Below are 142,755 nucleotides of genomic sequence, written 5' to 3'. Positions count from 1 at the left end.
CCTCTAAACAGCTTACAGTGTATTTAAAATGTGCATAGGCACTTAAAAAAGAAAAGAACAGTATCGACAGACATAGGAAAAATTAAATAATTTTTTTGTTTTTTGAGACAGGGTTTTTCTGTAGCTTTGGGCCTGTCCTCGAACTAGCTCTTGTAGACCAGGCTGGCCTTGAACTCACAGAGATCCACCTGCCTCTGCCTCCCAAGTGCTGGGATTAAAGGCAGCAGGGATGTCTTAACTTAAAATGTATTGCACTGAGAAAGAGGTTATGCCTTTGTTTCCTCAGGAAATGAAAGGCTGTGGATTCCTTCAAGTTTTATAAAGAACAAGTTTGACCAAGGGAGACATCCTGAAAATCTTGGCTATGGGCATAAAGAGATAAACTAAGAAAGACTACAAGACAGGGGATGGATGTGCTGATCCCTGTGCATGGAAACCCATGCAGCTCCTCTAAAAATGTTATGTATCATTAAGAAATGCAGGTTAGTAGTTAGTCATCTATAGTAATCAAACTTGTAGTCTTATTAGGTACACTTTCAAGGTTAAACATATATTTTAGAGGGACAGGTGATCTTCAAATGCTTCAGAGACCTACAGAATATAATATTTTAGATGTTTCATAACCTAAGGCTTTCATGACAGTGAGACACATCTACTCCTGGCAGCCACCAATCTACTTCACAAAAGGATGATGGACATCAAAGAACCTCCATATGGAGCTTGCTTTCATTGTGTCAAACCTAGCCATTTGGACTCTTGCCTGGACTTGTTGACAGCATACCATCCAAACTGGATGTACAGAATACCTAGAACAACAACTGCCAAACATTGCCAAGAAAAGATGGGTTAGTCCTTCAAAATTCTTGTCCATAGGAAAGTCTGCCAGATGAGGAGAGTTAATTGAGCAGTTAAGAGCGCTGGTTGTTCTTCCAGAGAACTCGGGTTCAAATCCCATATGGCAGCTCACAACTGTCTACAACTCCAGTTCCAGAGGATCCAAATCCCTCACACAGACATACATGCAGGCAAAACACCAACGCACATGCAATAGATAAATAAATCTTTTTTTTTTTAAAGAAAAGTCTACCAGGTATTCTAGGTTTATATGCCAAAGATGGATGCCCCAATGTTGCAGAGAAACGTTGGGTGAGTTTAGGCAGTCAGATATCTCTATAGTTTCTATAGTTTTGAAAGTAGTTTGCACTGTACTTCCTGTTTACTTAGATAATATTATAATCCTTCTGCAATCTTGATGGAGTTGAAGACTAGATAGTTAGAGTTACAGATTTTCTTAGGTATGATAGAAGGTAAATTCGGTACAGAACTTTGGATTCACCAAGGAAGGATAAATAATGGAGTATTTTTTTTTCTGGAATTGCCAAGTACAAAAGGACTGGATTGTTGACTGAGTTTTCTGCCCTGCTGGTTCCAGCAGTTGTTAAGTCCCAAAGAAATCAGAGAAGTCTACGTTAATTATAAACTGATTGACCTAGTATCTCAGGCTTCTTATTAACTCTTATAACTTATATTAGCTCATAATTCTTGTCTGTGTTAGCCACATGGTTTGGTACCTTTTTAGGCTAGGTAGTCACATCTTGCTATCTTGTTTTTTCTATGACTGGGTCACGAATGCAGACTGAATCCTTCCTCTTCCCCAAATTCTTGTTGATCCGCCTCTACTTCCTACCTGGGCGACCTGCCTATATTTCCTGTCTGGCTGGCCAATCAGTGTTTTATTGAAAATAATACAAGTGACAGGATAAAGACCATTGTTCTACAGTACTTACCCCCCCTCGTTTTTTCCAAAAAAGATCTCTGAATTTAATATTCTTTGTTTAGCTTTTCTCCTGGCCATTATCCATAACAACTTGTAACCAACATTCTAAACAAAGGAAAATATCCGTAGTCCATTTTTGGGGAATATGGACAAGGTTTTCCAGGCTACTTCCTGTTGATTGGGGGCACTGATAATCTTACAGGAACCTAAAGAAAATTTAGAATTATGGTCAAGTCCTGACTGGAAAATTCTGTGAGGCTTGATCATTTCAGGCAGCAGTCTTGAATCTGTTCTAGATGTAGAACTTAGACATCTTGGCCATCCACTCCTATCGGAGATTTCTCAGGAGGTCTTCCTTGATCAAACCTAGTTTTTCTTAACCTGGAATGAATACACACCCTCTCCCCTGTGGAAACAAAAGCAAGACCTCTTCTTCAAAGTAACATACTTTTGACTTCAGTTTTGAAGTCAAGCCTTTTTAAAAATACCTATCTTGGATTAATTCAGCAGCATTTATAAACAAGTATCCTTTAGCAGCTGTAAACGAGCCCAGGGACAGCACACAGATAAACAGAAATGAGCTGAGTTTTTTTTTTTTTTTTAAAAAAAAAGCTAGCTAGGAACAAGCCTAAGTTAAGGCTAAGCATTCACAATTAATAATAAGTCTCCATGTCGTGATTTGGGGGTTGGAAGTCCAAGAAAACCTACGACAGGGGAGAACTTATCCAAAATGCTTAAGTTGCTGGATGTGGTGGCTCAGGCTTGTAACCTTGGCACTCCTGAAGCTAAGGTAGAAGGGGAAAGAAGTTTGGAACTACAGTGAAAGATCCTGTCTCAAAAAGAAAAATAAGAAATAAAGAGTGAATGAACGCATTAGAAGTTAAGGTTTGGTAGGTGTCCCAGAAGGCACATGTCAAGGATCCGTCACCAGAATGCAGCAATGTTTTAGGAAGACATGCCTGGAGGAATGTCAGGTCATGGAGGAAATGTCTCTGAGGAACCCAAGAATAATGGTATATTATTTGTCCTTTAATAAATAAAGCTTGCCTGAAGATCAGAGGGTAAAACAGCCACACTAGTTAGCCACACAGGCCAGGGACTGGTGGCTCACACCTTTAATCCCAGTTCTCAGGAAACAGGCGGAGGGATCTCTGTGAGTTCAAGGTTACCCTGGGCCACACAAGATTGACCCTAAATGAGAAACAGAGCTCACAAAAGGTGATCCCTGCATTTGGGATTACACACCTTTAATCCCAAGCAATAGGGAGGTGGAGACAGGAGGGATAAGCCTGGGCAGAGAGAGGAATATAAAGGGGAGGCGACAGGAACTCAGTGGAGTGTGGAGTCTGAGGAGTCGTGGAGACAGGATCTCGCCCTTCGGTCTGCAGAATTGGTAGAGGTAAAAGGCCTCTCTAGTGGCTGGCTGTTTTGCTTTTCTGATCTTCAGCTTGAACCTCAATATCTGTCTCAGGGTCTTTATTATTCTTGCTACTCCCAAACTCTTTTCTGTCAGTCTTTGCTTCCTTGAGGGGAGCGTTTCCTTTTGAATCCTCTGGAGCAGAGCTTGGGACCAGGGGCTGAAACTCTGAACTCAAGAGTGCAGCATCTCAGAGACCGTGTTGCTGTGTTGGAATGCCGACTGACATCGGTCTCACAAAAAAGCAAGATGAACCTGATCCTCCCTTCCTGTGAGCGCCGTCTACACAGGCTGCATAACTACCATAGCCCTAACTCTCCAGTCCAGAGACTGGGCTAGGCATTTCCTTTCCCCAGCTTCTTTGATTTCTAAATATAACCCAACCATTTTGGTTACATGGCCCTTTTTGGCCCCTTTTGGGAAGCAGATCTTCCTTCTGCTTCCAGCCTGAGCCCCTTCCATTCTGTCTCTCTCCCTTCTCCCCGCCTTCACCCCTCTTCTTTCCCTCTTTCCCTCCCTCCTTCCCTCCTTCCCTTCCTCCCTCCCTCCCTCCCTCCCTCCCTCCCTCCCTCCCTCCCTCTCTCTCTCTTCCTCCCTCTCTCTGTTCTCTGTTTTCCTCTCTCTCTCTCTCTCTCTGCGTCTCTTTCTGCTCTTCTCACTTATCCCCTTCCCCGCTTTTCCTTTCCCCTCCATAATCCACTAAATAAACACCCACTTTCTCTGCATGGCGTGCCTACCTGTCTCTGTCTTTTACCTGCCCTGCGGCTCCGTGCCTGGGACGGGCTGCCTTCGTAGCCCGCTGTGGTCTCGTGGCCTCATGTCATGGACCTGCAGCATTTTGCCATAACACCTCTCCTCACATGGCATGGCTCAATTGGCTGGTCATGTCTGCTCTAGACTCTCCCAGATGTCTCTGCCTCTGCCTGTATTCTCCCTTGTATCTATAATAAAAACCTCAGCCCTTAGGAGCAGTAATGTTCTTTTATTTCTTCTCTCTTTTTCTTTTTTTTTTTTTCATTAAGAAGCCACTCTGGTCCGGTGGTGGTGGTACAAGCCATTAATCCAAGCATTCGGGAGGCAGAGGCAGATAGTTTTCTGTGAGTTCGAGGCCAGCCTCGTCTACAGAGCTAGTTCCAGGACAGACAGGCAGGGCTACACTGAGAAATCTTGTCTTGAAAAACTAGAGAGAGAGAGGGGCTCTTTCTCAAAAATCTAAAAAGAAGCTGGATAGCTGTGGTTCTCAGCACATACATAGTGTTCTTTCTTTTTTTCTAGACAGGGTTTTTCTGTGTAGCCGTGGGTGTCTTGGAACTCAATCTGTAGACCAGGCTGACCTTGAACTCACGGAGTCCACTGGCCTCTGCTTCCCCGAGTCCTGGGATTAGAGGCCTGTGCCACCACCGCCCATCTCATAGTGTACACTTTTAAATGTAGGCAAAACATTCTTCCACAAAAAATAAAAATAAAATACTAAAAAAAGTTAAAAAAAAAAGAAGGAGAAGCATATCTGAACTTGTGGTGGAAAACTTTCCTTCTACAGAATTGGATAAAATATGCATATCTGGGAGGGCGGTGTCTGGCTGCGCGTGCTCAGTGCAAACGTTCCTGTTGTGCTTGCAGGCTGCAGCATGGACTTTCACTCCGCTCGTCGAACTGTGCTTCAGCTGCTCCGGACCACGGCTCCAGCAGATGTCCCGGCACTGCTCCACTGGATGAGAACTACTCGGGATTTTGACGAATTCACTCAAGATAATAATGACATTGTGCTGAAAAACATAACCGATGACCTTCGGGGCTGTTTGCCCCCAGAGGCGATGCTTTGCTCGGAGCAGCTAGCCCTCCAAAAAATACGACAGCAGCCAAAACCCACGGTTCACGTTGATGCATTCCTTTATGATGAAGACTTTATTGATTCATTATGTGAGGAAGGAAAGATGAGCAGAAACTACTGTACCGTGTGTGGCTCGCACCAAACGGCGCCTTTGGGCTTTATTTCCCATTCCTTCTCACTCGCGGAGCTGAAGTTCCTCTATCATCACGTACTGCCCGACCTGTCGGGAAAGGTCTTGGTTGACATTGGCTCCAGACTTGGCCCAGTGCTTTACGGGGGCTACCTTTACAGCTCAGCAGCGCAGATCTGCGGAGTAGAGCTGAACAGAGACTTTTGCCAGTTGCAGGAAATGATCATCGAAAAATACCAGTTCAGCGACAGAATAAAGGTGCTTCATGCGGACGTCTGTACCCAAGGTCCGCTTCTGCAGAGTGCTGATGTCATTGTAATGAATAACGTCTTCGAGTATTTTCTTACTGAGGCTAAGCAGGCCAGTGCCTGGGACTACATCATCCATAATGTCAGAAAACAAGGCTCGCTGTTAGTGACAGTACCAAGTCTCCAAGATTCTCTCTTAGGTCTTAAGACTAATATACAGCTGTCCTCCTGGGTGGAAGAGATACCACTGAACCTTGGTGTGTGCCAACAAACGGACATTGACAGGGAAGCTCTTGCACAAATTCATTTATATAAGGTTCTCTAGCACTGAAGTGACCCTCTGTGTGTGATATGATGATACACATTGCTTTGTGTATTCTCTTTAAGTTTTTATCTATGATGCTGTTCCTGTAAATAGTTGCATATGATTTACACATTCAGTAGTATATATAGATTTAAACAGTGTAATAAGATAATTAAAATATTTATATGAAAAATATGCATATCTGGTAAGGGTTATTTCTACAGAATTGGATAAAGACTAACTTTATGCTCATTTTAAATTTACATGAATAATTTTTAATTTTTGAGACTGGGGTCTTGACATTTCCCAATGTTAGCATTACTACAGACACATACTACAGAGCCTGGCTTACATATAATCGTTATCAACATTTCAAAGAGGTAATTTTTATGAGTTTAAGCCAAAAGCAGATTCTTTGAGTCTCTAATTTAATAAAGAGATCAAATGATTAACTCAGCAGGGCAAGGTGGTGCGTGTGTGTAAGGCCAACATTTGGTAAGCCCTAGACACAGCAGCCAGGACATATTTCATGTAACTCTCATGGGTATTGATGGGTAGCTATCATCAGTTACATTTTTTTTAAAGATTTATTTATTTATTACATATACAGCGTTCTGCTTGCATGTATACTTGCAGGCCAGAAGAGGGCACCAGATCTCATTACAGATGGTTGTGAGCCACCATGTGGTTGCTGGGAATTGAACTCAGGACCTCTGGAAGAGCAGTCAGTGCTCTTAACCTCTGAGCCATCTCTCCAGCCCCCATCAGTTACATTTTTGAGATGAAACGAAGGGAGGTGCCACGGCTAGTCGGGGTGCAAGCAGGCGGCCTCTCCCCAGGAGCTGAGGCTAGTTCCTAAAACTCTCTTGCATATGTGGGGTAGCCACAGAGGGTGACGATGTGCACCTCACACCAGACCGACCAGAGGGACACTTGGCACTCCACAGCCCAGGGCAGGGCATCCAGGCAGTGACGATGTGCAAGTTTGTGGCTGTTTGGTCCGAGGTCACTTCTGCATCCCAGCTGGCCAGAAACTGCTCTGAAATGGCCGCCTCTCCGGGATTTTCCTGAGGCTTGAGTAGAGAGAGCTTCCGGGCCAGGAGAGACACTGATATTCTCAAAGCCAGAAGCAGAGAGACTGATTTCAGGACCTGTAGGTGTCTGTGACCGATGATGCTCCCTTCCTTCCCAACTGCCTGCCCTGGGGACTTATATCCCAGCATCAACAGAAAAATGACTGTAGAGGCTTAACCAGCCTGTGTTGTCTCATAAGCTCAAGTGTTTGACATCTAGCAATCCACTTGTGCGTGAACTAATCACCAATATAAGTCACCACAACTTATTTAGAAAAAGAAAAAGAAATTAGGGCTGGTGCCCTCTTCTGGCCTGCAGGCATACACACAGACAGAATATTGTATACATAATAAAAAAAATTTAAAAAAAGATCCCTCGGAGCCGGGCGGTGGTGGCGCACGCCTTTAATCCCAGCACTCGGGAGGCAGAGACAGGCGGATCTCTGTGAGCTCGAAACCAGCCTGGTCTACAAGAGCTAGTTCCAGGACAGGCTCCAGAACCACAGAGAAATCCTGTCTCGAAAAACCAAAAAAAAAAAAAAGAAAGAAAAAAGAAAAAAAAGATCCCTCGGTTGGTGAAAGTGTGTTCTGTCGTGTCTGATCACCAGTTTAATACCAGAAACCAAAAAAAAGATGAGAAATGACTCCACAAAATTGTCCTCCGACCTCCTCATGTGCTCCTGTGTTCCCAATAATAAGCGTTATTTAACTAAATAACATCTAATTAACATGAACAAACAACAAAAACCCAGACGGTGACTACATAAACATATAGAAACTGTAAGGGTATTTTTTTTTTATCTCTGATGTTTCTTAAGTGACATGGCATGTAAAACCTGCCGTATTCAAGCCCCTACACCATGGGATGCTGCTGTTTATGACTGTCCTCCAAGTCAAACAACTGCCATCATGGGCGTTCAGCCGTGCCTGCTGGCAAAAGATTATCCCAGCTGGGCTTAATGATTGCTTATATCCTTTCATGGAGGGGTGAGGGGGGGTCACAGGGTTCCCACCTGAGGATCCAGCCACCTGCTGAATGCTGCTCTACCCAGGGAAGACCGGGGGAGAGAGCTTCATCAATTTGTCTTGGAGAAGCCATCATCACTGCTGGAGTTTCCAATGTGGTCTTTTGGGGGAGAAGTACCTACCAGTCCCCGTCACGTAGGTAACCCTTCGTCTGTGTTGGGTTTCCAGAGTGAACCTTAGTAGAATCATGCTTTGGTTTGTCGCTGAGACCTTGGAAGGAACGTTAGACATTGTTTATCCCACCCCAGGGGAAGGAATTTTAGCCACAGATGTGTTCTAAAAAAGATGGGATGTTTTGTACTTGTTGGAAGATGACTAAAACTCCAAAGAAGGAACATGTGAGGACGTGGACATGGAGTTACAGACTCCCAAGACTAGACGGACGGGTGATGGAGAGAGGGAGAGAGACAAGAGAGAGAATGAGAGAAGGGGGAGGAGACAGACAAACCCAGAGAGGCAGGAAGGAGACATAAAGAAATAGGGAAAAGAAACAGAAAACAAGGACACTGGATTGCTCGCTCTCCCACCCCTGGTTGTGCTCACTGCAGCCAGGGCTCTGGGGGGCTCTGGAGAGGATCAGCCTGAGGGCGAGTGGGCAGATGGCTGAGCCTCCTGCTTTAGTCAACTCTCACATGCTCTTTGCAGCTTACCTTTTATGACCGTAAGATGGTAGATAATTCAGAGTGGTGGCTTAGTATCTACTTTTTGGTAGAAAGTCATTTTCTTAATGCTGACAAATCTTTTAGTAATTCCCAAACCACTAAGTAAATAGCATCAGTCACAGGGCACCAAGATCTGGTTCAAAGTAAAGCTGTGTCTTTTCCAGCATGGGGCAGGGATCCCAAACTGTTTATTTATAGGAAAGAACAAGCTCCTACTAGAACCTGCTCTCTGCAGACTTTCTATCCAGTGCAATGTGTAACCTCAAGGCAAGAGTTTTGGCAAATCTCGTTTTGAGTCTTGTTCTAGCAAATTTTATCTCTTATCTCTTATGAAAATTAATCCCCTAAGTTATAATGAGCATACTTCATTTTTTTAAAACTTTATTTTGTGGCTGGCAAGATGGTTGCATGGGTGAAGATGCTTGCCTCTGAGCCTAAGGAGTTTGATTCCCCAGAGCCACTTAGTGGAATGAACCAACTCCTGCTTGCTGTCCCCGACCTCCACACAAGTGCCGTGACACACACCCCATAAGTAAATAAATAGTAAACAAAAATTGTGTATGTGCAAACATTCCACGGGTGTGTGTCGAGGTCAGGGGACAACCACATGAATCTGCTCCTCTTTCCATCCTGAGTCCCAGATACCGAACTCAGGTATCAGGATGCTACAGCCCTTTCTTCTGCAGAACCACCTCACTGGCCCCGGGAACATACTCTCTTGCCACAATTAGCTACCCGTGCTTTCATGAACTTAATCCTGGCATCACCTGTGTTAAACATGAAGTCCCTGGCCTGGCTGTAAACACAGCATACGTGTGGCACTCACCTTTAATCACGGTACTCAGGAGACAGAGGCAGGTGGACCTCTGTGAGTTCAAGTTCAGCCAGATCTGCAGAGTGAGTTAGTTCCAGGAAAGACTGCAAAGCTACACTGAGAAACCCTGTCTTGAAAAACAAGCAAATGAGCAAAAAACAAAACAAAAACAAAACCACGATTACACTGGCTTATCAATGAGCTGGTCTCTGCTCTCGTAAATTCTGTGAGAAACCAGTTCTGTCCCTACCCGGGCAGAGTCAGGCTCTTGCGTGCTCACATCTGCTGTCCAGATGCTGGGCCTTTGGCTTAGCCTTGCCAGGCCTGGGTTGCTCTGGATTTAGTGTTTGGAGGCTGCCTGACTGTGTCGAGCTGAGTCTGTGCCTGAAGCTTACGATCACCAGGAAACAGAGTTTGGACTGATCACGTGCATCCTGCACCTCAGGCCTTCCAGGCCTTTAGGAGGCAGGCAGTGAAGATGACAAGACCGAGCCTCCAGTTTCTTGTGTGTGTGCACTGGGAGGCAAAAGGTGAACTTGGGTGTCTCTCCTCAGGCAGCTGTGTCTCACAAACTGGCCTGTAGCTCCTTAAGCAGAGGTAGGCGGAGGTAGGCAAGCCCCAGGACCCTTCCCAGCACTGGCTTGTCCTACTCATACCTGTTTCTCAGGTCCAATGTCTCACATGCTCAGGGCCTTGCTGACTAGGCTATCTCCATGACCCACGACTCTGCATCCTTGAGTCGAAAAACATCTTAAGTTCATACCACGACCAATATTCTTATTATTTTATCTCATTTTTTTTAAAACAGGGTCTATGTAGCCCTGGAACTCTCTACATAGACCAGGCTGGCCTCGAACTCACAGAGATCCGCCTGCCTCTGCCTCCCGAGGCTGTGATTAAAGGTATATGCTACCACCACCCGGTGGGTCTCCTGCTTTTATATAAGAGCAGAGAGTGCTGTGCCTCCTTGGAAGAAGAGGCTGAAATGAGGCCAGCAGTGTGCTCTCTCTTCTGTGGGGCTCAGTGGAAACCTGCCATTAAGTGGCTAGGTCAACTCTTGAGGAGGAGACCCTGTGTCCTCAGGAGACTGGCAGAGGTTCTGCAAGTCCCCAGAATCACAAAGACCTGGTGTACCATCCCCACAGCTCTGAAATGCTCTCCCTCCAGGGGTTTCCAAACCGCACTGTCATCCCCTGCAGGGCAGGGTCAGCTTCGTGATCCCAGGCAGGTAGGAGAAGGGTCACAGGTATATTAGTGGCCCACAGGTTCTGACTGACTGTCTTTGGAGATTTTTGTTGTTGTTGTTTATTTTTTGAGACGGGGTTTCCCTGTGTATCTCTGTCTGTCCTGGAACTCACTCTGTAGACCAGGCTGGCTTTGAACTCAGACATCAGCTGCCTCTGTCTCCCTAATTGCTGGGACTAAAGGCTTGTGCCACCACTGTCGGCTTGTCTTTGGAGATGTGAGTGAAGACTGAGAACATGGCTCATGTTTTCACTACCTGGCATCCATTTTGTCAGGTCCAAAGGAAACTCCATTTCTCCAGACTCTGAAAGGGTGTTTGGGAAGATCTCACTGTAAATATGACGTTTCACAGGTGGCTTTCCTGGGGAAAGAACATTCCAGTAGACAACAAGGAACAGCAAGTGAAAGGCCCCCAAGGAAGCATTGTGCCTCTGTTGCTACCAACATAGAGGGTCAGAAGAGCAGAACCAGGGAGAGGCCAGAGAAGCAGGGGAGGCCAGGCGACATGGAGCCTCCCCCCTGGGTAAAATTTTGGCCGTCGAGGGATTCTGAGAGGGGCAGACTGAGCTGGGGTCGATACCGGGTGGAAGAAGCTGTCTGTTGGAGGTTGAAGCAGGACACGCGTGGATAGATTGCAGCCTGGTGCGAAGAAAGGGCTTAGCGTCCAGGAGTCCTCTGCCAGAGGTTTTGGTTTACACTAACTGCACAAGTGCCGTTCGGTGTGTGGGGAGGCGATCCTAAGGTTATTTGAGCTTAGCCAGAGGGAAGTGACTCAGGGAGGGCCTTATGAAGGGATCTTTATGTATGAGGGCTTTATTTGGGATCTGGGTGGTTCCTTTCAAGTAGAGAACTTGCAGATCACGTGGGAGTGCCTGGAAGCGGACAGAGTGCGTTCTGGTGGCTGCAGGGGATAGGCGCAGGCATCGCAGGCATCGTTGAGGGAGCCCGATTGTCAGAGTAACAGTTCCAAGGAACCAAGGTCTACGTGAGCACAACTGAGGAGAAGTAAGCACTCAGCAATGGTGAGCAGGCTGCACCCAGGTTCTCAAAACTGCAACCCTCAGGAAAGGAGTGATCCGCAGCAGCTAAGTGGGAAGGGAGCAGGAAACCTTTGCCTCTTTCCTCCTCCCTGTCCACCTCCACACTAGCTTCCTGCGGAGGGCGAGAGAGTCCGAGGTCGCAAGGCGCTGACAGCTTTCCAAAGTGTGGAGTTGGGAAAGGTTAAAGAAACGGGCTGCACGTGTCCTTTAATTCCAGCACTCAGAGGCAGAAGCAGGTAGACTTCGCGTTTGAGGCCAGCCTGATCTACAGAGTAAGTTCCAGGACAGCCAGGGCTACACAGAGAAACCCTGTCTGGAAAAACCAAATCAGGGGGTTGGAGAGATGGCTCAGTGGTTAAGAGCATCGCCTGCTCTTCCAAATGGTCCTGAGTTCAATTCCCAGCAACCACATGGTGGCTCACAACCATCTGTAAAGAGGTCTGGTGCCCTCTTCTGGCCTGGAGACATACAAGCAAAACAGAATATTGTATACATAATAAATAAATATTAAAAAGAAAAAGAAAAACCAACCAACCAAACAAAAAACCCAAGCAAAAGAAACAACTAATGAATTTGATTTTGAAGTTGTAGGAAATAAGAAGGCTTAAACAGACAAGAAACATGTTCGGCTATACTCCAGGAAATGGACACTGTGGGGATGGGGTTCAGAATCAGGGAGACCTCTGAAGACTGAGGAACCAAAGAGGGAAATGGAGAGAACAGGTTTGGGGGACAGGGGTTCATGAAATCCAACTGGAAATGTAGAAACAAGCAGATTGGGGCTCAGGGGCCAGTCAGTGGACCTGAAAAGGCCAGCATCAAGTTCTGTAAGAAACCCTGTCTGGAATAAAAGGAGGGTAAAGAATAGCACTCTGGAGCCAGAGGCAGGTAAATCTCTGTAAGTTCAAGGCCAGCCTGATCTACAGAACGAGTTCCAGGACAGGTAGGACTTTTACAAAGAGAAACATTGTCTTGAAAAAACAAAAATAAGAAATAGGGGAATATACCCAAAGTCAACTCTTGGGCTTTTCATATCCACACACAGAGACAATACATTTCCACAAACACATGCATACGGACACATTCATCACATGTACACTCAAAAATAAGTTTCTCCTAATTTGAGTATATGGACACTTTCTGCCACATGCCAGCATTATTTTTTTAAGTTTATTTTATGCAATTGTATTGAGGACTGATTAAGTCTTGGAGACAGCCAAGAGATGATGGATGAATACACCTTCAATCTCAGTGTTCACAAGTCAGGGATACATGGATCTCTGTGAGTTTGAGGCCACATGTTGGTAAGTTAAATGGTTGATTTTTGTGACAGAATTAAGATGATTTTGAACTTTGACTCTCCTCCTGCCACCTGCTGGGATTACAGACATTTCCTGTCACATCTGATTTTATGGGGTGCTGGAGATGGACTCAGGGCCTACGCATGCTGGACAAGCACTCTAACAAATGTGTTCCATTCCAAGGAATTATATACATGAGCGTGGTGTTGAAAGTAGGCTATTACAATTTCAAAATATTTTGTGTGTGTGACTGTTTACCATGGTATGTGTGTGGTGGAAGTCAGAGGACAATTTTCAGGAGTCAGTTCTTGCCTTTCACCATGTGGGTCCTGGGGATTGAACTCAAGTTCTCAGTGTTGGTAGCAAGGACTTTTAATGCTCGCTTTCTCGTTGGTTTCTTTGCTTTGAAACAAGAACTTGCTATATAGCCTTGGCTGGCTGGCCTCAGACGCTCAATCCTGCGTTAGTCTCCTGAATGAGCTGGGCATTGCTTAATGCCCATATAGGTATTCACTCTGTACACATAGCCTAGCTAGCTACGTCATGAGCACTATATTATACCTGTGTGAGGATGGATCAGAAGTATCCAGGATAGAAAAGTTATTACATAATTGACAGTTGCTAGTCTCATTTGGAGATCATTAAACAGGGATAATGAGATGACTCAGCTGGTCAAGACTTGTGCTGCCTGTAATGGTCTACTTTGTCCCTTTAAGAGACAAGCCACGCCCACTCCCACTCCCACCCCCACCCCCACCTGCTGAGGCAAGCTGATTTCAGCTTCCAGCCTGAGTCCCTTCCTTTTTCCATCTCTCCCAAAGAGGCAACTTCTGCCTCGCTCCATTCTCCCCACTTCTCGCCTGCTTGTTTCTCTCTGCTCTTCCCCCTTCTCCCTTTCCCTTCTATAACCCACTAGATAAATATACAACCTCACTCTCCATGGCGTGCCTATCCTATCTGTGTCTCTGTCTCTCGCCTGCCGCCCTGTGGCTCTCTACCCCCCCCCCCCCCCCCCCCCCGCCACCAGTCGGCTTTAGGAGATCTGCAGCGTGGTCTTGTAGCATGCTCATCCATCCATCTCTCCTGTGGGACTCGCTGCCTCTCATGGCCCACTGCAGCCGCTTGGGGAACTTCACTGTCCCTGCCTGGGACTGGCTGCTCTTGGGACCTGCTGCCCACTGCCTGCCACCCGCTTGGGGACCTGCAGCATGGTCTCATGGCCTACTGCCTGCTGCAGCCACTCGGGAACCTTCAGCATTTTTACTTAATCCGTAACACTGCCAAGACTGATGGCTTGGGTTTGATCCGTGGGACCCACACGGTGGAAGGAGGCGACTGACTCTGAAAATTACATGCAAGTTTCCATCAATGAATATAAACAATATTAAACAACTAGTCAAAAATGGGCTCCTCAGTAGAAGAGGTTGCAACTTAGCGGTACAGCAGATCTTTGGCACGTTTGCAGCCCCAGGTTTGATCTCTGGCACCATCCAAAAGCACCACGCCCACAGAGAGCTTATTCAGCTCTGATGTGCAAGCACAGACCCATTCTGGATCCCGCTCCCCATTCCCAAGGTCTTATCCCACCACGCTGTGTTTGTTTTAATGCTGTGAAGAAGGTTTCAAAGACTTGGGGATAGGCATGTGCCAATACCTACATGTGGGACGAAATGGGGACAGAAGCCAGTGACTAGGGAGAGGCAGGAGCTGGAGAGGGAGAGTAAACGTGGAAACAATTTGCTGAGGGAGGCAGGAACAAGGAGCATGGAGGAACAGCTGGCTGGTTAGACTTGACAGGAAACATGATACCTCCAGTGGGTGGATGAGGGGCTTCAGGGAGAGCGGCAAGGTCTGTGAGCAACTCAGGGCCTCACGACAGATTCGGAAGGGTGCAATGGTGCTCTTGGTTACTCTAAGAAGACAGACCTTTGTGAGTTTAAGGTCAGCCTGAGCTACTTTGAGAGTTCCAGACCCATCCAGAGCTATAGAAATGTCAGATACTGCCATTGTTTCAAATTCTTCTGCACGTCTGTTAAGACATTAACTCCCATTCCCTGGGAATTTACCTGTACAATAGAAATCTGGAGGCTGCATCAATGGACCACAGGCTTGGAGAAGACCTTCTAGGCAGTAGTTGTGGAATGAATAACGATAGAGGTGTTTGGATGCCGGGTTTCACCTCCAGGCGCTGATTTGGTTCTGTGTGTGGAGCTTCCCACTTCCTGACCCTCAGAACTCCACTGACTTTATGGGCTCATTGTCAACCCTTGCCATAGGAACCTAAATTCAGTTAATATAGCCAGGCGTACTGGCGCATGCCTTTGATCTCGGCACTCCTAGTGAAAGGCCCGGATAAATTCAGACCCCTCTAGCAGAAAGAATAGAGCCAAAGAAATCTAGCAGGGAGAAAAGAACCAAAAACCTAGGTTAGCCGGTTCAGTGACTCTGTTCCAGGAATGAGCTGACCATAAAGTTTGATTATAACACCCTTGTGATTATCACTGGTATTTTCAGAATTTTCCAGTGATGCCTCCCTACCCCCTTTGGGTTATTGGGTTGTGGTTTCTTCCCTTAAATACCCCTTCTTCCAGCTACTCGGGGTCGAACTTTCTTCTCACGCGTGGGAGATGAGTTTCGGCCCCAGTGCACTGGTTCCTGTCCTGTCAATAAACCTCGTGTGATTGAAGCAAGGACGGTCTCTTGTGAGTTCCTGGGGGTCGTGTTATCCCGAGACTTGAGTGAGAGTCTCCCGGCTCCGGGGGGTCTTTCACTAGAGGCAGAGGCAGGAGGATTTCTGTGAGTTTAAGGACAAGTCTGGTCTACATATGGAGCTCTAGGCCAGTGAGAAATAAAAAGTGAGACCTTGTCTGAAAAATCAGAAATAAATCCAGTTAACATCAATTTCTGCTTGAGGTGGTGGTGCATGACTTTAATTCCCCAACTCAGGAGGCAGAGGCGGGGCCTCTGTGGGTTTGAGGACAGCCTGGTCTGCAGAGTGAGTTTCCGAACAGCAAAAGATCCCGATAGATTCTGTTGCAAACCAACTAATTAATTTCCATTAGCCTATTATTAGACCTGGACTTTGTTTGTATGATCTTTCCTGCTTAGAGACTTCCCTATCTCAATTTTCAGTATTTCAAAATTTGACTTCTCCTTTACGGTTTTGAGACAGTTCTGTGAGGGAGTCCAGGCTAGCTAGAAACTCTTTTTTTTTTGCTTTTTTTCAAGACAGGGTTTTTCTGTGTAACTTTGGTGCCTGTCCTGGAGCTCACTCTGTAGACCGATATGGCTTTGAACTCACAGAGATCCACCTGCCTCTGCCTCCCAAGTGCTGGGACTAAAGGCGCACGCCACCACTGCCCAGCTAGAAACTCTGTTTTAAAAATTAAATCAGCCGGTGTGTGCACAAGTGGGTGTGCTTATGCCTGGTCCATTTGCAGAGGCCAGAGGACAACTTTTAGGAGTTGATTCTTTCACTGTTGGGTCTGGAGCCAAGGCTTGAACTTGGGTTTTCAGGCTTGCATGGTAAACACTTTCACCTGCTGAGAGCGACTTTGAACTTCTAATCCTCCTGCCTCCACTTCCTGATTTCTGGGAGTTCAGGAATGTGTTATCATACCTAGTTTATGCCAGTCCTGGGAATTGAATTCCAGGCCTTGTTTGTGCTATGCAGGTATGCTAGACTGAACCAAGTCTTCTCTTTTAGAAATTTTGATTGTCACATGTTAAGTGTGTGTGTGTGTGTGTGTGAGGGATTACAATGTGTAGCAGCAACCTTAACCTACTGTTTGTCTTTTTGGGCGTTGGAGGGGCAAAGAAGTTTAAGGCTGAATTCACACATGGTAGGCACACTGAACCTTCATTTCCTGAACACCTCTCATGTGCGGTTTCTGTGGTCAGACAGATTTGCCTCCACTTTTGTTTTGGTGTGTGTGTGTGTGTGTGTGTGTGTGTGTGTATTTTAAGACAGGGGTTCTCTGTGCAGCCTTAGCAGTCCTGAAGCCAGACTGACCTTGAGCCCAGAGATGTGCCTGCTGCTTCTTGCTGGGGTTAAACGTGTGCTCTACATCAACCCAACAACCTCCACTGGTTTTTTTTTCTTTTCTTTTCTCTGTGTAGCTTTGGAGTCTGTCCTGGAACTCACTCTGTAGACCAGGCTGGCCTCCAACTCACAGAGATCTGCCTCCTGAGTGCTGGGATTAAAGGTGTGTGCTACTACTGCCCAGCTCCTCCACTGTTTTTTAATTGAGACAAAGTCTCATTTACCCCATGCTATGTAGCCAAGGATGCCCTTGAATTTCTGATTTTCTCTATCTACCCCCTCACTGCTGGGATTATAGGCATGGACCACCAAATCTGGTTTTATGTATTCCCCTGGATCCTTTGGAGCTGGGATATCTAGTGTAGGACCCAGCCACGACAAACCCAATAGAAGCCCGAGTCTCAGTACCTGGGTCCAAGAAAGCCCACAAACTGAGACTATTCAGGCACCAGGAACAGACCCTCGAAAGGAAATTCCTAACATTCCAACCATTGCAGATAGGATCACCTGCCAGCACACACCCATCGCTTTTCACCAGGACACCCCTAGACAAATATCAATCAGGGGTCCTGAACCTTAGAAATCACTCATCCCAACCTTTACTACTATAAAAACCCAACCCCAAGTGCGCTCGGGGCACACTGAGAGTCTGAGTTCAAACTTGAATAATAAAGGTTCTTTGCTTTTACATATAGGACTTGGTCTCTTAGTTGGTTTTTTGGGTACTCTGTGATTTGGGCATAACATCTGGCTTGTCATGTGGGTGCTGGAATCTGAATCCAGAACACCTCAGGATTGCACAGCAGGTTTTTGTAACTCCTTAACTCCTTTAGGCCCTGGGGAAATTAAAAATGTGTGTGTATGTGTGTATAGGGTGCAGGTCTGATTGAACTCAGGTTGTCAGGTGTTTATTTACTTATTTTATTATGTACAGTGTTCTGTCTGCATGTATGCCTGCAGGCCAGAAGAGGGCGCCAGATCTCATTATAGATGGTTGTGAGCCACCAAGTGGGAATTGATGGGAATTGAACTCAGGACCTCTGGAAGAACAGCTAAAGCTCTTAACTGCTGAGCCACCTCTCCAGCCACCCCCCACCTTAGGGAAATTCTTAAACTCCCTTGCCTCAGCTTCATCATTGTTAGTACGGGAGAACTGAAAACAGGCTTGCATTTCTCACTCGGTCTTTCCAATTTTTCTGATCGCTTGTGCTGGCTGAGCGACTTCATGGAGCTTGCTCTTCAGACCTGCTTCCCTGTGTGGTAGAGGGAGATACTGTGTCAGGGTGGTGCTGGCTCACCTGTTTGCTTCCTGCCTGCCAGTCACTGGCATGACTGCCCTTGGGTTGTTCTCCAGTTCTCTGCTCCCCTCTATGAAGTTGGTGCAGCTGGTGCCGTTGTCTGGACTCAGCGTGTTTGCCTAGGAAAGGAACGGGCTTTGAGATGTATCTCAAAGTGGAGATGGGTGGCGTTACACATGGCCTGCTGTTAGGACTTCTCCAGGGCTAGCCAAGCGTTTGGGGTAATTCCAGCACGGCTTGTATTCACTTGTGTTGGAAGCACACAGTTTTTGTCTTGTTCAGAGGTTTCTCTCTGGCACTACAGGCTGATAGTGCACTCCTTCCTTGCAGGTGTATTATGAATCATCAGGGGCTCTGATCTGAGTTGAATGGGGATGACATTCTGCCCTGTTAGGAAGTCCATGCATGTCTGTGCACGTGTGAGGTATGGTTCAGGGGTGAAGCTGCTTGCTGCTGAGCCTGATGGTCTGACTTGATCCCTAGGACCCATGAGTGAGGGGAGAGCCAACTCTGACGGCTGTTCCATCCTCCCTTTATTCTTCACGGGGTGCTGAGAGCAATCACAGGGTAAATGCACTACCACTGAGTTATATCACCGCTTTCAGGTCCTCTGATCTCAGCAGGGTAACCATGATGTCTGTTCAAGATTAAAACTATTATCCAGACAATGACCAGCATTTGGGGGAAAAACCACTCCTGTATCCATTTGGGAACTACATTTTATTTTATGATACTGTCACAAAATGAAATACATAACTTTGTGGTCAATCTTAACATTTAAAGGAACTGCAGGCTGGGCGGTGGTGGCTCAAGCCTTTAATCCCAGCACTTAGGAGGCAGAGGCAGGCGTATCTCTGTGAGTTCGAGACCAGCCTGGTCTACAAGAGCTAGTTCTAGGACAGGCTCTAAAACCACAGAGAAACCCTGTCTCGAAAAACCAAAAAAAAAAAAAAAAAAAAAAGGAACTGGAGGGGCCAGTTCTGGTGGCACAGACTGGTAGGATTTGCTGAAGGAGGCAGAGGCAGGAGGATCAGGAGTTAAAGGCCAGCCTGGATTACAAGAAAAAATAAGGAGACGGAGGGATGGCTCAATAGTCAAGAACACTTGATTTTCCAGAGGACCCAAGTTCAGGACCCACTTGGCGTGGTTCAAAACTGCCTGTAACTCCAGCTCTGGGGAATCTGATGCCTTCTTTTGGTTTTCTACACACACACACACACACACACACACACACACACACACACACACACACCACACGAGCATTTACTCTCACACATATACACATAGAAAACAAATTTTAAAGTGTCCCTGTAATGTCTCCTCCAACCCCATCTTTGTCACTTGGGAGCTTCGTATAGCAGCAAGCAAAGGAATATTCAAGTCAGAATGTAAGGTGTTCCAGAGTTACGCATCTTTGACAATTTTTCAGTTTATGTGAATGACTGTTTTGCCTACATGTGCAGGATGCAAATCAGCAGGTAGAATAGGGCATTGGATTCTCTGGAGCTGGAGCGATAGATGGTGTAACTTTGTTACACATGTAGGTGGTGGGGACCAAACCTGACCTGAGTTCTCTGCAAGAGTAACAAGTGCTCTTAACCACTGAGCCACTTCTCTAGTCCCTATCTCAGTTTAACTACGGTTTGGATGCCTTATCATTGGTGGTGGCAAAGGTGCCACCAGGTTCCACCCAAGATTCTCCGGTTCTGCACCCACCCTCATCTCTTCTTATGGTTACAGCTCCAGGGCATCCTCCTTTTGTTTACTAAGTAATGTTTTTCTGCACCTTCGTCTCAACCTGCCACCTCTCCTTGATTGGAACTTTCTAGTTCTCCCAATTTTAGGTGGAAATTTTCTGGTTCTGCCTACCAGGCACCCAGGATAATCGGTCAAAACTCGTTTTAAGGAGCTCATGTATCCTGGGGCTGTCTTCAAAGCTGCTGTGTAGCTAAGCATGTCCTTGAACTTCTGAACCTCTCACATCTGCCTGAGCTGGGATCATCTGGTGTTCGGTTTACTTGGTGCAGTGGTGCGGTCAGCCTGAAACCCGAGTTCTTCGGTTTTCAGGGTCTTATGCATGAAGTCCCTGGAACAATGAAACTTTCTTGCCTTTCCCTCAGGCAAGTTGCTCTTTAAACCGGTGCCCTAAATCTTATCATTAGAGTTCACATTTCCCCTAAAGAGCACCACACTGTTCTGATGGGGACACTGGAGCTCACTGTTCCAACATTTTATCTTATCACTTGGTGTTTGTTGAGTTAGCAGTACGCTAAACAGGTGCGGGTCATCTATGTATTCATATATACTTTAAGTATTCCATGTAATTATCCAAAGTCAAGACAGATGCTGGAAATGCTAATAGCTCATTAAATCCTCACGCTAGGAGGTAGGTGCACTGTGGGCTGCTATTTACAGGTAAGGCCATTTGAGACGCAGGGGTTAAGTGATTTGCTTAAGATCAACCACCTGATAGTTGGAGCCAGTCCAAGGTCCAGGCCGTGAATCCTGCCCGGGCGTGACAAGGACACACAGTTCTGCCTCGGTGCTTAGCGAAGGCTGTGCTCGCAGGTAGGTATGAGAAAGGCTGTTAGAAAGCCGTGGTCACAAGACACAATTCCCACAAATGACCTTGATGGGTCGTCGGGTCGTCGCAGAGAGGAAGGAAAGACAGCCCAGCTCCACCCCCCCCCCAGTACCCTGTAGCTGCATCCTAAACTGGGGAGAGACCCAGCGAAACCACCCTAGACTCTACGGATGCAAACATCCCCGTTAAGAGTCACCGCAGCCTTTCCCGTGGGAAGAGCGTCCATCCTTCGCTATTTTGGAACCAACAATCCGGTCGATTGGGGTCAGGCTCTAGTCTTTTTCTGCTCGCTGCCTAAGAAATCTTAACAATGGCCATGTTTAGTTCTGTTCACCCCTCTACGTCAGAGCTCAAGTCAGCGCACACTGGCCGTGGTGAAACAGATCCGGTTAGGTCAGGAGCCTGGCGTGGTAATTACTGGAATGGTCTGGAACTCTTCCACCTCTCCCAACTTCAGGTCCCGTCAGGATCGACACCCGCGGTCCCAGCCCCCTTTCCACCGGCCAAGTCATCCCCAACCCGCAGACTCCGTCATCCGCACAGCACAGGGCTTCTCTTAACGCTCCGTAGGTCCGGCCGTCCTCCCGCACGGCTCCTCCCCAGCCGCGGGGTCCCGGGCCGGGCCCAGGTGACCGCCCTCCCCGGTCTCCGCCCCCGCCCCACCCCCGCCGGCCTCCCCGCACAAGTTCGGCTCGTCTCCGCCGCACAAAGGCCGGCGGCCGCCTCACCGCGCGCAGGGATCCGGGCCACGCGCGCTCCCCCGCCTCGCCCCGCCCCGCTCCAAGGACGCAGGGCCTTGTTGGCTCCACCGCCCCCTCGCGCTTCACGCTCCCGACACGCAGGACGCGGAGACGAGGCCCGCCTCCCGAGCCAGGGCGCTCCGGCCTGCGCGCGCCCGCCCGCCCGCGTCCCTCCGCTCCCCGCCGAGGGACTACTTCGCGGCCCGACTCCTCGCCCCGCGCTACTTCCTGCCGCGGACGCGTCGGCGAGCGGCGCGCACGGCATGGAGGCGGCGCGCGCTTGAGGACCTGTGTCGGGGTGGGGGGTGGGGGCGGTCCGCCCGTCCGCTCAGGCCTCGGCGCGGCCTAGACGCTCCGCTCGGCTCGCTCGCTCGGTCCCGCCCGCCCGTTCCCGTCCGTCCCGAGCCCCGCCATGGCGGAGCCTTCGCCGGCCCGACGTCCGGTGCCTCTCATCGAGTCGGGTAAGACGCGGCCGCGCGTCCCCTCCGCCCGGCGCCGCGCGGCCGCCGCTGACCGTCCCTGTCTTCTCCCCGCAGAGCTGTACTTCCTCATCGCCCGCTACCTCTCGGCTGGCCCGTGTCGCCGAGCGGCGCAGGTGAGTGCGGGCGGGCGGGGGGGCGGGAGGGCGGACCGGCGGGCGCAGCAGCAGCCGCAGCCTCCCGGGTCTGACCGTGCGTCTCTGCCGCAGGTGCTGGTGCAGGAGCTGGAGCAGTACCAGGTCGGTCATCCGCCCCTGCGTCCCCCGTCCCCGCGTCCCCGTCCCGCCCGCCCGGCCTCCCGGCCGCGGTGGTCACTCGAACGCCTCTCGTGTCTTTTTCCAGCTGTTGCCGAAGAGGTTGGATTGGGAGGGCAACGAGCACAACAGGAGCTACGAGGAATTGGTGAGCACCGCCCGCCTGTCCGCCCGCGTCCTCCGCGCGCTCGCTCGCCCGCCCGCGTCCCCGGCCGGGTCTCTGCTCCCGTGCGGGCCCCGCGGGGACGCTCGCGAGGGGTCCACGGTTGCCCGGGGCGACCGGCCCGATTCCCCCTCCCCCCCAGGCTCGCGGTTGGGCCGGGGGCAAGATTCGGCAGAAAACGGTCCTGGGGGCGGCGCGGGCACCGGCGGGGGCGTCCCTGGCTCGCGGCCTGGCCCGGTCTCCAGGTGCGTCTCCAGCCACTCAGAGGGGCGCTCTCGTCGCCCTCCGTTCGGACTTGTAACTCGAGCTCTCATTGGTCTCCCCTCTCCTGCCCCTCCCAGGTCTTCAGACCACTTGTTCCCTAGGAATAGTCATTAGGTGGAGAAATGGCCCCTTGCTGTGTTCTTCCCTTCCACTTTTTCCGCCGCGACGTGCTGTGCGGCCAGCGTAGTATCTTTGCTTCTCCTAGCCAGGCCTTAGGAAGTTGACTCACGCTTGGACTTGCTGTATGTAGTGGTACAGGCTTTCAAGTTGACATTTCCTCCGACCAGCTATTTTGTTTTTGTTTTTGTTTTGTTTTTCGAGACAGGGTTTCTCTGTAGCTTTGGAGCCTGCCCTGGAACTAGCTCCTGTAGACCAGGTTGGCCTCGAACTCACAGAGTTCCGCCTGCTTCTGCCTCTCGAGTGCTGGGATTAAAGGCGTGCGCCACCACCGCCCAGCTCGACCAGCTATATTTTGAGACTGGGTGTCTTCACTCGCTGTGTAGACCAGGTTGATCTTGAACTTGGAAAAAGCGCTGGGACTAAAGGCCTTCCTTTGTGCCTGGCTTTCTTGGTTTTCTTGAGGAGTGCTAATGTGCTTTTTATCACTTTTCATTATCCTCCCTACACTTGCTTAGACGTTCTGTGGTGGGTAATTGAGCTTTATGCAGTTAACGGAAGTTTTGGTGGGGGGTAGTTTATCGGTAGTGGAACAGAAACGTTCCAGGAAAATGTTTTTGACAATTTAAGATGAAAATTTTGTCTTAATTAAAATTTGATTTGCTAGCCCATGTTGAGCGTGTTGAACACAGAAGATGTAAACGGTCTCTGAATCTTCACTGTTTTTTTTTGGCTACATAGGGCCGTTTGGCCTCGGCTCGCAGTCCTGGGCCAGGATTACTCCAGAAGAGAACCGTCCCACACCTGTAAGCAGTCATAGTCCTAGAGGCGTTAGCAAGAAGTCAGCCAGGGCATTTGTCGCTTGTGAGCACTTAACCAGTTGAGTAGGGATTTAACCCAGAATGCTCAGTCGTGCTGGGCAGGTGCTGCAGAGGCTCAGCTCCTGTTCTGTGCTTAGCCAGGTGTTAGCCATCACATTGGGAGCTGCTGAATAGAACAGCGTTGCTGGGTTGTTTAATTTGTCTTGTTAGGATTATTTTTAAAAAGTAAATGCTTCAGACTGAGGTAGCTTTTCATTTAAAAGCACTTCCTGGCAATCCTGACAACAGGATTTGATCCCTGGGACCCCTGTGGAGGAAGGAGAGAACCTACTTCCAGGGTGGGTCTCTGCCATCCACTGTCAAGCGTGTGTGTGTGCACATATCTACACACGTGTAATACATGTTTAAAAGTGAATATTAGTGGATATTGAACCACATTTGTTCTCCTAGGCTTGTGAGTGTGTGCATGCTGGGGTGTGAATCCAAGGCCTCTTCTGTGCTGTACCCACAGGCAGGGTTTTATCACACTCCTTCCCACCAGACAAGGGCTGGGATTTTGATTTACAGCTCCAGCCAGACAGAGAATTACTTGGGAATTACCTTCCCCCCCTTCCTAGCTATCTCCAAGTGTCCTATAGTATGCATCCATCTTTTCCTCTGTGTAGCCCTGACTGTCCTGGAACTCGCTCTGTAGACCAGGCTGGCCTTGAACTCAGAGATCCACCTGCCCTGGCTCCCAAGTGCTGGGATTAAAGGTCTTCACCGCCACAACCTGGCATCAGGCGTTCTTTTTGAAAGTCTAGGGAACGTTTAAGTAGTTTGTCTCAGTTTTGCTCCTGTTAATGTAAGTCTTTGAAGGGGGTTGGGAACAACCCAGACCCATTGTTGACACTGCCTTCCTTTTGGGATGAAGCCATGTTGTAAAGTCCGAAGAGGAGTTTGCTTTCTTTGACTTTTGTTGGTAAGAATTGCTTGAACCCTACTTCAGGTGCTGGTATCTACTTCCTGTGGCTGAATAGCCACTCGACTGATTCCTATCGGAGTATCCTTTCTCTCACCATCTCACCCCTGACTGAGTCGGGGACACCTGTGGCTTACCTGCTGAGCCTCTCATTTCAAGGCCTGCACAGCCACCTGGCTAAAGAACCATTTCTTTCTGAGGGTACGGCCAACATGGAACTCCCCATCACAGATTGTGTGTTGGTGTTTTCTGAGTCCTTAATACTTTTATAACGTTTTTTGCAGAGTGGATGGGATAAGGCTGGGTCTGATGTAGCCCAGGCTATCTGGCCTTGAGGTCTGTAGCTGAGGATCCTGATATTGTTGGGCTTATAAGTTTGTAAATATAATTTTAAAACCTTTAATAGTTTATTCCCTGTGCTGTCATTTTACTGAAGAAGACCAAAAGATTTGTCATAGTATTTCCCAAGTTTATTTTCTCAGTGGTTCCAGCCCTTTGATAAGAATCATTTGGTGGACCAGTAGGTGGTGGTGTGCACATCTTTTTCTTTTCTTTTTTTTTTTTTTTGATTTTCGAGACAGGGTTTCTCTGTAGCTTTTGGTTCCTGCCCTGGAACTAGCTCTTGTAGACCAGGCTAGCCTCGAACTCACAGAGATCCACCTGCCTCTGCCTCCCGAGTGCTGGGATTAAAGGCCTGTGCTACCACTGCCCGGCATGGTGTGCACATCTTTAATTCCAACACTCGGGAGGCAAAGGCAGGTGGATCTTTGTGAGTTCGAGGCCAGCCTGGTCTACAGAGTGAGGACCAGGACAGTCAGGGCTGTTACACTGAGAAACCCTGTCTTGAAAAACAAAACAAGAAAAGCAGAAAGAATGAAAATGGGGACTGAAGAGAAGGCTCAGTGGTTAAGAGCCCTGGCTGCTTGCTGTTTCAGAGGGACACGAGTTCAATTCCCAGTACCTACGTGGCAGCTAAAAATTGTCTGCAACTCCTAAGATCTGACACTCTCATACATACATACAGGCAAAACACTAATACAAATAAGATTTAAAAATACTTGGAATTTACAAATTCTGAATGTCCACAGTGGTACCAAATCAGTCAACTGGGAATCTACTATAGTATGTCTGGGCACTAGTAATTTTATAAGCTTTTCAGGTGTTTCAAATACAGCTTCTGCAAAGTTATGCTTTATTTTAATTTGTGACGGAACTGTTAGTCTGACTTGTATTTAGGAATAAGAGTACCTTTACCTATTAAGAATTGAGACCAGCTGGGCGGTGGTGGTACACACCTTTAATCCCAGCACTCGGAAGGCAGAGGCAGGCAGATCTCTGAGTTGGGGGCAGCCTGGTCTACAGAGCTAGTTCCAGAATAGCTAGGACAATTACATAAGGAAACTGTCTCAACCAAGAAGATGCTGAGGCAAAGGCATTGGTTGGCCAACTTGGGCTATATAGAGAAACTGTCCAGGACCAAAGCCTAGCCATAGGAGGTCTCCCACCTCACTGTGCTGCAGATTGGGATTGAGTCTTGTTTTAGATTTATTTTTTTAAATAAATTTTAAAATAATTTTTTAAAGGTTTGTTTATTATGTATACAATGTTCTCCCTGCATGTGTCCCTGCAGGCCAGAAGAGGCATCAGAGCTCATCATAGATGGTTGTGAGCCACTATGTGGTGCTTGGGAATTGAACTCAGAACATCTGGAAGAAACAGTCAGTGCTCTTAAGCGCTGAGCCACCTCTCCAGCCCCGGGATTGAGTCTTGGCTGGATGACATTAAAAATCTTTTGTTTACTTTGTGCATGTGCATGCCTGCCACATTGTGCCCATGCAGGTCAGCCTTCTCCTACAGTGTGAGTTCCAGGAGAGCCATCACGCGGTATTTGAGCAGCATTTTTATAGGCTAGTGTTTCCTTAGCCAGGAAGAGAAAGCAGTTCATCCTTTCATTGTACTGTCATTAGGAGATCATGATTTTGAATGTTTACATAAACTTCTCTTAGAAAACTGTAGTATGTAGTCCTAGCTGACCATGGTGGACCTTAAATTAGAAATCTGTTGAGGAATTTTGTTTTCAGTTTGTTTGTTTGTTTGTTTGTTTTGAGACTGGGTTTCTCTGTGTTACAGTCCTAGCTGTCCTGGAACTAGCTCTTGTAGACCAGGCTGGTCTCGAACTCACAGAGATCTGCCTGCCTCTGCCTCCCAAATTTTGGGATTAAAGGTGTGCACCACCACCGCCCAGCTAGTAAGTCTTTATTTTATTTTTTAATGTATTTGTGGGATATGACTCAGTGGTTAAGAGCACTGTCTGCTCTTTCATTAGGACCTTTCCAGCACAGTAGTTCACAACTGTCTAACTTTAGTCTTAGGGATCCAGTGCTGTCTTTTGACTTCCAAGACTGCAAGACACGTGATGCACAGATGTACATGCAGGCAGAACACATAAGCAGGATTATTACACATGGTTTCTGTGTGTATGTGCACATGAGCACAGAGGTGCTCTCAGGCAGCGTTAGATCTGCAGTGCAGTGCTGGAGTGAAGAGCCTGTCTGACATGGTCCTGAGAGTCCAGCTCTGGTCCTCTGCAGCAGTAGCACTTACTCTCCAGACCTCTTAAGAGCTTTTTTATTCTTTGGTAAATTAGTTCATCTCTGTCCTAATCTCTGCTTTGCCTCTCCTTCCTCTGTTTTCCTCTCCCATTTCCTTCTTCTTGTAACCCAGGGATTTGTTCTGTTAGTCCTGGCTGATCTGGAGCTTGATGTAGACCAGGCTAGCCCTGGGTCTTGATGTAGACCAGGTTAGTCCTGGGTCTTGATGTAGACCAGACGAGCCTTGAGCTTTCATCCAGCCCCCTGCTTCTGTCACTTTAGTGCTTGCTGGCATTTTGGTGGTGTGCCATTTTGCCAGTCTTCTACCCCAGCTTTTTGTTGTGTACATATAATAGGTCTAGTCATTTTTCCTAAAGACATGTAGGGGCTGGGAAGATGGCTCGGGTTTGGGAGCACTGACTGTTCTTCCAAAGGATGTGGGTTTAATTCCCAGCGCTCACGTGATGTTACAGCTGCCTGTAGCTTCAGTTCCAGGGTATCTGACACCCTCACACAGACACGCATTGGGCAAAAACACTCATGAACATAAAAATAAATAAATCATAAAAAAACGTCACGTGCATGTGGTAGACAGTATTTGTTATTTTGTTTTGAGACTCTGTGTAGCTCTGGCCGGCATAGAACTTGGAGATCTGTCTGCCTAATGAATGCTGGGATCGAGTCATCAGTATCTGTAAGATGGCAGGTAGAAAAGGGATCTTTTTAATTAATGTCCATTGTAGGGTCTTAGGACAACAAGTCTTTATGAAGCAGGAGCAGCTGATAGGACCTACTTAATGACACTAAGTAGGATAAGCAGCCGCTGCCTTGTGCTTAGTGCTGCCAACTGGGGGTGATGCTGTCATTTCCCCATGGCTTTGTTGTGTCCACGGCTCACCTGGTTATTGGTAAAGTGCCCTTGATTTGTTTCTTTATGTATGGATTTTTGTTCTGTTGCTTTTTATATAAGTATAAATTTGTCGTCATTGTCTTTTTGGTTCAAGACAGGGTTTTTCTGTAGCTTTGGAGCCTGTCCTGGAACTAGCTCTTGTAGACCAGGCTGGCCTTGAACTCACAGAGTTCTGCCTGCTTCTGCCTCCCGAGTGCTGGGATTAAGACATGTGCCACCACTGCCCTGCTTTTGTCTGTCTGTCTCTGTCTCTGTCTCTGTCTCTGTCTCTGTCTCTCTCTCTTTTTGTTGAATTTTCTTAGTTCTTAAGTGTAAGACACATTAGCATTTCTTGTCTTCCTGTTGAATTGACCTAATATTTTAAAACTAGGAAATGACCCTTATTTAGGTGACACTTAAAAAAAAATCACTAAAATTTATTTTCATGTGTTGGAGTACTTGTTAACCCATGGAAGTTGGAAGAGGCCACGAAATTCTTTGCAACTGGAGTTAACAGTCGTTGTAAGCCACCATTGGTTTCTAGGAACTGAATCCAGGTCCTCTGTAAAAGTAGCAAATGCCCTTAACCTTTGAGCCATCTCTTCAGCCCCAAATGGAGACACTTTGTAGCAGTTGAGTATCTAAGTCTGTTTATATTGAACCTTGTGCATGCTAGGCAAGTGTCCTCCCACTGAACTTCAGCCCCAGTTCATTCTGAGTCTAAACAGTGGGCGGTATGAAGAGGTTAGGTTGGTTTACCGGTTCTTGAAGTGTGCAGAAACACAGCTCTTTCTTTTCTTTTTTTTTTCTTTTGGTTTTTTGAGACAGGGTTTCTCTGTGATTTTGGAGCCTGTCCTGGAACTAGCTCTTGTAGACCAGGCTGGTCTCGAACTCACAGAGATCCGCCTGCCTCTGCCTCTGCTGGGATTAAAGGCGTGCGCCACCACTGCCCGGCACAGCTCTCTTTAAAGGAAATAGAAGCTTTCATCCTGTTGCCAAATAGGAGTAACCATGGCTTGGGAATAAGATTTAAAATTCCCTAAATACCTTGTTCCCACTGTGGCAGCAGTTGTGTGAAATTTTTGTTGCAACAGAATAAAGTAATAAAGGCAGTTTTCTGATATGTGTAGAAACTGGCTGATGTTTCTATCCCACCAGCCAGCTCCCCAGTAATCACACAGAGACTTATTAATTATAAATGGTTGGCTGGTAGCTTAGGCTTGTTACTAACTGCATCTTTCAATTTAACTCGTATTTATCTGTGCTCTACCATGGGGCGGTACCATTTTCAGCATTGGCATGGTCATCTTCTCTTCAGTCTCCTCGAGACTCCATCCTTCTTCGCCCTACCTAACTTCTTCTTCTTTATTGCCCCTTAGCTCTTTCTTCAAATCAGAGCAACACTACTTCACAGTATACAAAAAACTTCCATGTCAGGAAACATCAGGTGATTACAGCAGGGGGGTGATCTCTGTGAGGCCAGCCTGTTCTACAAGCGAGTTCCAGGACAGGCTCCAAAGTAACACAGAGAAACCCTGTCTCAAAAAACAAAACAACAAAAAGTAAAAATTCCAGCCCACTGTAACTCCAAGATCTGACCCTCACACAGACATGCATGCAGGCAAAATGCCAGTGCATATCGAAAAGAAACCAAAAATACCAAACATTTTTAGATTTATTTTTGAGACAAAGTCTTGCCATGTAGACCAGGCTGAAACTCTCAGATCTTCCTGCCTCAGCCTCTGAGTGCTGGGATTAAAAGCTGTGTGCCATAATACTTGGCTAGATTTACTTACTCTGTTTTATGTGTTATGGGTGTTTTGTCTGTACTACAGGTGGCTTGGTGCCCACAGAGTCCAGAAGATGTGTCAAATGCCGTGGGACTGTGGTTAAGGATAATTGTGGGTGCAGGACATTGAACTTGGGACCCCCTAGGAGAGCAACCAGTGTTCTTTACTGCAGAGTTAAGATGTTTGGAAAGTGATACTTGGTTGTGAAGTTGAGTTGAAAAGGCCAAACTCATAGCCAGGTTTGTCCACAAGGTGCTGCTGTAGCTGTGAGGTCGTTTGTGTCGTGGAGAGTTGGCTCCTTTCTGTTGGTTCGCATCAGTTGAGACATTGAGTTTTTGTGCATCACATGCATTTTCTGGGCTTCTCAGATGCACGAATTTGTCAGCAGACCACCCAGTTGAATGTGGCCTTTTTGTGCATATTTGGCTTGGACGCTTCTTTACAGGTCGAGTGAGCTGGTTACTACCGGTTCACTTTCTGTTGTATGTCACAGAGCATTTGAGAAACGGTTCATTTCTACTCAGGATAAAGGACAGCAGTTCAAAGGAACATTTTCACTTTTCCAGCATCAAATGTTGAATGTCTTTTGAAGGACCCTATAGAGGTTTTTGGTTGTTGTTGTTATTTATGTTTTGTTTTTTTTTAGATAGGGTTTCTCTGTGTAGCACTAGCTGTCCTGGAAAACACTCTGAAAATCAGGCTGACCTCGAATTTACAGAGATCTGCCTGCTTCTGCTTCCTGAGTGCTGTGCTACCAACACCTGGATGCCTATAGAATTCTTTGCTAACTGCTGTTGTGGTTTAAAGTGTGATGCTATCGTGATTGCTTTTGGTTGGTTATATCAACTTAATGGCCAACCTCTGTGCTTCTCATCTTCAAAGCTGAAGGTGAAGGTTCTTGTTTACTTTGCAAAACAACATATCGTGTTTGATATTTTGTTTGTGTTCTGACAAATAAAGCTTTCCAGGAGGTCAGAGGGTGGAACTAGCCACTAGTTAGCTATAGCAGTCTGGAGGTCAGTACAGAGAGGATACAGGAACTGACCGTGTGGAGCGGAGACAGGAAGGGATAAAGCGGGATGGAAACAGGGTCTCAGCCTTTTGGACTGGAGGAATGGAAGAGGAAGGAGGTCACTGGTGGCTGCTCCTCTTCTGATCTTTCAGGTTTTAACCTGATCTGACTCCTGGTTTTTGGTAAGATTAATTAGATTTACACTTCATCATCATTTTTTATTAGTATTTTTATTTTGTGTACGAGTGATTTGCCTGAATGAATGTATGGGTAGTATAAGAATCCCTGGTATCTTTACAAGTCAGGAGTGTGTCAGATTCCTTGGAACTGAAGTTGGAAATGTTTGAGTTGAGCATCTTGTGTGCTGGGAACTGAATCCAGGTCCTCTACAAGAGCAGTCAGTGAGTGCTCTTCCTGCTGCTGACCCAACCACACCTGCAAAGCTTCTCCACCCCTGCCGCCTACATTCTTAGCAGTTTCTGCTCCAAGTATGCTGTTGATGTTGTTAGGAGTTGTCATCTTTGCTTTCCAGCCCATTTTGTTCTCAAGATGACCAGGTGAACTTCACTTTTGTCTAACCCCATTTCTGTGTCATAAAACAAATATAAAATAGCAAGTAATAAGTCATTAACAAAAAAGATAAGTGTTTGTTAAAATCCCGTGTAACATACTCACATTTGTTAAGGGTGTTCTCCAGTACAATAGACATGTCCACATTGAAGAACCACTGTTACTGGTTTTCAGCCTAGTGTGAAAGCCTCTCAGATGTGTATTGACTTTGAGAGTGTTTGGTTTCTATATATCCTCAGTGTAGTGGCCGTGAGAGAAGTAGGAGCTGATCTTCATTTCTTCAGCTCCTTAATCTAGCTAGCTTCTTAGGGACATGTGAAATTACACATCCGAGAAGAGAGGCAGGTGCCTGCACTCGCACCTCAGACAGTTGAGGCATGGGATCTCAAGTGGAGGTAACCTAGACTTGTATTCATAGCATAACCCTGTCTCAAAACCAAAACTTACATCATTGCATCGTCATGGTACTTACTAGTGATGGAGCTTGGTCGTAGATTGCTTCCCGTTCATGTATGAAGTCTGGGTTACTCTCTAGATCTATAAAACAACACCCACCCCGAGCAAGTAAACCAAATCTACAACCTCTGAAGCAGATTTACGATTTACACAAGTCTATTGCACGACTGCCAAGTTTATTGCTGACTATTGAGAATCATTTTCTGAAATATCTTTGACTTGTTTTACTGGAGTCTGTTTAGGTTCTGATTTGTCGTCATGGGTGTGTGTGTGTGTGTGTGTGTTTGAGAAGATCTCACTATAGCTTAGGCTGGCCTCCTGCCTTCCTCTGCTACCTAAGTGCTGAGATTAAAGGTGTGTGCTACCTGGCCGGGTGGTAGTTGTGCACGCCTTTAATCCCAGCACTCGGGAGGCAGAGGCAGGTTGATCTCAGTGCTTTTGAGGCCAACCTGGTCTACAGAGTGAGTTCCAGGACAGTTAAGAGCAGAAGTCTGTTAACTAATAGGTTTTTTGTACCCTCATAATAGGTTTGTCTGCTGATGCAGTAAGCCACATCAGACCGAATTGAAAAAGTAAAAGAACAGGTTTATTTGAGCAAAGCAACTCCCGGGTGAGTTCTCCAGCTCCAGAGATGGAGGCAAAAGGGGTCAGACTCCCAAACTAAATCAGGGAGTTTATATACCTGTAGGCAAGGAGTGATGACCTGTCCACAAGTATGGACAAAAGCTGGGATGTTTAGGTGGGGTCTTGGACTGCTGGGCTTTTTGATATCTTTGTTAAGAGACTTCTGAGTGGGTGGGGTTTGGAGAGAGGAATGGGGCTTTCTGGATCAAACCTGGAGGTTCCAGCTGATTAACTAATAGTTGAGGTCAGTGTAGATCTGTGATCACACTTGTCAGGGTTTCTCTGGAGGCGTGTGTCTGAGAGTTTGAAAACGTTGATGTCACAGTAGTGCCTGCCTGAGTGGGTTTATCCTGCCCAGTTCAGATAGGCAGTGAGAGTGAAGTTGATTGGGGTGGTTTACACCTATAATCCGAGCACCCTGGAGGCCAAGGTGGAGGACTGATGCAAGTTCAAAGCCAGCCTGATTGGGCTAACAATCAGGCCTGCCAGGGAGGGATACAAAGGGAAGCTGTCTTAAAAATAAAAAAAGAAACCCTAGGCAGGCAGCATTTTATTTTTATTCCAGATGCATTCATGTCTTTTATCAGTGTGTAACTTCATGAGTTAAAAACTCCAATTCTCTTTGTGCTTGCTCTTGTCCTTAATGAGGTGTAATTAACATTCTGTCTAATTTTCTTACTCCAAGTGTAAAATCTAAGTGTTGTCACCATAATGAACAGTGAAGAGTTCTCCTGGTACCCTTCATGCATTTTCTGATGTTCTCTGACTGCAGTCTTCTTAAGCACAATTGTTGTATTATATAATTTGAGTTTCTTTGTCCTTTGATACTTGAATGCATGTGTACACTGTCCCAGCTCCCTCGATTTCCCTCTCCAGTGCTTCCCCTTATTACTGTCATCACTTCTTTCCTTCTTTTTAATGCTTTGCTGAATCTAATTAGTGCTGTCTACACGTGCAGACGTGTGGGGCCATCTTCTATTCTGGTTTTAAAAACAGTCAACTCTAACCCTGGCCTGGAACTTGACGTGCAGACCAAGTTGACCTTGAGCTTAAGTTCTGCCTGCCTCTGCCTTCCAAGCAATGGAATTATAGTTCGGAGCTACTGTGATTGGCTTAATAATTTCTTTTTATTGCTACATATTATAATAGTATTGTATAGCATATTTACTTATTAACTTGTTGCTGGAAATGGATTTTTAAATAATTGAAGTCGTTAGCACTCATAGGGCCTGGAAAGATGACTCAGTGTCTGAGAGTGCCTGATGATTTTGCAGAGGACTGGGGTTTGGTTCCCAGCATCCATATGCTGACTTTAGTTGTCCTTCCCTCCAGTTCTAGGGCAGTCTGACTCCACAGACAGACGTGCAGGCAAAGTGGTTATACACAGATACTTCAAAAACATGTATGTGCCTATTTATGAGTATGTGTACTGTTACTTAAAAGTGGAGTGGCAGAACTGTTTTCAAAAGCTCTAGTACCTATATACCTGTCAGACGTTGCTTCCTGTTCTTTTTATTTTTTATTTTTTTGTCTGTTCTTAGAGATGGGGTGTCATATAGCTCAAGGTGATCTTGAACTGAGTAGCAGAGACTAGCATTCTGCCTCTGCCTCCCAAGTGCTGGACTAGTTTCTCCACCTAGCCATGGCCAGTCTTCAAGTAGCCAGGCTAGTCTGCTTGATGCTAGCAGGAGCTCCTGGTGGTCTGAGTCTGTGTCACTGCTCTGCTCTCTGGTGTCTTTATGCCCGTTTGCCCCCGGGTTCACGTTCTTGGCTCAAATAGTTAGGTCAGAATTGGGTTCTGACGGGGAGTGCTGGGTAGTGTTTGAGTGTGTTGTTGGGTACTGCTGAGGACTCTGGCCTTTCTCATCTGTTCTAGATGCAAGTTTCTCATCAGATGTGTGCAGTATTTCTTTTGCTTTGTGACTTCTTGACTCACTCAACAGTGCCTTTTGAGGGAAACACTTAAGAAGAGCAGTTTTCTCTTTGATTTGTTCTGGTGTCCTTACAAATCTGACTCCCCCACCCACCCACCACCACCACCAAAGGATTTCTTTTCTGTTTCTATAGCTGTAACTTACAAAGTAACAGTTGTATTATATGATGTCCTGTCTGCTGTTTTACGTTTTGTTCTAACATGGTCAGTGTTGAGATGCTGAGGAAGCCCATGTGCATTCCCATGTGTAAGCACAACAGAAGTAGACATTGAGAGTTGATTGATTTTGAGAAATTGTGTGCGTCGTCATTTCAGCACCAGTTATGGGGGAAATGTTTTCTGCACTGAGTAGCATTTGTACCTTTATAGAGTGAGTCTACAGAGAGTTTCCTGTGTAAAGTGTCTAATTTTTCTATGTTCTGTAGTTTTCACTGTGATCTTCACGTTTAACAGACTACCATGAATTAAAAAAAAAATTTGCGTATTGCGTATCCCTATATAAAGTGCTGTTATTAAAACCTGCCTTTCCAACCAGGTCTTGTCCAATAAGCATGTGGCTCCTGATCACCTGTTACAGATCTGCCAGCGCATCGGCCCGATGCTGGATAAAGAAATCCCACCCAGTATTTCAAGAGTCACTTCTTTGCTTGGTGCGGGAAGGCAGTCTTTGCTACGTACAGCAAAAGGTACCTTAATTTGAAGAAGTGTTCTGCTTTGTATTAGTAGCTCTGTTATAATTGTGAAGTTGTGTAAGCGTTGTGGAAGGTAACAATGTATCTAACGCCATGGACTATAAATTTTCTGCAATTAGTGTAGATCTTTGAATTTTATCATGTGTTTAATGGGTCCTTCTGCATTTCAGAATTGATAAAGACATAGATGTTAAGCTAAAAGCTTGAATTTAAGATGTGTTTGAGGGTTTTTATCAATGTTAGTTCTTAATTTTTCCGTTTTGTAGCTCTCATAACTTCAATGGATGTAATTGTATGTGTCTAATAAACTCTTTAAATACTAGAATTATTACTTTTGATATTTAGATTCTGAAAGTCCTTTGTAATAAGGAGAAGTGATTTAAAAAAAATGGTAGCAGCTTGAAAAACATGCACCAAAAATGTAAACTTGCATGATTCCTTTTATTTTTTACTAACAATTTTTTTCTTTTGCTAAGTTATGTGCTAGCAAAATGTTTGGAATTGCTACACTTTTTCTGTTAGCTTCGTATAATTGACTTAGACTAAGTACCTGTGTGTGATATGCTCTATGTATATATGTGGCTAAACTGCTAATGGCAAGTGTGTTGGTTCTGATCTCAGCAGACTTTAATTTCATTGTGATTATTTTGTTACAAGCTGATGTAATGCTACCTCTTAGATGCTCCACTAGGACAAAGCTTGACTGAGAAAGAGTGCCCTGCTTCTTGGTTTCATGCCAGACCAGCTTGCCAGCCTTAGTTGTTTCTTAGTGCCCTATAATCGTGCCACTGTGGCTCTAATCAGAAAACTGTCCCATCCTCCTTTTCGGCATCCTGTTCACTTTGTAATTATTTTCATCACTAGTTGTTTTACAGCAGTTGCTTGGGTAGCACATTTTCTTTTTCCTTGTGTCAAGCTCAAGCTCAATGTTGTTTTGTGATGAGACTTGTGTGAGGACTGGCAGACTTAGACGAGACTTCAGTGAGGGACCCTATTTCTGCTTGTGTTTTGTGCTAGTGCCAGAGGATGCCTTCTGTTAGTGTGGGTACCCAGGCTCAGTGGAGGTGGTTCAGTACGGTGCCGCTCCCGTGTTTGCAGCTGTGAAGCAACTCTTTGTAGCTCAGCAAGAGTGGGGCACGAGGCCTGTGTCGGCCTGTGTACTTCTGTGTCTTCTTCAGACCTGGGTGGGATGTGGCTTTAGAAGGCTCACTCACACACTGTATGTGCTCTTCTCTGGAGAGCTGCCTTCCACCCTAATGTGGGAAGCTGAGTTAACTTGAACTCGCTAATTCTTCCTGATGAGTTCAAGGTAATAGTACTGGCCGAATGAATCTTAAACTGAATGAATCAAGTCAAAGATGTTTAGAAATTCTCCTTTTGAAAACTGGGCTCAGTTGTGATAAGACTGCTCATTTTAAATGTTGTATGGTATTTTGCATTGAAAAATAAACAGCTAACTTGGTATCCATCCCTCTTACTACTCATCTGCAGTGGATCTCTCTAAAGGTCCTGGAGCCTTTGAGCCTCAGTGGGAACACCTACCTCACAGGGTTGTTGTGAGGACGCCATGAGCTGATGTATGTGGAAAGCACTTGGTGGACTGTAAAGTGCTGTGCTGTCAGTGTTACTGCTGCTGTATCTGAGCTGTCTCCAGAATAGCACAATAAACCTGCAGGCTTTTCTGTTAAAGTACAGTAGTTGGTAAAACTTTGAATAAACAGTTATTACAATGTACGTAAGTATTCTATAAGATCTTTCTTTGGATTAACTTTCAAGATTTTATGTGTATCTAAACTTCATTTTAAAGACTGCAGGCACACAGTGTGGAAGGGCTCTGCCTTTGCTGCTCTTCACAGAGGAAGACCTCCTGAAATGCCCGTGAATTATGGCTCCCCACCAAGTCTTGGTGAGTGCGGTTGGCCTGTGAGACTTTATAGATGCAGTGGAAGTCCTGGTATAGTGTGATTGCAGTAGCAAAAAGTACCAAATTTCAAATTTCTTGTTGACTTAAAGTAACTAAAATGGTTCTGTTATAGTACAGTAGAATTAGGACAAAGTGTGAGTCATTTGGATTTCTCAAACTCTGGAAATTGTTTTGGGATCTTTTTTAATTTTTACATGCTGGCTCCCCCTTAACCATTTCCGTTGTTTTTATTTCCTAGTGGAGATACATCGAGGAAAACAGCTCACAGGGTGTTCCACTTTTAGCACAGCGTTCCCAGGAACTATGTACCAGCATATAAAGATGCACAGGAGGATTCTCGGACATCTGTCTGCTGTGTACTGTGTAGCATTTGATAGGACAGGACATAGAATCTTTACAGTGAGTGAACGTCTTACTCAATTTGGTACTGCCTGGAGTGCTGTAGCATCCTTGACAAGGAGCATGGAGAGGCTCTTACTTCCGATCCACAGACATTTTGATCATGGAGATGTGGTGCAGGGTCTAAAATTTTGTAGTTTCTTAAGTATTACTTCAAGTGATTGGGCAACACAGTCAGGTCTGGGCTGTGTTGAGAGTGGAGGAGTCCTGTATAACTCCAGGGGAGGTGATGATGAGTTGAGGCCTGCTTCAGAATAACGGTGCTCTCTGTCTAGCTCTGTTGCCATGCACTCTTTGTTTTCAAATAATAGAAAGTACATAACTAAAACTTTCTCTTCTAGGACATTTGAGACTAAAGGAATTAAGTTACATTGAGATTAATCCTACGTTATCAGTAAAAAGCTCCCTCTTACTCTCAGGAAATCCCAGATCATAGGTGATGACCCATACTTACATGGATTAATCAGTCACTAATTCATTATATTCATTTCTGTATTCAAGGGGTTATTTGAAAATTAAGAGTATGACTGTTCCAATATTTTTAAAGACTAAAATAATTTTTTAAGTGGATTGAAAACATACTCAGCTGTGTTGATTGAACAGTATCTAGTTTGAGATTGTAAATTTGAGACTTATTTCAAAAGAGCGTGCTTTCCCCACTATGGTGTGTAGTCTGGTCCCAGGAATTTAGGTCTGTCCCAACTTTGATTTGTAGCTTGGTAAACTAACTTGCTATTGTAACTGGTATTGGGGAGTGGGAACTTAGGGTTGGGCCCACTACATTCTTGGGAGAGAACTTTGTGAAAACAGTAGTATATGGGAGAATCTGACTCATAGATTTTGTGTAAGCTTTCTGCTTTGAAGAGAAATGCTAAGTCTGTATGTTCTGGTGGTAGCAGTAGTAATTACAGTATTTGGCTGGAAAGGAGAGGAATAATAGTAAGGGTGGTATCATTCCTGTTTCAGTTTCGTGGATGCTGTGTTAACATTTGTATTGGGGTGTTGCTTTTTCTTAGGGGTCAGATGATTGTTTGGTAAAGATTTGGTCAACACATAATGGCCGCTTGTTGTCTACGTTAAGAGGCCATTCTGCAGAAATTTCAGACATGGCTGTGAACTACGAGAACACACTGATTGCAGCAGGAAGCTGTGATAAGATCATCAGGGTGTGGTGCTTGAGGACCTGTGCCCCAGTTGCTGTGCTGCAAGGACACACGGGGTCAATTACATCTTTGCAGGTAACTTCTAGCTCACTGACACCACAGTTTAACTTTTGGAATGAAATAGTAAGGTGATGTGATTATATGATGTTTTAAAAACTTGATTGTTTCCTTTTTAAAATTGATTCTTATTTTGTGTGTGCGTGTTTGGCTTGCATCTACGTCTGCACCATTGTGTGGGCAGAAACCTGAGAGGCCATCAGGGGGTTGCTTGTGAGCTGCCGTGTGTGTACTGAGAATTGAACCCATGTCTGTGTAAGAGCGCTGAGTCACTGAGAGCGCTTGACAGCTGAGCTATCTCCAGCTCAGCTGATAATATCTTTCTACAGATTATGGAAGAATAATGTGTAAGGATGCAGAGCTTTCGGAGTGATGTACTGACCGCTTTGAAGCTTATGGTTGAATTGCATGAAAGACTGTTACAAACTGGCAATGGGTTATTTTTCTGTTTAAAACTGGTGCATTTTGATGAGTTGATTAAATTAGATAAAATCTTCCTACAATAAGTGGGAAGTCGTTTTTAAATATATACATGAAGTGTAGAAAAATGTAGTGGGTCTCTGTGGCCTGTCAGCTTAACTTTTATTTTAATTTACTTTTTTTTAAAATAGATTGTTTTGAGGTCTACGTTTTTCTCTGCTCCCCTCCCCGCCTCGCCCCTCCCCTTCAACCTTCTCCCATGGTCCCATGTTCCTAATTTACTCAGGAGATCTTGTCTTTTTCTAGTACTCATGTAGATTAGGTCCATGCATGTCTCTCTTAGGGTCCTCTTTGTTGTCTAGGCTCTCTGGGATTGTGATTTATAGGCTGGTTTTCTTCGCTATATGTTTAAAAACCACTTATGAGTGAGTGTATATGATATTTGTCTTCCTGGGTCTGGGTTATCTCACTCAATATGATGTTTTCTAGCTCCATCCATTTTCCTGCAAATTTCAAGATGCTTTAATTTTTTTCTGCTGTGTAGTGTTGCAAGTGTAAATGTATCACATTTTCCTTATTCATTCTTCGGCCAAGGGGCATTGAGGTTGTTTTCAGATTCTGGCTATGACAAACAAAGCTGCTATGAACACATGTCCTTGTGGCATGATTGAGCATTCTTCGATGTATACCCAAAAGTGATATTGCTGGGTCTTAAGGTTGTTTCCTAATTTTTCTGAGAAATCGCCACATTGATACCCAAAGGGGCTGTACCAGCTTGCATTTCCACCAGCAATGCAGGTGTGTTCCCTTTACCCCACAACCTCTCCAGCATACATTGTCATCAGTGTTTTTGATCTTGGTCATTCTTACAGGTTTAAGATGGAATCTCAGAGTTGTTTTGATTTGCATTTCTCTGACTGTGGATGTTGAGCATTTCCTTAAGTGTCTTTCAGCCATTTTAGATTCCTCTGTTGAGAGTTCTTCGTTTAGGCCAGTACTCCATTTTTTTATTGGATTATGTGATCTTTTGGTGTCCAATTTCTTGAGTTCTTTGTATATTTTGGAGATCAGACCTCTGTCTGATGTGGGGTTAGTGAAGATCTTTTCCCATACTGTAGGCTGTTGTTTTGTCTTGTTGACCATGTCCTTTGCTTTACAGAAGCTTTTCAGTTTCAGGAAGTCCCATTTATTGTTTCTCAGTGTCTGTGCTGCTAGGGTTATATTTAGGAAGTGGTTCCCTGTGCCAATGCATTAAAGTGTACTTCTACTTTCTCTTCTATAAGGTTCAGTGTGGCTGGCTTTATGTTGAGGTCTTTGATCCATTTGGACTTGAGTTTTGTGCATGGTGATAGATATGGGTCTATTTTCATTCTTCTACATGTTGATATCCAGTTATGCCAGCACCACTTGTTAAATATGCTTTCTTTTTTCTATTTGATATTTTTTACTTCTTTGTCAAAAATCAAGTGTTCCTAGTTGTGTGGATTAATGTCCAGGTCTTCGATTTGGTTCCATTGGTCCTTCTGTCTGTTCTTATGCCAATACCAGGCTATTTTCAGCACTTTAGCTCTGTAGTAGAGTTTGAAGTCAGGGATTGTGATGCTTCCAGAAGTTTCTTTATTGTACAGAATTTTTTTGGCTATCCTGTGTTTTTTGCTTTTCCATATGAAGTTGAATACCATTCTTTCGAGGTCTGTGAAGAATTTCGCTGAGATTTTGATGGGCTTTGCATTGAATCTATAGATGACTTTTGTTAAGATTGCCATTTTCATTCTACCTACTCAAGAGCATGAGAGATCTTTCCACTTTCTGGTGTCTTCTTCAATTTCTTTCTTCAAAGATTTACAGTTTTTGTCATACTAGTCTTCCACTTGTTTGGTTAGAGTTATTTGGAGATATTTTATGCTATTTGTGGCTATTGTGAAGGGTGTTGTTTCTCTTAATTTCTTTCTCAGCCCATTTATCATCTGTGTATAAGAGGACTACTGATCTTTTTGATTTAATCTTGTATTCTACTACATTACTGAAAGTGTTTGAGTTGTAGAAGTTCTTTGGTAGATTTTTTAGGATTGCTTATGTAAACTATCATATCATCAGCAAATAGTGAGAGTTTGACTTCTTCTTTTCCGATTTGTATCCCCTTGATCTCCTTTTGGTGTCTTATTGTTCTAGCAGAACCACAAGAACTATTTTGAACAGATATGGAGAGAGTAGACAACCTTGTCTTGTTCCTGATTTCAGTGGGATTGCTGTGAGTTTCTCTCCATTTAGTTTGATGTTGGATGTTGACTTGCTGTATATTGGCTTTATTATGTTTAGGTATGTTCCTTGTATCCCTATTGTCTCCAAGACCTTTATCATGAAGGGATGTTATAATTTATTGAAGGCTTTTTCAGCATCTAATGAGATGATCGTTTTTTTTTTTTCAGTTTGTTTATATGGTGGATTATGTTGACAGATTTTTGTATGTTGAATGTTCATTCTCTGGGATGAAGCCGACTTGATCCTGGATTATGGTTCTGATGTGTTCTTGTATACGATTTGCCAGAATTTTATTTAATATTTTTGCATCAATGTTCATGAGTGAGATTGGTCTGCAATTCTCCTTCTTAGTAATGTCTTTATGTGGTTTGGATATCAAGGTAATTGTAGCCTCATAAAAAGTGTTTGGCATTGTTCCCTCTGTTCCTATTGTGTGAAACAATTTGAGGAGTATTGGTATTCGTTCTTCGAAAATCTTGTAGAATTCTGAGCTGAAACTATCTGGTCCTGGGCTTTTTTTGGTTGGGAGACTTTTGATGACTGTTTCTATTTCTTCAGCAGTTATAGGTCTGTTTAATTTGCTCATCTGGTCTTGATCTAATTTTGGTATCTGATATTTATCCAGAAAGTTATCCATTTTCTTTAAGTTTTCCAATTTTGTGGAGTACAGTTTTTCAAAATATGACCTGATGATTTTCTGTATTTCCTCAGTGTCTGTTATGTTCCCCTTTTCATTTCTGATTTTGTTAATTTGGATAATTTCTCTCTGCCTTTTGGTTAGTTTGGATAAAGGTTTGTCTATTTTGTTGATTTTTCTTTAAGAACCAACTCTTTGTCTCATTGATTCTTTGTATTGTTTTCTTTGTTTCTATTTTGTTGATTTCAGGTCTCAATTTGATTATTTCCTGCTGTCTAGTTCTTATGGGTGAGTTTTCTTTTGTTCTAAAGTTTTCAAATGTGGGATTTTTCTTTATGTAGGCATTTAGTGGTATGAACTTTCCTCTTAACACTGCTTTCATTGTGTCCCATAAATTTGAGTCTGTTGGGAGGTTATTTTCATTGAATTTTAGGAAGTCTTTAATTTCTCCCTTTATTTCTTCCTTGACCCATTGATGATTCAAGTGAGCATTTTTTAATTTTCATGTGTTTGTGGACTTTCTGAAATTAGTGTTGCTGTTGTATTCTAGTTTTAAGCCATGGTGATCTGATAAGATACATGGGGTTATTCTATTTTTTTTCTATCTGTTGAGGTTTGTTTTGTTACCGAGTATGTGGTCAATTTTTGAGAAGGTTCCATGAGGTGCTGAGAACAAGGTATATTCTTTTTTGGATGGAATATTCTATAGATGTCTGTTAAGTCCATTTGAGTCATAACTCATTAATTTTCTTTATTTCTTTGTTAATTTTTTTGTCTGACTGACCTGTCCAGTGGTGAGAGTGGAGTGTTGAAGTCTCCCACTATTAGTGTGTGGGGTTTAATGTATGTTTTAAACTTTAGAAATGTTTCTTTTATATATGAGGGTAACCTTGTATTTGGGGCATAGATGTTCAGTATTGAGATTTCCTCTTGATGGATTTTTCCTGTGACTAATATGAAATGTCCTTCTTTGTCTCTTTTGATTTTAGTTTGAACCTATTTTGTTAGATATTAGGATAGCTATAGCAGCTTGTTTCTTAGGTCCATTTGACTGGAAATTTTTTTCCTAACCCTTTATTGTGAGGCGGTGTCTGTCTTTGAGGTTGAGGTGTGTTTCTTGTATGCAACAGGATGGGTTCTGTTTTCGTATCCAATCTGTTAGCCTGTGTCTTTTTATAGGTGAGTTGAGTCCATTTATATTAAGGGATATTAATGACCAGTGATTGCTGTCTCCTGTTAATTTAGTTTTCATCATTGGTGATGTTAATTTTTGTGTTTTTCTCTTCTTTGGGATTTGCTCCTGTGAGATTATCTATTGTATGTGTTCATGCGGATGTGGTCAACTTCCTTGGGTTGGAGTTTTCCATCTAGTACTTGGTGTTGGGCTGGGTTTGTGGCTAGGTATTATTTAAATCTGGTTCTCTCATGGAATATCTCTGGTGATTGAAAGTTTTGCTGGGTATAGTAGTCTGGTCTGGCATCAGTGATCTCTTAATGTCTGCATAAGGCTTGACCACGACTTTCTGGCTTTCATTGTTTCTAATGAGAAGTCAGGTGTAATTCTGATAGGTCTGCCTTTATATGTTACTTGGCCTTTTTCCTTTTTAGCTCTTAAAATTCTTTCTTTATTCTGTATGTTTAGTGTTTTGATTATTATGTGGCGAGGGGACTATTTTTTATCCAGTCTATTTTGGTGTTCTGTAAGGTTCTTGTATCTTCATAGGCATGTTTGTCTTTAGGTTGGGAAAGTTTTCTTCTGTGATTTTGTTAAATATATTTTCTGTGCTTTTGAGTTGACCTTCTCCTTCTATTCCTGTTATTCTTAGGTTTGGTCTTTTCATGGTGTCCCATATTTCCTGGATATTTTGAGTCAAGTAAGCCTTTGTTAGATTTAATGTTTTCTTTGACTGATGAATCTATTTCCTTTATTGTATCTTCAGTTCTTGAGATTCTTTCTTCCATCTCTTGTATTCTGCTGTTTATGCTTGGATTTGTGGTTCCTGATCATTTCTCATGATTTCTGTTTCTAAAATTCCCTTGGCTTGTGTTTTCTTTATGGTCTTTATTTCAGTTTTCAAGTCTTGAATAGTTTCTTTTATATGTTTGATTGCTTTTTCTTGGTTTTTCTAAGGGATTTGTTGATGTCTTCCAATTTTTTGTTTGTCTTTTCCTCTTTTTTAATTTGGAAATTTCTCATTTCCTCTTTAAGAGTTTCAAACATTCAGACATTCTCCTAAAGTTATTTTTTAGGTCATTTTCTTCTGCTTCATCTGTATTTGGTTGTTTAAGTCTTGCTGTTAGAGAATCACTAGATTTTACTGGTGTCGTGTTGGTCTTTGTGGTGTTGTGAGTGTTCTTACCTTGTCTACACATCTTTTCCTCTAGTTTGTGTTGTTGGGGCTGTGACTCTGGTGATGAATCCTATAGTGGTCCTGGCTCAGGTCTACTCCCTGGTCCCAGACTCTCGCCCAGACCTGCAGAGGTCTCTGGTAGGTCCCAGACTCATGCCTGGATCCGCAGAGGTCTCTGTACCTGCTCCTGTGGAGTTGGCTGTCTCAGAGCAGTGGTACTCTTTGGTGTTCATGAATCGACCTGCAAGGCCTGGAAACATCAGCTGTCCTGTCAGAGCTGCTGCTGTCCTGTTAGAACCCATTGATTGCTGCCTTAGGATTGACCATCGGCTCAGCAGGAACTGGAAATGTTGCTGTTTTCTGTTTTTGAGGCGGTTTCTGTGTGTAGCCCTGGCTGTCCTGGAACTCAGATACCCACTTGCCTTTGCCTCTTGAGTGCTGAGAGCAAAGGTGTGCGCATTACACCCAACCTCTGATTATTATTATTATTCCTCTTTAACTCACATTTCTTAGGTTGAGTTAAATTGTTAGATTTATGAGGCTTTTAACTACATGTTGTTGCCGTTAAGATTTGGTTAAATGTGCAGAGAGGGTTCCATTTTCTTACGCAGCTTTGGTGTAGAGTTCTGTGATCTGAGTGACTTGATGCTTCTGCTGAGTGTTTTCACACATACGCTTAAAATGTTATTCTTGGCCTGGAGAGATGGCTCAGTGCATAAAGGCAATTTCTGCCACGTCTAATAAGCTGAGTTTGAGCCGTGGAAGGAAAGAACTGAGTCTCTACCCGTGTGCCATGATGTACAATAAAGCTGTTCATTCTCATGTGAAGATAATGTTTCAACTTGAAATTCATTAAGGTTTTTAGGCGCCCATTATTTCTAGGCAATAGATTATTTTTTGGAAAAACTTTCTCCTGTTGCTTTGGTTGATCTTCAACCTGGTTTGTTACCAAGGGTGACCTTGACTTTATAATCCCCAGCCTCTACTTCCAGAACTGGAATTACAGGTGTGTATTGCTACACCTGTTGAATTACTAGCGCTAGAAGCACAGACTTCAGGTACATCTGGCAAGTACTCTGCCAGCTGAAATACATTCCTCACCCCGAGAAGTCTTTTCCGCTTAAAAATTAATAAAAACTAGCATGTGTCATAGTTATTATGTTCTGCTGGACCTCCAGGAAGTAGAGCAGCTATGGAGGAGCCTTGTGCTCTTTGATAAAATACATTTGAGCAGTGCTGGAGCACGGAGGAGTGCTAGCTTTTGCCTGGAGCCATTCTGTTAGTTACGTGGGGCTGGCCACATGTGCTTGCAGTCTGCTGGGCAGGCCTCAGGACTGACTGTACCTCCTACCAGAGCACTGGGCTGGGCTCGTGGTTTCCTTGAGTTCTGTGCTTCCTGTTATTGGTCCTTTGAGAGGATCCTTAAAATTCAGTAACAGCATCATTCAGTTTGTTGAGATTACGACCAGTATTTAGGCACTTGGTATAGCCCTGGCTGGCATGTAACTGAGTCCTGCCTGTTTGTGTTGAGATTAGAGGCATTGTTTATGGTGTTGCCTATAGGAAGATTAGGTAGAGGATCAGAACACAAAGGATGACAAGCCTGTTTTAGCTAAGAATAATGACAGGTTTTAGTATTTGCCTTTTAAAGAACTCCAAATAGTCTATTTTCATTTAATATAATTTACATCCTGAAAAATATAAGTATTAAGGTGTAGTTACCACCAGAGGCAGAGTATTCTCTAGGAATGGAATGTTCAAAGTTTCCTGGACTTCTTTTTATTTTAAAGATTTTTTAAAAATTTTATGAGTGTGGTTGTTTTGCCTGCATGTATTTCTGCACACCAGTAGAGGGCATCAGTTCCCATAGTACTGCAGTTCTAGACAGTTGTGAGCTGCCTATGGGTGCTGGAAATTGAACCCAGAATCTGAGAAAGCAATTAGTGCTCTTTACTGCTGAGCTACTCCAGCCCCCAAGGCTGGACTTACTTTAAGACTTGTGGAAGCACTACACAGATGAGACAGTTGAGGCTTTGTTGTGGGAAATGGAGTTGTCATTATGAGATTAAGGAAAGCTCAGAGAAGGAACTTGTACTAAGAGGTGTTTGGTGCTTTAAAGGGGCTTACCTGGGATGTTGAGCAGGATGTATGACAGGAATCATGGGTTAAGGGAGGTAGTGAATAAAAACTAGGGTCTGTTGTAGAGGGTTTTAAAGATAAGAATGGCCCTGTTGTAATCAGAAGAGTTTCATCCTAGAAATAAAGATGATCCAGAACTAAATTTACCTGCCCAGAAACCGAAGCCCAGTTTCAAGTAATCTGTTCTCCTGAATGAGGAATCACCAATATGGTGCAGGCTAAAAGCATAAGTTGCTTCATTTAGAGACAAGCAAACATAAGGCATAAAAAAGGAATATTAAAGAAAAATGCAAATAAATAATAAGAGCCGAGCTTTACTGGACAGGAAAAACGCAGTGGTAAATAAGACAGAATGGAGATCTACAGGTCTGAGTAGGGACTGCTTGTGCTTAAATACAGTTAGCCAGTATGAATAAGTAGAATCAATCCACCAGTGAGCCAGAAGCGCAGAAGCAAACTCTACAATTAAAATCCGTAACTGACTTTTAAGAACCCAGTGGCTGAAGCTCAGTGTAGTGACTCAGGCCTTTAATCTCCAGCGGGAGAGTCATGGGTTCAAAGCAAGCCTGGGCTGTATAGCAGGATCTGTTTCTTAAAAAAATCAGAACTCCAACTCTCAATAGGAATGCAGTGGATAAATTTAACAGAATATGGACACAACAAGAAATTGGAGAAAGAATTAGTGAGTTGAAAGGTCAGAAGAGAAGAGATAGCGTAAGAGGTAGGTTTTGACTAAGTTAGGTACTCTATTGTAATTGACATTCCTCCAGGGGAAGCACAGAATGAAGCAAAAAACACATTTAAAAAGTGTGTGGATTATGCACATACAGAGTAAATATTAAAATGTGTGGATTGTGCACATAAAGTATTAAATAAAATATGTGGATTATGCACATATAACAGATTAAATATTAGAAAGTACAGATTAGGTGGTGTGGTGGGCAGTGCTTGCCAATACCAGTATTCAAGTGGCTGAGACAGGAGGATTACTGTAAATCAGAAACAGTGACTTAAGAGTTAAGTAGAGGGGGCTGGAGAGATGGCTTAGTGGTTAAGAGCATTGCCTGCTCTTCCAAAGGTCCTGAGTTCAACTCCCGGCAACCACATGGTGGCTCACAACCATCTGTAATGAGATCTGGTGCCCTCTTCTGGCCTGCAGACATACACACAGGCAGAATATTGTGTGTATATATATATATATATATAACAAATAAATAAATATTTAGAAAAAAAAAGAGTTAAGTAGAGACCTTGTGGCAGCAGTACTGCCATAGAAGTGTTAGAAATCAGTGTCTTAGTCCAGGCAGGAGTTGGCAGGCTAGAGTGGAGTAAAATGTATATCTGGAGGTTTGCTGCAGAACACATATATATGACTTGAGTAAAAAAAATTGTTTGTTTTTGAGAGATGATATCTATATATAACAGCTCTGGCTGTCCTGGAACTTGCTCTGTAGACCAGACTGTCCTTGAACTCACAAGAGATCTGCCTGCCTCTGCCTTCCTTAGCTGCTGGTCCACAAATGTCTTTCTTACTCAGATGTTACAGTAGCACTTTGTTTTCTTTAGTTTTATTTTGTAAGATGTGTAAGTCACTGATGAGTTTGAAATGTATTATTGTATTCTCAAGCATGACCCCATCTCCTGTACCACCTATAGTTTCCCACATGTAAGATGTCTTGTACTACTAGCCTGGCAGTGATGACTTGAATCCCAACACTTGGGGGGGGGCAGAGAGGCAGGCAAATCTCTGAGTTTCAGGCAAATCTCAGAGTGAATTTCAGTATAGGCCCCCCCCCCCAAAAAAAAAATACGCCTTGCACTTTGGTCTAATTTTGTTTTTTCCATTTGTAATTCTACCCTTGTCCTTCTTACACTGAATAGTGCCAGTTACTGAAGCTCAGGTTTGGCGTGTTTTAGTGTTTTAAAACTAGATCTTGACTTTGTCAGAGTTACTCTTGTTCTTGTTTGCTTGTTGTGAGAATTGATCAGAATCACGTTTGAGTTAGTGTGCACTCTTAGAGTTGTCAGAGTGAGTTGTCACTGTGCTGATATCACCTTCATCAGCGTGTCAGCTGATGTGAACTTGGGACCTGCTAAGCTGTAACTAAGGAGAGACTAGACAGAGACTCATGTGTGTTGTTGACTTTCAGTTTAGCCCAATGGCCAAAGGACCTCAGAGATACATGGTCTCCACTGGTGCTGACGGCACTGTTTGCTTTTGGCAGTGGGATTTGGAGTCCTTGAAATTCAGGTGAGTAACTTACATGATGTTTTAATGTGATGGGGACAGTATAAAAGGAAAATATTCTCCTGAGCTCAGTTTGTCACTGCATCAGCTTCACTGGAACAGGAAAGCTTAACTTTTTCATTGCTCACATTTGTAAGCAAAATCAAACAACAGATAATTTAGAAAAGACAGAGACGGAGAATTAGGTGTGTAATCAGAAGTGTTGACAGGAGCACTGGGCTCAGGAACTTTGCTGTTAGAGAGCAGTGGCTACAAAGACAGGTGGATCTGTATAGGTGGGTCTCTGTGAGTTCGAGACCATCCTGGTCTACAGAGTGAGTTCCATCCAGGACAGCTAGGGCTACACAGAGAAACTCTGTCTTGAGAAAAGGAAAAAGAAGCAAAACTTTTTAAAAAAAAGATTTACTTACTTATTATGTATACAGTGTTCTGGCATGTACGCCTGTAGGTCAGAAGAGGACACCAAATCTCTTACAGATGGTTGTGAACCACCATGTGGTTGCTGGGAATTGAACTCAGGTCCTCTGGAAGAGCAGTCAGTGCTCTTAACCTCTGAGCCATCTCTCCAGCCCTTTATATAAATATATATAATATATATTATATAATTTTATTTTTAAATGCAGGCGTTAATATGTTTCTAAGATTTATTTTATATATAAGTGTTCTATCTGCATGTACATCTTTAGGCCAGAAGAGGGGGTCAAACCCCCATTATAGATGGCTGTGAGCCATGATGGGGGTGCTGGGAATTGAACCCAGGACCTCTGGAAGAGCAACTAGTGCTCTTAACCACTGAACCCATCTCTCTAGCCTGAGAGATTTTATACACATGTACACACATATTTTGTTATGTTGTTGTTATTGTTGCTTGTGGACAAAAGTTTCTGTCCAGCCTGGTCCTATAGCTGTTCAGTCCCAAAGAAACACATAGAGGTGTATATTAATTAAAAACTGTTTGGCCTGTTAGCTCAGGCTTATTATCAACTATCTCTTACAATTTAAATTAACCCATAATTTTTGTCTTTGTTTAGCCCACGTGACTTGGTACTTTTTCTCAGTAAAGCATTCTCATCTTGCCTCCTCTGCATCTGGCTTTGACTGGCTCTCTGCAGTTCCTCTTCCCAGAATTCTTAGTATGGTTGCCCTGCCTATACTTCCTGCCTGGCTACTGGCCAATCAACATTTTATTAAACCAATATGAGTGACAATTTTTTTTTACAGTGTACAAAGGCATTATCCCATAACAGTCGCTATGTTGGTATATCTGAATTTATAATATACCCCAGCCCCAACTTAAGTATTTTTTGATAAAAATTAAAGATTAATATTGAGATGTGTTTTGTTGTACATGAACTAAAGACTCTAAAAGCCTTTCATTGAAGTTGTATCAACATAGAAATATGTTGATATGGTACACTTGGGTTTGTCCCATTTTTATGTTGACCAAATCCAAACTTGTTTAGGCAAGCAGGTAGGTAGTCTACTAGCTATGTAGATACTAGCTGTATCCCCAACCACAAGGAGATGATAGTAATGTTAATTAGGCTATGTTTAAGGCAGTATTTTAGGGCCACCGAGATGGCTCGTGGGGTAATAGCTCTTGCTCTGGAAATCTGATGACTTACTTGAGTTACATTCCCAGAACCCATGGTGTTCTGACATGGTCCTGACAACTGTCCCTTTGCCTCTGGTGGTGTGCCATGGCATGTGCGCACTCAATGTACACACATCATGTATATTTAGTAGTGATAAAACTCCCCAGTGCTCTGATTAAATATATTAGCATGTATTCTAAAAGCATATCATCTCTTTTAAAGTCCACGCCCTCTGAAGTTCACAGAAAAGCCGAGACCTGGTGTTCAGATGCTGTGCTCCTCATTTAGTGTTGGTAAGATAACACTTGATGCTTTTCCCTCAGTTTAAAGCAGCGTTCATCACGTCATAAAAGTATCCCATGAATTCTGTTCTCTATATTAGCTTAATTTGTGTTGATAATTTCTAGAGTTCACTACGTGATTTTTAAGTATTTGGGTTCAGTGGAACAAAGACAAACCTGAGAACATGGGTGTGGGCTTGTCAAAGGAGAGTGACATCAGCGAGGTTCAGCCCACTGCCTCTTTCTTCCCTCTGTTGACTAACACTGTTCAGTCACTAATATGTAAGAGAATTCTCAGCAGGGAGGCTCATGGTATCATGTAAGTAAGTTGTTCTGGGGTCATGTGGCCATGTATAGGATATTATTCTCTGATAACCTGCTTAGATATGTATTTTTGTTTAAATGTGACAGAATCTTGGAGATATTATTCCCCTCATTCTTCCTGGACAGCAGACTTAGGACAAATTGTGCAGACTAGGCCCACTCCATTTCACTTTAGCTATGACACTGTCCTAGGGAACTCTGGTTGTGGAAGTGTTATTTGCTCAGGAGACAGAGTCTGTTGGGGACTGATGCTCGGGGTGAAAGCTGAATGAGATAAGGGAGTGTTCCCAGTTGGATTAGATTTTCTACCAAAGCTGAGAGTCGAGCTTTGTAGGCATGTTTAAAGAGCCGGAGGACGGGCTTGTAGCGATGCTCCTGATGTGGAGGAGAAGTGTGTTCTGTTGGTGTGTTTGTTAGAAGCTACACATTTAAACTCTTAACATTTTTATTCCAGGTGGTATGTTTTTAGCCACGGGAAGTACTGATCATGTGATTAGAATGTACTTTTTGGGGTTTGAAGCACCTGAAAAAATCGCCGAACTTGAGAGCCATACTGTAAGCATTCATTTTTTAAAATTCTGTAAATGTGTTAATCATTGTTTCACTGCAAAGGCCAATTTTACTAATTTAACTGAGGACTTTGTTTTTTTCCTCCTCCTGTTTAACAGATTACTTTTATTTTAAAAACCGTTTTTTACCCATTAGGCTTCTTGAGACAGGATCTGGTCTTCCTTTGTTGTGTCAAACTCTCCAGTTTCTTCCACAGCCTATTTAGTGCAAGGATTATAGGTGTATGCCACCTTGCCCACTTACTTTTCTTTATTTTTAAAAGTAGTGTGTATATACATGTGGATCTGTTAGGATGGGTTGATACGTCCCCTAGAGGGCAAACCAGAGGAGGCCAGAAGGAAGGGCATTAGGTCCCCTGGAGCTGGAGTTGCAATTGGGAGCCCCCTCCACATTGGGTGGGTGCTGTTTTCTTAGGTCTTCTCAAAGAACAGTATGCTCTCTTATCCAATAAGCTGTCCTTCCAGACCTGCCCTGCTTATTTGTAGAGACATGATGGCTATAATTCTATTCGGTCTGTCTGTCTATCTTCTATGAGAATTTGTGTATATTTTGATGCTATTCACTCCACCACACCCCCCTCCAACTCTCCATACCCAGACAGCCAGTTTGTCTGCTCAAGTATTCTTGGATGTGTGGCCTTACGCTGGCGCATGGTCATTTTTACTCATAGAGAAAACTCACCTTTTTATCCTTTTAGTCAGTTGTTTTGCACAGCTCCTTTGCTAGGGTGAGGCTCTGTGGGGAGCTCACCGGGTAAAGTGCTTGTTGTGTGAGCCCAGTGTAAAGCTAGAGTCTAACCAGTTGGTGAGCTTGAGGTTCAGTGAAAGACCCTGACTCAGAATATAAACTAGATATATTCTGTCCACCTGACCTTCACATACATGTGCATAAGGACAAATATGGACACACATATTTACACAAGCCACACAGACAATTTTAAAAAAAACACCTTTTAATTTAAAGATTAATTTTTATTCTGGGCAGTGTTGGCACACACTGTTAATCTCAGCACTTGGAGTCAGAGGTGGGTGGATATTGGAGTTCAAGGCCAGCCTGGTCTACAGAGCTAGTTCTAGGACTGTACAGAGAAACCTTGTCTCAAAAAAAAAAAAAAGAAAAAAAGAAAAATTAATTTTATAAATTTAAGTGGTTTTTTTTTTGTTGTTGTTTTTCATTTTGGTTGTTTTTGTTTTTTTCTTTTAGAGATAGTGTTTCTCTGTGTAGATTTGGTGCCTTTGGTCCTGAACTACCTTCTTGTAGACCAGGATGGCCTTGAACTCAGATCTACCAGTCTCTGCCTCCGGAGTGCTGGGATTAATGGAGTGTGCCACCACTGCCCAGTTGAAGTGTGTGTGTTTATAGTCACTTGTTACCTAGTGTTCTTTGAGGACAAAGGAGGGTGTCACATGGTTGTGAGACGCTGTGAGCTTCTGTTCTGCCCATTGAGCCGTCTCTAATCCCCTGTACCCTACAGTCTTACTGAATGCGGTCCATACTCAGAGCTGATTTAGTGAATGGATTCCGGTTGTGCTAAGAGAGAACATGTTTTGTACATAAATAAGAAAGTGCTGCACCTTTTGGCTTCGCTGGAGTCTGTTTTGATCTTTTTACTTGCAGTCAGAGTCAGTTTTCAGAGTGATTTTCAGCACAGCTGGTTTTGTATGCCCGTCTTTTTCTGAGTGTGGTTCTCTTGGAAAGGTTTCAGTACTCTTAGTGAACCCCTAAAGCCTTTCCATAGGTGTGACGCAGGTATGTATAGTGACTGGCCACGTCCGTTTCTTGCTATTTTTTTCTTTTTTCTTTCTCTCTCTCGCTCTCTCTTTTGAGAAAGGGATTCTGTGTAGCCCCGAGCTCACAGAAATCCACATGCCTCTGTCTCCTGGCTGATGAGATTAAAGGCGTGTGCTGCCACACCTGGCCCCCAGTGTATTTTTTAGCATATAAATTTGTTCATTGAGTAATGTAGATAAGTTTTCATATTTGCTTTTTCCTCTTTAGGACAAGGTTGATAGTATCCAGTTTTGTAACAATGGTGACAGGTAAGTGTGTGCTTGCATTTGTATATGTCTTCAGGCAAAGAAAATACACTCCTTATTGCTCTAGCTGCTAAATAATTTCTACTTCATATTAAGTACAGTTTCGTTTTTATTTGTGAGTCTAATGGCACATCTTGACACTTGGAATGATAGACTCAATCTAATGGACGTACCGCTTATGAGCTGGTTGATGGTGATCAGTTCTGGGAATTGAGCTTGACCCTGTGCATGGTAGACGCCCTACTGTCATCCTGTACTTTCTCTGACCTTGAAAGTACTTGATTTTGAAAACATCACACCCTCCTGCTGTCTGTGCATTGCAGGTGATTTCAGTAGACAGATTTTTTCACAGTGTGTTAGATTTTAGAGTGTGCCCTGCTGCTTTGGCCAAGGGTTGATTCCTGAAAAAATTAAGTCCAAGAATGACATTTTTTTTTTTTCTGAGTAGATTAAAAATCTTAAAGCCCTCACGAAAAAGCATTTGATTACCCGTATTACAGCTGCCTTCTGGCCTATAGGATATGGCTGGTTCCTTTCCCAAAGAGCAGGTTTTGTGTTTGGTTTTTGGGGACAGGGTTTTCTGTATAAAACCCTAGCTGTCCTGGACCTAGCTCTGTGGACCAGGCTGGCCACAAACTCACAAAGATCTGCCTGCCTCTTCCTCCCGAGTTCTGGGATTAAAGGTGTGCACCACCATCACTGGCTTTTTTTCTTTCTTTTCATTTTTTTAAAAGATTTATTATGTATAGTATACAGTGTTTTACTTCCATGTTTGCCTGCACACCAGAAGAATGTATCAGATCCCATTATAGATGGTTGTGAGTTACCATACGGTTGCTGGGAATTGACCTCTGGACCTATAGAAGAGCAGCCAATGCTCTTAGCCTCTGAGCCATCTCCCCCCCCCCCCCTTTATTTTTTGCGTGTTGATTTTTGGTTTTTCAAGACAGGATTTCTCTGTAACAGCCCCTGGCTGTCCTGGAACTCAAGAGATTCGACTGTCTTTGCCCCCTAGTGCTGGAACTAACATGAGCTACCATGCCCAGCCCCAAAGTGTACTTATAAATTTTAAGTTTTTCATGGTTTATATTTCAGAGTTTGTTATGAGTTAGAATTTAAAACTGACATGCTTAAGATGGAGTTTCTGGTGCGGCTTATCTTTCTACATCTTTTTTTTTCTTTAACTCTTTCTTGGTACATTTCCCCCTCTTATATTTTATTGTCTCCCTAAAACTCAGTGTATTTGTGATAACAGCTGAGTTTATAATGTGTTCTGCTTTGTAAGGCAAGGAAACCAATAGTAAATCAGGGTTTCCCTCTGGAGCTTTGCCTTGAGTAATCCGACCTTGACTAACACGTGAGATCACTCACCAAGATGCTGTTTGATACTTTGTGTTTCACTTAATGTTAATTGTAACTGTTGGGATAGCCTGTTGAGTGGATGAGTTTTCTGAATGTTTCAAGGTTCTTAAGTGGTAGCAGAGATGGAACAGCGCGCATTTGGAGGTTTGAACAGTTGGAATGGAGAAGCATCCTACTGGATATGGCTACCAAAATCTCAGGGTAAGTCATTGGGATTGTTTATTACACATAGGTGAACTGCTGGTGTGTTTCTTCTGCGTGTGGTTAGTTTTGTTGGGAGAATTTTAACTCCTTCCTACGTAGTATGAATAAAACTCTTCAACCTCGTAACCAAATTAATGCAAGAAAGTTCACATGTATATTTCTGGAAAATAAAGGAGAAAGGACTTATTATTGTTCACATTTTGAGGGGCTTGGGTCTGTCATGGAACAAGGATGTGACAGAGCAGAACAGTATGTGCTGTGTTGGGTCAGGAAGCCGAGAACAGAAGAACAAGGGAACATCTAGGACAATATGGGCCCTATGTCAAGCACCCAGTGACCTACTGCCTCCCATTAGGCCCACCTGCCACCCTTCCCCACCTCCAGTTTCATCATAAGAATCCGTCCTGTGGTTAACCCTTGCAGGTAGGCTAGAGTCCTCCTGGTGTCTTTCTTGTCTTTTAAAGTGTGACGCATAGAAGTGTCCTTCACTTCAGTCAGTAGAATTCTTCTTCACTTTGTACTTTTATTGTTACGTTGTTTTTTTACATTTACATTTAAAACCTATAGTTTAGAGGGAAAAAAACCCCAACCAAATTATTCAGTGTTGCAAATTTGCATTCTAAAGATAGGATTTTAAGGACCGGTGTTGGTGGTGCCTGCTGTTGGCAGATCTCTGAGTTCAAGGTCAACCTGATCTATAGAGTCAGTCCCAGGACAGTCAGAGCTACACAGAGAAACCCTGTCTCCAAAAACAAGCAAAATAAAATAATTTAAAAGAAACTTTTGTTTGTAGGTGGAGTTGGCATAGGTGGGGGGAGAATGTCTTTGTGCATGCCTGTGGAGACCAGAGATCTGGAGTTGGAGTTAGAAGTTGTTGTGAACTGCCTGTTATGAGTGCTTGGAACAGACTTGAGATGATCCCCTCTATAAAAGAAGCAAGAACTCTTAACTGTTGAGCCATCTTGTCACTCCCCCCCCCCCCCCTTCTTTGAGGCAGCCTGTCTAGTAGCCAAGCCTTGAATTCCTCATCATCTTCTTGTCCCTCCCTGATGCTGGGTTTATAGTACTACCTCTGCTGCCTGGCTAGAATTCTATTTCTGGTTCTTTTTTTCTCTTCTATTTCTGTATTCTATATTTCTGTCCTGTCTTCCTTTGTGTTGCTGGATAAAATACCCTGACACAAGCAGCTTAGAAGAAAAAGGATCTATTTGGCTTATAATTTATGGTCCATTGTGGGAAAGTGATGGCAGGAACTCTAACCAGGTATTCACATCCACCCACTATCAAGAGCAGGGGAGAATGAATGAATGCATGCAGGCATGAATCTCAAACCCAGAATCCTCTCTCAGCTTACAGAGCTCAGGGTCCCCTGCCTGAGAATGGTGCTGCCCACATTGGGCACATGTTCCCTCAATTAAGATGACAGATGATTCCTCTCCCGCACGCTTTCATGCCCCCCTGAACTAGGTAGGCCCTCACTGAGACTGTTCACAGGTGCTTCTGGATTGCCAGGCAGACAATGTAATCCACATAGTACACAAGGTGGTCCTTGCTGCTGCTGTTATTTTTATATATCCTTCGGATGGAGATATATATATATATATATATATATATATATATATATATATATGCTTTCTTCGAACTAAAACTGGATAACATAATAAGCAAATACAGTTTATTACAATGAAAGTAATTTGGGTCCATGTGGAAAGTTTTGCATGCTACACTTGTTGATTATAAAGTGGCTTTGCTGCTGAGTGTGGGGTCGTCTAATGGGGGTGAGTGCTTAAGGCCTTGCACTTGAGGAGGCAGGCAAACCTTTATGAGTTTGAGGTCAGTCTGGTCTATGTAGCCAAGTTCCGGGGCAGCTTATGGCTGCATAGAGAGAAGACCCTTTCTTACTTTCCACTTCAAACAAAACAAAAACAAGCACGGTGTCTTTTGAAAGGCATATGCTATTCTTTGTCTGGCTAGTTTTGTGTTTTGTTCTCAGTCTGTTGTAAAACACTCACCATGTCTTAGTTTCCTTAGTGTCACTGACACATACACCCTGACCACAGCAACCAGTGAGACAGGTTTATCTGCTACACAAGTCCAGGTTATAGTCTAAGATGCAGAGGCTTGAAACAGGTAGATATGACCTACCCTCATAGTTGAGCGGAGAAGAGTGTTTTAATGTATGCATGCTAGGACTCACCTCTCTGTCTACACTCTTCCAGTCTAAGATCCTCTGCTTTGTCTTTCTCTGGATAGAAAGGCAGTGGTGGCACATGCCTTAATCCAGGCAGAGGCAGGAGGATCTCTTGGAGTTTGAGGCCAGCTTGGCCTACAGAATGAGTTCTAGGACAGTCAGGGCTACTCTACAAACAAACAAAATCAAACCAAAAAGGCTGGGTGGTAGTGGCACACGCCTTTAATCCCAGCACTCAGGAGTCAGAGACACGCAGGAGTCAGAGCCTGGTTTACAGAACTAGTTCCAGCACAGACTCCAAAGCCACAGAGAAACCTTGTCTCAGAAACAAAACCGTGAGCAGGATAGTTGTTGTAAGTAGCGGTGGTGTCCTAAAGTCCGCCCTGACTGTATTGTTAGTTATCCTCTGCTCCTCTGGATTTTCTCTGACCTACTTAAAGATAATTTATTTGTTGATAAATAGACACATGAATTAGGTTCCTCCCAGCCATCTTTCCCTTTTTTCCTCTCTGTAACCTGGACTGTTCTTTGAACTCAAGTAGTTGAGGATGACCTTGATTTTATGATTCTCCTTTCTCTTCCCACCTACTGGAATCACAGGCTTTTACTGCCGTAGGTGGTGTTATAACTTTATGTACTGGGGATCAAGCAGTTCACCAACTGAGCTTCATCTTAGATTTCTTTATTAACGTTTGTATTAGTGATGGACTGTACCTTGTGTGGTGTGCGTTCCAAGTGAGTTTACACAGTGTCTTTGCTTTGTTAGAGACACATCTTCTGAAGAGGAGAGGTTTATGAAACCCAAAGTTACAATGATAGCTTGGAATCAGGATGACAGCATTGTAGTCACAGCTGTGAATGACCATGTCCTCAAAGTGTGGAATTCCTACACTGGACAGCTGCTTCATAACTTACTGGTAGGTAGTTCCAATAGGGTATGATAATTCAGAATTTTTAATTTACTTTAATTTTTGTTTACTTTCTAAGTTTATTTATTTATTGATTGATTGATTGGAGACAGAGTTTCTCTATGTAGCCCTGACTATCCTGGAACTCCCTCTGTAGACCAGGCTGACCTTGAACTCGATCTGCCTGTCTCTGCCTCCCTTGTGCTGGATCAAAGGTGTTTGCCACCATGCCAAACTCAGATTTTTTTTTTAGTCTTTGAGAGAAGTCTGGGTTAACTTTCAACTTGGTGTATATGTCAGAAAGACCTTGAACCTGTGGTTTTGGGTTTTGAGGTAGGGGATCTCTCTGTAGCCCTGATTGTCTTGGAACTCCCTATATAAAACAGCCTGGCCTCAAACTCACAGGGTCAGTGACCCTGAACCCCCCCCCCCTTTTTAAAGCCCCCTTTTAAATCATAACACTGATGTTATGAATATACTGAATAAATCATTTAAATGATTCAAATGACTAGGAATATTTATATGCATGCATAAATCATTGTTGATAGTATATTTTAAAGTTAATAAACATGACTTTATTAATTTCAACATATAAGTTGCAAACTATTCTTAATATTATGACTTTGTTGAATAAAGGGACATGCTGATGAAGTGTTTGTTTTGGAGACACATCCCTTTGATTGCAGAATTATGTTATCTGCAGGACATGATGGCAGCATATTTATATGGGATATTACAAAAGGCATCAAGATGAAACATTATTTTAATATGGTAAGTAAAGCGAGTTTTTTAATTGTGCTTTTATGGGCTATGAGAATTAGTTAGAAGTTGATTGACTTGCAGTGGCAACTTTTATACAAATCAAAGTAGTAGAAGCTTAGTCTGATAGCTTCATACACATATGTTCATGGCATTCTGTGAACTTACAGATATTCGTAAGTTTCGCTTAGATGGCTTTTTATTTATATGTGTATGCTTGTCAGTGTGTTTATTTTGTGTGTGCAGGTGTTTGGCATGTGTATAATGTGTGTGCAATGCCCAGTTGGCCAGAAGATGGCTGCAGATTGTCTGAAACTAGAGATAAAGATGGTTGTAAGCCACATTGTGGGTGCTGCTGGAAATTGAGCCCCAGATCCCCTAGAAGAGGTGCCTGTGCTCTTAACTGCTGAGCCCTTTCTCCAACCCTGTCGGTCAGTTTATATCCCAGTATAAAACTAAGTCAGTAGTTAGACTCTAGAACCAAATGAGGATCCTTTTGAAGAACTCACTGACGTGCCCATAACCTGAGAAAAAGGCAGTATTTGATCTGGGTCTAGATTGGCTGCCCCAGTGCCATTCCTGGTGCTTGGCTGCTGCTTGAGTCCAGATCCACTGCAGGTTGCTATGCACTGTAGTAAATGGCTGAGCTGTCTAGCTCTCTCTCTGAACTCCTGACTGGTGTGTGCTACTGTGGTTAGCCCAGTGTGTAGTAGTTTAAATTTAAACAAAGCTATATTAATTCAGACTTTAAGTGGAATATATTTAATCTCTAAACAAAGAATAATTGACCTTGTATGATGAGGCCTCCTTACCTCACTGCCCATTTGGGAGGCCTAGGGTTTTTGTTTTTTCAAGATATTAATTGAATATATTGGAGATTGTGATCCATGTTCAAGAACTTTCCATAGCAAAGTTGTTTGTTCAGGGCTGGATAGATGGCTCAGCTATCGAGAGCTTTGTTGGTTCACCAGAGGGATCGGTTAACTTGAGTTTCCTGGATCTGGTGTCTTCTGACCTGACACATTAGGCATGAACTTAGAACACACACACACATGTAGGTAAACCACCCACACATCCAAAATAAAGAAAATCTAAAACCTTTCATAATGCTTGTATAGTAGCTGGAGAGACAGCTCACACAATGCTGTTGCACAAGAACTGAGTTTGGTGTTTTTTAGTACTCGGCCTGTGCTGACACCTGCCTGTTCCTCTTGTTCTGTTGACCAAGGTTCCCGCAGTCGTTTAAGTCCCAAAGAAATCACACAGAGGTCTACATTATTACAAACTGATTGGCTCATTAGCTCAGGCTTATATAACTCTTATAACTTACATTAACCCATTATTATTGTTATCTGTGTTAGCCATGTGGCTGGTACCTTATTTGGCGGAGCAGTCACATCTTGCTTCCCCTGTGGCTGGGACAGGACTGCAAACTAGGACTTTGTTCTTCCCATAATTCTCCTGTTCTCATTGACCCGCCTCTACTTCCCTGTCTGGTTGTCCTGTTTATACTTCCTGCCTGGCTACTGACCAATCAGAGTCTATTTTAAAACTATTTGACAGAATACAGACAATTGTTCCACACTGTTGTAGATGGCCCTATGCCCCTCTGGCCTGTGTAGGCCCCCATGAGCATGTAGCATAAATTTAAGCAGACAGTCATAGAGCATGTTAATGTGCCTAATGTTCTTTCTTCCGGGCTTTCCTAGATTGAAGGACAAGGGCATGGAGCCGTGTTTGACTGTAAGTTCTCGCAGGACGGACAGCATTTTGCCTGTACAGACTCTCATGGGCATCTTCTGATATTTGGTTTTGGATGTAGCAAACCATATGAAAAGGTCATTCTTATGTTTCTTACAGCCTATGAATAGTTGGGAGAGGTAGTTTGGAAATAGTTATTTAATTTCCTATTGTTTATAATTTTACATACCTTTAATACTGTTTGTAACAAATAAATATCTAAAAAATGTCATTCCATGATCTTTACTTTCCTAGATTCCTGATCAGATGTTTTTCCATACCGACTACCGACCACTGATACGAGATTCCAATAACTATGTCTTAGATGAGCAGACACAACAGGCACCTCATCTTATGCCCCCACCATTCTTGGTAGATGTAGATGGGAACCCTCATCCAACCAAGTACCAGAGATTAGTACCAGGTCGAGAAAACTCAGCAGATGAGCACTTGGTTCCACAACTAGGCTATGTGGCCACAAGTAAGTGCAAATTCCGTCTTTGTCTATGTGTCTGTCTTGTCTGTCTCTCTGGTTTCTCTATTTATCTCTGGCTTGTCTGTAATTTCCTATGTAGAATAGGCTGTCCTGCTTCAGTAGGAGTGCTAAGACTACCTGGTCTTTGGGCCACCACCCAGGCAGCCATGGGTTGTTCCAGACCTCAAGTGCCGCACAATGTGTGCAGCTGAGTCAGAGGAGCTCCACAGGGAGCTTGTTTTTCTGTGACTTAGTACTTCAGTCTTTTTGCTTTTAATCCTTTTGTTAATAACCCATCTGTTGTATGTAGGGTATTTTCCTACTAGGTTATTTTTTTGGAAAGAAATTCATTGTAGTACTGTGTTTTTGTTTTGCTTAGTTCAGGGTACCTGGAGTCCAGGGTCTTGTTCATGCTGGGCAGGTGCTCCACCACTGAGCTTCATGCCCAGCTCTGTTGATGTGTTTTAGTGAAGATTTTAGTTTCTCTGCTCTCACATAACATGTTTACAGAGTAGTGGATGACTTTGTAGGTGATGGAGAGGTGATTGAACAGATCATAAGCCTACAGACCAATGATGTTGGTGAAGCCAGCCCCGAATCCAGCATTCTTGATGGGATGATCCGGCAGTTGCAGCAGCAGCAGGACCAGAGACTGGGGCTGGATCAGGATGCGACTGCAAATGGAGTTTCACATGGGGAGGAGACTCCCCGAAGAGGGGGTGAGTGCCAGTGAGATATTTCATTTAACATGGTAGTACTGAAGCAAAGAGAGGTGAAGTCTTCGCTAGGTACATTCATTGCAAAGAAACCAATGAGCAACATATTCTTGCACCTAGTGTTCTGAAAATTGTTAACTCAAAAAATGGAATGATAGTGGACTTGAGATTTTTCAGCCTTCTCAGCTATAATAAGACTGAGTTTGTTAAAAAATGTATCACATGAGAGCAAACTGTATCTTTAAGGGAAAAGTACATTCAGCCTTCCCTTGCTTTGACATTCACGTCTTTCCAGAAACTTACTGGAGTGGAGACTTACTCTCTTCTAAATCAGCATTTCAGGATGAGCTTGGAAGTAAGTCTCCACTCCAGTGTCTATTAGGCTGCCATCTTAACAATCATAGTTGCAAGTCCACATTTTTTTGCACCTTGCCTTTTGTCCTAATCTAGGAATCACTGCATACTAATGAGTTGGGTTTTTTCTTTTCCAAGACAGGGTTTCTCTATGTAGTCCTGGCTGTCCTAAAACTCACTCTGTAGACCACATTGGCTTCGAACTCAGAGATCCACCAGTCTCTTCCTTCCAGTACTGGGATTAAAGATGTGTGTTACATCTTTAATATTTAATATAGGTATTTATATGTAAGGTGTGTTCTTTGGGGTAGTTTAGGCGACTTATGGCAACATAGTGCTTTTAGCTCATAGTGGGTTGCCCTGTCTCCTGGCCTCTAGCTGAAAGTTTCACTGCAGACTGTGCCGTCACCTGTCACGTTCCACTCCCAGTGTCCAGGCATTGTCCATAGAATTTCATATGTGTAGTTTATCCCTATTCATTACTAACGTTTCTGTGTTGAATGCATGCCATGCCACGCTCTTGTGCATGTGTGCTTATGCATATGTGTGTGAGTACCCATGGAGGCCACAAGAGGGCCAGAGTTAGAGTTAGTTGTGAGCTGCCTGACATGGGTGCTGGGATCTGAATTTTAGGTTCTCTCGGAGCACATCTCTCTTATTTATATCTATGTGTGTGTATGTGTTGGCTTGTTTGAGTGTTTGCCTTTTGTGTTTAAGTGCTTGTGGGACCCAGAAGAGGGTTACCAGTTCGAGCCACCTTGACATGGGTGCTAGGAATTAAACTCGGGGCCGCTTGACGAACACCAAATGCTCTTAACTGCTGGGCCATCTTTAGCCCTTTGTAGGAATTAAATAAAAAAATATTGTTGAAATTATACTAACTTGTATGTATGTCTGTGTGAGAGTGTTTGTGCTGTGGTGTGTGTCTCACAGAGGCCAAGATCCCCTGAAGGTGGAGTTGAGGTTGTTGACATTTGCCTGCCTGGTTGCCCAGGTCATAGCATTGTTCTTTTTGTGTAGCCATCCCAGTTGGGGAGGGGCGTACATCCTTAACAAAGGCTTTCCCTAAAGTTCAAACTGAAGTTTATCAATTAATGTTAAGTATTCTTCAGTGTGTCAAAATTTTTCTTCTTGCAAGTTACTTTTAGTATGTTTACTTTCCCTGATTTGGGGTATGTGTCCTACTAAGAAGAATTCCCTCCCTCCCCCTCTGTCTCCCTGTCTCCCTCCCTGTCTCTCTCTGTCTGTTTTGAGGCAGGGTTTCACTCTCACTCTGTAGACCAGGCTGACCTTGAACTCTGCCTCTGAGTGCTGGGATTACAGGTGTTACACTGCCATCCTTCCACCTGGTGGAAGAATGCATTTTTGTTGTGTTGTCTTAAGGTTTCTATTGATGTGAAGAGACGCCAAAACCATGACAGCTTTTATAGGAAAGCATTTAATTGGGTGGCCTACATTGTCAGAGGTTCAGTCCACTATCACGTTGGACATGGCGGTATGAGGGCAAAAATGGTGCTAGAGAAGGAGAGGAGAGTCCTATGTTTTGACCTGCAAGCAACACAAGTGAACTGCACATAGCTTGAGTAAAGGAGACCTCGGCGCCCACCCCACAGTGACACACTTCCTCCAACAAAGTCACACCTCCTAAAAGTGCCACTCTCTTGTGGGGCCATTTTCTTTCAGATCACCACATGTTAAGTGAAAAATAATTTTGAAATAGTTTCTAACTAATTTTCTGATAATTTTTTCTAGGTTTTAGAAGACCGAGTTTAGACATTCAGTCTCCTCCAAACATCGGTCTCCGCCGGAGTGGACAGGTTGAAGGTGTTCGTCAGATGCATCAGAATGCTCCCCGGAGTCAGATTGCCACAGAGCGTGACCTGCAGGCTTGGAAGCGGAGAGTGGTTGTTCCAGAGGCACCACCAGGCCTGTTCAGGTCTGTTGAAGGATGTGCTCTTAGCTGTCAGATGTTTTCATGTCGTTATCTACACACCTTGTAGTAGAAATAACCATTTAAGTATATTTCAGTAATGCATGAGTATCTATTTTAATTGTGGAGAGGACTCAATTTAATTTCCCAGCCTTGTTACATAGTGAACTATGTCATTGCCAGTTTTGTTTCATCTCTGAAGTCGCCGTTTCTCCTTCAGCGTCATTTAGCAATAAAGACACATAATGTCTTCTTTGGTAATTTAGCATATGTTCCTAAAAGTCAACAGTATTTTCTCTACCACATCATTAAACACACACAGTTCTCCATATAACCAAAGGTTTAGTCAGTTTTGAAGTCACCAGCGGTTTGCAAGGCTGGTGTAATGTAATTTATCATGTAATAAAAATCATAACATGTTTTTATTCTGTCAGCACCTATAAATGCTACATTCATCGATTAGGTAATAATGCAATCAGGGTCTTTTTGTTTAGTTTGTCATGGGTACTCCTTTGTTTTGGCTTTTTGAGATGCGGTTTCTCTGTATAGCTTTGGAGCCTGCCCTGGAACTCACGCTCTAGACTAGGCTGGCCTTGAACTCACAGAGATCCACCTGCCTCTGCCTCCTGAGTGCTGGGCTTAATGCCACTATTGCCTGGCTGTCATGGGTACTCTTAAAAGAGAGGTTTCCTCTTAATAGTCTTTTTCCCCAAAAAAAAATATATTTATTTATTTATTTATTTATTTATTTATTTATTTATTATGTATACAATATTCTGTCTGTATGCCTGAAGGCCAGAAGAGGGCGCCAGACCTCCTTACAGATGGTTGTGAGCCACCATGTGGTTGCTGGGAATTGAACTCAGGACCTTTGGAGGAGCAGTGAGTGCTCTTAACCACTGAGCCATCTCTCCAGCCCTCCTCTTAATAGTCTTGATCATGCAGTTGTAACAGATCTGTAAAAAGCTGGACATGTTCTTGATTCATTTTTTTTCTTCTTTCAGTTTTGTTTTAGATTTTTTTTATTATTTATTTATTTATTATGTATACAATATTCTGTCTGTCTGCAGGCCAGAAGAGGGCACCAGACCTCATTACAGATGTTTGTGAGCCACCATGTGGTTGCTGGGAATTGAACTCAGGACATTTGGAAGAGCAGGCAATGCTCTTAACCACTGAGCCATCTCTCCAGCCCTTTAATTTAGATTTTTAAATAATACAAAAGTTCAGGCTGGAGTGGCTCATTGGTAAGAGCACTATCTACTCTTCTAGAGGGACCTGGGTTAGATTCCCAGCATCTCATACTGGCTCACAGCCCTCTGTAACTCTAGTTCCAGAGAATCAGATGTGGTACACACGCATAACTGTAGGCAAAACACTCATGCCCTCCACCATTTTATTTTATTTTTTAGTGTTCCTTCAAAGTCAGTTTTTGTTCCTTGTACATTGTTACATAGGCAGCATGGTTAAGACACCAGCCTTTCTACATTGAGACATTACAAACATCAAGCCAGATATTTCGGTAGTGTTCAAGTTAGAATCACGGTACCCTAAGTCTGTTCCACAGAGAAGACACATGCTATTTTTAACTTCATTGTAACACGCTCCCCACTCTAACGTTACCCTACTCCAGTCATGTCCCCTGCAGTGTCAGTGGTGTGCACACAGAAGTAAGCAGCAGTGCTGTGTTAGTGTGGGGTACAGAGCATGGAGTCGAATCATTTGCATAGGAACATGTTGCTTTCACTTTTATTTACATAAAGGAAGTGTAAGCCTTGAAAATGACGGGAGACACTTGGGAGCACTGAAATAGGATATCCTGTTGAAGTGGTCCTGATAGAACTGCTTCAAGTTAATGAGTGCTTTTGTATTTAGTGAGTAGGTTTCACTGAGATTTTGTTTTTAGTGATATTAAAAAGTAAAAAAAAAAAAACAAAGAAACAAACAAAATATACAGTTCTAGGCAGTTTGAGGTATGTCTCAGGTAGGACCTCACCTCCACAGCCTGAGTGGGCCTTGACTTTGAGGGCCTCCATGTGATGGAAAGAGTCACTATGCCAGCTGCATGTTTCTGAGTTTAATCATTTCATGTATCTTTTAAAGGTTTATGAGTGGTTTTTAAAATTGTAGTGATTGACTATTTATATCAGTCCCAGAGCCTGTAACCACATACTTAATTTTGTAGGCGGTTGGAAGATTTTCGTATTGAGAAAGGCGAAGAGGAGAGAAACCTGTATGTGATAGGGAGGAAAAAGAAGTCTTTCCAGCTCTCACCAAAGGTACTTTGACTCTCCTACCACAAAATTAACATTCAGTGTTCTTTGTGGTATATAAAGATGTCAGTTGCTCGCTGGGCGGTGGTGGCGCACGTCTTTAATCCCAGCACTCGGGAGGCAGAGGCAGGCAGATCTCTGAGTTCGAGACCAGCCTGGTCTATAAGAGCTAGTTCCAGGACAGGTTCCAAAACCAAAACCACAGAGAAACCCTGTCTTGAAAAAACCAAAAAAAAAAAGATGTCAGTTGCTCTTTAAAAATATGGTGTTAATAGCTTGAGGTCTGTGGTTGGGGACTTAAAGCCATTATAGAAGTGTTGATTCTCAGTATACAGTTCTGTAGCACTAAAGCACCCTTTGACAGTGCCCAGTGACCGTCCGTCAGGATCCCTCTCGTCCCTTCCCAGCTGCTGTCTGCTCTGCCACAGCTTGTGTAGCTGCCATGCGAGCTCTTGGAGCTCCAGCAGTCTCAGTCACATACTGTCTTGCCCCTCTAAAGCTCAGTTGCTGGAATTTTTTCTTATTTTCGGTGGTGGTGATGGTGGTTGGATGGGTCATAGTGTCTCAGTTAACCAAGCTCTGTCTCAGATAAACTGTATAGCCTAGGATGACTTTAAATTTTTGACAGCTTTTTTTAAAGTTTATTTTATTGCATGTGTCTTTGTCAGCTGCAGTTCTAGGAGGGTGGTAAGACACTGGCATGGGTGTGGAGACTAGAAGATGTTGGGTCACCTGGACCAATGCCTGGCGTGGGTGCTGGGAGTCGAGCTCTAGTCTGGCGCATCAGCACATGCTCATAACCATGGAGCCCTCTTGAGCGCCTCCACCTCCTGCACCACGAGGCTTTATATTACCAGATAAACATTGAAAATAGTTGTTACTGGTTGACTGTTGTTTGTAACTATTAGGTATTGACATTGTGATAATGTTTAAGGTTGATTAGTGATCCATATGTAGATATGGATCTATATATGAAAATGAATCCATATATATATATATATATATATATATAAACCTCTTTTTTTATATTTATCCTTGCGTAGCCAAAGATACTGTGAGTTGCTAATTCTCCTCCCTCTGTCTCTTGAGGGCTGGGATTACACAGGTGTGTGCCAGTACCCCCAGGTATATGGGATGCTGGGGATTGAACCTTACTGGAAGTTGTACTTGCTAAGTGAGTATTTACCAACTTACTCACACCCCAGCCTGTGAAACCCTGTTCATTGTCGATTTATGTCATTAATGGTAACATGGTAACTTACAAATTAGTATATGAAAGGTGAGTAACTGGCTTTTTTAAGCTCTTTGAGGAATTAGAAGTAAAAAACAACTCAGAGTAAACAGTATTTAGCAAAGTTATTTTTAATCTTTGTTTCTTTCATGCCATTTGTAGTTAACTCCATGCAATGCCCATTTTGTTGATAATGCTCATGTTTCTTTATGTTTCAGTCAGATTCAGTGGTTTTAGTGTCCCAGTCTAGACAACGAACTTGTAGGCGTAAATACGCAAATTATGGTAGAAGAAGTGCTGGCCGGTGTGAATTATCTTCTGGAAATGAATCTTCAGGCTCTGTCAGACATGTGAGTAGAAGCACTTTGTAAAGACCATCTTACACGTGCGCTTGTGTTCTGGTGTTAGGTGTTGAGCTAGGCATGATAGGCATGGTAGATAGACATGGTAAGTCTGGACGTAGTAAGTGTACTGGGAAGTCAGCTCAGTGTGATCTGACAGGCAGGCTTTGCATAGGGAGTCCTCCTGTCTACCACATGGTACCTGACATCAAGCATGCCTTTTTTTTTCTTATAATTTTTATTTTTATTATGTATACAGAGTTCTTCCTGCATGTACCCTGCAGGCCAGAAGAGGGCATCAGATCTTATACAGACAGTTGTGAGCCACCATGTGGTTGTTGGTGGGAATTGAACTCAGGACCTCTGGAAGAAGAGCCAGTGCCTTTTACCTCTGAGCCTTCTCTCCAGCCCCAGCAAGCATATTTTATTCCCTGAGTCTTTTTTTCTGGTGGCATGGTTTTAAGATAGGATATCTTTGGCCCTGGCTGTCCTGGAACTAGCTTTGTAGACCACACTGACCTTGACTTGCAGAAACCCATCTGCCTCTGTCTCTGGTTGCTGGAATTGAAGGCGTGAGCCATCATTGCCTGGCCTGAATTAATTCTTGACTTTGAATCTAATTCACATTTATATAAAAGTGACACATAGATGATGATTACATTTCACATGTTTTGGTTTTGACTTTTGGTTGGGTGTTAGAGAAAAGAACCATGTTTTGCTGTGTCTTAGAGGCTGCCTAGAGTTCCTGAACTCGGGCAACTCTCTACCAGGTGTCTGAGATGACAGACATAACCTTTAATCTGGCTTTCTGTTTGTGTTTCTATCGTAGTTTGAGGTAGGCTCTCAATGTGTTTCCAGGCTAGCCTTACTATTCTTTGCCTTTTATCCTTTCTGCATGCTAACATGACAAGCACTTTCTGTCATGTTGGCTGAGAGTCTTGTCTTCTCTGGTTTTTCAAGACAGGGTTTCTCTGTATAGCTCTGGCTGTCCTGAAACTTATTCTGTAGACTAGTCTGGCTTCAAACTCATCGAGATCCATCTGCCTCTGCCTCCAGAGTACTAAGATTAAAGGCTACCACCACCTGATTTCCTGGCTGAGATTTTTATAATTAGTTTTATCAAAATCACATATCACATGCACACGTGATATAAGAATATATAAACATTGTTATCATTAAAGTACCATGTATTCATTTTCTCCAGCCTGCACTACGTTACCTGTTTCCTGTTTCTGCATTTGGGTATTCTGGAATCAAACAGTGACTTTGGTGCTGATTTTTCTGAGTTTTAGCATGTAACATAATACTTGCATGTATAAAACATTGGAAATATAGTAATGTATGGCTGTACACCTTATTTTGTTTCTCCGTTTCTCAGCTGATGGATATTTGGTTTGTCTATGCTTTCCAGCTATTTGTATGTTCATCACTGGCATTCATCTACAAATTTCTAGGACAACTAATGCCTAAACCCCTTGATGTTCCATCCTTGATTATGAGCTCAAACTCTGCATCTGTACACCCTATGCTATCAACTTTTACTTATGCTCCCTCACGGCCAGAGGGTGGCCTGTTCTGGTTTCCATTTTCATCTGTCCAATCTCTAGAAAGTTAAAGGTACTTTTCTTCACTTTCAAAGTATTTCTCAGTCTTTGGAGTCTGATTTGTTGTAGCTTGTTTTTAAATTGACTTTTCTGCTGTCTGTGCTATTCATATAGGCTAGGAATGTCCTTTACCAGATGAGAATCATTACTTGAGAATCATTCTTGGCATTCTGTGGTTTTGTTTTTCCAGTGGGTGTGTATCTTGGTCTTTGAAATAAGGTTGTCAGATTTGTTAAGTATTTTTATGCATTGAACCATTTTGCCAGCTCTTGTGAAATTTTTTTGTTGGTTTGATTTTTAAAGCCAGCTTCTGCTGTATTCCAGGCTTGTCTCATGCTGGCATTTGACATCCTTGGCTCAGAATGCCATTTCAGGCCTGCCCCTTTGCTACTAACTCATCTGGCTTCAGTGATGTTGAGGATGTCATCCAGGGGTTCCTGCTCTAGGCCAGCATTCTTCAACTGAGTTAGATCCCCCGCCTGTGAAAACAGCAGTAACCAGAGCATAGCTGCCCAGACTGACTTCAGCCTCTTGAGTACCTGGAACTTAAGAGCCTGTGCCCCATCTGGTTATCACACATACTGTTTCTCTTCACATTGAAGCCTTTCTTAGGACATCAGTTGAAACCATAGGTTGTATTGTCTTCCATTTCAGCTGTCTTCTTGCCGTTTGTAGCACACATTGACACATTTTGTCTGTCTTCTTTTGGCTCGATAGCTCATTTATTTTTTGCGATAGTTTATTATTCCCCTTATTTGAAGGTAACACTTTGGTGAATGAGTTTTGAGAATTATGGTGCAGACCATAAGCATCTTTGCAAGTTGTTGGGAATTTTATAGACCGCTGCCTCAGGAGCTTCTCTGAAATCCAGGGAAAGTGACTACACTTGTTTGCTTTCTCACTAGCCTCAAAGGTGCATCCCTGTTGGCTCACATCCTTTTCAGGATGTTCTGTCGTTGTCTTATATTCAGTAAGATTCTAGTCAAAACCCAGCAAGTTACTTTTGTAGATACTGGCAAACTGCCTTTTTTTCAAAAAAAAAAAATTAATTATATGGAAAGAAGGAAAATCCAGGAAGCTAACATAAAATTGCAGAAGAGCATAATTAAAGACTGATCACGCTGTCATTGTGACTTGTTATAGTGTAGTTTTCAAGACAGTGGTGCTGGGGGAAGAAGAGACAGTCCAGGAAACATGGTCCCAAACAAATCAGTTGTCACCTGGTTGCCAGCACAGACAACTCAGTGTTCGGGTGAATACTGTGTAATAGCTGGACATATGCATTTCCACAAAATCACCCTGCAGTTATTCTTTCCCATGAGCTCACTCAGTCTGTCTGGTGGTAGGTGCTTGTATTGCTGATCCTCAGGCCCTGACTGGGGAGAAGAAACAGCTCTAATCAGTCACAAGCTCTGAATGTCAATATAAAAAAAGAGTTTAAAATTTGTAGATACTGAAGATATAACAGAGGTGTCTTCAGAGACAGGAATGTTATTTTACAAGCAGTCTGCACATTATTAACTGTGGCTGAATTGAAATTTCAGAATTGCTTCAGAAAGGGTAAAACCACACAGTGGGAAAACTATTTGAGAAAAAACTTGTATTCAGTGTACATGAAGAGCTGTTGAAGCGGAGCAGTAGGGAAAACAGTCGGTTTTCAAGTGGGAAAGCATCTAATAGTGGCTTTGTTAGTAGGGAGACATAATGGGAAAATTACTGGTCATCTCGTCTTGAGGGTTAAAATCAGACAGCACTCAGATTACCTCAGTCCAAATCACAGAGCCCAGATCATGGTCCATCATTTCCCTGACTATGGTGACTGTCACAAATCCTCTTTGGAAAATACCTTGATAAAAATAAGGATTTAGAAGCTAGGCCTGGGGATGGAGAGATGGCTCAGTGGTTAAGAGCACTTGACTGCTCTTCGAGAGGACCTGGATTCAATTCCTAGCACCCACACAGCAGCTCACAACTGTCTGAAATTCTGGTTTCAGGGGACCTGACATCCATGGCAAAACACTAGTGCACATAAAATAAAAAGAAATAGAAGCCCTGCCTGGCGATGCGTACCCGTGACTCCAGCAATGTCAGGAGTCTAAAACCATTCTCTGCTACTCCGTGAGTCGGAGGCCAGTTTGAACTACCAGACCTCCTCTCAAAAAGCCCTTCAGTGGTTTAGTAAAAGTGGCATGCCTTCTATGTTTTATCTAGTTACATTTCTACTAATTTGAGTTTTTTAGTCTCAATGCTAGTCTTGTAGGGATGTCAACAGTTTTATGACACAAAGCCTATGGGATCAAAATTTGTCTTTTCCCTTCCCAATCTAGGAGACTTCTTGTGATCAGAGTGAAGGCTCTGGTTCTTCAGAGGACGAGTGGAGAAGTGACAGAGGAAGTGAGAGCGACAGTGACAGCTCAAGGTACCGCCCTCCTTTGCGTCTCACAAGAATTGAGTTGTTGCCTTGGGTCCAAACTCTGTTGATTCTGGTTAACACTAGACTAGCTCTGGAGTGCTCTACCATGTGCTTAGGTGTGCATACTGAAGATGTTAACTTAACCTCAGGCCACATTTAAAATGAGTGTTCGATCCAAGTGTGTGTGCAACCTTATGTATTTATTACTAAATGTTTTTAGAATGTCTTTAATTAGGACTCAGGTTTCAGTATGATTTTAAGCCTTCATTTTTCTCATATTACTTTACACAAACTTTTTAGTCATGCCCAGATGCTTTACCATACCCATAGTACACAGGTCATCTAGCGTTTCGTGCCTTTTTGTATGGTGCATTATTCCTTTAAAACGTTCTGTGAATTGTGCAGCATCCATAACATAAAATATTATCTATAGCCAGGCGGTGGTGGACCACATCTTTAATCCCAGTACTCAGGAGACAGAGACAGAGAGGTCTCTGAGTTTGAGGCCAACCTGGTCTACAAAACGAATTCTAGGACAGCAAGAATTATTACACAGAGACAACCCTATCCCGGAAAAAACAAAACTAATTACATTGTGAAGCACTTAACGTACAGCAGAGTCCTCATTTCTTGCTGTGTGGTGAAACTGCTGTGGGCTGAGAGCTTCTCTTACAGGCCTACTTTTCTGCTCTGACTTACTTACACTCCCAGGGTGCAGCTCTTGCTAACCCTTTGCTGCATTCGTAGCATGTCATAGCGTCAGCCCTTTGGAAGAATCTATCACTTTCTTTTTGGGATTGAGTTGCTTCCCTTGGTGTCTCCATTGGTGGCTTGTAATACAAGGTGGAATTTAGGAACCAGTATCTACCAGTGTCTTGGAGGCACTGGGGCTCTTTGTTCTCTGTAATACATTTTAGCATTGCTTTGCTTTCTGAGAGGGAAGTTATCATTTGGCTGTAGTCCTGACTTTTCATCAGCTCTCATTCAGAGGGTACTTGCCAAATAAAAAGGCTGGCGATGTTGCTCTGATGGTAGAGTAATTGCCAGGCACAAAAAAATTAGAAGCTCCCTTAAGAGTTAGCTTAGGTTGCTGTTAAACAAAAACATTCTAATGCTAGGCAGTGGTGATGCAGTTTTAATCCCAGCACTCCAAGGCAGAGGCAGGCGGATCTGAGTTTGAGGTCAGCCTGAGTTCCAAGACAGCCAGAGATAAAGAGAAACCTTGTCTCAAAAAAACAAAAATAAACAAAAAAACATTCCAAGTGCTTACCTTCTTCTCATTGTTGGTAAATCAATCTTTCTTTTCTGTCTTTTTCTTCGTTTCCCCTTCCCTTTCCCTCCCTCCCTCCCTCCCTCCCTCCCTCCCTCCCTCCCTCCCTCCCTCCCTCCCTCCCTCCCTCCCTCCCCTACTTCCTTCCTTCATTTTATGTGTAAGTTTCTTCCCTGAATGTGTGTCTGGGCACCATGTATGTGTCTATTACCTAAGGAGGCCAGAAGATGGCATTAAATCTCCAGGAACTGAAGTCCCTAACAGCTGTGAGCCACCATGTTGGTGCTGGGAATTGAACCCTGGTCCTGGAAGAGTATCCGGTGGAACCATCTCTTTAGCCCTGGTGAAAATTTCTTTCTCCATCTTGGTTGTGATCTGTGGTCTGTTGGTCTTTGCTGGTAGTGTGAGCAGGATGTTTAAATTTCACCTAGGCCCTTCATTTTCCTCTCTCCATGCTCACCCTTCATTCCCTCTGGGTCTACTCCGAACTTGCTGTTATGCTTCCATTCTGGTCCTGTGTAATTTAAAACGTTGTGTTCTTGCAGTGACTCTTCGTCTCGGTACTCTGATTGGACAGCTGACACAGGAATCAACTTGCAACCTCCATTAAGGATGTCGTGTCGCCGCCGGGTAACCCGATTTTGTAGTAGTTCGGAGGATGAGATATCTACAGAGAACATATCTCCTCCAAAGAGAAGGCGGAAAAGAAGGAAAGAAAGCAAGCCTAAAAGGGAGGTAGGAAAAACAAACCTAAAGATACTGCGTGCCTCTGTTCATACGCTGTGTTTTTTTTTTTTTTTTCTGGTTTTGCTTGTTTGCACTACTTGTCTTTTTCTATAGTTCTCTTTTCTCTTGGTGCTGGGATTGAACTCAGGCCCTCAAACCTCACACCGAGGTGAACTCTGCACTGCGTTAGTGAAGCATGAAGGATGTGCAGAGTCACTCTCTCCACAGAGCCTGCCTTCTTCAACAAAGCTCCACTGCTTCCCGGCTCCGGCCTGGCTCTTGTCTTTAGTTCACCTTTCCTTGAGCTTTATTCTTGTGAACAAATGTTTTGAGGTTATTCTTTTTATAGCTATCTGGGGATCTGTTGCAAAGGAGTAAAGAGAAACATTCTGGAAGAAGTAAGGCTCTGCTGTCCTGAGTAGTGTTGATATAGTTTAGAGTGGAGCCTGACTTTGCTACCAGGAATAAAGTTGATGTGTTTTGAACATACCTTTCTCCTGCCTCTTGTTGCGTGCGTTTGTTTTGGTTTTAGTTTTTTGTTGTGTTGTGCCCCCTCCCCCACAGTGGTTTCTGTGTGTAGTAGTCCTGACTGTCCTGGAACCGTCACTCTGTAGCCCAGGCTCATCTCAAACTCAAGAGATCTGATGTCCTTTGTCTCTCAAGTGCTGGGGTTAAAGGTGTGCACTGTGTACCATCACTGCCCAGCTCTTCTTGACACATTCTATTTTATATACATGTCTTCATCTTATGGCTGTAGTAATGCTTTATTTCTTTAGTTCATGCCATTGTCATCATTTAAAGATGTCAAGTTTTGTTTTTGTTTTTTCTTCCTGTGTAACAGATTCCCTTAGGTGTAAGATTTCACTTAAGTGTAAGAATGAGTATGTCTTACTTTGGGTCCGGAATGTGTTCCTGAGTTACAGGAACCTAGTCCCCTCAGCGAGCTGCTGACAACATGCTGTCTGACCTTCCCCTGAGCCACTATCCAATAGTAAAACTAAAGTTACACCTTAATGCTTCTGTACTCCAAGCTGCATACTGTTGATTTAGGCCTCTTTGTTGGCAAAGTGAGTTACTGAGTCTCAGCTGAGCTCAAGAAGAGAAGTATGGAGAACTTGTTTTGAAGAACCACCAGGCTTGAAAACCTTACAAGAGAAGAAGTTCAGTTGGTCCCTTGTTTACCTACCATGCTTGAACCCCTAGTTCTATCTCTAGCACACATAGGGTAGGCATAGTGTTGACATTCCTGTAACCCCAGCACGCAGGAGGTTAAGGTGGGAAGATGAGAAGTTTAGGGTCATCCTTAGCTTAGCTATGTACTGAGTCCAAGTCCATTTTGGGATACATAAAATCTCTCAAAATTCTAAAATACAAAAGGAGATTCTTAATTATCACTAGGCTCTGTTCAAATTCAGAGTGGAGTCTCAGTAGCATAGCTTGTGCCTAGAAGATGTTTAGTGTGACATAAGGGCATGGGGATGAGGGAGCCCTAGGCTGGGTTTAGGTAGCTCCACAGTGATTTTAGAAGCTACAGGTAAGTGGAGGACTAGAGCCAGGCACTTTTCATAATTTTTTTAGAAGGCAGTACATGCTTGTGTATTGAGCCAGACAAAATGACTTTGAATAGTGAAGTATTTGTTTTTCAATTAAATAGCGTATCTTGCCCCCTTCATACCAGGCTTTATTGTCTCCTCTTGGCAGAGTTTGCGAAGGACGACTCCAGCAGAGCTAGCAGATGCGGAGCATTTGTACGAGTTTCACCCTCCTGTTTGGATAACTGACACGGCACTTCGCAAGTCTCCCTTTGTTCCTCAGATGGGTGACGAGGTGAGAGCAGAGGCCGTCCAGAGAGTGTGCGGGAAAGCCAAGCTCTTGCTGCTCCGTGGCTTCCTAGTAAACAAACGCTTCCCTTTGCAGGTGATATACTTCCGTCAGGGTCATGAAGCTTACATTGAAGCTGTCAGAAGAAATAATATCTATGAGCTGAACCCTAATAAAGAGCCATGGAGGAAGATGGATCTCAGGGTAGGCCATTGTTAGAGCCTAGTGCATAGTTTCTGTAGAATGTTCGTGCAGGGGGCAGATGGGTGAGAGGGCTCCATGTCCCTCATGGTAGAATGAGAAAACCCACTTCTACATGCATTGCTTTGACCTTTACATGGGCAGCTTGGCACATGCATGTGCACAAGTAATAAATACATACAGTAAGTGCAAAAAAAAGTGAAATTCATAGTATAAGTCAAGAAAATGTCAGATTATTGACTGGTTATCTTGTACTGATCCCCGAGCCACTCCAGAATTCCTTAGACTTCTGGCGAGTACACTGACTGCCGTTGTGGGTGTTTCTGTGTGGGGTGTCTGTCATCTGGAGAGGGGAAGGATAATTGCAGTCACTGGCAAATTACACTGTGTCTGTAATCCCAGGTTAGGAGCTGGCTAGTCTAGCAGTAGTACATAGAGAAGTACATGAGTGATAAATTGACGTTTAAGAAAGAAAATAAAATTTCTAAATAAATCTTTATTACAGGATCAAGAGTTGGTCAAAATAGTTGGAATAAGATATGAGGTTGGACCACCAACGCTCTGTTGCCTCAAACTAGCATTTATAGATCCGGCAACTGGTAGACTTACAGATAAATCTTTCTCCATTAGGTATGTATTATATTTCTGTGGAATTACTTAAATGTAGATTTTACATTTTGCTGATTAGTAGGCCATTCCCCTTTAGCTGCATCATGCATGTAGACCCATGGACAGGTCTGCCAGGAAGCAGTTAAGCAAGGGGTTTGCTGTGTGAGGGACTTCCACGATGCTCACCCAGGCAGTTTAGAGCCTAAGCGGGGATTGGTTACACGGGAGTAGTAGATGTACTGATTTAAGTTGAGGACACACTGCACTGTGCTGTTTGGAGACTGAAAAAGAAGACAGGGTCCTCATTAAACCTGCAACTCACCATTTGGGTAAGAACCTGCCTATCTCTGCCTTCCTAGTGTTTGGATGATAGGCACGTTGGCACAACTGGCTTGTGCATGGATACAGGCCATCAGAACTCAGATCCTTACATTGCCCTGAAAGCACGTTTGCTAACTGAGCCGTCTCTAGTCCTTTGTTATCTTCTCTACATAAGTTAGATGGGCCTGGGAGGGTGGCCCAGCTAGAAAGTCTGAGGTCCCCAGTGCTGGGCAGAAAAAGACAGGTGCTTGGTACTCACTGGTCAGTGAATCCAGCCTGCTGGCAACCTGCAGACCAGTGACAGCCTGTCAGGAGGACTGGTGGTGGCATTTGGGGATGATGACACTCCACCCTTGTGTGCACATGTCCTAAGGAGCTTGAAATGACAGAGTGCTTGTGCCTTTTGAACACTGTTGCTTTCTACTGTGGTAATTTTCAATTTTCTTTTAGATATCATGATATGCCAGATGTTATCGATTTTCTTGTGTTGCGTCAATTTTATGATGAAGCAAGACAGAGAAACTGGCAGCCTTGTAAGTCTGTCCTTACTGAATTCTGTATAGTACTAAACCATTGAGCTGCTCTTTAGATAGAGTACTTTTAACTACGGTTTACACAATCTCTGGAAGCATAAGTGGCCTTTAAATATATTGGCTTAGTACTTGTGCTGATCGGTACCTATTTTGTGTAGACTTTTTAGCCTTGCAATATTGCTTCTGCTTATGGTGTTTGGGAATCATTGTTCTGTTATGTATTAATAATATTGATATTTTAGAGGCAGGGTCTGTCTTTGGAGCTCTGGTTGTCCTGGAGCTCAAAGAGCTCTACCTGCCTTTGTTTCTGCATCTTGAGGGCTGTGATTAAGGTGTGCAGCACCACACTGGGTCGTGTGTAATTGTCCTTGACGTAATGCTTGTGTAAGTTGTTCTTTTATAGGAGTTAAAGCGGCGGTTCTCAGCCTGTGGTCACAGCCTCTTTGGGGTCGATTGACTCTTTCACAGATACCGAATATCAGATACCACATCACTATTCTTAACAGTAACAAAATTACAGTTAAAAAGTAACGAGAATAATTTTATGGTTGGGGATAACCACAATATAAGTAACTGTATTAAAGGGTGAGAACATTAGGAAGGTTGAGAAGCACTGATTTAAAACAATCTAATGGTTAAAAAATAATTACAGGAGCCAGGTGACTATTGGGATCCCCTCCTGACTTTTGGGATTACAGATATGAGTGCCATTCCTGTGTTCAATAAATATTTTTCTTTAATTTTTAATTTAAAAATTAAGTTTTGGCCGGGCGATGGTGGCGCATGCCTTTAATCCCAGTGCTCAGGAGGCAGAGGCAGGTGGATCTCTGTGAGTTCGAGACCAGCCTGGTCTACAGAGCTAGTTCCAGGACAGGCTCCAAAGCCACAGAGAAACCCTGTCTCAAAAAACCAAAAAAAAAAAAAAAAATTTACAGGGCTGGATGTTGGTTGTGTATGCCTATAATTTCAACACTCAGAGAGGCAGGTGGTTCTCTGTGAATTCAAAGCCAGCCTGGTCTACAGAGTGAGTTCCAGGACAACCAGGACTATACATAGTGAGACCCTATCTCAAAGAAAAAGAAAGAATAAAAGGAAAAAGAAAAATCCAAAATATTGTGTAAACTGAGTGGTTGTAGCACACACCTTTAATCCCAGCACTTGGGAGGAAGAGGCAGGCAGATCTCTGAGTTTGAGGCCAACCTGGTCTCCTGAGCAAGCAAGTTCTTTGATGTCAGGCCTACATAGCAGCCTTGTATCCAAAAAGAAAGAGAAGAAAATAATGTTGTGGTATGCCGCAGTACTTTGGTCAAGTGACACATCCTTAGGGTACGGATCCTTTAGGAAGTAGACTGGGAAGGTCGCTCAGCTCTAAGGACACTCGTTCCTCTGGAGAAGAGCAGAGTGCAATGCCAGGCACCCGCGTCAGACAGCTCATAACTGCCAGTAAGTCCGTCTTCAGGGGGTTTGATACCTGTCTTCCCACTGGGCACCTATATGCATGTTCTTTGAGTGTGGGTGCTGCCCACTTCCCACCCCAACCCCGTTTTTAAAGAAATTGTAAAAATGAAAAGAAACACAAGCATTTGCATCAGCAAGATGGTTGAGTGGTGAAGGTTCTCCCTCTGTATCCCAGCCTTCCAGCTAGAGTCCGGTCCTGGAGTCAGCATGGTCTGTGGTGAGAGTGACTCCTGGCTCCTGGACATTGTCCTCCACCCCAACACACACACACACACACACACCCCAACACACACACACACACACACACACACACACACACACACACACACACACACACACCGCAGGAATGGAAATGGAAAACTCCTTAAGCTACTTTATGGTCTGTTTTCCTTTGTAATCTAGTGGGTTTGTTCTGCAGTTCATGTGCATACAGGAAGTTGATTGATCTCATTTTTATACTGTGCCATTATCCTATTATTATTTGTTTTAAAGAGTTACTTTTTTGAAACACTCTCTCACTGTGGCCTTGGCTAGCCTGGAATATACTGTAGACCAAACTGGCCTTGAACTCACAGAGGGGTAAGATAGATGGACGGGTGACTTTGATGTTTGAAAAATGCGGGGTTAGTTTATAGTATGAAATGACTGGTATCTACTGAAGTGAAGTCAGGCTTCAGTGTTACTGTAGGAGCTTTAAAATACTTATAGTCTAGAACCACTACTACAAGGGACAATTTTGATATTTAGTTACTGGGGTCAGAGGGGGAATGCGGGGGCTCATTGCTAGGCCAGAGACCCATTCTACCCGAGTACATATTGAAGAATCTACAGGGTTCTGTAGGAACCGTCTCAAAATCCCTTTACAAAGATCTACTTTCTTCCTGTTGAATTATTGTTAGACAGTAGAACTGATTAGTGGCTATGTAGTTCTTTTAAACAATAATACATTTTTAATGCTTGAGTATTTTCAGACCTGGTTTTTAACCTTTTCTTTTAAACTTTATTTCGTGCATTTTAAGTGTGTATGTGTCAGTGAGAGCATGCCATGTGGCTCATATGCAGGTCAGGACTTCGGGAAGGCTGTGATCTTCTGTCATAAGAGTCCCTAAAGATTGAACTCAGGCAGGCATAGTGGCCTGCGTCTTTATTCCTTAACCTATTTCACTGGCTGCAGACCCCATTGCTCATGAGATTTGTAAGAATTTTCAGCGTATGCTCATGTTGTATGTAGAGGGAGACTGCACTTTCATTTCCTGTCCACCCAGACCTGAATAATCACACAGAAACTGTATTAATTACAACATTGTTTGGCCAATGGCTTAGGCGTATTTCTAGCTAGCACTTTATCTTATATTTTATATTTTACTACAAGGCTCATAGTTTGTTACCTCATACCTTGCTTCTTGGGTGGCTATATGGCATCTCCTTGACTCCGCCTACTTGTTATCTCTGGATTTTCTGCCTGGCTTTACTCTGCTAAACCATTGGCCAAAACAGCTGAAAGCAACATATTTACATAAGGACACCCCACACCAGTTGTATTTTATAGTGACAACTGCAATCGTAAGACGACTAATAGCTATTAAAATTTTCCTGCAGATTTTTTAGAATATTTCATAAATTTCTCAAGCGTATTTTAGTTGCACCCAGAGAAAATCTCTCTCTCTCTCTCTCTCTCTCTCTCTCTCTCTCTCTCTCTCTCTCTCTCTCATTCATCATGTTGATCGAGCACAGGGGCTTAGCACCCTCTGTGATATACCCAGAAGGCTAGACTTTGAATTTCTTAAACTTTGCACTTGATCTCTGTTCTTCGTGTATTATGTATGATATTTCATAGGTAGAACGTGTCCATAATGGTAGCAGACGCACACCTCAGACTTGATCACTTCTCTTATAGGTGACAGATTTCGATCTATTATTGATGATGCTTGGTGGTTTGGAACTGTGCTGAGTCAAGAGCCGTATCAACCGCAGTATCCTGACAGTCATTTCCAGTGTTATGTTGTAAGGTTTGTATTTGTATACAGAGAGAAACTGTTTGCTGATTCAGATCACCGTGTGACTGACATGATTTAGGGTCTGTGTATTTTGCACCATTGAGTCAGTGACCTCCAGTATGTCTCTGAGACCTGCAACACACCTGTTGCTGCTGTCTAATATTCCTGAGACACAGGTCAGCATCGATACTGTATTAATATTCACAAAAACCTTCACCTCACCCACTAGCTGGCTATAGGATAAAAAAGTCTGGTGTTCAAGCTTTAACACTGACTGTGCTTCCCTTACTCTGAGGGCAGGTTGCTTAGGAGTTCTGATGTTTTAGTAAACCTTAAATTAGTTATTTTTCCGTGTGGATATTTTGCCTGCATGTACCATATACATGACTGGTACCCTTCAGAGGCCAGAAAAGGGCATCAGATCCTTCAGAATTGGATTTGCAGATAGTGGAGCTGGGAATTGAACATTTGTGCTCTGTTAGAGCAGCCAGTGCCCCTAACCCCTGAGCTATCTCTTTAGCCCCTCGCATAAACACTTTTTTTTCTTTTTTTGAGATAGGGTCTATCTATGTCATCCTTCCTATTCTAGAACCTGTTATGTAGACCAGGCTGGCCCTTGAATTCGAGATCTGCCTTCCTTTGCCTTCCAGGTGCTGAAGTTAATAACATGTACCACTATACCTGGCTATACTTTGTTTTGAAACAGCTCTGGCTGTATTGGAATCCCTTTTGTAGACCAGCTGGACTCTAACTAAGAGATCCACCTGCTTCTGCCTCCCTAATGCAGATTTAAAAAGGTGTGTGCTGCTACCACCTGGCCTTTCTCAATTTTTTAATACTAATGTTGGAAACGTAATTCCTGCAGTTAGACTAATTTTCGGTATTTCTTTTGTGATGTCTTGCTATTCTGTACGGTTTGTTTTGGGGAAAGGTAACTAATGCTTCTTGTTTGTTAAACAGGTGGGACAATACTGAAATTGAAAAGCTTAGCCCATGGGACATGGAGCCAATTCCTGACAATGGTACATATTGGTCATAAGTTCTGAAATTATTTTTCTTTCAATGTTTCTCACTTATGCACATAATGGGACACGCTTTTGTCCACTCATAAATGTCCTGAAGTTACCACAGTCTCAGAGCTTTGCTAGTATCAAACTGTTTGATACCGGTTTGTTTTCTTTTGGTCTTGGAGATTGTATTTATTATAGGTGTCTTAGCAGTTCATCTGTCACATGACCCACTTTATTGCCAGCACACGTGGCCCCTCTTTTCCCACCCACCCTGTTTTTTTTTTTTAGTTGGGGGGGGGTGTTTCCCCACAGGGGGTCTCTGTAGCCCTGGCTGTCCTGGAACTGGCTCTGTAGACCAGACTGACCTTGAACTCAGAGATCCATTTCCTGAGTTCTCGGATTAAAGGTGAACACTACCACCACCTGGCTCAGTTTTTATTTATTTATTTTTAAGATTTATTTATTTATTACGTATACAGTGTTCTGCCTCCATGTATGTCCACATTCCAGAAAAGGGCACTAGATCTCACTATTTATGGTTGCCAGCCACCATGTGATTGCTGGGAATTAGAAGAGCAGCCAGTGCTGGTAAATGCTGAGCCATCTCTCCAGCCCCAGTGGTACCTGGAACTTTACATTTGGAAGGAATAGACTGAGGCCCTGAAGATGGTCTCTATTTAGTCTTTATCCGGGTCATAGTGCTTACACCTCAATTCAAGCAGTTTTGTAATCTCTGTAAACAACTTAGAATGTTGAAGGGTTGCTGTGTATATAGTATGGATTGCATGTTAGAGGTCGATCCCCCCCTGTACCTCTTCTTTAATTTTCTTTAAAATGGAATTCATCATAGTTGATCCACCAGAAGAATTGGGAGCAAGTATCTCTGTCACTTCAGATGAGCTAGAGAAATTGCTTTATAAACCACAAGATGGCGAATGGGGCCGGAAGTCAAGAGATGAGGAATGTGAGCGCATCATCAGCGGTATAGACCAGCTCCTGAACCTCGGTGAGTCACTGGCTGAGCCTCACGTTTGTCTCTGGCTCTCTTCACACAATGTCATATGAAATGGAGTTCTCTCTTAGGAATGGTTTTTTTTTTTTTAAAGCTAATTATCATCTATAGGTAATGAACTTACTGTTTAAAAGCCTAGAATTTTGTCTTTTACAGATATAGCAGCAGCTTTTGCAGGCCCGGTGGATCTATGTACATATCCAAAGTACTGCACAGTGGTGGCCTATCCAACTGATCTTTACACAATTCGAATGAGACTTGTTAATCGATTTTATAGGTTAGTAGAGCACCCCTTTCAAAATATCATAAAGAGCTCTTAGGACATAGTAACGAGCACGAATGAGAGGTACAGCTTGCAGATGGTTACTATGTGAGTTTTCAGTGCTGGTGAACATAATTTCCTGTTGTTGCTTGTTATGTCTTTGGGTGAATGACAAATGTTGGGTAGTCAGCATCAGATGATATACCAAGCTTCATTCATGTGCGTGTGTTAGAAATCTGATCCTGGTTTTTTTCAGCCTGTCAAATTCTAAACCCATGAGCTACTAGAACTTAATTTTTTTAAGCTTCATTTTTATCTGTCTGTGTGTATATGCATGTATGTATGTCCTTGTGCATACAGATTTCCTTGGAGTCTAGAAGAGTTCCATCTCCTGGAGCTGTATTTAAAGGTGGTTGTTTCCAGATATTGAGTGCAAGAGCAGCCAGTGCTATTAACTGTTAAACCACTCTGTAGTTCAGTCACAGCTTCATTCATAACCATGAACTAAAGATGGTAAAGGCTTATGAAACAATATAATTCACATTTTTATGATAATGTAGATAGAAATTTAGATACATATTGCTTTGTGATACAAAGCCTACTTTGAAATAAAAGAAAGGACTGGAGAGATGGTTCAGCGTTTAAGAGCACTGGTTGTGCTTTCAGAGGTCCTGAGTTCACTTCCCAGCAGCCACATGGTGGCTCACAACCACCTGTAATGAAGTCTGATGCCCTTTCCTGGTCTGCAGGTGTACATGCAGACAGAGCACGGAAATGTAAATGGAGCCTGTGCTCTCGTTTCTGGCCACCCAGACCTGAATAATCACATAAAAACTATATTACTTGCAACACTGTTTGGTCATTGGCTCAGGCGTATTCCTAGCTAGCTCTTACATCTAAAATTAACCCATTTCTATATTTTCTATTTTACCACAGGCTCGTGGTCACCCTTACATCTTGCTTTTTGGGCGGCTGTAAGGTGTCTCCTGACTCCGCCTCACTTCTCTCTGCATTTAGTTTAGTTTTCCCGCCTGGCTCTGTTCTGCCCTGCTGTGGGCCAAAGCAGCTTCTTTATTAACCAGTGGTAATAAAACACGGGAATCCCACATCACTAGAATAAAAGGAAAGTAATACAAGATCTGTAAGAGTGCTTATCTTGAGGTAGCCCCAATTGGACTGCATTGAATTTTGCCCCCTTTTCACGGAGTTAAATATTAACACTGCTACATTTAAAAGTAGTACATTTCATGAGTTAGTAATCTACTTGTTTGTCTGAGCAAAGCTTATTTCTCAGAGATAGCAACTTTTTGTTGTCGATTTTTAAAATCATTGTTAATTTTAAAATCACTTCTTTGTAATTTTTTTAAATATTTGTTTATTTATTATGTATACAGTATTCTCAGTGCTCTGCCTGCAGGCCAGAAGAGGGCACCAGATCTCATTACAGATGGTTATGAGCCACCATGTGGTTGCTGGGAATTGAACTCAGGACCTTTGGAAGAGCAGGCGGTGCTCTGAACCACTGAGCCATCTCTCCAGCCCATTGTTTTTACAGTAATTGATACTATTTAAATTTTTATGATCCTTTGATGGAAATACTGTTGAACATAATTATTATTCTACATTCATAATGGAATTATAACTAGTCATATGTGTTTAAGCTAGAAACCAATTTGTAATGAAACTGACTCAGAGTTGGTGTTGAACACATTTTCCTCAGTCTGCGTGTGTGTATGGAGGGACTGTGGTGGGTGCTGTTGGCATGTGGAGAATGTCCAAGATATTCCTCTGGCACTCTTTGCTGTGCTCCCTTGATGCTGAGTCTCTGAGAGGCCTGGATAAGCTGACTGCCCAGTAAGCTCTTGTGTAGTAGCATCAAAGAGTTACAAAATTGCCCAGAATGCAGTACAACAAAGGTTTATTTATTTTGGATAAACTCAAAGTAAGGGTAGTGATCTGCAGTCCTCTGTGTGCACTGGGAACCGAATCCAGCCAAAGAAGGGACTGTGTACATTTTTGCGTCTACACTTACAGTACATGAGACCACGCCCAAAGTGGGCTGGTATCTTAAAAATTATTGGCTGAAGGAGTTCCCACAGCACTCTTGGGAGCTGTATTTACCTCCTCCAATGCCGGAGTTAAAGGCATCCTACCGGTGCTCACTTCCTTTTCACATGGTTGCTGCAGAACCTAATCCACAAGCAAGCTCTTGTACCTATGGAGCCACTTCCCAGCCCTGTTTGTTAAGTTTTGATAGCTTCAAAAGGTACTAATAGGCATGGTGGAAAAAAAAAGGATGGTGTGTGTGTGTGTGTGTGCGTGCGTGTGTGTGTGCGTGCATACGCTCGTGCGTGAGATAAAGTGATTGAGGTGGTTTATTTAAATTAGATCTTGTAATTTTTGTCTATTGTAACTATATGACTGAGTTGAGAGCGTGAGGTTATTTAGTGTGACTTTTCACTAGTGCTGTCTGAAGATATGTCTCATTTACTAGACTAACTTTGCTAGGTTTTGGTTATTTTTCTTTTAAGTAATGGTACTTTTCTTTTTGAGGCGGTTATCTGCATTGATTTGGGAAGTCCGATATATAGAGCATAATGCAAGGACATTTAATGAACCGGAAAGTGTAATTGCAAGGTCAGCTAAAAAAATAACCGACCAGCTTCTGAAATTTATTAAGTAAGTGATCTCATGTGTGGTGGGAAAGTGATTTTTTCGATATACTGTGTTTTTATAATGTCCCATGTTTATTGCCTGAATTCTTCCCATCTGAGGTTTTACTTGAAGGAACATTTCCTTGCATACTTTCAATAAAGGAATGTGAACAATTCAGTTTTAGTTTTTAATACTTCATTAAGTATATGGGTATTTTGCCAGCTTATATGTATGTATACTTGTGTGCCTGGTGCCCTAGGAGGCCAGAAAAGGGTGTGGGATCTCCATGCAACTAGAGTTCCAGAGGGCAGTTACCTCCATGTTGGTGCTGGGAATGTAACCCAGATCCTGGGGAAGCACAAGCCAGTGTTTATTACCACCGAGCCATCTCGCCAGCCCCAACCTTTATATATTTAAAAATCTAAAGTAATTAAAATAATTTCATCAATGTTTTATCGGCATGTATGTGTGTGTGTATATATATACACGTGTATGCCTGGTGTCTGATGCAGAAAGACATCGAATCCCTTGGATTGTGAGCCCATTATGTGGCTGCTGGAAATTGAACCCAGTTCTTCTGCAAGAGTAGTCTGTGCTTTAAACTGAGGTTCATCTCTTCAGCAAATGTGAAGTGTTTTATACTACTGTGTGGCTAATATCCTGTTACTTGTGAACATAGCTGTGGTATAAAGTGTTAGGTAATTAACCCTGTCCAGTTGTGTCAGTTTCCAATGTTTTAGTAGTTTGTACGCCAAATGCCCTTGTGTTTCAGAGTCAAATCTAGACTCGCTGGTGTATTTCAGTGTTGGTTTGTTTTGTTGTTTTAATCGTCTTCTAAGTTTTCTTGACTATTTTTCTGAAATGTTGGTCACTTAATTTTGTAGACTGTAGGTTTTTCAGGCATCTTTTAATGACTAGGTTAAAGATGAATTCATTTTGATTGTACTCTGTGAAAGTAGACTTGTATAAATAGTCTGTACATTTACATATTTTGCAAATTTATTTGAAATTCTGTGAATACTGAAGTGGGAATTAAGACCTGAGTTCTTTTAGAGATGTCATATTTTTGTGTGTGGACAGATAACCCAACTTCAGTCTTCTCATGAGAGAATAAATTTCCTTCCCATGTGTCTTGTCTTTACAAATTCTTTGAAAGACTCCTTAAGTCTAAGGCTGTACCATCCCTGAACATGTCCGGTCTTGTGTGAAAACACAAGGAAGTTGCATGAGCAGACAGCAATGCCATAGTTAGCAGTCTAAGGTGTGGATGCTGGCCTCCTTCAGGATTGTTTTCTCTGCCTCCAGAAGCAGCATGCCCGTGTTGTCATTTTTTTTGGGCTTCCTTTCAGCATTCTTTCCTTTGTTTATTCACTGACGTTTAGATGGTTGGTTTGGTTTGTTTCCTTTCTCTTCTGTCTTAAATCTCCTTTTCTCATGGTATTTGCTATATCAGTTTTACTGTGCTAATACCTAGGAGAAATCATGCTGTGTTCATCCTGAAAAGGCCACTTAGAGTATCATTATTTCTGTTACCAACTTGATTTTGAACACTTAAATTATCATTATTCTAAATTAGAATATTGAAGTCCATCTTTTCCATAGAGGACTGGTTACAGTCGTGTGTCATGTTTAAAGTTGGGTGTGTCTAGCCTGGGGAGCTATCTGCATTTTTTCACATGCAGTGAGTGCTTTTGAGGACTATCCATGTGACTAATTGTGAAAATTTTAACTTTTAGGAATCAAGATTGTACAAATATATCAGAACTGTCTAACACATCGGAAAATGATGACCAGAATGCCGATGAATTGGTATGACGTTTTCACTTTATTTTTTTTTAAATATTTATTTATTTATTATGTATACAATATTGTATCTGTGTGTATGCCTACAGGCCAGAAGAGGGCACCAGACCTTATTACAGATGGTTGTGAGCCACCATGTGGTTGCTGGGATTGAACTCAGGACGTTTGGAAGAGCAGGCAATGTTCTTAACCGCTGAGCCATCTCTCCAGCCCCACGTTTTCACTTTATAATGCAATGATTTCAAAGCGAGACTAGAAAATGTAGGTCATCTAGTACCAGCTTTTGTGGTATGTTCCAGTTAGCTATGGCAGTAGGGTGCTTGATGAGAATGTTCATGGTTAAGTGATGTCTCTGGTACACTTTTGCTCAGATGATGATTTCTGGTGAGAACTCCATAGTAAGGTGCTCTGGTTTATCCTAGGACGATAGTGATCTCCCTAAAACATCTTCTGGAAGGAGAAGGGTAAGTCCTCTGCATGGCAAACTGGTTTGTGTGTTCTGTGTTCAAAACCAAATATCATCTGGATTACAGCTTCTGCCTTAAAGTTATATGGTGATACTGCATATTTTATGAGATGACTTAGTTTGGTTTATAAAGAAAGGGGAAAATCATTAAATCCAGGAATGTCTAGTTGAGCGTTGCTGCTGGAACTAAATTCTCAGATGGAGTAAGATGTGGACTCCCACGAGAAAGGAGGTAGGGCATCTGTGTCTGTGGGCTTTGCAGGACACTGGCCTGACTTGTGTGTCCGTTCATTTTCTTGGGAATCCAAGGATTTGATGTGACTGTAAGGTAGAGCAGCAGTTGTAGCTGTAGTGGGTGAATACAGCTTGGAGGATAAGGTATCTCTGATGGTTGCATTTTAATGTGGATTGAATGCTTGACTAAGAAAGAGTATTCTTCATGTGATTGTGAAGTCCAGGTACAGATAGTGTTGTTTTCTTGGAATAGAGAGGAAAAAAATGATAAGCTCTTTTAAGGGGAAAAGTAGATTAGCTAGGATTTGGAAAGGAGATCTGTTCAAAAAAAAAAAAGAAAATCAAGTATCATCTGGGTGTGGTGGCACACACCTTTTAATCTCAGCACTCAGGTGGCAGAGGCAGGTAGATCTGAGTTTGAGGACAACTTGGTTTACATAGTGTGTTCCAGGACAGCCAGGACTACAGTTAGTAAGGTCCTATTTTTTTTTTTTAAATCAACTAGCTAAAGAAATTGAATACTCATTTTTTTGTGTAATGATTGTCCTAATTAACATTGAAGGGCTAGACATGCAGTTGTCTTGTTTATTTTCATGTTGCTTCATTTCCAACTGGAGTGCCAAGTGTTTTCCTATGTCCATTTCTTTGCTGTATCTGCTGTTGCAAATGACATACTTTATTCCACAAGCCAGATGTTGCTATGTGCATGGAGAAGTTTGATGTGACTCTTATTAAAATTATGGTCTTTATTTCTCTCTGTCTCTTTCACGCACTCATACACACACACATACACACACACACACACACACACACACACACACACACACACACACACACACACACACACACACACCCCTACTCCTATGCTTTCTGTTTGAGTTCATTCAAACCAGACAATAGCTTTTATGTCTTTTTTGTGGTCACATTGGTTTTTATAAGGCATCTCTTCCCATGTCACAGCTAGGCTCTGTGACATTTTTGGTTGAGGAGCCTGCCTTCCGTCCGTCCGTCCTTCCTTCCTTCCTTCCTTCCTTCCTTCCTTCCTTCCTTCCTTCCTTCCTTCCTTCCTTCCTTCCTTTGTTGTTTTTTTGTTTGTTTTTCAAGACAGGGTTTCTTTGTAGCTTTGGAGCCTGTCCTGGAACTAGCTCTTGTAGACCAGGCTGGCCTCAAACTCAGAGATCCACCCGCTTTTGCCTCCCGAATGCTGGGATTAAAGGCGTGCACCACCATCGCCCGGCGAGGAGCTATTCTTTCTACCTTATTTTCAAATGAGTGTGACAAACAAGGTGCATGGGTGAGAGAGAATTGGTAGAAGCGCTTGTTAGATTGTATGCCCTGTGCTCATTTTCACATTTAATGTTATTGTAATTTTTCTCATTAATCCTCTCTCATTTATTTATTTATTTATTTATTTATTTATTTATTTTTATTTATTTATTTATTTGAGACAGGGTTTCTCTGTAGCTTTCGAGTTTATCCTGGAACTAGCTCTTGTAGACCAGGCTGGCCTCAAACTCGCGGAGATCCTCCTGCGTCTGCCTTCTGAGTGCTGGGATTAAAGGGGTATGCAAACACCACCTGGATCTCATTAATGTTTTCTTAAAGTATGTTTGTTTGTCTTAATTTTTTCCTTTTAGAAAAGTATGTTTAGAACATTATGAAAGATGATTGGATGTTTGTAGCACTCAGCTTTGTCCAGCTAGATAACAAGTTGGAAACAGCCACAACTTCTAATACAATACAGAAAGTAGAAGAGCCCACTTAATTTTTTAAGCTAGTATCTTACACCATACTGTGAAAGTGCTCTCTCCACATTTTTCACCCAGGCTAAAATAACCTGCAGATATGTTTTCAGGTCCACAACTGGAGAAAGAGGAGCAGCAGAGCCACCAGCTGTGTTGAGAGCGACTGGAGGAGGCAGTGCAAAGCCTTGCTTATCTTGATCTTCCAGTGCGAGGACTCTGAGCCTTTCAGACAGCCTGTGGACCTGGTCGAATACCCAGTAAGTTTCCTTGTTGTTGAGAAGAGAGTGGGGCCGCAGATTTATATTAAACTCAGGAGTAAAAGGACGGGCTTTATTCATGTTGGTATGTTCTCTTTCTACACTAGGTTAGTTCTGTACATGGTAACTCACTTAAGAACTTAGACATAGCTTCACAGAATACTGAAATGGGGGGTCTGTATGTGGGCTTTGCTGTCTGTAGGCACAACATTAATTTACTGGAGCTAGAGAGGTGGCTCATAGGTTAGAGGTCTTGGCTGCTCTTACAGAAGTTCCTGACATAGCAGCTCACAGCCATCTCTAACTCGAGTCCCATGGGATCCAGTGCCCTCCACAGGCAGCAGACATGCACATGGTGCATATTCCTCCATACGGGCATACTCACTCATTTGACACAGTAAAGAAGACTGAGATAATGAACAGGACAGGTGGACATTGATCAGAACCACGAATCCAAAACACCTCCTGCTACTGCAAGCTTGGGATTACTGAGGACTGTAAAGCAGAAAATTAAAATACCCTTGTTTCATGGCCAGTATGCATTTGTCATTTAATGATATGTGTGGTGCTGGAGAGATGTCTCAGCAGTAAGAGTGCTTGCAGAGGCCTAGAGTTTAGTTTCCCATACCATGTCAGGCAATTCATAAATAACCTGTCCTTCCGAAGGGGTCTGAACCGCTCTTGTGGCCTCTCTGAGCACTGCACTCACATCCTAACATAAAGTAAAATAAAGTAATCCGGGCAGTGGTGTGGCACACCCTTAATCTCAGCACTCAGGAGGCAAAGGCAGATGTATTTCTGTGAGCTCAGGGCCAGCCTGGTCTACAGAGAGAGTTCTTGGACAGCCAGGAAACAGAGAAACCATGCCTTGAAAAACCAGCCAAATAGAGATAAAGTAAAATCTTTAATATTTGATAGTTTCTACTGTACTGTTGACTGAGTTTTCTATCCTGCCCTGTTACCACAATCGTTAAATCCCAAAGAAACCACACAGAGGTCTACATTAGTTATAAACTGATTGGTCCATTAGCTCAGGCTTCTTATTAACTCTTATAACTTATAGTAGCCCATTACACGTGGCTCGGTACCTTTTTCGGCAAGGCAATCACATCTTGCTTGCTCTGTGGATGGGTCAGGAATATGGAAAGAGCTTCCTCCCTCTTCCCAGAATTCTCATTGTTCCACCTCTACTTCCTGTCTGGTTGTCCTGCCTATACTTCCTACCTGGCTACTGGCCAATCAACATTTATTTAAAATATAATTGACAGGATACAGACCATTGTCCCAAACCTTTCTTTTTATCTTATGAATATACCTTAAAGTACTAATCCTGAGATATTTCACTTTTCCCCTTTCTATCATTTTGAATATTTTAGTGTAGATGTTTCCTTTTAAAAAGTTTGTGTGGGGGCTGGAGAGATGGCTCAGAGGTTAAGAGCATTGCCTGCTCTTCCAAAGGTCCTGAGTTCAATTCCCGGCAACCACATGGTGGCTCACAACCATCTGTAATGGAGTCTGGTGCCCTCTTCTGGCCTGCAGGCATACACACAGACAAAATATACATAATAAGTAAATAAATATTAAAAAAAAAAAAGTTTGTGTGTATGGGTATTTTATATGTTCTATTTGCATGTATATTAGTGTGCCTTGTTTTTACTGCCCAGGGAAGCCAGAGAGGTGTCGAATCCTCTAGGACTGGAGTTACAGGTGGTTGTGTGTCACCTTATGGGTGCTGGGAGCTCAGGTCCTCTGAAAAGAGTAGCCAGTGCACTTAATTGCTGAGCCATCTCCTACCCCTTAAGTACTTACATTTTGAGGGCATGAAGTTCATCTGTGAATTGTCATTTTTAAAACAGGATTACCGAGATATTATAGACACTCCAATGGATTTTGGAACAGTAAGGGAAACTCTAGAAGCTGGGAATTATGATAGCCCTGTGGAATTCTGCAAAGATATCCGATTGATATTTAGCAATGCAAAGGCCTATACACCCAACAAAAGATCAAAGGTAATTTTTTTTCTTGCTTTATTTTAACAAAGTGTTCATGACGTGTACTTTTCTACTTGTAGTAGTAGTTAGGGTATGTACAATAACTGGGTAAACACAAGACCGCCATGTTGAACAAGTTGTTGCCAAAGCTTTCATAAGAACAGTTTTTAATCTTAAAGGTACTCTCGTGAGTATGAAGTTACATGTGAATATAGATAGAGATTGCTGGTTAGGATAGTGGTGGAGTTTATTAGTTTATGAATTAGACATGGTAAGAGATAACTTGTATCTATCAGTTAGTAGCACATTTATAGTGATATAATAGAAGCTACATGAATATAATTTAAATTGCCGTGAGCTGGATAATGTATACAGTTTGGATACTGTGGCCATAAAGATAATTCATTTCCCAAATCGGTTGTCGCAGAATGGCATGAAGCTATATCCTGCTATTCAGAAGGGTGTGGATTTCAGATTTACGTGTAGCTTATTTGTGGAAGTGTCTCTTAGTATAATTGGATCATGGCTAAGTAAGACCCAGGAGCTGCTCACTTTAAAAACAGAAAACAAAAACCATTTTTGAGACAGCGCTTGAGGAGTGGCTCGCCAGGAGGGGGTGCTGTTGGCTGTCAACTCCAGCAGCCTGAATTTGATTTTCAGAGCCCACATATGGAAGGAGTGAATTAACTCCTACAGGTTGTCTTCTGATTTTTTTCTGTCCAGACATAAATTTAAAAAATGTAAAATAGGATAAGAAAAATTTCGAGACAAGAGTCTTTGACTGGCTTGTAACTTGCCAAGTAATAGTCTTGACCTGCTAGCTAACTAGCCTCAAGGATTCATGCCTATCTCCCTGGGATCACAAGACTGTTCTTCTATATCTGCTCCCTCCCTCCCTCCTTTTAAATGTGGATTATGGGGCTTGAACTCAGGTCCTTATGCTTTCAAAGGACATACTTTATTGGCTGAGCCATTTCTCAGCCTGATAGTAAACTTTTGAGTATTAGACCTGGGCACTCATTTCTGTATTTAATGTGGGTGTGTGCAGGCTTCCTCCATAATTCACGTAGCTTAGACCAGTTTGATGTTATTTTAATGATTTGATAATTATTGAATTTGTTGGGCTTGGGATTTAACCCAGTTGTAGAGTGCTTACCCTACACACAGTGTGTGTTAGAACCTGGTTCTGTCTCCATGCTGCATAAGCCGGGTAGTGACACACACAAGAGTGATGGAGGAGGACCAGGAATATGCCTACATTGTAAGTGACTGGATGTCTTTTGTCTGTATCATATATAGATGTAGGTGGTATTCCAGTCAAATTTCAAAATGATTGCTGCAAAAATGCTTTTGTTTCTTTGATGCAAACACACACCAAATAGCAGTATTAGAAGTAACTTCGAAATTTGTTAAGGAGAAATGTGCACTTTGTAACTGGTTGGGACCAATGTTAAAGTCCTGAGGATATCCACTGAGTTGTCTCTTTACCACTAGTCTGAAGTCAGCTCTCAGTGTATGTGGATGTCTCCGTATCCCGCAGATGCTGGTGATGTGTGGTAGGTGGGAAGGAAAGAAGGTGTTCCTCCACCTACAGTGACCTGGGACAGAGTTACTTTGTAATTCTGGTTTTGTTTTTGTGTCTGTATAGATTTATAGTATGACCTTGAGATTGTCTGCTTTGTTTGAAGAAAAAATGAAGAAAATCTCCTTTGATTTTAAAATTGGTCAAAAATTTAAGGAGAAACTTCGGCGAAGCCAAAGATTTAAGCAACGGCGAGGTTGTAATGGTGCCATTCGGGCTGACAGAAGTATAAGGTGAGTGGGATGGCATTGCACGTGATTGCTTTTTAATTTAAGATGTTTTACTGTGCTAAAAGTCATCTCTTTGAGTACTGATCTACACGCTCATCTAGTATTTAGGCTTCTTTAACTTTACATCAAGAAACCTTTTAATACTTGGCTCTCACGGTTCAGTGTCCAGGTATAAGAGTGTAGGTTTGCGTTATCCTGGTGTCGTCTTTTCCCTCTCTCCAGCCTGAAGATTTCTTTAGAATGCTTTGTAAAGCAGGCAGGTGAACCTGCAGTGGTCTCTATCTTTGCATTCTTGCTGGTGTTTTAATTCTACCTTCATTTTGAAGGTAAATTTTAAAAATACGTTTTGGGGAAGTAAAATAGTTTGAGGCAGTCTGGTCTACAGAGTGAGTGCCAGGACTGGCTCCAAAGCTACATGAAGAAACCCTGTCTTGAAAAACAAGAAAAACCAACAAGAATTGGTTTGGAAATTTTATTTTTATTTTATGTATATGGCTATTTGTCTGCATGTAAGTGTGTATATCACGTGTGTCCTGAGACGGGGGTACGGAGGCTTGTGAGCTACCATGTATTGGTGCTGAGAATTGAATCCGGGTCCTCTGGAAGAGAGAGTGGCTGCTGATCCCTCTCTCTAGCCCAGAAAAATAATTTGGATGCATAGTGAATTCTTGTCAGTTCGCCTGCTGTATTAGCTGCTGGTATCCTGCTGAGGTTCTTCCCTTTTTGCATACATTATTTCCTTTTGCTGCTTTCAAGGTTTCTTCCTTTCTTTAACCCACCACAGGAGTAGCTTTGTATTACTTGGGTGTTTATCCAGTTCTGTGGGTATGAAGTGTAATTTGTCAAATTTGAAAAGTTTTTATTCACTGTTTCTTTAAATATTTTTCCCTGCTTTTTTTCCCCTCTTTCTTTGGACTACCAAAATTTCTATGTGACTAATACCCAGATTTGTAACTTAACAGAATGCATACTTAGGTGTAAATAGTCTGTTTAATTGGATCATCTGATCATTATTCAAAGTTGAATAAATCTGTAAAATTTAGAGTAAAGAAATACTTATTAATCCATCTTTAATAACCATTAATAGTGAATGTTTTATTTATGTGAATATTTGCAGGCTGAAAAGCAATATACTTTTATTTGGGTATTCTCTGGTGACTTATGTTTTATTAATAATTGTTTCTCTTGTCCATACTTTTTACCAGAAATATCAAACAGAAGCAGATGAAATCTCAGACAAAAGTAATTCCACAGTTGATGTGTCCTTCCTCCCAGTCTACCTCAAGTAGGGCACCTGTGTCCTCAGCCCGCAAGACAAGCACTGGTGCCTCTTCAGGCTTCACCTCTGGGGACTCTTCAGACTCAGCGGGGCCACCAGGGAGAACGAGAAGACACAGATCTGAAATGCTAAGGAATGGCTCTGAGCTGTCGGGTGAGGAGTGCTGCTTATTACTGTGGATTAGAAACAGCACAGTGTACAGCCATGACACCAGTATGAAATTGTCTTAGTTACTGTCCTAGTTAGACCCTGTGACCATGGCAACTCTTCTAAAGGAAAACATTTAATTGTGGTGGCAGCTTACCATCAGAGGTTTAGTTCATTGTCATGACAGTGAAGCAAGGCAGTGTGAGACAGACATGGTGCAGAGAAGGAGCTGAGAGTTCTTGTATTTGACTAACAGGCAATGGGAAGTGACTTGAGCATACATCAGACCCCAAAGCCTGCAGGACATATGTCCTCCAGCAAGGCCACACCCACACCTATACCAACAAGGCCACAGCTCCTAATAGTTCCATTCCCTATGGGGGCCACCTTCCTTCAGACCACCAGAATATAGACACGGTTACAGAATGAAGTCTCCAAGTATGTAAGAACAGGAAACTGGGATACCCTATCTGTCTTGGGATTTCTTTTGCTGTGGTAATGCAGCCAGTTTGATGGAGGTGTTTTCTCAGGTGAGGTTCCTTCTTCCCAAATGATTCTAGTGTGTGTTTAGCCAGCACAGCTGACTCTGTGTCAACTTGACACACAAACACATCACTGTTCAACTAGATCTTTTTTTCTCATTTGTCCCTAAGATGGCAGGTTAAATTAATGTCACAGTATAAAACAACCCAACTTTTTGAAAGTCCCAACAGTTTTTTAAAATTCTGAATGAAGTTCAGTCTTTTTTAAAAACATCCAAAGTCTCATTCACAGTTCAAAGTCCTTCTAGAATTCCAAACTCTCTTAACTGTGGGATCCTTTAAAATAAAAAATAAGTTACATACCTTCATATTCAGACCAAAGCAAACCCAAAATTGCCAATGTCAAAGTTTAGTGCTGTATGCCTAGGAGGCACTCATTGTCTGCAGCATGCACAGCTCACCTTCCTAGGTCAGATCAGCTCCGTTTCACAGCTTCTGCTGCTTTTGGTGATCTTCCCCTGGCATCTTTAAAATGCTTAAAATGCTGCGATCTACACTGCAGCCGTAGCCTCCCCGAGCACTCTTTAGGGACTCTGTCACTGCCACATGGTACCAAGCCTCAACTTCTCTCCATGGCTTTTTCAATCCCGGGGCTTAGCTACGATTGAGGTGCACCTTTACCTCTGGCCTCTCATAGTGCCAAGCTTCAGCTGCTCTCAGTGACTCTTCATAGCTTCAAAACAGGCATGTTAGCCTGTTTTATTGTAGCTCCTAGGACCATGAGCCCAGGGGTTGTACCACCCACAGCCATCTGGCCTCCCACATCAATCATCAATTAAGAAAATTCCATACAGTCTTGCACACAGGTCAATCTGGTGGGAGCAGTTTTTCAGTTGAAAGCTGCTCTTCCCGAATGATAATTGTGTCAGGTTGACACAAAACAAGCTTGCACACTGCCTCGTGCTCCTGTGTGACTTGAGGTTCATGTGTTAGAACTGTCTTGTCAGGAGCTGCTGGAGATCTGAAACTCCTCCTTTTGAGGTCAAAGGGTCCAGAATGATTGTATCTTCTAGCATAGAAATGTCTTGATGTCACAGAAGGCATAATAATTAGTGGGGCTAATTAAGTTTGAAATGGAAATTTGCTCTTTTTATTTCTGTTTTTCGAGACAGGGTTTCTCTGTAACTTTGGAAAGTTTGGTTTTAAATTGTTTTCTAAATCTTGCCCAGTATGTGGTGGTCAGCCTTGAAAATACAGGCATAACTTAATGTGGAACACTGAAGTGGACTTGTTTTTAAGTACCTCTTTTAAGTCACTTTCTTCATTATTTGCAAACATTCAAAGCATTTTTAGAATCTTTAAATTTTTTGTTTTAAATTTCAGTTTATTTTCTCTATTTATCATGTGCCTGGTACCCACTAAGGCCAGAAGAGGGCATCCAATTCCTGGAACTAGAGCTTGAGGCACTTGTGACTAACTGTCATATGGGTGTTGGGGCTGAGCTTGTGTCCTCTGCAGGAGCAGCAAGTGCTCTTATCTGTTGAGCCATCTGTGCAACCCAAGAGTCTGGGTTTAGTACATTGTGAAATATTTGAGTTATGAGACAAATGCTTGTTGTGGAGACCTTATTATTTTTGTTTTGTTTTAGAAAGTGAAATGGAAGATTTCATAGCTACCTCTTCATCTTCGCCTAGTTCTGAGGAAAGCAAAGAGAGCCCCAGAGCTGCAGAGAGCTCCCTGCGCAGTGGCTTCTTGAGAAGCAGCAATCTCAGGGTGACGAGAACACGAGCCGCTCAGAGAAAAGCTGGTCAGTGACTAATCAGTGTTGATTGGTGTAATTGAACTCATCTAGATGTGATGAAATGTCTCAATTCTTTTAATTTGGAAAGGAAAGTAAGTCATCAACATGTTTCAGTCAATCCTTGTAGAAACATTTGAAAACCTAGTGTGTCTAGTGTCACCTTAGGAAGCAAGCGCCAGTGTGGCCTGTGTGTCTGTGTAGTATGACTGTCCAGACAGAGTAAGGAAACAGTTCCCTAACCCCGTCACTATGTGTCTGTGTAGTATGACTGTCCAGAGTAAGGAAACAGTTCCCTAACCCCGTCACTATGTGTCTGTGTAGTATGACTGTCCAGACAGAGTAAGGAAACAGTTCCCTAACCCCGTCACTATGTGTCTGTGTAGTATGACTGTCCAGAGGAAGGAAACAGTTCTCTAACCCCGTCACTATGTGTCTGTGTAGTATGACTGTCCAGACAGAGGAAGGAAACAGTTCCCTAACCCCGTCACTGTGTGTCTGTGTAGTATGACTGTCCAGACAGAGTAAGGAAACAGTTCCCTAACCCCGTCACTATGTGTCTGTGTAGTATGACTGTCCAGACAGAGTAAGGAAACAGTTCCCTAACCCCGTCACTATGTGTCTGTGTAGTATGACTGTCCAGACAGAGTAAGGAAACAGTTCCCTAACCCCGTCACTATGTGTCTGTGTAGTATGACTGTCCAGAGTAAGGAAACAGTTCCCTAACCCCGTCACTATGTGTCTGTGTAGTATGACTGTCCAGACAGAGTAAGGAAACAGTTCCCTAACCCCGTCACTATGTGTCTGTGTAGTATGACTGTCCAGAGTAAGGAAACAGTTCCCTAACCCCGTCACTATGTGTCTGTGTAGTATGACTGTCCAGACAGAGTAAGGAAACAGTTCCCTAACCCCGTCACTATGTGTCTGTGTAGTATGACTGTCCAGAGTAAGGAAACAGTTCCCTAACCCCGTCACTATGTGTCTGTGTAGTATGACTGTCCAGAGGAAGGAAACAGTTCCCTAACCCCGTCACTATGTGTCTGTGTAGTATGACTGTCCAGAGGAAGGAAACAGTTCCCTAACCCCGTCACTTTATTTTCAGGCTCTGTTTCTTTAGAAAATGGATGTGGCAGAAAAGCCACTCGGAAGAGAGCCTACCTGAGTGATTCTGATAACAACTCCGTGGAGACAGATGAAGATCTGAAGGGCAAGGCTGGAAACACCCGGAAAGTCCTCCGGAAGTGTGCTGCTGTTGCTGCCAACAAGATAAAGTTAATGAGTGATGCGGAAGAAGACTCGAGCTCTGAGAGCCTCTGCTCTGGCCGTAAGCTGCCACATCGCAATGCCTCGGCTGCAGCTAGGAGAAAGTTACTACACAATTGTGACGACCTTAAGTCAGAGACGGAAGAAAAAGACCAGAGCCGAGGAGCGCAGCTGCTGTCTGGTCCTCACTCCGCCCGGGACAGTGTCAGTGACTCAGACAGTGACTTGAGAGTGGCCCGGAAGAACTGGCACGCGAACGGCTGCACATCCCACACTCCAGCAACAGGCAAAACAAAGTTCCTTCCAATAGAGTCTTCTGAGGAAGACTCCAGATGTCACGAATCAGATGATGGGCTCAGCAGCACTGCTACCCCTTCAACATCTGGGCAGAAACTTGGGACAGAGAACATCTCTGAGGAAGTTGACTCTGAACCAGGAAGCAGTAAATTATGCAAGAATGCACATTTGTTTAAGAAGGCGACTGTCTTGAGCGATTCAGAAGACTGTGAAGAACAAGGACAGAAGAGCAAGAGACTTTGCACAGCGGAAGGAGACCCAGTCCCTGAGGCCTTGAAGAGTGAAGCTGTTTCTGTGCTGCAGGGTCTCTCGGGTCCTGGGTCTGAGACTGAAGTGGATTCTGATGTTGGCACAGCGAAAGATAAATTGCACAGCGATATGAATGGTAATTCTAGACACTCGCCCTTTCACTAATTTACCCCTTCCTCCTCTTTCTATTGGGTAAAAGACTGTTTGCCCTCTTCTAGATTTCTTTTTATTAGCTGTTTTTTTCTGATTGTATGCTGGTTCTTTGTTCACCTTTCTGTTGTCACACTATGCGCAATCACTGTTAGTCACTGAACGTTAGTCTTGGCTTTAACTATTCTGTTAAAGATTTTACTTTGAATATTGGCATTGTATTAGAGACAGGAACGTGGTAGTGACTGCTTGAGAAAGAGAACTGATGGGATTGGTTCAGTGTTAGTAATGATGGCAGCTGGTGGAACGGTCTTGTTGAACCTCTTCACGTTGTCCTCAGTTGGGCTCTGCTGCACTCAGGCAGTGTCAGGAGTTGGGACCATCTAACGTAACCTGACTGTTAGTAAGAATTCAGCACTTAAATTGTCTTATGTTAAGCGTTTGATTACTTTAGAAATAGTTACTCATATCAAAGATTAAAAAAATGCTTTTTCATTTTTAGATTCTCTGTCTCAAGAGAATGGACAAAGCAGAAAAATTTCCCAGAAAAGGGTCTGTTCCAGTGACTCAGAAAGCAATCTCCAGGTTATGAAGAAGTCACCCAGGATTACTCGAAGTGCTAGTGTGGCTGCTGATAAAGCCAAGCTCACAAGTGATGCAGAAAATGTCACCTTAGAAAGGGTGTGTACTCGAGGCAGAAGGAGAAGGAAAAAGCCCATCCGATTGGCCTGTACCCCAGCAAAGAAGATACCGAGTGGTGGTGAGACACACGCACACTGTGAAGTGCCAGAGGCACAACGTGCCTGCGGTAGCAACCTCCCCGAGTCTGAATCCCAAGATAGTACAAAAAATGCCAGTGAGTCTGTAAATGCAGACTTGGATTCTGAAGGGGCTTCCAGTGTTGAGCATACAGAAAGCATACAGAAGAGGCATACGGACACTGTGCACATCAGAATGCCGCCTAAAACTCGGAGCTCCTCTGTTGGACCTTCTCAGGAAGACCCCCAAAGCCACACCCCAGATAGTGAGATTAGCTTGTCTTCTGAGTCAGTTTTGGCCCAAAAAGCTATCACAGAGAATAACTTTGAAGAAGACCTGAATTATGGGTTACGGAGGTGGAATGGCAGAAGGCTCAGGACATATGGAAAAGCCCCTTTCGATAGGACAGCACAAGTGACTCACAGTCTGCAGGCGTCGGCAGAGGTTCGAGGGAAGAGGAGACTGCGCCCTGAGCTAGACAGTGTGGACACGCCTGGACAGACGGAGACTTCAGCGTGTGTGCCTGACACCAGCCCTAAGTCATCAGATTTGGGGTCAGTGACTGAATCTGATGCCGAGTGTACTGATAACACAAAAGCCCCGAGGAAGGAGAAAAGGAAAGGAAAAGCAAAGGTGGTCAGAAAAGGTAAAACCCCTCCCTCTAACCCGTCTAAGACTGCACGACATCAAAGACAGAGTAAATGTCCCCGGTTGAGTGTGGATGACAACGACTGGGAAGATTTGGACTATGCAAAAGCTAAAAGAGTTGTTCGGCGCTCAAAAATAAAAACGAGAAATCAGGGTAGGAGAACGGTGAGATACCATGATGGGGAAGATGACAGAAGCATAGAAAACGCATTGGAGCTCAGTGACTGCACCTTGTGACCTTGAGAGCCAGCGTGCTCACAGCGACTGGAATGTATTGTGAAAGCTGGCTTACAATTCAGGGAATATATTTATATTTTTCTATGAGAAGTTTGTGAATGTGACTAAATCATGACTGTTATTTTTATTTGCACTTGCTGGTTTTTGAAGCAGCATTCAGCACAGGTGCCAAAATATGCTTCATTTTGGGGGCAGATCTACTTTGACAGTATTGAATACAGACAGCAAGAGTTCGAGACACGTTAAACACTAGACGACTTGGTTACCCAAACCAGTGAGCATTACTTTGTAACAGCAGTGTCACGCAGTTATTTTCTGAATTTGTCCAGAAGTGGTAGTTTCTAAACCCCTGCCATGTAGTTAAAGTAGGAGAAAAATCCTCGTGACCTATGTTTACAGAATCTTGATAAATATTATGTGCATACTGACATTATAATCATGGCGAGTGTAACCATGATTAGTAGGCAAGGCACCTACCACTTTTTTTTTTTTACTATTTTTTTTTTTAAATCATTTTCCCTGGAGACTTGAGTAGGATACATTTACCCACATCTGGTCATCTTTATTAACATGGCTTCCACTTTTTCCCAAATGCTTGTTGGGTCTTACTCTTATCTTTTTAAGGAAAACCTGATGACTTTAATGTTTATAAACTTGAATTTATAAAGTGCTGGTGAATGATTTTACATGTTTGGAGTGCATAATTTAAAGGTCTAGGTTGAGAGAATAGTTAGAATATTTTCTTTTAGATAGTTCACTGACAAATTGTTCCTTGGTTTTTTTTTTGTTTTGTTGTTTTGTTCAAGATTTACTTTCCATTAGGATTTACCAAATTCTTGCTCTTCCATAATCTTACTCTAAAGTAGAGAAGTTTGTGTGCCTTAGATTTAGGGAAAGTGTTCTTTAATAAGAGGGCAGGGCTAATGGTATTTCAGTTCTGTGTAGATTTTCCTCTGTCAGAACTGTGGAGTTCAGAGTACAATTGTGAATCCTAGCTATGTCCTTCTCCATCCTCGAACTTACTGCTGCCATGTGCATCGTCAGCATCCTTTGCTGGGACCTCTAGTGTAAGAAAGTCATGTTTGAGGCACAGAGATTTTGAAATCATTTGAAGTGAACATCACATCACCCTGAATACTAGAGTACATTTATTTTTGAGCCAGGTTCATTTCTTTGTTGAGTTGCTTATTTTTGGTCTACTGTAGGTAGCTCTTCCCGGTAGGTTTCCCTTGAGTTTCTGTGAGTGATAGGGATATGTGGTTTACACACCTTCGAGTGATTTTTGACCATAGTTGTGTTTGCTTTCATATATAAACTGCCCCCTTTCCCTCCTCTTTTCCTGAGGTGGCAGATCAGGAAGAGCATCTGATGTTCTTTGGTGTCACAATTCCTTTCGGCAGGCAGCACTCCTCTGTTCTCATGCAAGAGATGGGGTTGGCTTTGGGAGTTTCCAGCGGTGGTTGGTAGGTGCTGTTTCTCAGGGTAGTGATCTCTCCCCACCACACATGGGAGGTTAGATGCTTACCATAGAGTAGATGGAAGGTCCTGTTGTCTTTGGCTATCGACCAGAAATACATTTGATTCCTGTTACATCCCTCAGGATTTTAGCTGCATGTTTACCATTATCTGCAAAAAGGCACCAAAAATCCATAAATGAATATGAAGTGCACTCATGAGTGAGTTTGGGTTTCATGTGCAGAACGGTTCTCAGTCTTCGACTAAGTTTTAACTGATAATTGATTAGTCTACGGTCCTTTCTAAAACTCCCACTCCCCCTTTCTTTTTGGTCCAATTGTGTAGAAGCAGTATTTTGGGTTCATCAGAGAACAGAAGTGACTCTGGTGACCTCGGGTGGGATTGTTGACAGTGATTCTCAACTTGTGAAGTCAAGATGAGGGGTTTGGAGGAAGTATTTTTGTGGGGTTTTGTTTTTCATTTTTTCTTTTTGGTTATGGTGCTATTTCTAACATGAAATTTGAATATGTGACACACTCCTAAGTACCATTAAGGATTAAGGATGATTAATAAATAATAGTTAAAATGTTTACATTGAGCACTAGGTGTTTAAATGCGCAGGGATTTAATGCACAGATGTACTTTAATGTTGAGGATCAGTTGGTCTTTTTGGGAGCGTTACAAGGTGAATGTGAACTGGTCCAGAGACAAGTGCTCCAGCTTCTGTTGCACTTGAAGTATTAGTGGTGTATATGTAAAAGTAGACTTCTCCCCACTCAAGTTTTGTATGTCCAAAGTCTATGCTTTTATTCATTTATGATTTTTTAAAGTATTTAGGTTTGATTTTTACTTCTTTTGAAATTTTAATATTTCCAAGCATATTAAGAAAGAAAGATTTAAAAGGATTCCCCTCAATATCTATTTTAAAAAGGTGTCCTGACAATGTGCGGTAATTTATGAATAAAGAAAATGTGTCCCATTATCAGGTAATCCTAGGGTGGTCATTGTTTTTATTTTTTAAAATGGAAAACTTCTGATCAAATAATGCCTGAGGTTAGTGTGACCCTGGGAACTATGGTACGACAGTTGTGGCTATCTCTAAGGGATACCAACACAAAGGCTTCTTCTGTGTAATGAAATGAGGCTGCACCTAAGGGGAAGTTGGGTTTGAATACAACATGTTTTTAAAAAGCACTTCACGCCCTGGGAGAGCAGTGCAGAAAGGTTATAAACAGGTCCAGCTGTACAACCAGATGAGCGCGCTGCCCAGACAGTAAGGTGTGTCGCTAAACCTTTGCCCTCCTTGATGCCTTCTTAGGGTAGTGATGGGCTCACACTATGCTCCCAGTTTCTGTGGTAGTTTCCCCTAAATCACTGTACTGTATGGAAAAAAAATTGAATTGGGTCTTAGTCTCTTCTACAAGTTGAAGTTGATTGTGTCAACTGAAAAAAAGACTTATGAGGTTTGTGATCAATAGAATGCAAAACATTAAAGAAACGTGATTGTTTTTGTTTTCCTCTTCAGTCCATTGTATTGATTATGCTAGCAACGTTCACAGGCTCAAAGTGGTCTTCTCCTTTAATGGTTGAAGTAACCAGCTCCATTCTTTTATCAGCATTAAGCCAATGTGTTTCAGATACCTTACAGTTGTAACCAAAACCTTGAGTTTTTCCTCATAGTCCCTCTAGTGTGCAGGAGCCTTGCAAAGCCTGCCTTCTGCTGACCCTCACCTTTGGCTGTGGAGAGCAGGAAGTAGTAAAGAAGCAGAAGACACCAGTCGGCACGGGATCCAGTTAAATCTGGCCTCCCAGTGCTTTGTAACACATGGTCCAACCCAAATTTGTTAATGCAGGGGATGAGGTGGTGTGCGCTCTAATTAGGTTAGTGAATGTGAGTCCTCCATGTAGTTTCTGTTGTCATTCCTGGGAGGCTGTGTTGTCTTTTCTTACATTTTAACATTCTAGAATTATTTTTAAGTGTCCCTGAGGATACCTGGGAATTTTCGAAATTAAAGAGTTGGGGGTTTTTTGTTCGCTTTAAACAATTTCTGTATTATCTGCAAAGCTTGTGTCTAGTATACTATCACATTGCTAGGAAAATTACCTCCTTAATCGGTGTCTTCTTGTGAATTTTTTGGTCAGAGTCCCAGCATCTTGATTCCTGTCGTCCGTGTGTAAATAGTGTGGCAAGACTTGATAGACTCCACTGAATTCTAATGTGTGCTTGCTATACTGCGTGTGTTAAAGACAAGTGTATTATTAAGGCCTTTACTTTTTATATTTTAAATTTTCATTTTTTTATATGTATGTGTTTTGCCCTGCCCACAGAGACCAGAAAAGAGTGGGTATCAGATCCGGGGGACTAGAGTTACAGAGAGTTGTGAGCGACCCCGTGTGTTCTGGGAATTATAATCCCCAGGACTGGAGTTACTACAGAGGGTTGTGAGCGACCCCGTGTGTTCTGGGAATTATAATCCCCGGGACTGGAGTTACTACAGAGGGTTGTGAGCGACCCCGTGTGTTCTGGGAATTATAATCCCCGGGACTGGAGTTACTACAGAGGGTTGTGAGCGACCCCGTGTGTTCTGGGAATTATAATCCCCGGGACTGGAGTTACTACAGAGGGTTGTGAGCGACCCCGTGTGTTCTGGGAATTATAATCCCCGGGACTGGAGTTACTACAGAGGGTTGTGAGCGACCCCGTGTGTTCTGGGAATTACAATCCCCGGGACTGGAGTTACTACAGAGGGTTGTGAGCGACCCCGTGTGTTCTGGGAATTACAATCCCCGGGACTGGAGTTATTACAGAGGGTTGTGAGCGACTCCGTGTGTTCTGGGAATCATTTCTAGTAACTCAGCCTTTTCTCCAGGCCTTTATTTTCTGAGACACGGTTGTTTCAAGAGAATGTGTGGTGTTGACCAGCCTGGAACACAGACATCTATGTGCCTTTGTCTTTCCCCAGGTCTGGGATCAAGTTTATCAAAGCGTCTGAATTGGCCCAGAAGTGGCAACATTAACCATCTTGATTTTAGCAGGATCAGTTGCAGACTGCCCCACCTCCATCCCCTAGTAGTTTGGACTTCTGTTTTCATCAATGTTGGAAAAGTTGAAAGTATTTTTAATTTCTAAGTATAAATCGTGTAATTCTAAGTATAATTTCTAAGTATAAAATTGGATTTTGTGTTATGCTTCATCTGCAGTACTCCTACAGTCGTCATCTGGGCTTGTTATGTGGTTGAAGTTCCAATGGGCATATCTTTAAATTTTCTCTCACATATTAAAAACAATAGCAACAACAAACAATTCATGGGATGCACCTCAGGCCTTGGTCACAGTAGACTGAGATTAAACATGTTCACAAACTAAAGTCACGGGAAATGTGACTGCTACACTAGGAGCAAGCTAAAGGTCTTTCAGCACTCAGGGCGCTTCCCTGGCCTCTGTCAGTGGGTCTCACCCCTGCAGAACCCTGACCTCTGTCAGTGGGTCCCACCCCTACAGAACCCTGACCTGTCAGTGGGTCTCACCCCTGCAGAACCCTGACCTCTGTCAGTGGGTCCCACCCCTGCAGAACCCTGACCTCTGTCAGTGGGTCTCACCCTTACAGAACCCTGACCTCTGTCAGTGGGTCCCACCCCTGCAGAACCCTGACCTCTGTCAGTGGGTCTCACCCCTGCAGAACCCTGACCTCTGTCAGTGGGTCTCACCCCTACAGAACCCTGACCTCTGTCAGTGGGTCCCACCCCTACAGAACCCTGACCTCTGTCAGTGGGTCCCACCCCTACAGAACCCTGACCTCTGTCAGTGGGTCCCACCCCTGCAGAACCCTGACCTCTGTCAGTGGGTCTCACCCCTGCAGAACCCTGACCTCTGTCAGTGGGTCTCACCCCTGCAGAACCCTGACCTCTGTCAGTGGGTCCCACCCCTACAGAACCCTGACCTCTGTCAGTGGGTCTCACCCCTGCAGAACCCTGACCTCTGTCAGTGGGTCTCACCCCTGCAGAACCCTGACCTCTGTCAGTGGGTCCACCCTTACAGAACCCTGACCTCTGTCAGTGGGTCTCACCCCTGCAGAACCCTGACCTCTGTCAGTGGGTCCCACCCCTGCAGAACCCTGACCTCTGTCAGTGGGTCCCACCCCTGCAGAACCCTGGCCTCTGTCAGTGGGTCCCACCCTTACAGAACCCTGACCTCTGTCAGTGGGTCTCACCCCTGCAGAACCCTGACCTCTGTCAGTGGGTCTCACCCCTGCAGAACCCTGACCTCTGTCAGTGGGTCTCACCCCTGCAGAACCCTGACCTCTGTCAGTGGGTCCCACCCCTGCAGACAGAGCAATGGCCTGCAGTGCTACCAGTGAGCAAGGGGCCTGAAGTGACTTGTGCTTTTCATGAGTGTCAGTCCTTTATCTCTGACACTTGATCCTCCAGACCCATAGTTTGTAATGCTGAGAAGTTTCTGAAAGAATAGCCACCAACTTTTCATCTTGATACCAGTTTTCAAAGGAGGCACAGCCCTGTAATAATGAGCTAACTTAGAAAAGCCAAGTTGGTCACTGGATGACCACTGGACTGCTGAATGAGCTCAGTTGTTTCAAGCCACCTCTCTTGTCCTGCAGCAGAAGATACCGCCGCACCATTGCCGCCTTCCCGCAGAACAGGAAGTGGAACCTAATTACAGGACGGGCACTTTATATAGAGATACCTCATTATCTAGAGGGATGGCAGTTTTCGGGATGTTTCTGGAAGGGTGGGAGGAAGTGCACACAGTTTACAGCTAACTGTAGGGTGCTCACTGGATTCAGTGTTCACGCACAGCCACCAGTAATACCAGGAACATAGCATTTTAGGTTGGGTATCTTGTCAGATTTGATTTAAATACTTGAATTAAGAGATGCTGGCCAGATGAACATTTTCAAATGCTTCCACAGTAATGACTTTTACTTTGAATTTAGGAAGAGAAGTCAGAATATTTCTCCACACCTAGCATTGTGGAGACTGGGAGTAACGTTTAAGCCAGAACAGCTCTGTCCATGTCCATTGCTTCTCACCACAGACCATTTTAGAACACAGGTCTTTGGGTCAGCAGTCATAAGGGGAGGCACTGCAAATGTGAGCTTGAAACTGCTGACAGATGGAGGAGGAACTCTGAGGTGGTCCTGAGTGTTAGTGCGGCAGACCACCAGGGACAGACAGAGGCATTGGTCCATTGGTACTGACGCACTGTGGATCTGGTGGCAGCCTAACACGTGCAGCTGGTAATTGCACATACTTTTTTTTTATTTTTTTTTGTTGTATTTGTATCATTTTGTTGTATAATGTGTGGGTGTATATGTGCCATGATGTGTTGAGGTCAGGATGACTTTTGTGTGTCTACAGTGTGTGTGTGTGTACATGCCACGGTGTGTGGAGCTCAGGAAGGCTCTGTGTTGTGTGTACAGTGTGTGTGTGGGAACACATGTCCTGCTGTGTGGAGGTCAGAGGGTAGTTTGTGGAGCAGGTTCACTCTCCCACTAGTGCATGGGCTGCACAGATAGAACTTAGATCTAACTCCAGAGTTGTGCAGCAAGCGCCTTTCCGAACCCATGAAGTTCCAGACACTTGGTACTCACCTGTGTGCCCAGCGATAGTTGAAGAGTTCCCACACAGCCATTTGCCTTCCTTGTGTTGCCTTCTGTGGACTTCCTGTTTGCTCACCTTTAAACTTGGGACTTCATTGTCTGGAGTTGCTGTAGGCGAATTGTGGACTTTACCCTACTTAGGGCATAAGTATTTGAAGTGCAAATCTACTTTAAAAGGTGTTTTTAAATGCTTTTCTGCAGAATACTAGCTTTTCCCTTTTTGGATTGGAAATAAAAATTAAAACATCTTTAAGAGTTTGTACTTTCTGTTCACAAACTGCGTAGGCTCTTCCATTACACCTTAGAAGAACTAACTGCTCCAACTAGGTCATTTTCTGATGAAGAGATTTTTAGTAGTGATGGGGTTTTATCTAACACATGACTGGGAGTGAAACAGTTGTCTTATTCTCTTAGTATTCAGATGGGTGTAGTTAGTTGACTAATACTAGTAAAATTCTCAAGAGGGTGCATATCCCCTTAATTTGGCTATATTGCACTTTCATAGCATATCTATATCCTAGCAATTGCCCAGCATGGATTTGGTGTTCACTTTGGATTTGGTATTGATTGTGAGACACCAGCTTATAATTTTTCAATTTCTAAGAAAGTCGTCCTCCACTAAAAATTTCAAGGCACTTCCTTTCCACAGAGTCTGATTGAAGCATGCTTCTGGAGTTGTATCGGACCTAGTGAAGGCACCTGCAGTTACATGAGGAAATTAAGTAGCACTGCGGGAAATGTCTTTCTCCTATTGGATGAGTTTGTGGATGTTGGAGAAAGCAAAGCTTTGAGGTCTGTCTCGTAGACAGAATAAGGCTTCTACTTCTCATTCCCAGTATATGGATGCCCCCTGAGAGAGAGAGAGAGAGAGAGAGAGAGAGAGAGGGAGGGAGGGAGGGAGGGAGGGAGGGAGGGAGGTACCATGTACGTGTAGTGTCTGTGGAGGCCAGAAAATGGTTGGTGATGTGGGCAAACATTCAGGCCAAGCTGGCTTGATAACAGTACGTGACCAAAAGGCTATCGTTTTCTGGGTCTTGCCAAGTTCTCTAGATGCCTGCCTGCCTGCCTGTTCTACAGTCTGTGTCACTCTGTTGTCATATTCCCGTCAGGCTGTGTTGTCCCTTTAGATTTATTTGACTTGTCATGACTGCAAGAGTAGTTATGAGAACCAATCCCTAGCTGATAACAGACACCCCAAAGTGCCACATAACTTGAACTTTTACTTTTACAAAAAGACTTGACTTACCTGCTTGGCAGATAGCTCTGTGAAAGGATCTGCCTCTTCAGTGGACTTTCTGCCTCGCTCAGGTGCTGATAAACCTTTTCACAATATTTAGCTCATCAAAATTGCACTTTCTCAAAAGAATCCTTCCCTGACTCCACAGATCTTGTCAGCTGTTAAGAGAGCCATACACACATGGTTGGAAGGATTCCTTTGTATCTGTCATAAACTGATTCAGAAGTATGAGCTTCAGTCTGCCCAACTTTTTCTATTATCGGAAAGAAATTAGGATTAAGGCCATGCTAAACTTCATAGTCAAGTGCAGTTGTCTTTGTTACCAGTTTAGCAACATAAATACTCCAATAAAGGAAACCCGAGTCTTGGAAGTACACCTTGAGCCCTTGAAGTCAGATATCAGGACATTGGTTCTCTCCTAGGGTGGGGAGTTATGTCAGAGGTATTATTTCAAAAATGGTTTGAAGGAGGGTTAGAAACGAAGCCCGGAAATTGAAACACGTCTTTAAATCTAGACGTTTGGGAATGGTGCTAGGTGAGCAACTTTGTGCAGAATTGAAAGCATGGCCGAGAAGCCCCTACTTCTCTACGGCTTACAATCATGTTTCAGATTTCTGTGATCTTCATGATGTGATCGAGAAACTGAATATCTCACTGGCGAAATAACAGCTTAAGAAAATACAAAGAGAAAGCCGTGCGCCGTTACCCGTTTACTTTTTATTCAGTTCACTTCTGCGCTAATCCTCGAGTCTTCGAATCTTCAGACACCAGAGAGGGAATCGTTTGTGAGCTATAGCTATACAGTTATATGTTAAAATTGACACACTATTTTTTTTTTGCAGTAACTTTGAGTATTGTTTTTCTACATTGTGAGGTTTTAAGCAACTTCCTGAGAATTTTGATTGTTTTAGAAAGGTCCCTCTGGTTTCCAAGTATTTACCCAAAGGCTGGGTAGGCCATGCAGACAATTACCCCTCCCCCATTTTCCTCGCATGTAAATTTACAATGTGTTTATTTCTCACTGAGGGAAAGTCCTTTCCCCTCGCAGTTGTGGGAGCATTGTTCGGCGGAGCTTCTTGTCTTCCAGCACACAAACCAGAATCACACATTTTGCTTGTCAATGAAAGGTCATTAAAATAGAAAACATTGTATGTTCTCTAAAACGGCCACCTCCCCTGAAGCGGTCTGCCCTCCGTCCGCGGCGCAGTTTCCCCCAGCGGGTGGGTCCTCCCAGGTGGGCCGTGGGTTTGGAGCTGAGGGAAGCCGAGGGCGGCGCCGGGACCGTAGGGCCCGCCAGACAGGAGGCCTTCAGAGTCGGCTTCCGCTCCCACTAGCTCGGGAGCCGGAGCCCCGCCACGCAGCGCACCGGAAGCTCCAGGGCCGGGGGCGTGGCCCTGCCCGGAAGCGAGGCGGGACCATGACTGTAGGGGGCGTGGCCAGGCTCGGGCGGCGCGGTGCTGAGTGGGCATGGCGGCCACGTTCTTCGGTGAGGTGGTGAAGGCGCCGTGCCGAGCTGGGACTGAGGAGGAGGAGGAGGAAGAGGAGCAGAGCAGGCGGGACACGCCGGAGGACCGGGAGGTCCGGCGGCAGCTGGCGCAGAAGAGGTCAGGCTCCGGGAAGGCCCACTCCGCCGGGCGGGCGAGCGTTACGCGGGACACCGACTCCATCCATCCCACGCTTGAGGTCACACCGTGTGTCAGCGGGAAGCTCTGTATTTAAACACACAGTCGCCAGGTCTCCTACGCAACTCCAGTCACGGCTCTCCCGCTGCCTCCCCGAAGCATGCTGTTTTTATTCCTACACATGTGTTTTGTGTGTGTGTTTGGGGCCAGAGGTTGAAGTTGGGTGTCCTGTGGCTCTTTCCACCTTCTTCCTGGGACGTGTCTCATTGAACGCAGAGCTCACTGTTGTTCTGCACTGGCTGGACCCCAAGCCCTAGGGAGTCTCTCGTTTCCCCAGAACCATTGTGCTTTTAGGTGGGCCCAGGGATCAGAACTTGGGTCGTCATGCTTGTGTTGGCAACTTAGGACCTTCCCAACCCTAAGTATGCGAATCACAGATTTTCAACATCATACCAGGCCACAGTCAAATTCACCTAGTTTTTCCAGAAATTCTATTTTCCAGCGGCTTGCACCACCTACAAACCCTTCCAACAGTTCATTTCGTTTTCTTCAGCGCCCTCTTCATTTTTCACTCCTGTGAGCCCTGATTTGTCCGATGGTGTTCCCATGCAGCCATTTACCGTGTTCATTCCTCATCTGCATTTGCGTTTTGCTGGCAGGAGTGTTTGACCTGCTTTTAGTCTTTTGGGGGTCTCTGTCTGGCTCTTAGGGGTGCTGGCATGGCAGTGTCACGGGGACAGTATGAAGTTTGCAGTAGTTTTGCCCGCTGATTGAGTCTGCTCTTCATTTAAGACTGTAGTATGTATTTTATAAAAGGACAGCGTGTACCTTTCTCATTTGCAAGGATACTCTCATCTAAGACCGTATATCCATCCATCTATGCATCTCCCACACATCCATCCACCTGTATCTTCTATCACCCATCCATACATGTTTATATGTGTATGCGGCACCTGCCTGTCACCTGTCTACATAAATAACATGTCTGCGGCCCTTCTGTTTATCATCTGTCTCTCCTCCATCCATCCATCTCTATATAGTATATCATTTATTCTTCGTCAGTCTGTTTATCATCCTCCCCTTTGTCACTCGTCTCTCACAGCGTGAAATACTTGTTGACTTTACTCTCGTCTCTTGTTAGGGAAGTGCGGCTTCTCCAAAGACAGACAAAAACATCTCTGGAGGTTGCACTGCTAGAAAAGCATCCCTGCTCCAAGTTCATAATCGCAGTAGGAAGTAATGCAACAGGTAAGTGCCAGCACCAAGACAGATGTGCTGTTGAAGAATGGAGTAGGAGGGCAGCATAAACTCCACGTGCTGATACCTTAGAGAGGTCACGACATGCTGGGCGGTGGTGGTGGTGCACACCTTTAATCCCAGCACCTGGGCGGCCGAGGCAGGTGGATCGCTTTTTATTTATTTACTTATTTATTTAAAAGACTTATTTACTATGTATACTGTGTTCTGCCAGGAGAGGGCACCAGATCTCATCATAGAGAGTTGTGAGCCACCATGTGGTTTCTAGGAATTGAATGCAGGACCTCTGGAAAAACAGCCAGTGCTCTTAACCTCTGAGCCATCTCTCCAGCCTGACAGATCGCTTTGAGCTCTAGTCTAGCCTGGTCTACAAAGTGAGTTCCAGGACAGCTAGGACTGTTAAACAGAGAAACCCTGTCTCGAAAAGTCAAAAAATTTAAAAAAATGAAAAATAAAAAGTCACAGCAGGTGCTGGGCATGTGGCTCAGGTGGTAAAGTGAGTTTGGTGCCCAGCAGCATATAAACTTGGCATGATGCAGTCTGAGCACTCAGGAGGCAGAGGCAGTAGAGGGGAATGTGAAAAAGTTTCAAGGCCAACCTGGGCTACCTGAAGCCCTGTCGTAAACAGTCACAGTAATGTATTTCAAGTAAAGTAGATTGCCTGCTCCTTCCATCTTTGTAATAAACATAAAAAAATGAGGTTTGAAGGAAGTATGCTTAGCTTCAGAATTAGAGTTCAAGGCCCCATTTTCCAGTCTGAGGGGGTGTCCAGTGGTCTATCAATAATTGCAGACACTTTGGAGCACTTCAGTTCTAAGGTCTTTGAATGCATTTATTGACCTGGTAGATTCACAGTAGAGCAATGTGAGTTTAGATGCAACAGCGTTGTTGTTGTATATCAGTACACGTGGAGACCTTTATATTTTCAATGGCTTTTGAGCTATAGTTAAGAGACCTTGCCCGTGTAAGGTAGCCATTGTACTTAGAAGTGTAAGTAAGCAGTGGGTAGCTGTTCATCCTTATGTAAAGGTCTGCTGGCCTAAGTTTTAATTATCCATTTATTTATTTATTTTTGTTTTTTTGAGACGGATTTCTCTGTTTAGCCCTGGCTGACCTGGAACTCTCTCTGTAGACCAGGCTGATCTTAAACTCTCAGCCTGCCTCTGCCTCCCGAGTTCTGGGATAAAGGTGTGTATCACTACTGCCCAGTTTTTTGAGGCCCAAATGTATTAGAACGGTGTTAGGATGTGAGACTAGCATAGAGTCTGTGCACAAGGCTGTCTTTCCTGTTCCTGCTTGTCGTGTCTGGAAGATGTAGGATTTCATTCCTTGGCCTCAATTTTTCTTTTCTTTAAAATGGACCAATTAGACCAGTGGTTCTCAGCTTGTAGATCACACTCCCTTTAAGGGTCAAACAACCCTTTCACCGGGTTTGCATATCAGATATTGCATTACAATTCATAGCAGTAGCAAAAAATACACTTATGAAGTAGCAACGAAATAATTTTATGTTGGGGTGTCACTATAACATGAAGAACCGTATTAAAGGGTTGCAGCATTATGAAGGTTGAGAACCACTGAATTAGACAGTCTTTAATAAGAGGTTTTCAAAGGAAATTCAATTATGTATATATGTCTACAAGAGTACAGGCTAGGGGAAGGCATCAGATTTCCTAGAGCTGGACTTATAGACAGTTGTGTGTCCCCAGAGGTGGGTGCTGGGAACCAGGCAGAGGCTTGACAGGTGCAGTACTTGATCTGATTCGTCTCTCCACTCCCCAGTTAGATGGCTCTGAATGATTATTTCAGCTCTAAATTCTGGGGTAACGAGTAGGAAATGCAATTTGATAAGCAAGACACCAGTTCATATGAACATTTTTCCCCCACAGCATTTTTGTCATCATTTGTTATGAATTCAGGAGTCTGGAAAGAAGTTGGCTGTGCTAAGCTCTGGAACGAATGGTGCAGAACAGCGGACACTGTCCATCTGTCCCCTACAGATGCTTTCTGTGTGTTCTATCAGCTGAAATCAGACCCCTCGGTATGTGGGCCTCCACTCAGTAGTCTCAACGCATAGTCGTTTGTGCATGAGATCCAGGCTCTCCTTAGCCAGTGTGTGCTTGTGTCGTGTGATTTCCAGTGGTCTAACTGGATTGTAGGCCTAACTCTGGGTAAACTGCTATGTTGTCGTCTGTTGCTGAGTAAATGCCTAGAATACTCAGCTTACATAGAGAAGAGGTTGATTTGGGCTTGGAAACTCTGAAGTTTCAATGTGTGATGGGGACAGACCCTTTGCTTTTAGTCCTGCTGGGTGGGGAGGCCTGGTACTCTATGGCTGGATCGTACAGGAGCAGCACACTGAGTACAAGGCCAGAAGGCAAAAGAGGAGGAGAGTACTACCGTCTCTCTCAAGGACATATTGCTAATGACCTGCAGACTCTGAGCTCCATAGAGCAGTGTGAGGTACTGGTATTTACATGGTGCTCATTGGTGACAGGGCCGGATGTGTCTACTTTCACTTGAGAACACTTGAAATTCCCTTTCCAGGTTTTCCTTTGTCAGTGTAGTTGCTACATTGCTGAGGATCAACAGTTCCAGTGGCTGGAAAAGGTAAGAGGAAGAAAGTCCTGGCTGGTTAGTTGGGTGTGCAGGCTCAAGGTCATGGTTGTCTCTTAGACTTTTCAGCCAAATATTAGATGAGAAAGAGTTTGTTTCCCTAGAAAACAGTGTAGGAGTTGTTATGGAGTATGTCTTAGAGTTTCTGTTGCAGCAATGAAACATCTTGGGGAGGTTTACCTGGCTTACACTTCCACATCACAGTTCATCACTGAAGGAAGTCAGGACAGGAACTCAAACAGGGCAGAAACCTGGAGGCTGGAGCTAATGCAGAGGTCACAGAGGGGTGCTGCTTACTGTCTTGCTCCCCATGGCTTGCTCAGGCTGCTTTCCTGAAGATCCTAGGACCACCAGCCCAGGGATGACACTAACCACAGTGGGCTGGGCCCTCCCCATCAGTCAGTATTTAAGGAAATGCTCTACAACCAGATCTTATACTCAACTGAGGTTCCCTCCTTTCAGATGACTCACTTGCGTGTCAAGTGGGCACAAGACTAACCAGCACGGAGTGTTTATTTATTTTTAAATGAACAGTCTACATTGGGCAATGGTGGCACATGCCTTTAATTCCAGCACGTGGGAAGCAGAAACAAGCAGATCTCTGTGAGTTCAAGGCCAGCCTGATCTACAGAGTGAGTTCCAGTCCAGCCAAGGCTACACAGAGAAACCCTGTCTTGAAAAACAAAAACAAAGTCCTCATTTTGGAAAATTGAACTCAAGGACTTGAGAGAAAAACTGTAATTTGGGCAGTTGTACAGTGATTGCATTTGAGAGAAAAACTGTAATTTGGGCAGTTGTACAGTGATTGCATATTGAATATGCCTTCTCAAGAATGTTTGAAACTAGAAATGTTTTATATTTTTTTAAAGTTTTGAAATATTTGCATGTACAATATGACAATGTCTTGGGGATAAGACTCAAGTTTAAACACAAGTTATGGTTTTACATTTTAAATTTGTGAAGTGTAGTTCCATGTTATGAGATTCTCCGCTTGGCTTGTCATTAGGCAGGCGAAAGGCTTTGGATTGGGTTAGGAATACTCTCCCTGTCCATAGTCACACAGTGCAAGTGTTACTACATTGGCATATACTTATTTTCAATAGAAGCAAATTGTTCATATTTATGTGCAGATAGTGTGCAGCATAGATGGTGACCCGGAACCTTCAGCAGTTACTGTTTTAGTCCACCTGTGCTGGGAGGAGGACGCTTCTAAAAACATCCTGTGCACTTGAACATAGATGCTAAGATTAAACTCACTGGAGATGAGAATTTTGGTGTGTACCTATTTTAAAGCAATTGGACATTCATTAAGTTATCAGTGACTGCATTAAGTACAGGGTTGTTTGCAAAGCTCTGCATGCTAGTCTTTGGTTATATATGCGTGTACTCAGGTCAGGGTACTTGGTATATTTTTTTCTAGGGTAGAAAATCAAAATGTTTAATTTTACTTTTAAATTGTGCAGATGCTGGTTATATAAAAATACTATGCTTGTACTATAGAAAAAATGACCATATTCTAGACTTGAAGTGACATAAAATTAGTCACTTTTAAATAAAAATAGTTTATGTGTATGAGTGCTTTGCCTGTATGCATATCTATGTAGTATATGTATATGCATGCCTGGTGCCCTTCAAGGTCAGTAGGGGACATCGGGTCCCCTGGAACTGTAGTCACTAATGGTTGGAGCTGCCGTCTAGGTCCTGGGAACCAAACCCACGTCCTTGGCAAGAACAAGTGCTCGGAACATCCCAGCTCTCTCTGGCCCTCAGGCTGACATTTTCAAAGCAAAGTTTTTCTTTTCTTTTCTTTCCTTTCTTCTTTTTTATTTTATTTATTTATTTATTTATTTTACTTTATTTGCTTTTTTTAGATTCTTGCTCAGTAGCCTAGGCTGACCTTGAGCTAAAATTCTTCTGCTTTAACCTCCTCAGTACTGAGATTATGGGCATCTGCTGTCATTTGAGGGTTAAAGCAGTTTCTTTTAACAGTGTTGTGCTTCTTAGGAATATTCTTTGTAAACACTTGCTCTGTTAGTGTCAGCACAATCCTCCTAGTGACACAACCTGACAGCTGTCAAGCACTGTGGGTTCAGACCAAACTATCATAGGAAGTTAAATTATGCTGGTGTGATTTTTCTCTCTTAAATGGATGTGCACAATAACAAGTTTGTAAGAGGTAATGTTTTTAGTATTTGTTTACAAAAATTTGTAGTGAAATTAATAGTATAAATCATTTATGGTACCTGATAGGAAACTTTTGGCATTCCTGTGATTGGCACTAGCCTTTTTCTCATTTCATAAAGTATTTCAAACAAGGTAGACACGATAGCACACACTTGTTAGTCACTTTGTGTGTGTGTGAAAAAACACACCAACAAAAATCAAAGTGGAAGAGAACATGGTTTTGTTTTGGTTTACACTTTCAGAAATAAAGTCTCTCGTGGAGAAAAACGTGGTGATAGAGAGGCATGGTGGAGGAGCGGGAGGTTGGCTGTCACATTTTTATCCTTACACGGGAGGATTGCAGTGGATCGATGTGTGGCCTGTCATAGACCATCAAAGCTTCCCCCAGTGACACACTTCCCCTGAGGCTGCGCCTCCTGAATGTTCTGTTCTGTAGCCTCCCCAAACAGCACTGCCAACTGAAGACCATGAGGCCATGGAGTGCATTGTTTTTCTAAACACAGCTCTTGTAAAGCCAACTTTGGGAGGTCAGCATAGGAGGGCTATGCACTTGAGGCCAGCATTGGCTACTTACGAGGTAGGCAGACAGATAAAAATAGAGGAAAACAAACAGGCAAACAAAAGAAAATTTGGGCAAATGTACTATCTTAGAAACCCTTTTTACAAAATATCTGTTTTTATTTGTTTTGTTTTTCATTTTGCCATGAATTTAAGTAAAAGGTAGAAGGACTCTTGATGACCTGTCAGACCCACACACTACAGTTGGAATTTGAGATTCTACAACTGCAGTAACCAAAACTGAATTCCATAAGAACCTTGCTTAGGTGTCCTCAGTGGCCAGTGAATGAAGGGATGTTGCGTCTGCTCTTGTGACTTTATTCAGGGTGGCCGTCCTAGGGCCACTATTGTTCTGACCTGTGATCTCTGCACCAGTTTATGTCACATGGCTCTTGGGCAGTGCCGCTCTCACTCAGAGGCAGGCCAGCACTGCAGTCTCCTCCACTGCTGCTGGGGGGGGGTCACTACGGCAAATATGAGGTCTGACATCATCACTGTTCTCGTAGGTGTTTGGCTGTCAACCCAGGAAGAACATGCAGGTAACAGTTCTCACATGCCGACACATCACAGAGTATAAAACCTCAGAGTCCACCTGCAGCCTTCCTTCTCCTTTCCTGAGAGCCCTAAAAACTCAGAAATTCAAAGATTCTGCCTGCTGCCCACTGCTGGAACAGCCGAACATTGTGCATGATCTGCCTGCAGCAGGTGGGCTAAACTCGCAGCCTTTGCCCTTTGTCGGGCTTTGCTGATGACTTCTGCTCTTACTAGTAACCTTTCTGAAGTAGTTGTAGAAGGTACTTGCATGTGGGATACTCTTCTTAACGTTAGATTTCCCTGCATTGCGGTTGGGACAGCAGCTTAGAATCTTGGCTCTGTGCTTCCACAGTTCTTTTCTGTTTTGGTTCTGCAATCTCAAAGTGGAACCCAATGTTAGATACAGATTTTTGGTATGTGAAAATTGGGAATTTTATCAAAGTAAGTTTTGGATGTTGAAGCTTGGCTTTTACATTTATTATTCATTTGGTTTTTAGAGACAAGGTTTCTCTGTGTAGATCTGGCTGTCCTGGAACTCAGAGATCTGCCTGTCTCTGCCTCCCTAGTGCTGGGGTTAAAGGTGTGCGCCATCAATGCCTGGCTTGGTTGTTACTCTTAATGTTTTTATCATGCCGTTTACATATGAGTTACTTCTCTTGTGACAAAATGGCCGCTAGCAGAAGTGGTTTATGGGAGGAAGGATTGTTATGGCTTACAGTGGAAGGGGGACATCCCACCATGGTGGGGAAAGCGTGGCAGCAGGAGCTGCGGCCACATTACATCTGATTTCAATAGTTCAGAGGCTTGTCTCCTGGGTAATTCTAGACCCTGTCGGGTGGACACTACTAGCCATCATACTGCTGGGCACACATATCATGTAAGGATAAGTTGACGCTTGTTTTCAGTAGTTCGTATTTTGTAGTAGGAAGCCACTTGTTTTGTTTTCCTGGCCCAGACTCCTGAAATAATCACACAGAAACTATATTATTTAAATCACTGCTTGGCCAATCACTTAAGTTTATTGCTAGCTAGCTCTTAAATCTAGTATTAACCCATTTCCAGTATTTTATATTTTATCATGAGGCTCATGGCCTACTGGCAAGGTTCTGACATGTCTGTCTCCAGTGCTCCATGGCTTCTCCTTGACTCTGCCTCCTTTCTCTCAGCATTCAGTTTAGTTTTCCCTGCCTAGCTCTACCCTGCCCTAGTTTCTTCATTCACCAGTGGTATTCAGAGCATACAGAGGGGCCCCACATCAGTATTTGATAGTATGTAGCCTTTGTTAGATGCTTTCCCTTTTGTGTTAGAGTTACTAGGGTGAGAACAGCATGCATTATACGCTGGGTGCCTCCTTCAAGTGGCCATTATCCTGATACATTCGTTCTTACATTATGATGGGATGTCAGGACATACAAAATAAAGATAATATTTACAGAACATTATTAATTATTATTGATTTTATAGAAGATACCCATAAATGGATCAACATGGCAGTAGGTGCCTTGATTAAAAGAGGCAGAAAGTTGACTTTTCCAAAGCAGCTTTTATTATTTAAAAGTGTCTCACTTAAAAATCATGTCATAGAAAACAATCATTTTTCCTCTGTGTTTGTAGTTCTGAGCTACTGCCAAGTGTGGAAAATCCCCGCAGTTCTGTATCTGTGCTACACTGATGTGATGAAGTTGGACCTTGTCACTGTGGAAGCTTTTAAGCCTGTACTTTCTTCCAGTGGCTTGAAATGCTTGGTGAAGGTAAGATTTCAGTGCTCCCTCCTTAATAGCCATGCTGATACGGGGAGGGGGATGACAGGAAGTGCTGCGGGAAGACTGAAACCCTAAGCCACAGGTGGGAGCTTCCCCGTCGGCACTTACCTGTTCCCCAGGTGTTCTGTGATGTGTGACTGGTTTGGTACTGCTGTCACATCCTACGTGTGCTATGGAGAGAGAGATGGACTGCTTGACACCTTCCTATTGTTGGTTGTTTTTACTCTTTACTCTTGGGGGGCCTGTCACCCAGCTCCCTAATAAATCACACACGGAGTCTTATTTCTGCTTATAAGTGCCCAGCCTCAACTTGGCTTGTTTCCAGCCAGCTTTCCTTAAATTATCCATCCACCCTTTGCCTCTGGGCTTTTTCTTTTCTTCTGCAATCTTACTTTCACTCTTGCTCTGTGGCTGACTGTGTGCCTGGCCCCTCTTCTTGCCCCTTCTTCCCTGACTTCTCCTTTTTTATTCTCTTTGCCTGCCAGCCCCGCCTATCCTTTCTTCTGCCCTGTTATTGGCTGTTTAGCTCTTTATTAGACCAGTCAGGTGTTTCAGACAGGTAAAGTAACACAGCTTCACAGAGTTAAACAAATGCAACATAAAAGAATTCAACACATCTCTGCATCATTAAACAAATGTTCCACAGCATAAACAATGTAATTTATCCTAGAATAATATTCTATAGCAAGTTCTGTAGTAATATGAGCGGTGGGGCTGTGTCCCCAGCACCCTGGCCGCCTGGCTAGCTTATGCCCGAAATAACAACACACAAACTGTATTCATTTAAACACTGCTTGGCCCATTAGCTTTAGCCCTTACTGGCTAATTCTGATATCCCGATCAACCCATCTCTAATAAAATGTGTAGCACCGGTCTTACCGGGAAAGATTCAGCATGTCTGACCTGGCGGCTTGCTTCATTGCATGTCTGCCCGGGAGAGGGGAGCATGGTGTCTCTGAGCTCACTTCCTCTTCCTCCCAGCATTCTGTTCTGTTTACTCCACCCATCTATGTTCTAACCAATAAAATGGGCCAAGGCAGTTTTTTTATTTTTTAACCAATGACCTTCCTCCATCAAAGTTCCTGCAATTAATTTATTTGGAAATTTATAATTATTTCTTAAAAGATTGATTTACTGTTTTTTAATTATGTATGTACTTGTGAGAGTTATGCGCACCACGGGCATGCAAGTGTCTGGAGGCCAGAGTGCATTGGATCCTGGAGCTGGGGTTGCAGATTGTTGTGAGCCACTGATCTGGGTGCTGGGAAATGAACCCAGGTCCTCTGCAGGAGCAGTAAGTGCTGTTAAGTTGTTTCAGATTTAGCTTCTCTTTCACTGGGTTTGCATCCGACTGGCTCCTTTTCACATTTGGTTGAGGGCTGTGTCCCTGAGGGCAGGCAGGGCTGTTGTTTCCACTGTGGATGGTGTTCTCAGTAAACATCTAGACTTGTTTTGAAGATAAAAAATCATTCGTCATATCAACTTGAAATGAACATTTAGTTTAAATTACTTTTTAGCATTTCCAGTATCTGCCCTTAAGATAATGATCGCTCGCGGGGCGGTGGTGGCGCACACCTTTAATCCCAGCACTCGGGAGGCAGAGGCAGGCAGATCTCTGGGAATTCGAGACCAGCCTGGTCTACAGAGCTAGTTCCAGGACAGGCTCCAAAGCCACAGAGAAACCTGTCTCGAAAAAAACCAAAAAAAAAAAAAAAAAACCAAAAAACAAAAAACAAAAAACAACAGATAATGATCACTCTGGGGAATGTTTTGTTTGACTTGGTGTTTCACCATGTTACCCAGATTGTCCTCTCCCAAGTGTTGGGATTAGAGATGTGTGCTACAATGCCCTGTTGAATACTGTTTTCTTTTTGAAAACATAAATTGGTGTGGCCAGGCAGTGGTAGCACACGCCTTTAATCCCAGCACTTAGGAGGTAGAGGCAGGTGGATCTCTGTGAGTTTCAGGCCAGCCTGGTCTACAAGAGCTAGTTCCAGGACAGGCTCCGGAGCTGCAGAGAAACTGTGTCTAAAAAACAAAAAGCAACAACAACAACAAAGTGTGTGGAGGGACACTGTGTGGGTGTGTGTGTGGTGGTGTGGGTGTGAGTTAGTGCGGGTCAGCGGCAGGTGTCCCCCTCTAGTGCTCTTTACCTTGTTCTCGGAGATTTGGACTTTTGGATTAGGACAGGCTGACTGACCTGTGGGTCCCAGGAGACTTCCTGTCTCGTTCTCAGCGCTGGGATTACAGGTGCTTGTTAGTGTGGCTCTGGGGCATCTCAGCTCAGGTCCTCACGTTCTTGTGACATTACAGCCGAGCCATCTGTCTCCCTGACCTCAGCCGTCATCATAAAGACTAAATGCAGCGGGCCTGAGTTAGCGCATGTTTATAGGACACAGCAGGCCTGAGTTAGCGCATGTTTATAGGACACACTGGGCCTGAGTTAGCGCATGGTTTATAGGATACAGCAGGCCTGAGTTAGCGCATGGCTTATAGGACACAGCGGGCCTGAGTTAGTGCATGGCTTATAGGACACAGCAGGCCTGAGTTAGCGCATGGCATGCAGGAGTTACCTTGGGTTCTCACCTGGGGGGGCCCCACAGATAGGGAAGCTCTGGGTGGTGGCAGGCACATGCTGGGAAGCACATACTGTGGCCCGCTTGGAGGGAACAAGAAGTCAGCCTTAGAAGAGGCACCTGAGAGGGTCAGGTGATGGCTTCAGAAGGTGGTGATGTTTTGGTGAGAAGTGGGCGAGGGCAGAGCGCGGAGTGTGAGGAGAACACGAGCCCTGTGGGAGGGCTGTGGAGGGTGAGAGATGGCGTGCTGAGGGTCAGCAGAGGGAAGTCGGGGCAGGAGCTTTGCAGACATTGAAGCAGAAACCATGGAGGATGGCGGCTGTTGCCTCACTTACAGGCTCGTGCTCAGCTGCCTTCCTTATGCCGCCCAGAGCACCTGTCCCGGGGATGGTGTCGCCACAGTGAGCTGGGCTCTCCCACACCTCTCCAGTCAGGACGATCCCCACAGTCAAACCCAGTCGATCTGGGCAATCTTCCAGCCTGGGGAGTGCGGGGGCTCTGAACCACTAGACTGTTTACCTTTTCTTTGAACAAGGTGAAAGGCAGCTCATGCCTGGTACCATCCTCCTATGTTGTGAGTATGGGGTTTTGGGTGTATTTGGTGACAGCCTTTTTTCTCTTTCCAGAACATTCCTGAAAGCACAGAAATACTGAAGAAATTGATGACAACAAATGAGATTCAGAGCAACATTTACACGTGACCCCCACAGGCCATGACCACGACCTGCCCATTCCAGGGGGCAGCCACTACTGTTTTGTACTTTATTCTGGGTTGGGGGTGTTTTGATAGTGATAAACACAATAAAAATTAAAAAATATTTTTGTAATTTTATTTTTTCTTAATGGTGATATGTCTACAACTGGAATATTAACGAGCCAATACTTTTTTATATATTAAGTGGGACTATTGTTTGATCATTTTCTTTATGCATGTGAGTATTTCCTCTGCATGTATATCTGTGTACTATGTGTATGTGGTGTCCACCAAGGCCTCAAGGTCAGACCCATGAAACTGGAGTTACTGATGGTTGTGAGCAACTTTGTGGGTGCCAGAACTGAACCCTGGTCTTCTGTAAAAGCAGCCAGTGCTTTAACTGCTGAGTCTTCTCTCCAGCCACCCTCCCAACCTCTTTTCCCCCTTTTCTCTCACCGTCTCAGTCAGTACAGCTGACAGATGTGTCCTCAGTCAGTGCAGCTGACAGATGTGTCCTCTTCAGTCAGTGCAGCTGACAGATGTGTCCTCAGTCAGTGCAGCTGACAGATGTGTCTTCAGTCAGTGCAGCTGACAGATGTGTCCTCTCAGTCAATGCCTAAGGACTGTAGTTAAGTGGTATGTCACAGTGCAGAGTGTGGTGGGCGTGGCCACTTGCAAGTTCCCTACCATTAATTGACAATGAAGAGGAGACCTGGCTCAGTGTGACACACAGTTATCACATCAAAGCAGATACTGTAGCACCACAGTCCCTTGCTGGGACATCTTTGAAGGATGGTGACTGTCCTTGTGGGAAGAATCTGGGGTGCTGTACTTGGGTGAACGTCTGGTATCAGTTTATAGGCTTCCCCCAATAGCTTGACTGGATGATAACGAGAATTAGAAGGAATGTGGTTTGAAATTGGTAGTAACCAGAGGTGATCTCTTTTCCTTCCCTCTCTCCGTCCCTTTCTCCCTCCCTCTCTTCTTCCCCCCTCTCTCTTTTCCTCCCTCCCTCCTTCCTTCTTTCAAGGCAGGGTTTCTCTATGCAGCCCTGGCTGTCCTGGAACTCTGTAGACCAGACTGGTAAACAGAGATGATCTCAACAGAGACGTTGAATAGTTAGGTGGGTTTGGAGAATGCCTTCTGGTGCAGGAGCCAGTGTCTTGGTTCAGCTATTCCAGTTTATGAACAAAGTGACCACAGTATCAGGGATACTGGGCAGCACCTTGGACCTGGCTATAGCTGTTGCTGAGTGCCAGATCCCCACTGTGGCCAGCCAATGACCTGATAGGTTGATTACATTGTCCCTGGTAATCCTCACCCTGTCTATTTATTGTTCTATCAGCCACTCATCTGACCAGTAGGATTTTCTAGCATTTTCAACGTAGAAATGAAAGAGGTAGGTTCAGGGAGTTGGAACATGCTTCAGGCTTTGTCAGGCTTGAGATGTCTGCTCTGGGTGGGTGTGCACAGAGTCCAGGATGGTAGGAGGCCACAGCTGCACACACAGGACATGTGCAGAGAGACTGCTCTGTGCAGTGAGTGTGGGCAATGCCTCAGGCAATGAGTATAGACAGGAAAAAGGACCAGGTAATGAGTTTCTGGAGCAAAAGTAGTGTGAGTTCAGTGTGACCAAAGCTCCAGCAACAGTAAGGACTGATGATTGCCCTGCACCAAGCACATTGGTTGATTGATTGATTGATTGATTGATTGATTGAATTCTTCCTTTTAACTGAGGATGAGGGTGTTAGGTCAGGTCAGCAATTATTTGATAGTATAGGATTTGACATCATTTTGCTACTAAGTTACTAATTTGTTGGATCCGTCACTCCCACCCCAGTGCCACCCTGAAGATAGGGTCTTTGTAGCCCTGGCTCTGCTGGAACTTGCTCTGGAGATCAGGCTCATCCCGAACTCACAGAGATCTGCCTGCCTCTGCCTCCTGAGTGCTGGGATGGTGTAAATTACTAATTTGAATGCTGGTCATTTATGATGGAAAGGAAGCAGAATGAACTGAAATACAGTTCTGGGATTTGTCCTTCACTGCGGGACAGTGTGTACCCTGTGAAGATGTGCCTCTTGAATTTGTTTAATACAATGCTGATTGACTGATAGCCAGGCAGGAAGTAGAGCTGAGGTGATGAGAACAGGAGAATTCTAGGAAGAGGAAAGATGCAGTCTGCAGCCATCATCCAGGTGCAGAGGAAGCAAGATGAGAATGCTTCGCTGATAAGGGGTATCAAACCACATGGCTAATAAAGACAAGAATTATGGGTTAAGATGTAGGATGTAAGAGCTAATAAGAAGCCTAAGCTACTAGGCCAACCAGTTTATAATTAATGTAGACCTCTGTATATTTTTGGGGGGGATTGAATGACTGCAGGACCAGGTGGGACAAAAATCTTGGTCAACAGAATGGCGTGCCAATGTGGGGCTGGCCAAATCCACTTAAAAGCCTGAGAGAGCTTGGGAAGTTAGTCTAGATAAGAAAAGAATAGAGTTAAGCATCGCTTCTTGATAGCACAACTTTTTCTGGTAGACTCTGCTTGCTAGAGGCAAGCACTCCCATTTAAGAGAGGTTTCCTGACTCAGTTTTAGCTGCAAAACCTTGTGGTTCTTTTAAGAGGTCCTGCCCCTAAACACTTGTATTGATGAAAAGCTGACCTCATGCTTATTGGTGGTGGCAGGTACCTTGAAACTCCATAGAGTTGTGGCAATAAACACTACTCCGGCCAGTACCTCTGACATGAGGCTAGATTCTCAGAAAAAAAGCTAAGGAATGGGCTGGATCCAGCCATCAAAGCCATGTCTTTAATCCTAGCCATATCGTTTGGCAAATTAAAGACTCATGTGGTCAGAAAAAGAGAGATACAGTAAAGATAGTTTCAAGCAAAAAAAGCCTCTAAATAGTTTAGAGTGTGTTTAAAAATATGTGTAAAAAAGAAAAAGAATAAAGTCCTTAAAATAAAAAAAAAGGAAGAGAATAGTTGGGTGTGGTGGCACATACCTTTAATCCCAACACTTGGGAGGCAGAGGCAGGCAGATCTCTGTAAATTCAAGGACAGCCTGGTCTACAGAGGGAGTTCCAGGACAGCAAACGATACAGAGAAACCCTGTCTCAAAAAGCCAAAAATTAAAAAGAAAAGAAATGAATTTAAAATAAAGCCACATAAAGATGAAAAATACACAGAGAGTCTGGATACTGTATGTTATTGTGTTGTCTTTAAATTGTTTGATGGCTGAGGAAGGAGCAAAAGCTGCTAAAAGATATTTGACTATAAATGCTGCTGGATTAAGCCAACATATATATTTTGAAAATACTTTTACCTTAAAATATAAGTCAAAAGGTATGTTACTGTGGAGAAGAGGTTTTGCTTTTGTTTCCACAGGAAATGTGAAGCTGTAGATTCAATCTGAGTTAAAAAAAATCAGGTTTTTTAAAATTTATTTATTTATTAAAGATTTCTGTCTCTTCCCCACCACCACTTCCCATTTCCCTCCCCCTCCCCCAGTCAATTCCCCCTCCCTCGTCAGCCCAAAGAGCAATCAGGGTTCCCTGCCCTGTGGGAAGTCCAAGGACCACCCACCTCCATCCAGGTCTAGTAAGGTGAGCATCCAAACTGCCTTGGCTCCCCCAAAGCCAGTACGTGCAGTAGGATCAAAAACCCATTGCCATTGATCTTGGGTTCTCAGTAGTCCTCATTGTCCGCTATGTTCACCGAGTCTGGTTTTATCCCAGGCTTTTTCAGACCCAGGCCAGCTGGCCTTGGTGAGTTCCCGATAGAACATCCCCATGTTCTCAGTGTGTGGGTGCACCCGAACCCAAAGAAAAACATATAGGCATCCTCCTGGATATTAACCTTCATCAGGCGATGAAAGGAGACAGAGACAGAGACCCATATTGGAGCACCGGACTGAAATCTCAAGGTCCAAATCAGGAGCAGAAGGAGAGAGAGCATGAGCAAGGAACTCAGGACCACGAGGGGTGCACCCACACACTGAAAAAAATCAGGTTTTGATCAAGGAAGACCCCCTGAGAAATCTCCGGTAGGAACAGATGGCCCAGATGTCAGAGTTCTACATCCAGAACAGATTCAAGACTGCTGCCTGAGATGATCAAGCCTCACAGGATATTCCAGTCGGGACTTGATCATAATTCTAAATTTTCTTTAGATTCCCATAAGATTATCAGCACCCCCAATCAGCAGGAAGTAGCCTGGAAAACTATGCCCACATTCCCAAAAAATGGATTATGGATATTTACCTTTGTTTAGAGTGTTGGTTACAAGTTGTTATGGATAATGGTCAGGAAGAAAGCTAAACAAGGGAGATTCAATTCAGAGTTCTTGTTTTGAAAAAAAAAAGAGAGGGGAGAGTGCTGTGGGACAATGGCTTTACCCTGTAAAAATTTGTTTCTTGTACTTGTTTATTAAAATGCTGTTTGACCAGTGGCCAGGAAGGAAGTGTAGGTGGGGCTACCAGGCAGGAAGTAGAAGCAGGGCAACAAGAACAGGAGAATTCTGGGAAGAAGAAAGACGCAGTCTGTAGCATCACCCAGGTACAGAGGAAGCAAGATGAGAATGCCTCGCTGATAATAAATATCAAGCCATGTGGCTAACACAGACAAAAATTATGGGTTAAGATGTAGGATGTAAGATTTAATAAGAAGTCTGAGCTACTAGGCCAACCAGTTTATAATTAATGTAGACCTCTGTGTATTTTTTGGGAACAGAATGGCTGCGGGACCAGGTGGGACAGAAATCTCTCAACATTTAGTTGCTATTGTGATGATGAATCCACTCAGCCCTGAAGGCTCCATCCTTGAGGGTGGGCCTGGTGTGTAGAGCTCCATCCTCTCTTCTTGACTATTCCCTTCTCTGTTGTGTGAGGGATGGTGTTCCTCCAGTCTGAATGATACAGTCACTGCCAAGGCAGGTAAGTTTCTGTTTGCTGTAAATTACCCAGTCTCAGGTATTTTGTTACAGCAATGTAAACAGAGCAAGAGAAGCATTTACATTTAAATTTTGATTCTCTGTGTTATGCCAATGGAGACTCATTTTTAAGTTATGTTCAAGTCTGACAGCCTTGATTTTGCCTAGGAGAAGAGTAGAAAGAAAGAGATGTGTAGAAAAATGAAAGGAGAAAGGGAAGTAGAATGTGGATGCCTCCTTGGCTTTCTGGCTTTGTGGAGAGGGCATGGATTTTCAGTTGGGGTTCCCTTGATGAACCAGACTTTGAGAGTAGATCAGATGAATGGCATGAGGAGTTTTCCATATCAGAAAGGATTCATTTGCATGCCACCTACTTGATTCTGTGCAGTTTCTCAATAATTCAACTTTAGAATGCCTTGGTATTAGGTCTTCATGTTGTGGCCTATTTCTGTCATGCTGACTATAGTTACCAGACATGCTTTGCTTGTGTGACACGTCAACATTCTTTCCGGTGTGTTAATCTAAGAACTCTCTGGTGTTGCTTAAATAAACAACCATGACTGCAAGTTAAAGCCTTGTCCAACGTTTCCCACAAGTTGTATTTTGTTTTTAGTGAAATTCCAGGGAAATGGCACTCCTTAACACAGAAGATGCAAGTGGGAACATTTTGATTGCAGTCATGTATTTCGTGAAAGCAGTCTGGAGCCATCTGCAGGCTGACCTGTATGCTGCTTTTGACTCCCAACAGGTTGCGAGAGGTCAGAAGAAAATGTTGAATGAAGAAGTTCAGCGTAGTTATTTGTTACTTTGTTACTTGTGGGAAACCCTGGCTTTCTCAGCTCAGCACAGTTACTTGTGGAAAACCTTGGCTTTTCATGCCAGAGGTGTCTGCTTTGGTTAATTGAAAAAGAACAAATAATATTCTTTTCCCTGAAACTTCTTCATCCATCATAGACGGAACTACTATGAAGACCAAGGAGAAGGGAGCCGACACTTTCTAAATGCCAATGTACTGGAGTGGATGGCATATGTAGGCACTTAGTAAGATCTGTCGGATTGCAAGGCAAGCAAAACTGCCTCTCCTCGTAGGACTACTAGCTGAACCTGGATTTTTTTTTCCTTTTTAAAAAACTCTCGTCTCTCCCTGATGTATGTGACTGTGTTTATATGCATGTATGTGAGTGCGGACATTTCAGTTCTATAGTATGTCTTTGACCCCCTGGACACAAGTTCTCCCCTGACTTCAGAAGTTTCCAGAATTGGTTTTCTGCTGTGCTAACTTCAAGTCTGTGGCAGAAGGCTCTGCAGAGTTAGTTCAAAGTTCCAGCCTCCAGCCTTCCTGGGAAGGAAATCTCAGGTTTCTGGCCCAGAAGCAGGTCAGGTCAGGTGAATGCTCCTGGCAGATGTGTCCTGAAGAGTTAGACAAACTGAACATCAGGGAGTTGGCAGCAGGGTTTCATGTTGGAGGTAAAAATGGTACTTGAAAGCCTGCCTTTGGGGAGCTCAGCCTGCCTGACAGTCTTAGAGGTGAGACCAGAAATTTCTGAAGGGCCACTGAGGCAGGCCCAGGGTGTGTTAGTATCTGCCCTCCATAGCAAGTTAGAATCCAGTGAGTTCAACGGCCAGGCCTGGTTGACACATTTGACAACACGATGTGTCTACACAGCTAGGAAGAACTGCTCTCTGGTGGGCTGGCCTGTCTACACAGCTAGGAAGAACTGCTCTCTGGTGGGCTGGCCTAACAGAGGTTAGATTTCTGTTTTCAGTCCAGAATGCCTCTGGGTTCAGAAGACATGAGCCTTGACAAAGGACCTGGATTAAGCAGGCATCTGGCTCATTTTGTCTACCAGGTACTAGCCCCGGGTACTATGCCTGAACCGTGGCATGCCACATCTCTGTGTCCTCTCATAGGTTAGGTCATGGTTGGGTACCGAGTTCCCTCACGGTGGGTGGGCTGGCTTGGCAAGTGCTTTGAGTTACATGGTTACCGTGTAGCCAAACGTGGGGCTTTAATGTTACTGAAAAACTACCTGCTTCTCCTGTTGCCATGTGGCTATCAGATGCTGCCCAGGTCTAGAGAACACTCAGGAATTCTGATGCACGTTCTCCAGCGGTAAGAAGGCTGGGTGTCAGCCCCATGTCTGTCCAGGCTCTTCACAATAAAATGAGATCGTTCAGGTATCTATGGGGTGCACAGTGAGACTGATACTGAACATGTCTGATACCAACAGTTGAAATCTTTCAAAGGAGTTAAACTAACACATATCTGAATGCCCCAAGGATGGTAGCTTTGGCTAAATCTCTGTTCTGCCTTTCTATGCTTAATCAACCAACACATCCTCTTTTCCTGTTCTAGGAACCTCTACCTACATGCTCTGCTGTGACTCTTTGAAGTTGCTGGGCTGTCTCTGATCGTCACCTCCAGCATCTTCAAAGCCCAGACTCTTCAGGGTCAGGGAAGGGAACACTCCAGCCTTTACTTTCAAAGTTTTTAATGCTGAGCCTAAATTACTAGTATAATTAGGGGACCTGCTGAGATCAGACTGTGCCCTACTCTGAGTCCAGATTGAATAAACAGTGTTTTTCAGGCTGCCCTGGGAGACTGCATTTTACAAGCAGCTCTGACTCCATTCTGAGGGAGGATGAGGACTGCAGCCCCTTGGTGGACCACAAACTGTCAAGGCACTACCCGTAAATCACAGACTGATAAATGACTTGTTCCTGAGACCAGAAAGGGAGTCAGCTTTCTGTTGGATATATTGGGGTGAGGTAAGACTGTAAAGACACAGCGGGTGGGGGGGTAATATTAAAATCATATCAAGAAAACCAGGGCCAAGAACTTATTCGACATGCCAGACAGAAGAAAGGAGTACAGCTCCCTTGACTGGACCCCACACAAAGATGGACAGCTAGCAGAAGGATGGCATGCCCCCACCTACCTGACCCCACTGTGTGTCAGGGACAGACAGACAGACAGGAAGGAAACTTTTGATTCTCCTTGGATTCAGCTCAAATCTGGCCCCAGCTGTTGATGTGGCATGCATGACTGCCCAGATGCCTTCCTGTTTGCCTGTCTGGACCTGGATGTGAACCTGCTATTTATTTCCTAGTCTCAGACCCGCAGCAGCCCCTCCTAGCACTGGCTTGGTTCATTATCTTATCAATACACACGTCTTTCAGCCCCGCTTCTTCTGAAATGTTTCAAACTCTGCTACAGCCTCTTTAACTGATACTCATTCTGTAAACCACATATACGCATATAGATATATTTACGTGTTTTGTATACTGTATTGACTGATGCTATGAGTTAATATTAGCAATTAAGAGGGGAATAAAAAACCTTGCGTCCGCCTTGGCAAAGTTCCTGGGGTAGGTGAGATATCTGACAATTGACTAAATTGAAATAATTGAAGCTGCCGAACCTTGTGCATCTCTGTACTGGTTTAGTTTCCGTGGCTGTGATTAACACCATGAACAAAAGCAGCTTGGGAGAGGACAGGATTTATTTGGCTTACATTTCCGGTCACCATCCATCATGGAGAATACCAAGGCAAGAAGTCAAGGCAGGAGTTTGAAGCGGATGCTGTGGAGGAATGCTGCTTATTCCCTTGCTCTTTCTGTCTTGCCCAGTTACTGTTTTTAAAAATTCTTCTCTCATGTATAACATTTCAACTGCAACTTCTCCTCCCTTGCCACTGCTCAGTCTGTCTTCCCCACCTCTCCTCTCCCCCAGATCCACCCCTGTCCCTCCATTTCCCCGGACATCAACCCAACACAGCATAATAAGACCAGGCACATACCATCACACCAAGGCTGAATGCGGTGACCCAGTTGGAGGAAAAGGGTCCCACAAATAGGCAAAAGAGTTAGGGACTCCCTCCATCCCACTGTTAGAAATCCCACAAGAACACCAAGCCATAACACATATGCGAAGGACCTAGGCCAGGCTCCTACACACTCCCTGATCTCTGTGAGCCCCCATGAATCCCAGTCAGTTGATTCTGTGGTACATGTTCTCTTAGTGCCCCTGGTCCCCCACCCCCATTGCAGGACTCCTTGAGCTCCTCCTAATGTTGGCTGTGGGACTCTATATCTGCTCGCATCAGTTGCTGGATGAAGTCTCTTTGATGAAGATTCTGCTAGGCTCCATTCCCAGAACACTCTGCAGGCAGGACTAGCTGTAGGTTGGAAGGTTTTGTGGCCAGGTTGGGGGTCCCAGATCCTTCCCTTGAGGCTTTGCCTGGATACCAAAGATGGCTGGTCAGGCTCCGTATCCCCCATTACTATCATCAGTCTGTGCTAGGGTTACTCTTGTAGATTCCATAGAGTTTCCCTTGCACGAGGTTTCCACCTTGCCCCCAAACTGCCCCCAATTCCAGTCATTTAAGCCAGTATCCACCCCCACCTTGATCTCTCCTATTCCCAACCCCACCTGACCCTAGTTCACCCAGGAAATCTATTCTATTTCTCCTTCCCAGGGAGATCCGAGCATTCCCCTCTGATGCTCTCCTTGTTGCTTACCCTCCCTGGGTCTGTGAACCATTGCATGGTGATCTTTTACTTTACAGAAATATCCACTTGTAAGTGAGAACATACCATGTTTGTCTTTCTGGGTCTGGGTTATTTTACTTAGGATGATTTTTTTTTTAAGATCCATCCATTTGCCCGCAAATTTCATGATGGCATTGTTTTTTAACAGCCCAATAATACCTCATTGTGTAAATGTGCCACATTTTCTTATTTATTTATTTATTTATTTATTATGTATACAATATTCTGTGTGTATGCCTGCATGCCAGAAGATGGCACCAAACCTCATTACAGATGGTTGTGAGCCACCATGTGGTTGCTGGGAATTGAACTCAGGACCTTTGAAAGAGCAGGTAATGCTCTTATCCTCTGAGCCATCTCTCCAGCCCCTCCACATTTTCTTATTTATTTTTCAGTTGAGGGACATCAAGACTGTTTCCAGCTCCTGCTTATTCTGAGTAAAGTTGCTATGAACATAGTTGAGCAAATGTTCTTGTAATAGGACGGAGTCTTACATTTCCCAAGCCCACAGTGGCCTGAGCCCTCCCACATCACCCAGCAGTTAAGAGAATGATCCACAGATGTGGCCACAGGTCAAACTGGTGGAGGCAATTCTTCATGCCCCTCCTCCATGGTGACTCTCTCTAGGCTTGTGTCAGGTCGATAGCTAAAGCTAACTTGCCAACTTTGATGTACAAACACATCACTTAATAATTCATCATCTTTTCTTTCTCTTTTCTAATATTTTTAATTCTTTATCTTTATTTTATGTGCATCAGTGTTTTGCCTGCATGGATGTCTGTGTGAGGGTGTCAGATCCCATGGACCTGGAGTTACAGACAGGTGTAAGCTGCCATGTGAGTGGTAGGAATTGAACTCAAGACCTCTGGAAGGCCAGTCAGTGCCCTTAACCTCTGAGTCATCTTGCCAGCCCTAGAAGTGTTTATATTTGATACATTTGTATATACTTTTGCCAGTGACCTGTGCAGCAATGGAGAGTGAAGACATGGCACACAGAAAACTGGGATTGGGTGGGCTGTGCATTCTGATGGAGATGTACCAGCAGCTCAGAAACTCAATGCCTTTATTATACACAGCTGAATGAGGAGCTGGGTTAGTTAATTCTGTGAAGCGTGTCTCTGAAGGGAACAGTCTCAGGCTGCAGTTATCCAGGAGAAGCTGTGGTTGATACCTTAATCATACACTGTCAACATCTGGACTCAGACCAGGGGAAGTCTCACCATTTCCATGGGTCTGAGGTACCGAAGTCCTTGACATGGCCATGTTCATGCCATGAATGCTCATTCATACAGGGATACGTTAGTGCCCCGCATCTCCCCATATTTTATTTCATAATACTCCCAATGCAGCTTGATGTATATAGTTCAGTAGTTTGGGTAATCCCTGGAACCCAACTAAAAAGAGAAAGAAACAAAGCATTGTGGCCTCTGACCTGGGTTATTTGGGTTATCTTTCTCAAGTACTGGGAAAACTTGAAAAACCAGTAAGGTCCTTTCTTGCAATGCCTTTCTCAGGGCTGCTTGTAAAGGCCTGGTTGCTAGGGTGAATTCTCTGAACTTTAGAGGAGTCTTGAGCTGCAGCTTCTGCACTGGTTTTTACCAGCACAGCCTCCTCCTACTCACAGTCTCAGAATCAGTATGAGGACTGGGGTGGTTTGAATGAGAATAATCCCCATAGGCTCACATATTTGGGTGCTTGGTCCCTCCCTGGTAGAAATGCTTGAGGAAGGATTAGAAGGCGTTTCCTTGTTAGAGGAAGTGTGTCACTAGCGGTGGCCTTAGAGGTTTCAAAAGCCCATGGCAGACCCAGTCTCTCCCTCTCTGCCTCCAGCTTGCAGAGAAGATGTACGCTCTTAGCTGCTGCTCCAGCGCCTTGCCTCCTTCCTGCTGCCAAGCTTCCTGCCATGATGGTTATGGACTCACCCTCTGGAACTGTAAGTAAGCCCCCCAAAACTCTTTCTGATACAAGTTTCCTTCATTGTGGTGCCTCTTCATAGCAATAGAACAGAAACTAAGACAGAAGTTGGTACCAGGAGTGGGGTACTGCTGTGACAGGCCTGACCTGCCTGCTGCTTGTTCGAGGAATGTGTACTTTGGGATTCTGGATTAGGAAAGCAGTTGAATGCTGTCAGTAGGGCTTAGTGGGCCATACTAGTAGAGCTTGGAAGACGGTAGTGCTAAAAACCTTGTGGACTATGTAGGTTCAGCTCAATGCTTTCAGAGGGGAACAATATTAGCAACTGGCTTTGAGACCAGTCCTGTGGTGTTTTGGCAAAGAATGTGGCTACTTTCTGTCCTTGTTCAAAAAAAAATTGTCTAAGGCTAAATTGAAGAGTTTTAGATTAATATCATTGGCAGAAGAACTTTTAGCCAGGTGATGGTGGCTCATGCCTTTAATCCTAGCACGCAGGAGGCAGAGGCAGGCAGATCTCTATGAGTTCGAGGCCAGCCTGGTCTACAGAGCAAGTTCCAGGACTGGTTACTGAGAAACTGTGATTGTGCTACATGACTGTTACGGATCACACAGTGTTTGAGGAAACATAAAGATGCAGAAGGGCAAGCCATGTGTCTGTAGTAGGGGATGCATTTTTGGGGGTACTACACTTGCATTTAATGGGCAGGAAGTTCAATCCTATCTATAGCTTCTTCCATGGTTGAACATCAGGGTCATTTAGACATATTTTTCTTTTTGAAAATTAATTAAATATTTTTATTCTTTGCCAATTTCATGGATAGAATATCTTATGTTCATCTGGAGTTCCTATTACCTTCTCTCACCCCCTCCCACTCCTGCTGAGCCCCCTCTTTCTAACAAGTCTCTCCTGTAGTCATAGATATGCTTTTCTTCTAATTTCCAGTGATCACATTCTCATGCATGGATGTTTTAGATCTTAGAAGGACAATTCTTGGGATGTGGCCACTGCACCTGGGTCACAGGTACCAATCTCTGGCCTAATCCCTTCATTACCAATGAGGCATTGACTTTTCCAAGTCTCCCATCTTTGGTAGGGGATTTACTAGAACTGCTGGGTTTTGTAGCTTTGCTGTCCCTACCAAGCTCGCCGGGAATCCATTGGAAAACCTGAGGGTTGGAGTTGAGCCTTGCAGCAACGAGGGCTCTGTAGAGCCCTGCAAGTAGGTGGTGGCCCAAACCCACCATCTGTTGTGGTAGGTAGGTTCTCATTCTTAGCTTGAAACTCCTAACCTCCAATGTGACTGAACTTGAAGATAAGGTATAATTAAGGTCAAATGAGGCCGGAATAGTGGGCCCTGGATGCAGTGGGTCTGAGGTTTTTCCAAGAGTGAAACCCTTCCGACCTCTCCACACATAGAGCAAAGGCCATGTTAGGACACAGGGATGTCCCCACAGGCCTCACTAGAAGCCAGTCTTACCTATGTCTGGACCTTGGATGTCTACCTTCTGAACTGAAGCAATGCTTCTATTTTTCCTCCTTTTGTGGGGTAAGGACCAAATATAGATAGTCCACCATCGGGTCACAGCATTGGTATTAGTTCCCTGCTGTAAGTTTTCCAGTGTCTGCTTTTCTATTCTCAAAGGACCAAGACATTCTGGGGTGTAGGGTTGGGTGGGACCAATATGGATCAATTCAAGTCATCTATACATTGAATTCTTTGTAGATATTAGAATATTGGGCCAGATAGTGGGAAGCCCAAGGCTTGTGTTAGTGGTTGAGGAATAGAAGATTCTCTAGGCTCTTCTCTGTGGTGATTAATCTTCATTATCAATTTGATTGCATCAGACCTTGGAGGATCTTATCTCAGGCTGTTTTTGGATTGCTTTAACCAAGGAGGGAAGACCCACTCTGAATGTGGCTTGAACTATCCTGTGGATAGAAGAACACAAAGCTTCAGTGCTGTGCTGGCTACCTTCATGTCATCTTGACACAGATTTTGAGAGAAGGAAGCTTCAATGAGAAAATGCCTCTGTAAGACCAGGCTGCAACCAAACATGTAGGGCATTTTCCTAATTGGGTGATTGACGGGGGAGGGCCCAGTCCACGGTTGGTGGTACTATCCCTGGGCTGGCAGTTCTGGATTCCATAAGAAAGCAGGCTGAGCAAGCCATAATGAACAGGCCAGTAAGCAGCATCCTCCGTGGCCTCTGCATCAGCTCCTGCCTCCAGGATCCTGTCCTGGCTTCCTTCAGTGGCTGGCAGTGCTGTGGAAGTGTGAGCCTAATAAACGCTTTTCTTCCCAACTTGGTCATGGTGTTTCATCACAGCAGCAGAATCTAAGACAGGTTCTCATTTCTGTCTGCTTGCTGACTGCAGATGCAATGTGGCCAGCACTCCACGCTTGCTCGGTTGCCGTTCCTTCCCCATCATGATGGACTGGACCAAGCCATGAGCCCAAGTAAATGCGTTAGGCGTCTTGTGACAGAAAAGCAACCACTGTGTTTTCTGTAGGTGTGAGTGAGGATGTCTGGAGCACGGGTACTAGTGACAGCCATCCATCCCACTGCCATGGCTAGAGGCACCTCAGATCTGCAGTCTTGGAGACGAGCAAACCTGCATGTCACGTTCCAGTTCCCTGATGAGAAAGGGACTCATTCTGTTTCCTGGGATATGTTACTAAAAGCACCCTACCAGGAAATCTCCACGGTTTCCCACACAGCAGTCAGAGATGACCCACTCACCCACTGCACAGCCTGAGTCCTTGAGGGGCTTTCTGTTCTGTACTTCATGAGGACCTCAATCCCGAGAGGCTGGCACTCCACAGAAAACAAGCATGAACTCACCGTACTTCCTTTTTAATTAAGTTTTTTAAATGTATGAGTGCTCTGTCTACATGTCCGCATGCAGCCAGAAGAGGGCATCAGATCCTGTTACAGATGGTTGTGAGTCACCTTGTGGGTACTGGGAATTGAACTCAGGACATCTGGAAGAGCAGCCAGTGCTCTTAGCCTCTGAGCCATCTCTCCAGTTCCCTCACCGCACTTCTTAAAGATAGGCATCTCAAACCACTGGGGAAATGATCAAGGATAAAGCGACAGCTTTTGAAGAATGTCGCTATAGCAGTGGGTGCATAGCAGTGGGTGCATAGTGTAGACATCCTGTTGTTGGGAAGGACTAGAGGATACTCAAGAAGGAAAATATGTTTGGTTTTGGTTTTCAATCAATCTTGTTCTTTATTTTTTTTTGAGTTTTTTATTTTATTTTTTTGACAGGGTTTCTCTGTGTAGCCCTGGCTGTTCTGGAACTCGCTTTGTTGACCAGACTGGCCTCAAACTCACCAACCACCTGCCTTTGCCTCCCAAGTACTAGGATTAAAGAAAGGCAAGCGCCCCACTGCTTGACTCTGTTTATGTTTTTGGATTTAATTATTTATGTATTTATGGAGATGAAACTGGGGTTACAAAAGTCTTTTCCAGATTTGTTCTTCCTGATGCTGGACCTCTATCCTGAATCTTCCCATGAGCCCATCAAGAAGCCCTTCAGCAGAAACCAACAAACTAACTGTGCTTAGATGGTTTCAAGGGACTTAAGAGTTTCTGTGGGAAGAACCAGGGTGAAGGGCTGGAGAGATGGCTCAGTAGTTAAAAGCATTGACTACTTTTCCAAAGGTTCTGAGTTCAATTCCCAGCAACCACATGGTGGCTTACAACTATCTAATGAGATCTGATTATCTCTTTTGGGGTACAGATGTACGTGTGGACAGAGGACTCATACATAAAATACACAAATAAATCTTTAGAAAAACAAGCAAAAAAAATCCCCAAGGGTGGTGGCCACAAATATAGGAGTTCTAAACTTGTGATTGAAGTAGGGTTTGTACCACTAAGCCAGGGGCCTGCACTAAATCCTGGCAGTTAGTCACGGGACTGAACAAACTGTAGCACAGTTGGTGTCCGCCCAGAGTGGGTGAGTTCCTTGTGTGGGAAGATATTCTGGCTATGAGCAAGGCTGGAGATTTAAAAAGATGGCTATATTATCCCATTGGATTCTCCCATCTTATTCATGGCTTGAGGACCTGTGGCCTCACCAGCTGGACATGGCAGATGGAGTTCAGGGGGACCATAGAACAGTTAGCTCTTAAGAAAAGACTTTTGAAATATATATATTTTTTTAATTTATGTGTGCCTGTATGTCTCTGTCTTTGTTTATGTGTATGTGTGCAGGTGCCCACAGTGGCCAGGCGGGGGCACTGAATACCCTGGAACTACAGTTATAGGCAGTTGTGACTTGGGTTCTGGGATCAAACTTGGGTCCTCTGGAGGAGCAGCAAGTTCTCTCTACTGTGGGGCCATCGTCTCTCCAGCTCCCCACCCAAGAGCAGCCAGTTTAAGGAATAACTGTTATTAAGTCCCTCAAGGTGCATGCAAGGGGCCAGGCCCCACCCCTGAGGACCTCCAACTGCCAGGCTCTGTCTATAGGACATATTCTGTGGGCCACAGAACGGCTGGACCCGGCCTCTCTAGATGCAGACAGCCAATCTCTGCCATACAGAGCAAAAGGCCCAAGCTCAGGACTTGAAAACCCACCAATCCCCGAGCTTGAAATCTCACCAATGCCTGGGCTTTCCCTAAGCTCAGGACTTGAAAATCTCCAATCCCCTCCCTGGAAATCTCCACCCTGGAAAACACCCCTTCTCCAGAAATCCTATATAAACCCTGTCTTCTGTTCAGTTCTCTGCAGCTTCTTGGCTGAGCAGAACCAGCCACCCTCAATAAATCTCTTGTGTGCAGTTTGTGGTGCTCCTTGGCTCCTGACTGCCAGGATACCTTTTCTTCAGAGCTGTAATGCTTGCCCTGGGGAAGCCTCATCTTTCAGAGCTGTGACACTTGCCCTCAGAGCTGCCACACAGCTGTGGGAGACAAGAGCACCAGAGAAAGGCTAGCGATGGTCTCTGCAGACAGCAGCTCTGTGCTCATCCTGTGCTGAATTGGCTGTTATCTCCTCTACGTCTTGTAAACAGCATGCAGCATGACTCCAAATAATCCAATCTTTGTCTTATTTATGTGCATGTGTGTGTGTCTGTGGGTGGACATGTGCACAGGGCCCATGGAGGCCAGAAGAGGATGCTATCCCCTGGTTGTTAGCCACTCCACATTGGTGCTGGAAGCTGAGCTCAGGTCCTCTGGAAGAGCAGTATACACTCTTTCTATTTTATTTTATTCTTCTGAGACAGAGTCTTAGTATATATCTCAGCTGGCCTGTTACTTGCTATACAGACCAGGCTGGCCAGAAACTCACAGAGATCCACCTGCCTCTGCCTCTCAAGTGTTGGGATTATTCCAGCCTCATGCATGCTCTTAACCACTAAGTCATCTTTCCAGCCTGGGTCTTTACCTTTTAAGTAAGAATTGTTGCATTGTGTGAAGCACAATAGGAAAGCCTGATGCTCGGTCCTTTGCTGAATATGTGGTTACCCGAAAGGACAAGGAAGTCAAAATCCAGAGTAGAGATTTTCGATGCAGTTTCCAGGCAATGGCCATGGGTCTTTCAATGGCTCTCTCAAATTAAGCTCCTGGCTGTGAGGCCTTGAAGGAGTCTTGAAGTCAGCCTACTAGATGCCCTAGGGCATCCCAACCAGCTTTGGATCCAGGCTGAAAGGCAACCTCAGCCAATGCACGTTCTCAGAGGTCTTTGAGGAATCTGATTGTCCCTCCCCACTGGACATGCCCCAGTATCTTCTATTAGTGTCTTATTTTGTTTAATGCAGTCTCTCAGCACAATGGATGCTTCCACAGAGCCACCCCATAGGATCAAAATATCCACATCGAGCAGTCACACAGCTTACTGAGACTCATTGAGAAAGGGTCTCTAATCTCTCTCTTATCTCTCTCTCTCTTTGTTTCTCAGAGACGGTGGTCCCAAAACTTTGGTGGGTTTTAGAACTCTGGGGAACATTCCGATGCTCAGTGCCCCCCACACATGCCGTATCTGGAGGTGGACCCAGCATTTCTCCACCCCTCTGGTCATGCCAAGTTTGAGGATCAGCTTGTTAGAAGTCCACGTACTCACATCTCAGCTTGGACCCAGGCTGGCATCTCACAAACCGTGCCTTCACAAGCACCCTCCAGGTGAGTCTGAGGCCACTTTAGTGTGCAGCATGTGGGGACTTCCATAAACTAGAGAGTCGAACTCACATCGGGAGCAGGACTGAGAAAGTCCCAGCTGTGACTGTGGCTGCGTGGGCCAGGACCTCAGGTGTGTGGCCAGAGGCTGCGGTCCCGGACCTACCCATGGCGTATATAGGAGATGAGGTGCTGTTGGGTTGGGTGATCTATGGTGAACGTGAGGATACAGGCCAAGAATGACACATCCTACTCTGAGTTACGTGCCCATTTCCCCCATGAGCAGTTTTTTAGAGTTCCCACAAACGTTTCAAGTAGCCGAGTAGCCGTCTCTTGTTACCGCAGAACAAATCCATCAGGTGGGATTCCCAGGCTGGAAGGAATTCACACGTGTAATCCCTTGGACATTGCCACGCTCTGGCTCCCGGGGGCCGCTGTGAGAGCTGGGACGGGCTGAAGCTGTGGTCACGTCAGCAGCCCACGTTTGCTGAGAGCTACTGTGGACTCTGTGGTGGGTATTGATGACAAGTGTTCTTAAATCAAACTCTCTCCCACTCAGGAGTGATATTTCATATAAATGTCCCCTTCAGGCATACACAAATGTTAAAAGGTTTCTGTGGGCCACCGGCAGCCCTCCCTAACCTGTAGAGAGTGAGGGTAAAGATTGGTCACAAGGGGGCAGTATTGCTCAACAAAGGTTTCCCCGGGGCCTGTCTAATCTGTCTCCCTAAACGTCTGACTCTCCACAACCACCCATAAACAATTAAAAACACAGCGAGGCATCTGTATGTACTAGACTTTTAAGACTGTCTGTTGAGGGCTAATAAGATGGTTCAGGGGCTAAGGGTGCTTGCTGAGAAGGCTGTTGACCCGAGTTTGATCCCAGGAACCCATGTAGTGGGGATAAGGCTGTTGACCCGAGTTTGATCCCAGGAACCCATGTGGTGGGGATGGGGAACAAACTCCAGAAAGATATTCTGTGGCCTCTGCATGCACACCCCCATAAACAAACAAACAATGTTATGAAAGAATGTTGACTTTGAAAAATAAAATGTCCGCACCCCACAACACACACAGTTTTAATGGGGCGGGGGATGGCTGTTTCTATAGATAGGAAAGTGATCTTTTCCTGGAAGATGTGGTACTTTGCCAGGACAGTTGGAACACACTGCTCTGGAGACAGGCACAACAGGAGGCTTGCTCTCTGAGCGCCAGCTGCTCTGTGGGGAAAAGGCAGGGCTGCTGCCTCGGTTTCCCCTGTTAGAGGGTTCCCAGAAGGCTCTCAGGTTATGCACCCTGATGGATGTCTGCGTGGTCTCTCTTTAAAATGCCTTTCCTTCCAGCCACGGCAGTGCTGGCTTTTCCTTCCTCCACTGAATGTGGTCTGTTGAGGATTCACAAAGAGGCTTCCCGTCTGTGTTAGTGGCTAAGCCATCCTGGCTGGCCTCACTACCAGGCTTCTGCTTCCCCTGCCTGGAAATGGATGTGACCCTGAACCCTGGGGTCCTGTGAGGATCCCAGCCTCTATGCCTTCCCCGTGACAGTGACTTACCTGGCTCTGGATCCTAGACACCA

The 142,755-nt window shown here is 43.8% G+C and overlaps 3 protein-coding genes across 6 annotated transcripts; all 3 read left to right on the top strand.

Annotated features, from left to right (window-relative positions):
- Window positions 1–4,816: 4,816 nt before the first annotated feature.
- Window positions 4,817–5,756, top strand: LOC142838845 (uncharacterized). Its single transcript, XM_075954514.1, has one exon. It carries the CDS (start codon window positions 4,823–4,825, stop codon window positions 5,726–5,728), a length of 906 nt encoding a protein of 301 aa, XP_075810629.1. The 5' UTR covers window positions 4,817–4,822; the 3' UTR covers window positions 5,729–5,756.
- Window positions 5,757–21,803: 16,047 nt separating this feature from the next.
- Window positions 21,804–106,174, top strand: Brwd1 (bromodomain and WD repeat domain containing 1). 3 transcript variants are annotated; one of them, XR_012909653.1, is made up of 42 exons: window positions 21,804–21,993; window positions 22,069–22,127; window positions 22,221–22,250; window positions 22,354–22,413; window positions 34,992–35,142; window positions 36,956–37,054; window positions 37,311–37,471; window positions 38,488–38,709; window positions 48,651–48,751; window positions 50,566–50,636; window positions 51,403–51,503; window positions 53,517–53,557; window positions 55,019–55,117; window positions 58,078–58,228; window positions 58,856–58,990; window positions 60,688–60,816; window positions 60,974–61,199; window positions 61,724–61,912; window positions 64,016–64,199; window positions 66,379–66,472; window positions 67,916–68,047; window positions 71,970–72,061; window positions 73,871–74,060; window positions 75,753–75,878; window positions 75,969–76,076; window positions 76,579–76,703; window positions 77,454–77,536; window positions 80,892–81,003; window positions 81,952–82,013; window positions 82,852–83,007; window positions 83,170–83,290; window positions 85,829–85,954; window positions 87,667–87,739; window positions 88,156–88,197; window positions 90,289–90,435; window positions 92,292–92,444; window positions 94,075–94,241; window positions 95,444–95,670; window positions 97,795–97,953; window positions 99,047–99,889; window positions 100,406–105,379; window positions 105,813–106,174. XR_012909653.1 is itself a non-coding variant. In XM_075961059.1 (41 exons), exons 1-41 carry the CDS (start codon window positions 21,945–21,947, stop codon window positions 101,545–101,547), a joined length of 6,738 nt encoding a protein of 2,245 aa, XP_075817174.1. In that variant the 5' UTR covers window positions 21,804–21,944; the 3' UTR covers window positions 101,548–106,174. The 3 variants fall into 3 exon arrangements, 2 of the variants coding, with proteins under 2 accessions (XP_075817174.1, XP_075817183.1); XM_075961059.1 differs by having other exon boundaries at window positions 100,406–106,174; XM_075961068.1 differs by lacking the exon at window positions 67,916–68,047 and having other exon boundaries at window positions 100,406–106,174.
- Window positions 106,175–111,274: 5,100 nt separating this feature from the next.
- Psmg1 (proteasome assembly chaperone 1) lies at window positions 111,275–123,785 on the top strand. Of its 2 annotated transcripts, none has more exons than XM_075961038.1 (7): window positions 111,275–111,461; window positions 112,621–112,727; window positions 114,626–114,777; window positions 115,284–115,346; window positions 118,601–118,799; window positions 120,243–120,379; window positions 123,594–123,785. In XM_075961038.1, exons 1-7 carry the CDS (start codon window positions 111,325–111,327, stop codon window positions 123,666–123,668), a joined length of 870 nt encoding a protein of 289 aa, XP_075817153.1. In that variant the 5' UTR covers window positions 111,275–111,324; the 3' UTR covers window positions 123,669–123,785. The 2 variants fall into 2 exon arrangements, with proteins under 2 accessions (XP_075817153.1, XP_075817160.1); XM_075961045.1 differs by lacking the exon at window positions 111,275–111,461 and adding an exon at window positions 111,726–111,833.
- The last annotated feature ends 18,970 nt before the right edge of the window (window positions 123,786–142,755 follow it).

This window comes from Microtus pennsylvanicus, chromosome 1 (assembly GCF_037038515.1).
Source record: "Microtus pennsylvanicus isolate mMicPen1 chromosome 1, mMicPen1.hap1, whole genome shotgun sequence".
NCBI lineage: Eukaryota > Metazoa > Chordata > Mammalia > Rodentia > Cricetidae > Microtus > Microtus pennsylvanicus.
Note: the sequence above shows the minus strand (reverse complement) of the source record. Positions and strands in the feature narration are given on the sequence as shown.

Excerpts from the sequence above, each read along its gene's own strand:
- LOC142838845 (XM_075954514.1), top strand. The coding sequence starts at position 4,823 with ATGGACTTTCACTCCGCTCGTCGAACTGTGCTTCAGCTGCTCCGGACC.
- Brwd1 (XM_075961059.1), top strand. The coding sequence starts at position 21,945 with ATGGCGGAGCCTTCGCCGGCCCGACGTCCGGTGCCTCTCATCGAGTCG. Across the intron at positions 74,061-75,752 it reads AAAGCAAGCCTAAAAGGGAG|AGTTTGCGAAGGACGACTCC; the intron begins GTAGGAAAAACA and ends TCCTCTTGGCAG. Across the intron at positions 94,242-95,443 it reads CGGGCTGACAGAAGTATAAG|AAATATCAAACAGAAGCAGA; the intron begins GTGAGTGGGATG and ends ACTTTTTACCAG.
- Psmg1 (XM_075961038.1), top strand. The coding sequence starts at position 111,325 with ATGGCGGCCACGTTCTTCGGTGAGGTGGTGAAGGCGCCGTGCCGAGCT. Across the intron at positions 118,800-120,242 it reads GCATGATCTGCCTGCAGCAG|TTCTGAGCTACTGCCAAGTG; the intron begins GTGGGCTAAACT and ends CTGTGTTTGTAG. Across the intron at positions 120,380-123,593 it reads GCTTGAAATGCTTGGTGAAG|AACATTCCTGAAAGCACAGA; the intron begins GTAAGATTTCAG and ends TTCTCTTTCCAG.